We start from the raw sequence: 144,179 nt of genomic DNA, 5'->3' as shown, positions 1-144,179 counted from the left end.
TCTTTTATAGATTTTTCTGCACTGCTATTGACTAAACAAGACGCACATTACACATGAAAAACAACTGCTGTGCAATTTTGAAATGCATAAAATTCCAAAATGCAAAAAGCAGAAAAATGCAGAAAAGATGTGTTGCCATTGAAACACATCAGTTGTCCGACCAAGGCAATTTCTGTGAACTGCAAAACCTACATGAATTCAATGAAGTGTGAACGATTTAATATTTAAACTCTTTTCTCCTAATTATTTTGTATTATAACATTTCTTTATTTTTTTTCAGTTTCCAAACTTGATGCAAAACTAGAAAAATCTAAACAGGAAACAAGTAGGTTGAGAAAGTGTATACATTCATGTTCCCAGTTGGTCATTACTACGCTAATTCTAGTTCACATTATAAATTGCTAGAGCAATCGCTTTCCCTTCGCTTTTAGAACAATTTACGCTTTTCTAAGCACCTTTCTAAGCACTTTTGTCCAGTGATTTAGTTTTTTCCTGACGACACACAGGAAGTGAACTCTTTGACCTGGAACTGAATAAATACAATGTATTTATTCTTGAAAGCACTGGGCAAATCGCTTTTCAAAGCACTTTTTCAAGTGCTTTGTGATTTATAATATTGCAGAAGCACTTTTAGGCTAATTTCACACCAGGACGTTGCGTTAGAGGGGGCGTTAAGGTCGCATAACGTCCCCCTAACGGAACGCCTGGTGGTGCTGGATCTGGACGTCAGAGTGAGCCGCGTTGTGCAGCTCACTCTGGCGTCAGTGATGCCGTGATGCGCACTCTTGTGCGCATGCGGCATCACGTGGTCCCGCCGGCCAATCGCCGCACAGAGCGGCTGCTCCAGGAAGTAAACACTGCACGTCATAATGTGCAGTGAATATTAATTAGCCATGTGCCTGGCCGCTCTCCGCTCCTCCCCCACATTACTGAGCATGTGCAAGCAGTCTAACGCGGCTCAGCCGCGTCCAAAGTACTGCATGCAGTACGTTGTCTTGTGACGCAGCGTTACAATGTAACGCAACGTCCGCACTGTGAACAGCACATTGATTTTTCATTACTGTGCGGTGGGCTGCGTTACAGGCTGCTCTAACGTGCGCCTGTAACGTTCCACTGTGAAACCAGCCTTAAAGTCATTTTAAAAATTGCCAGCGCTTAAATAAAAGCTAAAAATGCTCTGAGGCTGGTTTCACAGTGGGACGTTAAAGTCGCACGTTACAGCAGCCAGTAACGCAGCCTAACTCACAGCACTGTAAAATCAATGTGCTGTTCACAGTGCACACGTTGCGTTACATAGTAATGCAGCACGTTTAAACAAAGTGCTGCATGCTGTACGTTTTATAGAAGGCTAAGCCACGTTAGACTGTTTGCACATGCTCAGTAATGTTGGAGGAGGAGGTCTCCCCTCCTCCTCGCGGCCAGCCACATGGCTAATTAATATTCACTGCACTGTGGAGACTCTTGGTGGGACTGTAGTGTTGTCCGGATCATGAACGAATCGTTCATTTGATCCGGATCTTTTTTGTGAGTCGAATCATCTGGATCATCACAATGAAAGATTCGGTTCACAGTGGATGTCTGTCTGGAAGAAACAGGAACATACAGAATGTACAGTGCAGGGAAAGTCCTGTCCTGCTAGTCATTTCACCTAGTCTGCTTCCCTAGTAAAATGATTCAAATGATTCGGTTCAAAGATCCGGATCTTTTCAATGATCCGATTCAAATGATCTGAATCCTTAAAAAGATCCGGACTTCCTATGACTAACCTGGAGCGGCTGCTTTGAGAGCTGCATAACGCAGCTCAATCTGATGTCCAACTTCAACACCACCATGCGTTGCGTTAGGGGCACATTATGTGACCATAACGTCCCATAAAACCACTGGCGTACCTACCGGGGATGCGACCCCCTCAGCCGCAGGGGGGCCCGGGGCTGCTCTAGGGCCCGCTCACTGTGCGCGGGGGGAGCGCTGCTCTGGACCCCCCAGCAAGGTGCTCAACTGGCCGCAGCGTCTAATAGACGCTGCGCCAGTTCATTCCCCGCTGCCCCGCTCCAGCAGCCTGCATAGTCTCCGGCAGGCAGAGCAGGGCTACGGCAAGATGGCCGCCAAAGAAGCCCTGCACTGGAGACTATTTGTGTTTCTAGTACAGGGCTTCGGCAGCCATCTTGCCGTAGCCCTGCACTCTGCCTGTCAGCGCGAGAGATGTGCTGCAGGAGGACTCGGGGAGCTGAGAGCCAGATGCCGGGAGAGGAGAAGACTTCTGTCAGGTAAGTGAATTGGTTTTTTTTCACAGGTGCATTTTTTTTTCTAGTGTCTGCTGCCTACATTGTGATTTTCAGGTGTCTGCTGCCCACATTACGATTTTCAGGTGTCTGCTGCCCACATTACGATTTTCAGGTGTCTGCTGCCCACATTACGATTTTCTGGTGTCTGCTGCCCACATTGCGATTTTCAGGTGTCTGCTGCCCACATTACGATTTTCTGGGGATGCGACCCCCTCAGCCGCAGGGGGGCCCGGGGCTGCTCTAGGGCCCGCTCACTGTGCGCGGGGGGAGCGCTGCTCTGGACCCCCCAGCGAGGTGCTCAACTGGCCGCAGCGTCTAATAGACGCTGCGCCAGTTCATTCCCCGCTGCCCCGCTCCAGCAGATTGCATAGTCTCCGGCAGGCAGAGCAGGGCTACGGCAAGATGGCCGCCGAAGAAGCCCTGCACTGGAGACTATTTGTGTTTCTAGTACAGGGCTTCGGCAGCCATCTTGCCGTAGCCCTGCACTCTGCCTGTCAGCGCGAGAGATGTGCTGCAGGAGGACTCGGGGAGCTGAGAGCCAGATGCCGGGAGAGGAGAAGACTTCTGTCAGGTAAGTGAATTGGTTTTTTTTCACAGGTGCATTTTTTTTTCTAGTGTCTGCTGCCTACATTGTGATTTTCAGGTGTCTGCTGCCCACATTACGATTTTCAGGTGTCTGCTGCCCACATTACGATTTTCAGGTGTCTGCTGCCCACATTACGATTTTCTGGTGTCTGCTGCCCACATTGCGATTTTCAGGTGTCTGCTGCCCACATTACGATTTTCTGGTCACTGCTGCCCACATTGCGATTTTCTGGTCACTGCTGCCCACATTGCGATTTTCAGGTGTCTGCTGCCCACATTACGATTTTCAGGTGTCTGCTGCCCACATTACGATTTTCAGGTGTCTGCTGCCCACATTGCGATTTTCTGGTGTCTGCTGCCCACATTACGATTTTCTGGTGTCTGCTGCCCACATTACGATTTTCTGGTGTCTGCTGCCCACATTACGATTTTCAGGTGTCTGCTGCCCACATTACGATTTTCAGGTGTCTGCTGCCCACATTGCGATTTTCAGGTGTCTGCTGCCCACATTACGATTTTCTGGTCACTGCTGCCCACATTACGATTTTCTGGTCACTGCTGCCCACATTGCGATATTCTGGTGTCTGCTGCCCACATTACGATTTTCAGGTGTCTGCTGCCCACATTACGATTTTCAGGTGTCTGCTGCCCACATTACGATTTTCTGGTGTCTGCTGCCCATATTGCGATTTTCAGGTGTCTGCTGCCCACATTGCGATTTTCAGGTGTCTGCTGCCCACATTGCGATTTTCTGGTGTCTGCTGCCCACATTGCGATTTTCTGGTGTCTGCTGCCCACATTGCGATTTTCAGGTGTCTGCTGCCCACATTACGATTTTCAGGTGTCTGCTGCCCACATTACGATTTTCAGGTGTCTGCTGCCCACATTACGATTTTCTGGTGTCTGCTGCCCACATTGCGATTTTCAGGTGTCTGCTGCCCACATTACGATTTTCTGGTCACTGCTGCCCACATTGCGATTTTCTGGTCACTGCTGCCCACATTGCGATTTTCAGGTGTCTGCTGCCCACATTACGATTTTCAGGTGTCTGCTGCCCACATTACGATTTTCAGGTGTCTGCTGCCCACATTGCGATTTTCTGGTGTCTGCTGCCCACATTGAGATTTTCTGGTGTCTGCTGCCCACATTACGATTTTATGGTGTCTGCTGCCCACATTACGATTTTCTGGTGTCTGCTGCCCACATTGCGATTTTCTGGTGTCTGCTGCCCACATTGCGATTTTCAGGTGTCTGCTGCCCACATTGCGATTTTCAGGTGTCTGCTGCCCACATTACGATTTTCTGGTCACTGCTGCCCACATTACGATTTTCTGGTCACTGCTGCCCACATTGCGATATTCTGGTGTCTGCTGCCCACATTACGATTTTCAGGTGTCTGCTGCCCACATTACGATTTTCAGGTGTCTGCTGCCCACATTACGATTTTCTGGTCACTGCTGCCCACATTGCGATTTTCTGGTGTCTGCTGCCCACATTGCGATTTTCAGGTGTCTGCTGCCCACATTGCGATTTTCAGGTGTATGCTGCCCACATTACGATTTTCTGGTCACTGCTGCCCACATTACGATTTTCTGGTCACTGCTGCCCACATTGCGATATTCTGGTGTCTGCTGCCCACATTACGATTTTCAGGTGTCTGCTGCCCACATTACGATTTTCAGGTGTCTGCTGCCCACATTACGATTTTCAGGTGTCTGCTGCCCACATTACGATTTTCTGGTCACTGCTGCCCACATTGCGATTTTCTGGTGTCTGCTGCCCACATTGCGATTTTCTGGTGTCTGCTGCCCACATTACGATTTTCAGGTGTCTGCTGCCCACATTACGATTTTCTGGTGAACACTGCCCACGTTACGATTGTCTAGTGAATGCTGTCCATGTTACAATTTTCTGGTGAACGCTGCCCACATTACGATTTTCTGGTGAACGCTGCCCACATTACGATTTTCTGGTGAACTCTGCCCACATTACGATTGTCTGGTGAATGCTGTCCACGTTACAATTTTCTGGTGACTGCTGCTCACTTTACGATTTTCTGGTGACTGGTGCCCACATTACGATTTTCTGGTGAACTCTGCCCACATTACGATTTTCTGGTGAACTCTGCCCACATTATGATTTTCTAAAGGCCCACATTACGATTTTCTGGTGAACTCTGCCCACATTACGATTTTCTGGCCCACATTACGATTGTTTTGTAAAATGCTGCCCACTTTACAATTAATTTACAGTGAAACGCTGCCCCATTACGATTATTTGGCACCTATGGGGGGGCCCATCCAAATATTCGCAGGGGGGCCCAGTGATTTCTAGTTACGCCCCTGCATAAAACGCAACGTCTTGGTGGGAAAGTAGCCTTACCGTGAACAAGCCCTTAAGTTGTGACTTAAATACATTATTAACTTTCTTCTTTTTTTCAGTGACTGAATTCACTGCACAATTAAAAACATATAAAAAGGAAACAAGTAAGTTATTAAACTATATACTTTAACATACTGGTAAAAAACAAAAAAAAAACAAAAAGGTGCTAGCTACTTACAGTTGTGCGCCAGTTCATTCCCCGCTGCCCCGCTCCAGCAGCCTGCATAGTCTCCGGCAGGCAGAGCAGGGCTACGGCAAGATGGCCGCCAAAGAAGCCCTGCACTGGAGACTATTTGTGTTTCTAGTACAGGGCTTCGGCAGCCATCTTGCCGTAGCCCTGCACTCTGCCTGTCAGCGCGAGAGATGTGCTGCAGGAGGACTCGGGGAGCTGAGAGCCAGATGCCGGGAGAGGAGAAGACTTCTGTCAGGTAAGTGAATTGGTTTTTTTTCACAGGTGCATTTTTTTTTCTAGTGTCTGCTGCCTACATTGTGATTTTCAGGTGTCTGCTGCCCACATTACGATTTTCAGGTGTCTGCTGCCCACATTACGATTTTCAGGTGTCTGCTGCCCACATTACGATTTTCTGGTGTCTGCTGCCCACATTGCGATTTTCAGGTGTCTGCTGCCCACATTACGATTTTCTGGGGATGCGACCCCCTCAGCCGCAGGGGGGCCCGGGGCTGCTCTAGGGCCCGCTCACTGTGCGCGGGGGGAGCGCTGCTCTGGACCCCCCAGCAAGGTGCTCAACTGGCCGCAGCGTCTAATAGACGCTGCGCCAGTTCATTCCCCGCTGCCCCGCTCCAGCAGATTGCATAGTCTCCAGCAGGCAGAGCAGGGCTACGGCAAGATGGCCGCCGAAGAAGCCCTGCACTGGAGACTATTTGTGTTTCTAGTACAGGGCTTCGGCAGCCATCTTGCCGTAGCCCTGCACTCTGCCTGTCAGCGCGAGAGATGTGCTGCAGGAGGACTCGGGGAGCTGAGAGCCAGATGCCGGGAGAGGAGAAGACTTCTGTCAGGTAAGTGAATTGGTTTTTTTTCACAGGTGCATTTTTTTTTCTAGTGTCTGCTGCCTACATTGTGATTTTCAGGTGTCTGCTGCCCACATTACGATTTTCAGGTGTCTGCTGCCCACATTACGATTTTCAGGTGTCTGCTGCCCACATTACGATTTTCTGGTGTCTGCTGCCCACATTGCGATTTTCAGGTGTCTGCTGCCCACATTACGATTTTCTGGTCACTGCTGCCCACATTGCGATTTTCTGGTCACTGCTGCCCACATTGCGATTTTCAGGTGTCTGCTGCCCACATTACGATTTTCAGGTGTCTGCTGCCCACATTACGATTTTCAGGTGTCTGCTGCCCACATTACGATTTTCAGGTGTCTGCTGCCCACATTGCGATTTTCTGGTGTCTGCTGCCCACATTACGATTTTCTGGTGTCTGCTGCCCACATTACGATTTTCTGGTGTCTGCTGCCCACATTACGATTTTCTGGTGTCTGCTGCCCACATTGCGATTTTCAGGTGTCTGCTGCCCACATTGCGATTTTCAGGTGTCTGCTGCCCACATTACGATTTTCTGGTCACTGCTGCCCACATTACGATTTTCTGGTCACTGCTGCCCACATTGCGATATTCTGGTGTCTGCTGCCCACATTACGATTTTCAGGTGTCTGCTGCCCACATTACGATTTTCAGGTGTCTGCTGCCCACATTACGATTTTCTGGTGTCTGCTGCCCATATTGCGATTTTCAGGTGTCTGCTGCCCACATTGCGATTTTCTGGTGTCTGCTGCCCACATTGCGATTTTCTGGTGTCTGCTGCCCACATTGCGATTTTCAGGTGTCTGCTGCCCACATTACGATTTTCAGGTGTCTGCTGCCCACATTACGATTTTCAGGTGTCTGCTGCCCACATTACGATTTTCTGGTGTCTGCTGCCCACATTGCGATTTTCAGGTGTCTGCTGCCCACATTACGATTTTCTGGTCACTGCTGCCCACATTGCGATTTTCTGGTCACTGCTGCCCACATTGCGATTTTCAGGTGTCTGCTGCCCACATTACGATTTTCAGGTGTCTGCTGCCCACATTACGATTTTCAGGTGTCTGCTGCCCACATTGCGATTTTCTGGTGTCTGCTGCCCACATTGAGATTTTCTGGTGTCTGCTGCCCACATTACGATTTTCTGGTGTCTGCTGCCCACATTACGATTTTCTGGTGTCTGCTGCCCACATTGCGATTTTCTGGTGTCTGCTGCCCACATTGCGATTTTCAGGTGTCTGCTGCCCACATTGCGATTTTCAGGTGTCTGCTGCCCACATTACGATTTTCTGGTCACTGCTGCCCACATTACGATTTTCTGGTCACTGCTGCCCACATTGCGATATTCTGGTGTCTGCTGCCCACATTACGATTTTCAGGTGTCTGCTGCCCACATTACGATTTTCAGGTGTCTGCTGCCCACATTACGATTTTCTGGTCACTGCTGCCCACATTGCGATTTTCTGGTGTCTGCTGCCCACATTGCGATTTTCAGGTGTCTGCTGCCCACATTGCGATTTTCAGGTGTATGCTGCCCACATTACGATTTTCTGGTCACTGCTGCCCACATTACGATTTTCTGGTCACTGCTGCCCACATTGCGATATTCTGGTGTCTGCTGCCCACATTACGATTTTCAGGTGTCTGCTGCCCACATTACGATTTTCAGGTGTCTGCTGCCCACATTACGATTTTCAGGTGTCTGCTGCCCACATTACGATTTTCTGGTCACTGCTGCCCACATTGCGATTTTCTGGTGTCTGCTGCCCACATTGCGATTTTCTGGTGTCTGCTGCCCACATTACGATTTTCAGGTGTCTGCTGCCCACATTACGATTTTCTGGTGAACACTGCCCACGTTACGATTGTCTAGTGAATGCTGTCCATGTTACAATTTTCTGGTGAACGCTGCCCACATTACGATTTTCTGGTGAACGCTGCCCACATTACGATTTTCTGGTGAACTCTGCCCACATTACGATTGTCTGGTGAATGCTGTCCACGTTACAATTTTCTGGTGACTGCTGCTCACTTTACGATTTTCTGGTGACTGGTGCCCACATTACGATTTTCTGGTGAACTCTGCCCACATTACGATTTTCTGGTGAACTCTGCCCACATTATGATTTTCTAAAGGCCCACATTACGATTTTCTGGTGAACTCTGCCCACATTACGATTTTCTGGCCCACATTACGATTGTTTTGTAAAATGCTGCCCACTTTACAATTAATTTACAGTGAAACGCTGCCCCATTACGATTATTTGGCACCTATGGGGGGGCCCATCCAAATATTCGCAGGGGGGCCCAGTGATTTCTAGTTACGCCCCTGCATAAAACGCAACGTCTTGGTGGGAAAGTAGCCTTACCGTGAACAAGCCCTTAAGTTGTGACTTAAATACATTATTAACTTTCTTCTTTTTTTCAGTGACTGAATTCACTGCACAATTAAAAACATATAAAAAGGAAACAAGTAAGTTATTAAACTATATACTTTAACATACTGGTAAAAAAAAAAAAAAAAAAAAAAAGGTGCTAGCTACTTACAGTTGTGTATAAAAATGTCAGACTTTATTGTGAATGTATACAACCTGAAGGTAGGGATGGTCAATGAGATGCAAATAATTTTGAGTTGATACATGATGGAAATTTTGTAAGCAGATTTATGCAGCTTGAATAAGGACCAATCAAATTTTACCCCAGCAAGATTTGATTGGTTCATTTTCAAGTTGCATCAATTTGCATACAAGACTTGCATAATACTGCATCAACTCAAAATGATTTGCATCTCATTGACCATCACTAATGCACCATTTTCAGGCGATTTCCCGGCAATCGCGTTTCAGTGCTATAGAATATCCAAAATCGACGTACTGTTCAGTGATTTTTCCGCGTGATATCGCGGAAAAATCACTCCTGCAAAACCGGCGTTTTGAAAACGCAGGTGTGAATAGAGCCTTAGGAAACTTTGAGGGGTTCATAGCATTAGGCTACGTTCCCAGTGGTGCGTTGCAGTGCAGCTTAGGTCGCATTCACAGTGGAACTTTGCGGAGCTGCGTTATGAAATCTTATAACACAGCTTACCGCACTGCAATGCTAATCCTATGGGACGTTTTGCAGTGCAACGTTAGCGTCGCAGTGTAACGTGTAGCGTTATGGTAACGCACTGCTGCAGTGCGCTACCTCTAAATACACATGCTACCAGGTACAGGAAAGTATACTTTTCATTACCTGTATGCTTTACAGTACCTACTGTATGCAACGGTAATGCAGCGTTAATGTGCGTTACCTTTTTTTCGCATTGCGTTGTGACTTTAACGTCGCATTACAACGCAACCTCCCACTGCGAATGTGACCTTGACATATTGTGACACGACTTGTCACACTGCAATGCACATCCCCGATGTTCACATTTCCCTGTCTGTAATCCTTGTATAAAATGAGATGAAACTCTTTTTCAATATTTCTTAGGGATACTGTAGGGGGGTCGGGGGAAAATGAGTTGAACTTACCCGGGGCTTCTAATGGTCCGCCGCAGAAGTCCTGTGCCCGCGCAGCCACTCACCGATGCTCCGGCCCCGCCTCCGGTTCACTTCTGGAATTTCAGACTTTAAAGTCTGAAAACCACTGTGCCTGCGTTGCCGTGTCCTCGCTCCCGCTGTTGTCACCAGGAGCGTACTGCGCAGGCACAGACCATACTGGGCCTGTGTAGTTCAACTCATTTTCCCCCGACCCCCCTACAGTATCCCTTTAAAGCAGGGGTCTCAAACTTGCGGCCCGCGGGCCATTTGCGGCCCTCGATACAATATTTTGTGGCCCACGCCGGCAAAAGCTTCCTTATAGTTCGCTTCAGTGCTCCCAAGTAATCCGCCGCATCCATGCCGCTAAACGAGGGCTGCAGAGCCCTCAAATCGCCCAGGGGGCAATCTGCCGGCATTTCCTGGAAGGGGCAGAGCTTTCAGCTTCAGCTCTGCCCCTCCTGACGTCAATCGCCGCACGGATCGCCGCCTCTCCCCGCCCCTCTCTGTAAAGGAAGAGTGAGAGGGGCGGGCAGAGGCGGCGCCGCGATTGACGTCAGGAGGGGCAAAGCTGAAGCTGAAAGCTCTGCCCCTTCCAGGAAATGCCGGCAGATTGCCCCTTGGGCGATTTGGGGGCTCTGCAGCCCTAGTGTTACGGCGGGGACAGGGCGGATTACTTGTAATGGGAGCACTGAAGCGAACTATAAGGTAAAATAAGCAAAATAGATCGCCTAAGTGCAAATTTGATTTTGAAATAAAAATCAATGCAAGGGACCGGGGGGGGGGGGGGGGTCGATGACTGGGAGCTGCCAATTGTGAAATCCCTTATGCGGCCCAGCCAGATCCTGACTTTGCCTCCTGCGGCCACCAGGTAAATTGAGTTTGAGACCCCTGCTTTAAAGGGAACCTAAACTGAGAAGGATATGGATTTTTCCTTCTAAAATAATACCAGTTGCCTAATACTTTTAGCCACCGCCCCTCAACAAGCATGCAGATCAGGTACTCTGACTGAAGTCAGACTGGATTAGCTGCATGCTTGCTTCAGGTGTGTGATTCGTTCACTACTGCAGCCAAAAATCAGCAGGACTGCCATGCAATTGGTATTGTTTAAAAGGAAACATCCATATCCCTATCAGTTAAGGTTTTCTATAAGATTTCCAAGTGCCGGTTTATAAACACTTAAAAATCAGCTTAAAGTACACCCCCCCCCCCGAATGGAGATTGGTCATGTGCAGACATTTATATATGTGAGAAGGTAATGCTGTAACATGCCTGTACATCACAAAAAGGGAGGGAGTGCTTGAAGATTTCAAAGGCTGGAGAGTGACGGATATGTTTCGGAAGGGGATTCCAGAATAAGGGTGAGGCTTGTGAGAAATCTTGTAAACATGAATGCAAGGAGGTGATTCTAGTGGATTACAGAAGGAGGTTATCTGCAGGATGGAGATTGCGGTCGGGTAGTACCTGGAATGTGAGGAGAGATGTACAGGGGAGAAAGATTGTGGAGAGGTTTGTAAGTTAGAGTTAAGGTGCACTTACATCAGGCGACTTTGGTGGCCAATCGACCAACCAATTTTATTATTATCAAATTGGTTGAAAATTGGTGCCGCCAAGTGCAGGCCAAATTTCAGGCCACAATTGGTTGCGTTAGTCAATCGTGCCTGGTGCAAGATGTTGGGCCGAAGTTGGGGTGCGGCAGTACGGTGGCCGATTTAGGAACGAGTGACGAAATCCCCGCCATTGCCGCCGTAATTTATAAATGTGCCCCCCGTGTGTGCATTATACATTACCTTTCCCGTGTCAGCCTCCGCGCGTTGTCGGTAACTTCCGGGTGGCCTCCGTACACGCCACTTGTGCATAGCGTCTAATGTTGGCGCATAGCATCTGACGTCAGACGCTATGTGCCAGTGGTGTGTACGGAGAGCTGCCCGGAGGTTATGGACACCGCATTGAAGACTGCCACGGGACAGGTAATGTATAAATGCACACACTGGAAGGAGGGCACATTTATACATTGGGGGCACCGGCGGGGCAGACACAGCCGATTCCTTTAAGATTTCATGCTGAAATGGGATGGGAATCAGCCTGCAGTATATGGGCAGCTTTGACGAACAGACAAATTTATCTCTAATCAGATTTGGTTAGAGATAAATGTGTCTCGTTGTTAAATCTGCCCATAATCTCCTGATGTATGGGCACCTTTAGTTTGAAATGGATCCTCTGGTTAATTGGCTTAATTGGCAGCCAATGAAGAGCTTAACAGAGAGGAGCTGCAAAAGGAGTGAGAATAAGGGCCCATTCACACTTGCTGATTGCAATACGCTAGCGATTTTGCTAGCGTTTTGCTCTGGCATTTTTTGTCGATTAACGCCAAGAAATCACCATTCACACCTGGTGTTTTTTTAGCGATCGCGTTTTGCGCTTCTATAGCACTGCAACGTGATCGCCGGAAAATTGCCTGAAAATGGTGCAGGCTACGTGTTTGCATTTAGTGTTTTGGGGCAATTTGCGGCGATTAGCGCAAATCGCCCAAGTAAGAACGGGCCCATAGGGTTTTATTACACTAGCGCTTTTAAAAAGCTCTAGCGTTTGAGCATTTTGCCGAAATCGCGGCAAAACGCTCTAGTGTGAATGGGCCCTAATACCCTTAAGCACTATGCTTTGGGACCTGGGGTTATAGGGGTGTTATTAACATTTATTATTATACTAGGCGACCTAAGCCTGTTTAAAAACATGCCCTAGGTCAGTCCTTGCTGCAGCATCGCGCGCGCCCGTCACGCATGCGTACACCCGCCACGCGCACGTGCCCGACCGCGTGTCTGGTTGCACGACACGCCCGGCTGTCAGTGCTTGACATGCGCAGTAGCACAAAGAATGATATAGGGACAGACGCAAGTACACTTGTTCTTTTTTAGGTAGCATGAGGCAGAGAAGTGGACAGATATATAGATTTGAATAAAGGTAGTAATTGTCTCGTAGTTTTTAATGTAAGTTTTCCACATGGTCGCTAATAAATATAAAGCTGTGTACAAGTGTGTAACTTACTGTCACCATGTTTGCTTTGCCAGAGCCGTCCTGTGAAAGTGGTTGGGTGGAATTTGCAGGCCATTGTTATTTCTTCTCTACTTTTGTACTAAACTGGAAGGATGCGGTGGATATGTGCCTCAACAGACAAAGCCATCTGGTTGTAATTACCAGTGCAGAGGAGCAGGTAATCTCTTGTAAGCATTAAAGGACACCCGAAGCGAAAATAAATGAATGAAACAAACGATTGTATCTATCTTCCTTCTCCTAAACATGACTTTTGAAGATATTCCACAGTTTTATTTTATGTTTAAAATCTACTTTTTAAGTTTTAACTGTTTAATTGTTTTTGCTCAATGACACATTCATTAAAGTATGCCAGAGCTAAAATCTATGAACTATTGTCCCTTTTTATCTCTTTCCTGCACTCAGCCCCTATTGTTATGCCGCTACTACGGCAGCTAAGTTTAACACGTATTATCTTTAAATAGACGCTGTAACAAAATTTTCAGCCTTATTTCTTCTATCCTATAAGTTTCTATACCTGTTCTTATGTGTTCTGGATTACTGCAGCCTTTTCTAGTTACACCGTCTCTGTAATATATCTAATCTACAAGTTATGCACGCCCCCTGCACACCCCCTCCAGGCTCTGTGTGCTTTGTTTACTCCTCACAGACAGTGTCTCTGCTCTCAGTTTCAGCTTGTCTATGATGCAGTTTGTGAGGTTGAGGGGGGAAGGAGCTGCCTGTCACATGTTGAGAAACTGTGAGAATCCCAGACTGTAGTGCAAATAATTGTATAATACTGTAACATGATACATACTGTGTATATATATATATATATATATATATATATATATATATATATATATATATATATATATATATATACTGTATATATATACACACACATACATATATATATATATACTGTATATATACACACACACATACATACATATTAGTGTATGTGTGTGTGTGTATGTATATCTATCTATCTATCTATCTATCTATCTCTCTCTCTCTCTCTCTATATATATATATATATACACACACAAACATAACTTCCTGGTCAGCTGCCATGTTTTTTGTTTGTAAACGCTGCCTAAAACTGGCGATTAAAAGCCAGGATCGTGGTGGGGAGCAGCAAACCGGCAAAGAGGAATCCAGGAGATCACAGTGACTTGATTGCTATGTTTTTTATTGTACAAATCGGACAGTACAGATTCTCTTTAACACGGGGTATTACGCTCACCATCAAAATTAATGGATTAGATTAATTAGGGATTTATTGTACATGGATGAAACAATTAATTATGAAAATACTTGCAAAGTTGTCACCACAATCTGTAGATGTTTTGTCATTTGAATTTATTTTGTGGTCATTGTAATTTAAAATTGTGTTTATGCCACTTACAGTTACCCATATGTGTATTTTCATAGAGCTTTTTAGAGAAGCAAAGTAATGGGAAGGAGTATTGGATTGGTCTAACAGACGAGGGAACAGAAGATACGTTTCGGTGGATTGATGGCACACCATATTCATTTCGGTAAGCAATTTATTTACTCTTTAGGCTACTTTCACAGTTGGACGTTGCGTTTTGATGCAACGCTAAAGTCGCAACGCAACTCTATTTTTTCGCATACCGTAGGCATACGGGCAATGAAAAGTATGCTTCCAGGTCATTACTGAGCATGTGCAAACAGTCCAACACAGTTAATAAAGTGTATAACGCACAGCATGCAGCACTTTCTAATAATGCTACATGTTACACACAAACGCAACGTGTGCACTGTGAATGTTGCATAGACTTAGTATTAGTATTAGTCCACGTTAAAACATTTTCTAACGTGCGACTTTAATGTCGCACTGTGAAAGAGGCCTTAAAGGACAACTGAGAAGAATATAGCGAGTGCCATATGTATTTCCCTTTGAATAACACCAGTTACCTTGCTATCCTGCTGATCCTCTGCCTCTAATACTTTTAGCCATAGTGTGAATTTGTGTGCACATTTTCACAAATTCAGTCACTAACCATATTTAACCTTATGGTTACTGCTACAAAAAAATGCCACAAATTGCAATTTTTGTCATTTTACAATGCAAATTTGGAATCTGTGAAACTTAGAATTCATTTGGAATTACGCACAACATTTTTGAATTTCATCAGATTCTAAATTCATCAATTCTGATCATCTCTAGTTTATAGTTAACTTTAAGCATGAGTGGAATAGTAATTCCAAGAGTGGTTCTCTCTGATTGTTAGAGTGGGAATGCTAGGAAAAAATTAATGTAATATGTAATAATTTGCACCAATCAAATATAAACAAGATGAAAGTCTGCTACATTGCTAAATATCGAATGGCTGGATTCTGGTAGTGCATTACACCCAAATCATACAATCATGCTCTTGTCTTATGGTCACAAGTGGATGACCCTCGGCTATGGGAAATTATCCAGATCCCTACAGACACATGTGACATACTGCTGTTCATGGCTCTAGATGTTGGGGTCAGACGTATAATTCTCAGACAGTTAAATAAGGTTTATTGGTACAACAGCCTTTAACAGACAAGGGAGATATAATCATTCAGCCTGCTTGGACCCTCTACCTGTTTATGTCTGATCGGCAATGAACTATAACCCTGGATATGATATATCTAATCACAGATCTCTATATAGAAACTGTGCTCCAGTGGCAAACAATTACCCACTCAGTACAATCATCTAGGGCAGTCTTTCTCAACCAGGGTTCCCTGGCATTTCCAGAGCAATAGCAATAGAGCACACTATAATAGGAGTATCAGAATAGTAATGGGCACATTAATAAAAACCACTAGGATAAGGAGACAGTATAATAAGTGGCAGTGTAATAGGGGTAGTAAAATAAACAGCTACACCTACTTTTAAAGACCATGCCTCCAGCTAAATAAATGCAGGGGTTCCTCCAGATCCAAAAATTATTTGCAGGGGTTCCTCCAGGATAAAAAGGTTGAGAAAGGCTGATCTAGGGGTTCACAGTAAAATTCACCACCAACTCTTCACATCAATTTCCACAAGTAAACTGCGCTTTTATGCTACATACACACTTGAGATAAAAGTCTTTGGAAAAGGCAAGATCACAGACCAATTTTACCCCCTTCCATGTAGTATGAGAGCCATACCTACACAGTCTATTCTATGGAGCTGCACTCCCCATCAGATAAAAATCTTTGCAAGATGCTGCACACAAAGATGCTGTACACATGCAAAAGACCGGTATCTGCAAAAGATCAGTTCCTGAAAAAGATCCGTTCCTGCAAAATGCATTCATGGGGCCTGATTCACAAAGCGGTGCAAACAGTTAGCACCCTGGTGAAAAGCCCTTTATCACGCCTAAACTCAGTTTAGGCATGATAAGTTTAGGTGTGATAAGTTTAGGTGTGATAAGTTTAGGCATAATAAGTTTAGGTGTGATAAGTTTAGGCATGATAAGTTTAAGCACCAACTGCGTTAGCACCGCAGTGCACAGCTGATCAAAAGTTTTGCGCTAGCAAAGTCTGGTGCACTTCGCATAGAGTTTAATGGCGCTGCTTTGCGTGCGGGACTTTGCACGCTATCTACACTTATCTAAACTTAGCATGCCTAAACTTATCACACCTAAACTTATCACGCCTAAACTGGCTTTTCACCAGTGTGGTGCAAAGGTTATCATGCCTAAAGTCTTTTAGGCGTGATTACTGAGTTATCACCGCTTTGTAAATCAGGCCCATAGTCTATGATATCTGCAGATCCTCATACACACCTTGTTTAACAGACATTCATCTGCATATCTGACAATCATCTGCAGATCTGAAGATCCATCCTAGTGGATCTGATCTGCAGATGAATGTCAGTTAAACAAGGTGTGTATGATGATCTGCCGATCTCATAGACTATGAATGCATTTTACAGGAATGGATCTTTTGCAGGAACAGATCTTCTGCAGATACCGTTCTTTTGAATGTGTACAGCATCCTTGTGTGCAGCATCCTGCAATATCATCATCTATTGAGCATCAGCTCAATAGATTAGACTGTGTAGAGTATGGCTCTCATACTACATGGAAGGGGTACAATTGGTCTGTGATCTTTCATTTTCCAAAGACTTTTATCTCAAGTGTGTATGTGGCCTTAATCCTTCATACATAAAGTGCAAAGCAGGATACCCTAAAAATAGAGGTCAAATATAGTGCTTAATACTGCTACAAACAGTGCACACTGTGCTAAAACCAATTAGCACTCCCCCAGTATGTGCCACCACCGGGAAGGAAGGTAACTGACAGCTGCTCTCCCCTAGTATACTAGCATCTCGAAATATTATTTCCCGGTTTATGCATCCCTGAATTTTATTTGCTTTAGTTACCTCTGCTTGGCATTGTATACGATTACCTAGCTTGTGATCAACCAGTATTCCTAAATCCTTTTCCAAGTCTGATGTTTCCAGCTGTATGCCATTTATCGTATATGATGATCTACCCTTGGTATGTCCAAGGTGCATGACTTAACATTTAGCAACATTAAATTTAATTTGCCACGTGCCAGCCCGTATGGCCATGTTGTCAAGATCCTGTTGTAATATGTCACTATCCGTCTTAGTGTTGATAATTCTGCATAATTTTGTATCATCTGCAAAGATGGCTACATTACTCTGTATTATGTCTATTAAATCATTAATAAATACATTGAAAAGAATTGGACCAAGTACTGATCCCTGTGGTACCCCACTGCTAACAGTTTCTCATTTTATGTTCCGTTTACCACCACTCTTTGCCTTCTATCACTTAACCAGTTCTCTATTCACATACACACATTTTCTCCCAGTCCTTGTATCCTCATCTTCTGCACCAGGCTACTGTGGGGAACAGTTTCAAAGTGCAAAGTCCAAGTACACTACATCTATAGGTTTTCCAAGATCCATTCACCATTCCATTTCCATTCACCACTTCATAAAAGCTGAGCATGTTGGTGAAACAAGGGCCCATATGAAATTCCCTTTTTCGCCTAGGTTTTCTCCTAGGAGATAATTTTTCAACTTCATTTTACCATAACTTTTCAACACTTTGCAATGGAAAAAAGTACCTAAAAGTAGGTGAAAGGGTACCTTAAAAATAATGTTGAGTATTTTCTTGCTTGCCAATGGTTTAAAGGGCATTTTATTGACAAGGTGTGACAATATCACCTAGGAGAAAACTCAGGAGAAAAAGTTAATTGCATATGGGCCAGGACCTCTCTTTAGTAACACCATGCTTTGGAACTGAAATAAGATTATTCTGGGCTACATAATTTTGTATAGCGTCCCTTAGGATACCTTCAAACAATTTACACACAACTGATGTTAAGCTTACAGGTGTAACGTTTCCTGACTCTGATTGTTTTTCCCTTCTTGAATAAGAGGAAAACATCAGCTGTACGCCAGTCATAACTGAGCAACTGACCCACTTGAAAGAGAATCACAGAAAAGAAGATAAAGTGGCTTATCGATAACTGAATCAACTGCCTTAATACCCAGGGTTGGAAGCCATCTGGGCCAGGTGCGCGCCGCAATGCAGTATATCTCCCCCCCCCCCCCCCGGCAGACTTCATTTCAGCACCTGGGGCATAAATATATGCATCCCCGCTGTGACCGCTGCTGGCCGCGCTCCCGCTCCCTCATGCCTGTGCTCCCACATGCGTACTCACCACTGCCTGTTAACCCGGAGATCAATGAATAGGAGCGCAGTTCCCATTCATTGATCTTAGTCTCCGTTGCAATAATCACCGGCTTAAATGACAAGCCACAGTCAATGTAAAAAAAATAAAAATAAAAAGTTACACGTCCACGCTTTACTTCGGATGCTTAGAAAAGAAATCACTGAGTCTTGTGGCCAAATAGTAAAATGACCCTTACATACATTTATTTTAATAAAAATAGCTACACATCATTTAAAATTAACTCCTTACCGCCAACACTCTCCCATAGTTACCCAAATAAAAGTTTTGCATTAAAAAAAATGACATTTAAAAAAAAAAAAAACATAAATAGTTACCTTAGGGACTTAACATTTTTAATATCTATGTCAAGAGGGTATATTACTGTTATTTTTTAAATTACTGTGATTTTTCAAATAAAGTATTGGCGTCATACATTGTGATAGGGACATAATTTAAACGGTGTAATAACCGGGAGAAATGGGCAAAATAAATGTGTGGATTTTAATTTTGGTAGCATGTATTATTTAAAAACTATAATGGCCAAAAACTGAGAAATGATGAATTGTTCCCATTTTTTTTTCGTATTTTTCCTGTTAAAATGCATTTAAAATAAATAATTCTTAGCATAATGTACCACCCAAAGAAAGCCTAATTGGTCATGAAAATAACAAGATATAGATCATTTTGCTGTGATGAGTAATGGCAAATGGTGATGAGTTATTGGCAAATGGAAGGAGCACTAATAGGTTAAAATTGCTATGGTGCTCAAGGGGAAAATCCCCTCAGTAGTGAAGTGGTTAACCACTTCACCTCTAAGGTGTTTTTCCCTTAACCTCTAGCCGACCGCGTCACGCCCAGGACCGCCTAACGCCGATCGGCGTAAAGTCCTGGGGCTCTGTTTTGCAGGAGATCGCGCGCAGGCTGCGCGCGCATCTCCTGCTTGGTGGGCGGAGCGGAGCCTTCAGTCTCCGAGCGGCAAGCCACTCTGGAGATTGTTAGACCGCAATTTCGCCGTCTATTTACCTGTACAGCGCTGCGATCTACAGCAGCGCTGTACTGGGGACAGCTGTGTGACACGACTGTCCCCCTGTGGGACACAGGAGCAATCCGCTGTGATAGGCTGGCTGGGGGAGGGAGGGAAGGTGGGAGGGAATGTAAATTAAAAAAAAAACGATTTTTAATAAAAACAAAAATACACATCAATATTTATAAATAAACAAACAAACAACAGTGGGGCAATCAGACCCCACCAACAGAGAGCCCTGTTGGAGGGAAGAAAAGGGGGTGGATCACTTGTGTGCTGTGTCGTGTGGCCCTGTAGCTTGGCCTTAAAGCTGCAGTGGACAATTTAATGAAAAAGTGCCTGGTCTTTAGGGGGGTTTAACACTGCGGTCCTCAAGTGGTTAAACACCAGAGCAATTTTCACATTCAGCACTGTGTCCATTCATCTGCCAATAACTTTATCAGTATTTATCACACTGAAATGATCTATACATTTTCTTCTTTCGCCAAAGAGTAGGCTTTCTGGCACTAGTCTACTTTAGGGGACCCACCGCAAATCCCCATAGACAATTTGAGCTGTACTGAAAACGGAACAAATTTCTGCTTTTAGCTTGTTTAAACCCCCACAAGTCATATATGTATGGATAGATGAGAATCTGCTCTAACGAATTATGCCTCCGTCAGGCATCTTAGTTCTGTGCTGCTCATATTTTTCTCCCTCCTCATTGGAGGGATTGTTAGTTGAAGGCGTGCCAGGATAAAAAAAGAAAACGTGTACTCCACACGCCACCTAGTGGCTGAGGAATAAAAGTGATTCCCACCAAACTACTGAACAGTAACAGGCAATAATTAATACATGAAAAAATACAAGATACAAAAATTAATAAAAATAATTAATTGATAAATGTAATATTGTTGAGTAAAAAAAAAAAAAACACTGCTTTACTGGAGTCACTGTCCCCTTGCTTGCGGAGTTTGCACACAAATTTGACAAAGAAAGCGCCGGCTTTCTTTGGGTGGTACTTTTTGCCAAGAATTATTTTATTCTAACTGCATTTTAATGGGAATAATAAGAATAAAATAGAAAACAATCTTTATTTTTAGTTTTCGGCCACTATTGTTTTAAAATAAAATGTTCTACTGTGGATATGCCCATTTGTCCCGGTTATTGCTACATTTAAAATATGTTTTTTTTACTAGTACAATGTATAAACCAGGTGGACAAGCACCCAAATGGGGACAGATGTGTGCTTGAGTGGAAAGACTGAATAGTCCTAATGAGTCAAACGAAGTCCAACACAAAGAATCCACAGCACCACGTCAGTAATGTATAGCTCTTTTACTGTCAAGAGAGAGCCTGACACAGCTTGAGAAAGGGCCTTGTCCGAAACAGCGTCTGTCGTTGTTATGGCTATCTCTTAACAATAAAAGAGCTATACATTACTGACGTGGTGCTGTGGATTCTTCATGTTGGACCTAGTACAATGTATGGCGTTAATATTTTATTTGGAAATAAAGGTGCATTTTTTCAGTTTTGCATCCATAACTAATTACAAGCCCATAATTTAAAAAATAATAGTAATATACCCTCTTGACATACATATAAAAAAAAAAGTTCAGTCCCTAAGGTAACTATTTATGTTTTTTTTTTTGTCATTGTTTGTTAAGCAAAAGTTGTATTTGGGTAACTATGGAAGAGTGTGGAAGGTAAGGGGTTCATTTTAAATGTATGTGTAGGTCTTTTGTATTAAAAGAAAAATGTATGTAGGTGTAATTTTACTATTTGGCAACAACAAGAGGTCCTCACTCATTATCTACCTGAGCATACTATTAGTACACTAACAGGAAGTAATGCGTGGACATGTTACTTTTGGTATTACAATGACCATAGGCATCTGATTGATGCCAGCGATCATTAACCCCCTTGGCGGTATGAAAAATCCCGCCAGGGGGCAGCGCAGCAATGTTTTTTTGTTTTTGTTTTTTTTTAAATCATGTAGCGAGCCCAGGGCTCGCTACATGATAGCCGCTGCTGAGCGGCATCCCCCCGCCCGCTTCGATCGCCTTCGGCGATCTCCGATCAGGAAATCCCGTTCATAGAACGGGATTTCCTGGAGGGCTTCCCCCGTCGCCATGGCGACGGGGCGGGATGACGTCACCGACGTCACTGACGTCGGGACGTCATTGGGAGTCCCGGGCCACCCCTCGGCGCTGCCTGGCACTGATTGGCCAGGCAGCGCTGGGGTCTGGGGGGGGGGGGGGGCCGCGCGCCGCAGCAGATAGCGGCGATCGGGCGGGGGCCGGCGGCGATCAGAGTGCTGGCGCAGCTAGCAAAGTGCTAGCTGCGTCCAGCAAAAAAAAAATTATGAAAATCGGCCCAGCAGGGCCTGAGCGGCACCCTCCGGCGGCTTACCCCGTGTCCAGCACGGGGTTACCGCTAAGGAGGTTAACACTGGAACTTAGATTAATGAATGGGAACTCTCCCCACGTGTCCGACTCCTAAGGAGGCGTGCTGTACATAAGAAAAAACTGTAGACTGTAAGGGCATTTGTTGTACCTGTGCTTCATGGCTTGAATAAAGGAAACTTGACTTGAAGCATGCCAGAGTCCGCCCATTCTTTCTATCTCCCCTCTAATAGAGATGGCCCGAACGGTTCGGCGGCGAACGGTTCCAGGCGAACTTCCGTGGTTCGCGATCGTGGAGAACCGCGGACTTTACCAGAAGTTCGATTCGCCCCCATAGTGCACCATTAGGGTCAACTTTGACCCTCTACATCACAGTCAGCAGGCACATTGTAGCCAATCAGGCTACACTCCCTCCTGGAGCCAGACTCTCATAGGGAAAGATTAGTTAGGCTCTTGTAGGCTTGTTAGCTTGCTCCTGGCTGATTCTTATTGCTAAAAAAACACCCCTCAACAGCTCTTTAGAGAGCTAATCTTGTTCTTGTGATCTCTTTTTTGTGTGTGTGTGTCCCACTGACACCTGTGTTTCATTGACAGCCTTAATAATTCATACTGTGTGTGCCACTGCCAGGCCAAGCACATTTAGTGACTACCTGTGTGTGACTGACAGGTGCACATTGTAATACCCATTACTGCATACACCTACCTGTTGTTCACAGTGCACCCACCTACCTACGTGAGCTGAGCGCACGCAGTGTCACTTTGCCAGTCTGCTACCTGTATGTGTGTGACAGGTGCACATTGTAATACCCATTACTGCATATACCTACCTGTTGTTCACAGTGCACCCACCTACCTACGTGAGCTGAGCGCACGCTGTGTCACTTTGCCTGTCCGCTACCTGTATGTGTGTGACAGGTGCACATTGTAATACCCATTATTGCATATACCTACCTGTTGTTCACAGTGCACCCACCTACCTACGTGAGCTGAGCGCACGCAGTATCACTGTGGCTTTCCGCTACTTGTCTGTGTGTGACTGACAGGTGCACATTGTAGTACCCATTACTGCATATACCTACCTGTTGTTCACAGTGCACCCACCTACCTACGTGAGCTGAGTGTGCGCAGTGTCACTGTGCCTGTCAGCTACCTGTCTGTGTGTTACTGACAGGTGCACATTGTAGTACCCATTACTGCATATACCTACCTGTTTTCACAGTGCACCCACCTACCTATGTGAGCTGAGCGCACGCAGTGTCACTGTGCCTTTCCACTACCTGTCTGTGTGTGACTGACAGGTGCACATTGTAGTACCCATTACTGCATATACCTACCTGTTGTTCACAGTGCACCCACCTACCTACGTGAGCTGAGCGCACGCAGTGTCACTTTGCCTGTCCGCTACCTGTATGTGTGTGACAGGTGCACATTGTAATACCCATTACTGCATATACCTACCTGTTGTTCACAGTGCACCCACCTACCTGCGTGAGTTGAGCGCACACAGTGTCACTGTGCCTGTCCGCGACCTGTCTTTGTGTGACTGACAGGTGCACATTGTAATACCCATTACTGCATATACCTACCTGTTGTTGACATCAGTGCACCCACCTACCTACATGAGCGCACGCAGTGTCACTGTGCCTGTCCGGTACCTGTCTGTGTGTGACTGACAGGTGCACATTGTAATACCCATCACTGCATATACCTACCTGTTGCTCACAGTGCACCCACCTACCTACGTGAGTGCACGCAGTGTGATATACCACTCCGTGCATACCTGTTAACTGCACCTGTGTGACTGCACATTGTATTAGGCAAGTTAGTGCATACCTTTCACTTCACCCCCCTCGATATGGACAAAATGGACAAAACAGGTAGAGGAAGAGGTAGAGGCAGACCCAGAGGAAGGACGCCCGGCAGGTCTGTGCGAGGTCGTGTTGATGTGAGTGCAATGTCACTCCTTACGTGAGAAAAGATTCATAGTTCCATAGTTTAGAGGAAAAAAGTAATCCGTCCATCCAGTACAACCAGGAGAAAAAAAATCTTCCTCACCCTCACATATTCCAGTTGATCCAGGGGAAGTAAAAAAAACTTTCCAAGGCATGGCCAATTAACCTGTAAGGGAAAGAAGTCCTTCCTGACTCCAAGTAGCAGTCAGATAATCCTTGTTTATCATGGTGGGTAATTGCCTAGTAATTACAGCCATGGGTGTCCTTCAATGCAAGGAAAGGATCCAAGCCCCCTTTAAACGCAGACATAGAATTTTCCATAGCTACTTCCTGAGGTAAAATATTCCACATTTTAACCTCTCTCACTGTAAAGAACACCTTCCTAAATGTATGGCAAAACCTTGTTTCCTCCATCCGCAGATCGCATGTCCCCTTGTCCTTTATACAAGCCTAGAAAAGTTTATCTAGCAAGCTTTTGTTTTGGCCCTTCATGTATTTATACATGCTAACCTGGTCAATCCGTAGCCATCTTTTTTTTCAAGCTAAATAAACCCAGCTTGTCCAACCTTTCTTGGTAAGTGAGACATTTTCATCCCTTTGATTAATTTAGCTGCCTGTCGTTGTACCTGTTCTAGTATGTTAATGTCCTTCCTGTAGCATGGTGACCAAAACTGTACCCTATACTCCAGATGTGGCCTCACAAGGGATTTATGCAAAGGGAGTAGTATAATAGAATCTTATAGTTTTTTATTTTTTTTACAATTTTGCAGGAATCCTTATTTAATTCCTTATTTTTCTCTGGCAGATCATGGCAGCCTGGAGAGCCAAATAACTCAGGAAAACGGGAACACTGTGTCCACTTGCATAAAGGAAAGTGGAATGATGTTGTCTGCAGTCATAATCTTGCTGTGATCTGTGAAAAGAGGATGAAATAGCTCTGACTTCACAATATCAGTGCCAGTTATTTTCCTGTCTGTAGAAAAAGTTGTTTTTTTCCCCTCAATTCAGCCCTTGATAATATCCAGCATCTTCAGTGTAGACATCCTTTATCCAGCGTGTACTTCCTCTCCTGTCCCTGACCTAGTCACCTAGTCTCACCTCACCCCTGCCCTAGGCATTGGATATAACCCCCTATTACTCCTTTACATTGTATTTTCTCTTGACTGTCCTTGCTTTAACCTTGCATCTAACCTAAATCCTGCCCAACCCACCCAAATACCTATCACCTAATCATTTACGTAAATCTATCCCTGACCTCCACCCTTAGAATTATTATCATTATTTATTGGATTTATATAGCGCCAGCATATTACACATCGCTGTACAATACATACGATTACAGACAATGATAAGAGGTGACCGACAACACAATACAGGTAATAAGCAATAAGATACAACAACACAATACAGTTAATAAGCAATGAGATACACCACACAATACAGGCAGTAATACAATGCCAGATCATACACTGGAGTGATAGTCCTACTGTACAAGTTCAAATTATTCTGGGTAGAGTGCACAATCAAGTATGATACACAAGGAGAGTGGGATTACAATCTAAATGGAGGGGGTGCTGACACAAAAGAAGGGGGCTGAATCGAGATGTTCTTGGCAGAAAGAGTTAGGGCGGCGTTGAAGTGGGGTAGGCCTCCTTGAAGAGGTGAGTTTTGAGGGCTTGTTCGAAGGTGCTGAAGGAGGCAGCAAGCCTGATGGGCAGTGGGCGAGAGTTCCACAGGATGAGGGCAGCTCTAGTGAAGACCTGTAGTCGTGCACGGGAGTGCAAGATTCGTGGAGTGGTGAGGAGGAGGTTGTTGGAAGATCAAAATGGGCAGCCAGGTATGTATCTGCTGACCAGGTCAGAGAAGTAGGTCAGGCAAGGCTTGTGTATAGATTGGTATGCCAATCATAGATCTTAAAGCTGATTTCTGAAGCAGATTGGAAGCCAGTGAAGGGATTTGCATAGGGTAGTCATGGAGATGGAATGGTGGGAGGAGTATATTAGTCTGGCTGCTGCATTCATGATGGATTGTAGGGGGGCGATGTGGTTCTGAGGGAGGCCTGACAGGAGGGTGTTGTAGTAGTCCAAGCGGGAGATGATGAGGGCATGGATGGGGTCTGGCAGTGTCTGGGGTCTGGAAGGTCAGATCTTGGAGATGTTGCGTAAATGGAAATTGCAGGCCTGAGCAATGGTCTAGATATGGGGGGTGAAGGAGAGGGCCAAGTCCAAGGTTACACTGAGGCAGTGGGCTTGTGTGGTTCGGTGGATGGTTGTACCTTTGACAGTGACATAGATGTACATGCAGTGTGAGTCTGCATGTAGTGGAAAAATTAGGAGTTTTATCCAGGTTTAGGATGAGATGGCTGAGAGGCAGGAGGATACTTTCTCTATGGTGGTGGTGGAGAGATCTGTGGTATGGAGGTAGATCTGAGTGTCATCTGCATATACGTGAGAGTTGAAGCCCAGAGAGGAGATAAGTTTGCCGATGGAGGCAGTGTAAATTGAGAATAACAGAGAGCCAAGAACAGAGGGGGGTGAAAGTTGAGGAGGAACCATTGAATGGGGTCTTAAAGGAACAATTTGATAGGTATTAGGAGAATCAGGCTAGGGCAAGGTCTTGGAGATTGCAGATCTTGGATGGCAGGGAATGATCGACTGTGTCAAAGGAGAAGAAGGATGGTGTATTTTCCTCCAGCCTTAAGGAGCGTGAGGTTATTGACGACCTTGGTGAGGGCAGACTCAGTGGAGTGGGCTGGCCGAAATTCTGATTGTAGGGGGTCAAAGAGGAAGTTAGTGCCAAGTTAATGGGTCATGCATTGGTGGATTAGATGCATGGGCTGGATTTTCCATAAGGCACTGTAGGCACGTGCTTACAGGCACCCGATGATGAAAAGGCGGCTCACTCCCCTCCCCAGTGCCTCTCTCCTTCCGTTTGCAGAGCGTAAATTACCGGGTACTCACCTGGCTCTCTGCATTCCACTGACGAAGATCTTCCTTCAGCCCGGGGCATCTCTAGCTAAGTAATACTTTGGTGCAACTCAAGCTACCTAACCACTCAAAAGGGATGTTTTAAAATGATTGTTTTGCATGGAGGGAGGATCAGAGTGCAAACATGAGCACACACGTACGTGCACAACGCATGGCCACTTTTTGCCGCCAATGTTCTCAGGTTAAGATTGAGGGTACTTCTTATTACCTAATACTAAGAGGGACCAGTGGTTACCTACACCGGGCAAGGGAAGAAGTGGCCCAGCCAGCACACTTGTGGCGCAATTTGGCGGGTTCCTGGAGGGTGAAGTCTAGTGTGCCTAAGCATCTGTGCCTGTAGGCTCCTGTAATGTAAATCTGGGTCTGCTAGACACTCCAGGAGTTTATATGCAAAAGGGAGGAAGAAGACAGAGTGGTAACTGGATGGGAGTGAGGGGTCAAGTGAGGGTTTTATAGCAGGGGAATTACAGTGGCCTGTTTGAAGTCAGAGGGGAAGGTGTCAGTGGAAAGGGAGAGGTTAAACAGAGAGGTGAAGACTGGGGCCAGGATGAAGAAGTGTGAAAAGAGGAAGTTGGATGGAACAGGGTATAGAGGGCTGAAGATGGCAGGAGAAGTAGCTAGGGGGTGACTTCATTCTCTGTGACAGGAGTGAAGGCAGTGAGTGGTGGGTGGGGGAGAGGTATGCAGGGGGAGGAAGAAGTGGTGGCTATTTTGTCAGTAAAGTGGGTGGACAGATCAGTGGCTGAGAGGATGGAGGTGGGGGAGTGGGGGAAATGATGACACTTCCTACCTAATCTCTTGCTAAAAGTACCCAACTAGTACTTTCCCCCCAAACACTTACCCCGTCTTAACAATTAAATTACCTAGATCCAAAATCTAACTCTCAGCACCCCACCCTTTCTTAACCTCCCTGGCGTTCAATTTCCGCAGGATTTCTGTGTAAAAAGTGATCCAATTAATTTTCATAACTTTTTTTTTTCCTGTAACTTGCCAAAATGTGTCAAGCAAGGGTCTAGTATACAGTGCAGGAGAGTATTAACGTGTACGCACGTCAATACTGTTCACAGCATGTTTTGTTTTGACGTGTGTAACTGTTAATACTGCCAGGGAGGTTAATCTTCCTAATTTTCATTAATTGTAATACCTATTGGGATAGAGAGTCTGGATAATTGTTTTGGTGCTGTTCTGTGCCCAATCAAATAGCAGCAAAAACCCCTGCTTCATTGCAAGATAAAAGTGTACATGAAGCAATTATTTGAGAAAAAATAAGTACAGTAAAACCCCAATTATCCGGCACCAATGAGGATTGGGTGATGCTGGATAAGTGTGGTTTCTGGGTGCTTGAGAATCAATGTTAAAGGATACCCGAACTGACATGTGACATGATGAGATAGACATGGGTATGTACAGTACCTGGCAAACAAATAACTATGCTGTGTTCCTTTTTTTTCTTTCTCTGCCTAAAAGAGTTAAATATCAGGTATGCAAGTGGCTGACTCAGTCCTGACTCAGACAGGAAGTGACTACAGTGTGACCCTCACAGATAAGAAATTCCTCTTTTTACCTTTTTCTTGCTCTCAGCAGCCATTTTCTGCTAGGAAAGTGTTTTATAGTTGGAATTTCTTATCAGTAAGGGTCACACTTTAGTCACTTCCTGTCTGAGTCAGCCACTTACATACCTGATATTTAACTCTTTCAGGCAGATAAAGAAAAAAAAGGAACACAGCATAGTTATTAGTGTGCTAGGCACTGTACATACCCATGTCTATCTCATCATGTCACATGTCAGGTCGGGTATCCTTTAAAAATAGGCCTAGCTAAAAACAGTACTATACCACACTCTCTATACATACCATAAACTCTGTATTAATGTTGAAATACAGTAATTAAAAAAATGAAGACAAAAGGACAGACTTGACTTAATGAAGCAGAGGTTTATTACTGTATATAAAGAATTGTAAAAGTAAAATTTATATAGCCTGCAAGTCCAGGATTATTGTCCTGGTTAACTGAGTTCTGGATAACAGGGGTTTTACTGTAAGTCCAAGAGACAACATAGTCAAAGCAGGTGCATAATTATAGCTCATGAGTCCCCCTGCACAACTTTTGCCCCCCACCCTCTCTACATTCACACTATTCTAACACCCAAAAAACTGCAAACAACTTCATTACCTACCCTCTCTGTATAAATATAAGTACATACCATCTAGATGCCACAGCACAGTGATGTTTAAAGTATTCACTATAGTCAAATCAGTCCGGGACCAGATCATGCCCACACTAGGGTGTTATTGCCATGGGCCGGCCCAATCTCAAACCCGCTCAGCACCCAGTTAGCCATTGGAAGGTGCAGGGACTCCATTCTACTTCCCCCTGGCTGTGATGTCACATGGGACAAGAGATGAGCAGGAAGAGGGAACTCCTAACACATACGTAGCAAACAAAACGGGTCCAGCCAAGTGCTTCCGCCCTTTAGATAACCAGACTATTGGAGTTATTTTGCATAATTGCTCTAAGTGGCATTATATAGGGGTTCTGTATATCCTTTCTGAGACTACGAAAACTATATTAGTGTCACTAACATGAGGTTTTTATTATAAGTATTATGTATGCAATATGTATATTTACTATGATACTGTTTTTGTGTCATTTTTAAACAAATGTGATGTACTGTATATGCTTGATATATCCATATTAAGCCTGATACACATCATGCACTTTCCCGTCAGATAGATGGGTCAAATAGATCATTTTCGGCAGGTCCAATCTGATTTCCGATTGTTTTTCTGATCGATTTCCAAGGAAGTGATCAGAAAAAACAATTAGAAATACAATCGGATCTGTTGGAAATTATCTATCGACCCATCTATCTGATGGGAAATTGCATGTTGTGTACCAGGCATTTAAGCAAGTCTGAAGCAAAAATAAACTTATGAGATAATTGTATGTGGAGTACAGATAATAAATAGAACATCAGTAGCATTGAAGAGTCTTAAATTTTTACTTTCAGTTTTATAGACTTATTTAAAACATTGCATCAGACTTTCAGAGTTGCAGTTTAAAATCCACATTGTGTTATTTAAGCTGTAAAAACGCAGTAACGAATGACCCTTTGAACTTTCCTGCAGTAAAACCTTATCTCCAGCTGTCTCTCATTGTTTCATGGCTGTTTCAGCTCTTCAGAAAAACATGACTGAGTTTGACCAAGTTGGTCAAATAGCTTTTGCATAGATAAGGTTTTTTAACCTTTCGTATACTGTACGATATAGCCTGTGGTGGCTGAATAGTGTACTGGTTAAGGATTCTGACTCTGACATAGGAGACCAGGGTTTAAATCTTGACTCTTCCTGTTCAGTAAGCCAGCACCTCTTCAGTAGGGAACCTTGGGTAAGACTACCTAACACTGCTACTGCCTATAGAGCATGTTCTACCCCCAGGTGAGGCATTTTATTGATAACGACTGGAGGGGTAAGGATTAGCTCCCTTAAAAAAAAGTAAACACAGAGCCAATGGGAGCCCAATAGTGTAGTAGTAGTTTTAGAGCATGTAGAGTACAATCTTATAAAGGAGGGTACTCACAAGATAAGGTTGCATGGAGGGCAACCAACGAACCCGCTTTTGAAGAATAACCATCTCTGTTTGGGTACAGTGACCAACAGTGTACATGGGTCGCTCTCTTGGAAATAGGCTGAACTCTATAAACTGCAAAAGCTGGCAGGGGGCCGCCCTCCTAGGGAGGGCGACAATACAATGGGGTAGCAGATGAGGCACCTAGAGCAAAAAAAAAACACTTTTAAATTGTTAACATGTAAACTAGGAGGTGGCTTAGCTCAATGACTCCCCCCTAAACCACGATGTGTGGGAATCAAGGTAAATTTCGATGCCTGGAGACGCCCGATTAGCAGTGGTGGTTTGAAATAATCCTGGGTGCCGGGGCTTGCGGAAATGCTAATAGTGGCACGATTTGCCTCAAGGAAAGTACATTTTGGTGCCTATGACAGTGCCGTTTTTTTCCGAAGGGGCTCCTGCGCCCTTTTTTCCTACTTAGCTTTATGGAGTACAGTACATGTCACTGACTGTCCTCAGAGGAGCTCACAATCTAAAGTGCAAACAGTCTAATGTCCCACCATTAGAGATGTAGCGAACGGTTCGCCGGCGAACGGTTCCAGGCGAACTTTGGGAGTTCGCGTTCGCCTGGACCAAGCGAACTTTTGCAGAAGTTCGATTCGCCCCATAATGCACTATGAGGGTCAACTTTGACCCTCTGCATCACAGTCAGCAGTCACATTGTAGCCATTCAGGCTACACTAAGCCCTGGAGCCCCCCCCCCTTATATAAGGCAGGTTTGCCGGCCATTACACCCACTCGTGTGCCTGCTAGTAGAGTTGGGCCGAACCTCCGATTTTAGGTTCGCGAACTTTCGCGGAAGGTTCGGTTCGCGTTAAAGTTCGCGAACCGCAATAGACTTCAATGGGGATGCGAACTTTGAAAAAAAAAAATTATGCTGGCCACAAAAGTGATGGAAAAGATGTTTCAAGGGGTTTAACACCTGGAGGGGGGCATGGCGGAGTGGGATACACGCCAAAAGTCCCCGGGAAAAATCTGGATTTGACGCAAAGCAGCGTTTTAAGGGCAGAAATCACATTCAATGCTAAATGACAGGCCTAAAGGGCTTTAAAACATCTTGCATGTGTATACATCAATCAGGTAGTGTAATTAAGGTACTGCTTCACACTGACACACCAAACTGTTCACTAAACAGAACAGGTATGCAGTGGCGGGTTCACTGAACAGAACAGGTATGCAGTGGCGGGTTCACTGAACAGAACAGGTATGCAGTGGTAGGTTCACAGAACAGGTATGCAGTGGTGGGTTCACTGAACAGGTATGCAGTGGCGGGTTCACTGAACAGAACAGGTATGCAGTGGCGGGTTCACTGAACAGAACAGGTATGCAGTGGCGGGTTCACTGAACAGGTATGCAGTGGCGGGTTCACTGAATAGGTATGCAGTGGTGGGTTCACAGAACAGGTATACAGTGGTGGGTTCACAGAACAGGCATGCAGTGGTGGGTTCACTGAACAGGTATGCAGTGGCGGGTTCACTGAACAGAACAGGTATGCAGTGGCGGGTTCACTGAACAGAACAGGTATGCAGTGGCGGGTTCACTGAACAGGTATGCAGTGGCGGGTTCACTGAACAGGTATGCAGTGGTGGGTTCACAGAACAGGTATACAGTGGTGGGTTCACAGAACAGGTATGCAGTGGTGGGTTCACTGAACAGGTATGCAGTGGTGGGTTCACTGAACAGGTATGCAGTGGTGGGTTCAATGAACAGGTATGCAGTGGTGGGTTCAATTAACAGGTATGCAGTGGTGGGCTCAATGAACAGGTATGCAGTGGCAGGTTCACTGAACAGGTATGCAGTGGTGGGTTCAATGAACAGGTATGCAGTGGTGGGTTCAATGAACAGGTATGCAGTGGTGGGTTCAATGAACAGGTATGCAGTGGTGGGCTCAATGAACAGGTATGCAGTGGTGGGCTCAATGAACAGGTATGCAGTGGCAGGTTCACTGAACAGGTATGCAGTGGTGGGTTCAATGAACAGGTATGCAGTGGTGGGTTCAAAGTACAGGTATGCAGTGGTGGCTTCACAGAACAGGTATGCAGCCAGGAACAAGCTAAGCCTAACTAATCTTTCCCTATGAGAGACAGTGCAGCAGCTCGCCCTACTCTCACTAATGCAGGCAGGCACACGAGTGACCGTAATGGCCACCGCTGCCTGCCTTATATAAGGGGGGTGGGGCTCCAGGGGCTAGTGTAGCCTAATTGGCTACACTGGGCCTGCTGACTGTGATGTAGAGGGTCAAAGTTGACCCTCTATGGTGCATTATGGGGCGAACCGAACTTCCGCAAAAGTTTGCCTGCTGGACGCGAACGCGAACCACGAAAGTTCGCGTGGAACCGTTCGCAGGCGAACCGTTCGGCCCAACTCTACCTGCTAGAGACAGACTAGGGAGAGCTGCTGCAGACTTGTTCTCCTAGGGAAAGATTAGTTAGGCTCTTGGCTGGCTCCTGGCTGATTGTTATTGCTAAAATAGCACCCCTCAACAGCAGCTCTTTTGAGAGCTCTAATGCTTTCCTGATGTGTTTTTTTTTGTGTGTGTGTGTGTTGCTCACTGAATTATTAGCCCTATCTGTTGCAGCTGGACCTTGGTAATTGTTATTACTGTCATATATAAAGAGGATAGCGCTCACAGTGTTCCTAGTAGCAGCCTGATACCAACACCTGATCGCCTCCTCTCTTCTATATAAATGTCGTTTGTCAAGAGGTAGCGCTCAAAAGTGCGTATCACCCATTAATATGTATCACCAAGACAATATTTTTCACTCTTACTGCAGATGCAGACACAGTTCCTAGGTATAAAACACCTTAGCATAAAAATGTCCATACAGAGCCAATAACAAGTGTTAGCTAAAAGTCCATGTACACATGCCCTAAAATTTAAAACTGGACTAATCGGCTAATTTCTTTTCCATAAGTAAACACAGCGTAATGAAATGTGGGTTCTTCAAGTTGTGGACCCTCCACCAACACCCTTTGTGGTCCACTCACCGCTGTATTAGACCAACCAATGGTCTATATGCACATTGGGACCGTTCCCGGGTCGTCCCCTACCTCTCGATCAAGTGTAGTGGATCTCTGTTTCAACCAAACCTCTTCATATATAGTGCGGCCTTCTTGCTAAAACTCAGTGAAGAAAACTCCACATAGCGTAATACTGCTAAAACTTATTTATTCAATAAAAAGCAATTGCACTCACATGTTGTAGAATAAAAACAGCGCATAGAGTAATTTATAGACGGGCTCTCCCCCGTTTAGGTGGCCAGGCTGGCAGGCTCCTCTCAGTGGGTTCCCCTCTAATTCCGCCGCGCGCTCGGAAGAACAGACGCCACTCGTGCCTCCTCGCCGCCGCTCACCCTGTTGCTGTGTGTTCCAGCTTCCGCATCAGACTCCGCCCTATCGATTTCGTCACCAAGTGACTCATCAGGGGCATGGAGTCTGATGCGTCCCACGAACATTTAAGCTGATCAAGCGCTTCCCGCGCATGCTCCCTACATATCCTAGAAGGCCTGCCAATCTGCCGCCATCTAGAGGATAAAACTGGTACTACGCTCCAAATATCAAAATAACTCTAATCTGAACTCACATATTAACTCTTACGTGAACATGATACTAATTCCTTATTACTTTACAATTCCCACCCCTAAATCTCTGAGTGCACACCCCTACCTCTAACAGGCCATTACAAGCTAGCTGGAAACAAACATGTCACTACCCCAACCTGGGTGATTCCATATGTTAAAGCTCATGTGTGTTCATGCGTTCCTGCCCCCATCCCATACCTACTTTTAGTGCACTCAGAGATTTAGGGTGCAATTGCTTTTTATTGAATAAATAAGTTTTAGCAGTATTACGCTATGTGGAGTTTTCTTCACTGAGTTTTAGCAAGAAGGCCGCACTATATATGAAGAGGTTTGGTTGAAACAGAGATCCACTACACTTGATCGAGAGGTAGGGGACGACCCGGGAACGGTCCCAATGTGCATATAGACCATTGGTTGGTCTAATACAGCGGTGAGTGGACCACAAAGGGTGTTGGTGGAGGGTCCACAACTTGAAGAACCCACATTTCATTACGCTGTGTTTACTTATGGAAAAGAAATTAGCTGTTTAGTCCAGTTTTAAATTTTAGGGCATGTGTACATGGACTTTTAGCTAACACTTGTTATTGGCTCTGTATGGACATTTTTATGCTAAGGTGTTTTATACCTAGGAACTGTGTCTGCATCTGCAGTAAGAGTGAAAAATATTGTCTTGGTGATACATATTAATGGGTGATACGCACTTTTGAGCGCTACCTCTTGACAAACGACAATTGTTATTACTGTGCCAGCCAGGCCCTTCCTAACTATCTATACTGGGACACCTACCTATGCCTACCTAACTACTGGGGCACCTACTTACCTATACGGGGACACCTACCTACCTACCTACCTATACTAGGGGACCTACCTATGCCTACCTACCTACCTATACTGGTTCTCTGAACTATGCCTAGATAACTACTGGGTCTCCTACCTATGTCTAGCTAACTACTGAGGCACATACCTATGCCTACCTACCTATACTGGGACTTCTACCTATGCCTACCTACCTATACTGGGACTCCTACCTATGCCTAGATAACTACTGGGACACCTACCTATGCCTAGCTAACTACTGGGACACCTACCTATGCTTAGCTAACTACTGGGATGCCTACCTACCTATACTGGGTCTCCTACCTCTGCCTAGCTAACTAGTGGGGCACCTACCTATGCCTACCTACCTATACTGGCACTCCTACCTATGCCTACCTACCTATACTGGGACTCCTACCTATGCCTAGCTAACTACTGGGACACCTACCTATGCCTACCTACATACAAGAAGATAATAAGGTCGTTGCTTCATTATGGACAGACCAAATTTGATCAGCTGGACAGTCACTGTTGTTCTATGTTCTATCATTGAGCTACCACAGCCCGGCGACCATATGGGCTTGAAAACCGCCACAGCCAACACTCTCGCAATGGTGCGCACCAGTCCAGCATGGCCGTCACTACGCAAACAGCTGTTTGCGGTGCGTTACACAGTGAGTTTGGTGTGTCAGTGTGAAGCAGAACTCTAATTACACTCCCTGATTGATGTATACACATGCAAGATGTTTTTAAGCACTTTAGGCCTGCAATTTAGCATTCAATGTAATTTCTGCCCTTAAAACGCTGTTTTGCGTCACATCCAGATTTTTCCCCGGGACTTTGGGCATGTATCCCACTCCGTCATGCCCCCCTCCAGGTGTTAGACCCCTTGAAACATCTTTTCCATCACTTTTGTGGCCAGCATAATTTTTTCTATTTTTCAAAGTTCGCATCCCCATTGAAGTCTATTGCGGTTCGCGAACTTTTCGGCGAACCGAACCTTCCGCGAACGGGGTTCGTGAACCGAAAATCGGAGGTTCGCGACATCTCTGCCCACCATACAGGTGAAACCCGAAAATTTAGAATATCGTGCAAAAGTTCATTTATTTCAGTAATTCAACTTAAAAGGTGAAACTAATATATGAAATACTCATTACATGTAATGCAAGATATTTCAAACCTTTATTTTGTTATAATTTTGATTATTATGGCTTACAGCTTGTGGGAACCCCAAATAAAAAATGCATACCATTAGAATATTGTGAAAATGTTCAATAGTCTAGACTCAAAGTGTCAGACTCTAATCGGGTCCAGTTGAAAATGGCGCAGGATGAAAATGGGCACACCATTCCGCCGATAAATGTATCATAAAACGTTATATACCGTTTTAATGAAAACGGTAAATACCATTTTATGATACGTTTATCGGTGGAACAGTGCGCAATTAAAAAATTAAGGGGGGCTAGTGAGGCAGCAGGGGTCAGGAGGGGAGAGGCAGCGGGACACTGGTGTTAGGCATCGGGGTGGATGGAGTAGGATTAGGTGGATATGTGCATATGCATACATTACCTTGTCCCAGCCGGCGATCACTCCTTCACTTCCTAGTTAGTTTGCAGGAGTCCTGTATCCAGCCAATCACCATGCGGGGGACTGAAGCCACATGGTGATTGGCTGGATGCAGGACTACAGCAAACTAACTGAAGAAGTGAAGCAGTGATCACCCGCTGGGACAAGGTAATGTATGCCTCTGCACATATCCTCCCTCCACCTAATCCTACTCCCTCCACCCGATGCCTAACACTGCGTCATTTTTAACCAATAAAACAATAAATATTGTTTTACAAAGTTAATTAATGTGGTGCCATTTTTAACTAATAAAACAATAAATATTGTTTTATAATGTAAATTAATGCAGCACCATTTTTATACTGTCGGTGCTGTGTGCTATTTTTAACTGTTCCACTCTAATCAGCTAATTCATCCAAAACACCTGCAGAGGGTTCCCTTTTCATATATTAGTTTCACCTTTTAAGTTGAATTATGGAAACAAAGGGACTTTTGCAAGATATTCTAATGTTTCACCTGCATTTACAGTAAATTCCCTGGTATTCAGCACAAGCGGGAATTGCACGACGATGGATATTTAACACGAACCTCCCACTACAGATGAAATGTAGAGCAGCGCAAACCCACTTCCAGAACCTCCGGGCACCAGTCCTCTTCACTTCCTGCAGTTGGCGGAAACTCTGCTGCATCTGCTCTATATGGCACCCGATGTGTCACGTCACCTGATGTGGGTCAGGCGACACATCGGGAGCCGTACCAGAATGCAGCCGAGTCGCCGACAGCTGGAGGAGTGAAGAGGAGCGATGCCCGGTGGTTTTGTAAGTGGTTTCCACTGCGTGCTTCTCTGCATAATCAGAGAAAACCACCCCCCATAGCTCCCCCTGCCATTTTCAGATGGTTTCAGGACACTGGACCAGAACTCTTGCACAGGACAGAAGGAAAACAGACAACTGCACCCTGTATGTATGTAGAGAGTTTAGCCCGTCTAATTACCTCTCATCTGTGTCTAATCACAAGTTGTAATTTGATCTCTCAGCTGTGTCAATTTGCTGCCACAGCAGAACGGCTAATTTGTAAACACAGAATGTTAACCCCAGGTGTGCTTCCATGACAGCAGGAAGTAGACATACTGCAGATTTATTGCAAGATTTGGGTCAGCTGTAGTAAAGAAATGTTTTTCTTTAAAGGTTATTATGCTGTTGCTTATCTTTTAAAGCAGAGAAGAAGTTCTGAGTTCAGGGCTGCTTTAAGAGGCAAAGGGAATTCAGCGAAGTGTTGCACCTGTGTTCCCTCACTTCCGTTCCACAATGATGAAGGCTTAGCAGTGATTTGTTCTCTTGCAGATGTAGTAATTGGTTTTGGCGCAATCCATATCATTCCAGGACCCAGAAGTGGTCTCAGCACAGTGTTCTTTTTTTCCAGAAAAATTAGGCTCATTTGTATGCCAGTTCCTGAAAGGCGACATAAGAAGGACAATATTTAGTCAAGAATAGACGTGCAAAGGAAAAATTACACATTGTACATTTTTGTCCCTTTCCTGCATTTTTGTCATCCTTTAGGGCTGGAACCCACAGGAGCGCTTTTGGCAGCGTTTTGGCAGCACTGCGATACGCTAGCAGTTTGCCAAAACGCTGGGCTAATGTTAATGGATGGGGCAACTTCCACAGTAGCGTTTGCGTTTCTCAGAAACGCAAACGCAGGACATGCAGCATTTTGGGAGCGTTAGCGCTTCAATGTAAAGTATTGAACCGCTAGCGGAAACGCTCAGCAAAACCTAAACTGAGCGGTTTTGCTAGCGTTTTGCGGTTCAGCACACTGTAACAAAATGAAAAATAATTCACAGGACCAATCAGGATAAAAACGCAAAACGCAAAACGCTAGGCACCCGCTGGGGAAAAAAATACAATGTTGCAAAACACAACCCAAAACGCGCATGAATCCGCTTGCAAACCGCTCAGACAAAACGCTAGCGGTTGCGTTTTGCGTTTGCTGATTTCAGTGGGTTCCAGGCCTTAGGCCTCTTTTCCAAGAACTGTTGACAGGCAGTGAAATGCCTCTCAAACTCTCAACTGCTCACTGCTGCCTTGTAACTGCTCATTGCTGCGTGATAAATGCTCACTGCTGCCTTGTAACTGCTTGTCGCTGCATGATAACTGCTCACTGCTGCCTTGTAACTGCTTGTCGCTGCATGATAACTGCTCACTGCTGCCTTGTAACTGCTTGTCGCTGCATGATAACTGCTCACTGCTGCCTTGTAACTGCTTGTCGCTGCATGATAACTGCTCACTGCTGCCTTGTAACTGCTTGTCGCTGCATGATAACTGCTCACTGCTGCCTTGTAACTGCTTGTCGCTGCATGATAACTGCTCACTGCTGCCTTGTAACTGCTCATTGCTGCATGATAACTGCTCACTGCTGCCTTGTAACTGCTTGTCGCTGCATGATAACTGCTCACTGCTGCCTTGTAACTGCTCATTGCTGCGTGATAAATGCTCACTGCTGCCTTGTAACTGCTTGTCGCTGCATGATAACTGCTCACTGCTGCCTTGTAACTGCTTGTCGCTGCATGATAACTGCTCACTGCTGCCTTGTAACTGCTTGTCGCTGCATGATAACTGCTCACTGCTGCCTTGTAACTGCTTGTCGCTGCATGATAACTGCTCACTGCTGCCTTGTAACTGCTTGTCGCTGCATGATAACTGCTCACTGCTGCCTTGTAACTGCTTGTCGCTGCATGATAACTGCTCACTGCTGCCTTGTAACTGCTTGTCGCTGCATGATAACTGCTCACTGCTGCCTTGTAACTGCTTGTCGCTGCATGATAACTGCTCACTGCTGCCTGGTAGCTGCTTGTCGCTGCATGATAACTGCTCACTGCTGCCTTGTAACTGCTTGTCGCTGCATGATAACTGCTCACTGCTGCCTGGTAGCTGCTTGCTGAGCACACAGCTCAACAGTTTGTGGAAAAGAGGCCTTAGGGCCTCTTTTCCATGGGCAGTTGATAGGCAGTGAAATGCCTCTCAAACTCTCACAACTGCTCACTGCTGCCTGGTAACTGCTTGTTGCTGCCTGGTAACTGCTCACTGCTGCCTGGTAACTGCTTGCTGAGCACACAGCTCAACAGTCCGTGGAAAAGAGGCCTAAGTCTTTATCACCATGGGGATAATTAACATATTGAGAACGTACAATTACTTATCCAGCAAGTGAGAATTTCTGAACAGTTAGTTTAAACTATTGCTGGTCCATACACACGCAATACACCATCAGAATTTTTTGGACCCCATACTGGGCAAACCTACTGGGCCCCCCCTCACTCCCCTCTGCCCCCACATGGTGTTTAAAGAGACACTGTACCAAAAATTACAACGTTTTTCCTACCATCCTACAAGTTCCTAAAGCTATTCTAATCTGTTCTGGCTTACTGCAGCACTTTATACTATCACCATCTCTGTAATAAATCAATGTATCTTTCCCCTGTCAGACTTGTCGGCCTGTGTCTGGAAGGCTGCCAACTCTTCTGTGCTGGTCTGTTTATGCACACCCCTCCAGGCCCCTCTCTGCACACTCCAGTGTGTGTTTTATTTACATAAGCCAGCAGCATCTCTGCTATCTTATCAGTGATAGAAGAGAGCTGGATAAAAATCCTCTTCTGTTAGGCTGTGAAAGTAGCTGGCTGACACATAGGCCTAGTGCACACCAGAGCGTTTCGGCTGCGGTTTGCCATCCGCTTGCGGGTGCGGATCCGCTTGGGTAATGTATTTCAATGGGCTGGTGCACACCAGAGCGGGAGGCGTTTTGCAGAAACGCATACTCCCGGGCTGCTGCAGATTTTGGATTGCGGAGGCGTTTCTGCCTCAATGTTAAGTATAGGAAAACCGCAAACCGCTCTGAAAAACGGCACTTCAGAGCGGTTTGCCAGGCGTTTTTTGTTACAGTAGCTGTTCAGTAACAGCTTTACTGTAACAATACATGAAATCTACTACACCAAAAACGCTTCCCAAAACCGCAAAATGCTAGCTGAAACGCTGCAGAAAAAGAAGAAAAAGCGTTTCAAAATCTGCTAGCATTTTGCGGATCTGCTAGCGGTTTTTGGTGTGCACCAGGCCTTACTGAGGAATTACAAACACAGGCACAGGCAGAGCTGTCTGCAGGAAGCCTGTCACTTCAGTGGATGAGAGAAGCAGGGGACAGAAGGTAAACACACAAATGATATTTTGAGATTCAAAAGGAAGGCTGTATACAGCCAGCTTGTGTATGGATGTATTTTCTATGTGTGGACATACTGTACATCAATCTACTTCCTGTTTTGGTGGCCATTTTGTTTGTTTACAAACAAACTTTTAAAAACAGTTTTTGACTACTTTTAATGCGGCGGGGAGCGGCGAAATTGTGACAGAGGGTAACAGGAGTTGTCCCCTAACACACTGGTATGTTTACTTTTGTGCGATTTTAACAATACAGATTCTCTTTAAAGGCCTGTACACACTATTGTGTATTGCTCTGACTGGAAGTTAGCAATTGTGTTTGTTGCAGTTGGCATTCAGTTTAGAGGTGGTGGGGTGAGTTCCCTGGAGGTGAGAGGTCCAGGGCTTGCCCGCACTTCCCTCTAGGTGTCGCATGGTGGTTTGGGGGCCCCAGTGAGTGAGAGAGACCTGGGGCCCCTGGGCTGTCATGTGGACCAGTGTTTGTGATTTTAAATTTTATTTTTTTGCAGCTTCTACGATGCGGTTGACAGGTGAGTGGTTAGGGAGGGGACCGTGTGGGAGATGTGCCTACACGGGGCGTCCCTGTTAAACGACGCAATTCACGATTGCGTCCAACCGAAGCCTCCCACCTGAATGCTAATCTATGCAATTCCTGCTAGGTATGGTACAGCAGGCAAAGGGTGTATGACAGTGCACCTGATTGGCTGACAAGCGTCTGCTGGCCAGATAGAGGCAGGATATTGCTCTGACTGGAAGTTAGCAATTGTGTTTGTTGCAGTTGGCATTCAGTTTAGAGGTGGTGGGGTGAGTTCCCTGGAGGTGAGAGGTCCAGGGCTTGCCCGCACTTCCCTCTAGGTGTCGCATGGTGGTTTGGGGGCCCCAGTGAGTGAGAGAGACCTGGGGCCCCTGGGCTGTCATGTGGACCAGTGTTTGTGATTTTAAATTTTATTTTTTTGCAGCTTCTACGATGCGGTTGACAGGTGAGTGGTTAGGGAGGGGACCGTGTGGGAGATGTGCCTACACGGGGCGTCCCTGTTAAACGACGCAATTCACGATTGCGTCCAACCGAAGCCTCCCACCTGAATGCTAATCTATGCAATTCCTGCTAGGTATGGTACAGCAGGCAAAGGGTGTATGACAGTGCACCTGATTGGCTGACAAGCGTCTGCTGGCCAGATAGAGGCAGGATATTGCTCTGACTGGAAGTTAGCAATTGTGTTTGTTGCAGTTGGCATTCAGTTTAGAGGTGGTGGGGTGAGTTCCCTGGAGGTGAGAGGTCCAGGGCTTGCCCGCACTTCCCTCTAGGTGTCGCATGGTGGTTTGGGGGCCCCAGTGAGTGAGAGAGACCTGGGGCCCCTGGGCTGTCATGTGGACCAGTGTTTGTGATTTTAAATTTTATTTTTTTGCAGCTTCTACGATGCGGTTGACAGGTGAGTGGTTAGGGAGGGGACCGTGTGGGAGATGTGCCTACACGGGGCGTCCCTGTTAAACGACGCAATTCACGATTGCGTCCAACCGAAGCCTCCCACCTGAATGCTAATCTATGCAATTCCTGCTAGGTATGGTACAGCAGGCAAAGGGTGTATGACAGTGCACCTGATTGGCTGACAAGCGTCTGCTGGCCAGATAGAGGCAGGATAATGCTCTGACTGGAAGTTAGCAATTGTGTTTGTTGCAGTTGGCATTCAGTTTAGAGGTGGTGGGGTGAGTTCCCTGGAGGTGAGAGGTCCAGGGCTTGCCCGCACTTCCCTCTAGGTGTCGCATGGTGGTTTGGGGGCCCCAGTGAGTGAGAGAGACCTGGGGCCCCTGGGCTGTCATGTGGACCAGTGTTTGTGATTTTAAATTTTATTTTTTTGCAGCTTCTACGATGCGGTTGACAGGTGAGTGGTTAGGGAGGGGACCGTGTGGGAGATGTGCCTACACGGGGCGTCCCTGTTAAACGACGCAATTCACGATTGCGTCCAACCGAAGCCTCCCACCTGAATGCTAATCTATGCAATTCCTGCTAGGTATGGTACAGCAGGCAAAGGGTGTATGACAGTGCACCTGATTGGCTGACAAGCGTCTGCTGGCCAGATAGAGGCAGGATATTGCTCTGACTGGAAGTTAGCAATTGTGTTTGTTGCAGTTGGCATTCAGTTTAGAGGTGGTGGGGTGAGTTCCCTGGAGGTGAGAGGTCCAGGGCTTGCCCGCACTTCCCTCTAGGTGTCGCATGGTGGTTTGGGGGCCCCAGTGAGTGAGAGAGACCTGGGGCCCCTGGGCTGTCATGTGGACCAGTGTTTGTGATTTTAAATTTTATTTTTTTGCAGCTTCTACGATGCGGTTGACAGGTGAGTGGTTAGGGAGGGGACCGTGTGGGAGATGTGCCTACACGGGGCGTCCCTGTTAAACGACGCAATTCACGATTGCGTCCAACCGAAGCCTCCCACCTGAATGCTAATCTATGCAATTCCTGCTAGGTATGGTACAGCAGGCAAAGGGTGTATGACAGTGCACCTGATTGGCTGACAAGCGTCTGCTGGCCAGATAGAGGCAGGATATTGCTCTGACTGGAAGTTAGCAATTGTGTTTGTTGCAGTTGGCATTCAGTTTAGAGGTGGTGGGGTGAGTTCCCTGGAGGTGAGAGGTCCAGGGCTTGCCCGCACTTCCCTCTAGGTGTCGCATGGTGGTTTGGGGGCCCCAGTGAGTGAGAGAGACCTGGGGCCCCTGGGCTGTCATGTGGACCAGTGTTTGTGATTTTAAATTTTATTTTTTTGCAGCTTCTACGATGCGGTTGACAGGTGAGTGGTTAGGGAGGGGACCGTGTGGGAGATGTGCCTACACGGGGCGTCCCTGTTAAACGACGCAATTCACGATTGCGTCCAACCGAAGCCTCCCACCTGAATGCTAATCTATGCAATTCCTGCTAGGTATGGTACAGCAGGCAAAGGGTGTATGACAGTGCACCTGATTGGCTGACAAGCGTCTGCTGGCCAGATAGAGGCAGGATATTGCTCTGACTGGAAGTTAGCAATTGTGTTTGTTGCAGTTGGCATTCAGTTTAGAGGTGGTGGGGTGAGTTCCCTGGAGGTGAGAGGTCCAGGGCTTGCCCGCACTTCCCTCTAGGTGTCGCATGGTGGTTTGGGGGCCCCAGTGAGTGAGAGAGACCTGGGGCCCCTGGGCTGTCATGTGGACCAGTGTTTGTGATTTTAAATTTTATTTTTTTGCAGCTTCTACGATGCGGTTGACAGGTGAGTGGTTAGGGAGGGGACCGTGTGGGAGATGTGCCTACACGGGGCGTCCCTGTTAAACGACGCAATTCACGATTGCGTCCAACCGAAGCCTCCCACCTGAATGCTAATCTATGCAATTCCTGCTAGGTATGGTACAGCAGGCAAAGGGTGTATGACAGTGCACCTGATTGGCTGACAAGCGTCTGCTGGCCAGATAGAGGCAGGATATTGCTCTGACTGGAAGTTAGCAATTGTGTTTGTTGCAGTTGGCATTCAGTTTAGAGGTGGTGGGGTGAGTTCCCTGGAGGTGAGAGGTCCAGGGCTTGCCCGCACTTCCCTCTAGGTGTCGCATGGTGGTTTGGGGGCCCCAGTGAGTGAGAGAGACCTGGGGCCCCTGGGCTGTCATGTGGACCAGTGTTTGTGATTTTAAATTTTATTTTTTTGCAGCTTCTACGATGCGGTTGACAGGTGAGTGGTTAGGGAGGGGACCGTGTGGGAGATGTGCCTACACGGGGCGTCCCTGTTAAACGACGCAATTCACGATTGCGTCCAACCGAAGCCTCCCACCTGAATGCTAATCTATGCAATTCCTGCTAGGTATGGTACAGCAGGCAAAGGGTGTATGACAGTGCACCTGATTGGCTGACAAGCGTCTGCTGGCCAGATAGAGGCAGGATATTGCTCTGACTGGAAGTTAGCAATTGTGTTTGTTGCAGTTGGCATTCAGTTTAGAGGTGGTGGGGTGAGTTCCCTGGAGGTGAGAGGTCCAGGGCTTGCCCGCACTTCCCTCTAGGTGTCGCATGGTGGTTTGGGGGCCCCAGTGAGTGAGAGAGACCTGGGGCCCCTGGGCTGTCATGTGGACCAGTGTTTGTGATTTTAAATTTTATTTTTTTGCAGCTTCTACGATGCGGTTGACAGGTGAGTGGTTAGGGAGGGGACCGTGTGGGAGATGTGCCTACACGGGGCGTCCCTGTTAAACGACGCAATTCACGATTGCGTCCAACCGAAGCCTCCCACCTGAATGCTAATCTATGCAATTCCTGCTAGGTATGGTACAGCAGGCAAAGGGTGTATGACAGTGCACCTGATTGGCTGACAAGCGTCTGCTGGCCAGATAGAGGCAGGATATTGCTCTGACTGGAAGTTAGCAATTGTGTTTGTTGCAGTTGGCATTCAGTTTAGAGGTGGTGGGGTGAGTTCCCTGGAGGTGAGAGGTCCAGGGCTTGCCCGCACTTCCCTCTAGGTGTCGCATGGTGGTTTGGGGGCCCCAGTGAGTGAGAGAGACCTGGGGCCCCTGGGCTGTCATGTGGACCAGTGTTTGTGATTTTAAATTTTATTTTTTTGCAGCTTCTACGATGCGGTTGACAGGTGAGTGGTTAGGGAGGGGACCGTGTGGGAGATGTGCCTACACGGGGCGTCCCTGTTAAACGACGCAATTCACGATTGCGTCCAACCGAAGCCTCCCACCTGAATGCTAATCTATGCAATTCCTGCTAGGTATGGTACAGCAGGCAAAGGGTGTATGACAGTGCACCTGATTGGCTGACAAGCGTCTGCTGGCCAGATAGAGGCAGGATATTGCTCTGACTGGAAGTTAGCAATTGTGTTTGTTGCAGTTGGCATTCAGTTTAGAGGTGGTGGGGTGAGTTCCCTGGAGGTGAGAGGTCCAGGGCTTGCCCGCACTTCCCTCTAGGTGTCGCATGGTGGTCTGGGGGCCCCAGTGAGTGAGAGAGACCTGGGGCCCCTGGGCTGTCATGTGGACCAGTGTTTGTGACACACTATTGTGTGTCAGCTTTTCCCGCACTCCCATACCTGGTAGCATTCTTCATGCGCTTAGTTCATTAAGACTGTAAGGCCTCCTTTCCATGAACTGTTGATCTGTGTGCTCAGCAAGCAGTTGCCAGGCAGAAGTAAGCAGTTACCAGGCAGAATTGAGCAGTTGTGAGAGTTTGAGAGGCATTTCACTGTTCTTGGAAAGGAGGCCTAACTGTGCTTGCACAGAATGCTCCCAGCTATGGGAGCACGATGGAGGAGGCACGCGGCCCAGAACAGTGCATGCGCAGTGCCCCACAACCCAACTGGATTGTGTGGACTTCACAGGAGCACAACGGATTGGACTGAAAGGGTACTGAGGAGCTGATGGACTACAGGGAGCTGGAAGGAGCCCCAGGTAAGTAAAAATCCTTTTCTCCCATTCATGTCAGGTTTACTCATTGACTAAGGTAACTCCTGGATGAGCCTCCCGGCACCTCTCACTACATTAATGGGCAGCTTGAAGGACAGAAATGAACAGACACAGACTGCAGCTGGAGTCCATGTGTGACACTCTTTTTCGGGCCCCATACAGAAGCCCCCTGTCATGACCTGAAGGCGGTCCTGTCCTATACTAATTTATTAAAGGTGGATACAAATTACTTACACATAGGAGGCCTGTGTCCCATCTGTCCACCTCCAGGTGTTAACGGCTTTAGGGTCTCGTCTCAGCCCAATCCAGTAAGTTTTTTTACCTGAGAAAAAGGTTTTGAGAGAATTCTAGAAAATAAAGAAAACAAATGCAAATTATTGGAGCAATCCATGAAAAATAGGTTGGTGCAAATGAACGTCAAACTGATTCAAATATTACTCCCCTAGGGATGGTCAATGAGCTGCAAATAATTCGAGAATTCGAGAGTTAACGCAGGATTATGCAAATTCTGTATGCAACTTTATACAGCTTGAAAATGGACCAATCAAAGCCCGCCATGGTGAAATTCAATTGGTCTATTTTCAAGCTGCATACCTTGGTATAAAAAGTTTGCATAATCCTGCATCAACTTGGAACTATTTGCATCTCATTGACCATCCCTATTCTCCCATGCTAAAAACTTAACAACTTAAAGGGATACTGAGTAGGGTTTAAAATAACCAATTTGGACCTTACCTCAGGCTTCCTCCAGCCCACTGTAGCCCGCAAGGTCCCCTGGTGTCCTCCTGGCTCCTCTCCCAGTCCCACTGATGGCTCTGTTAATTGGCGACTTCCGCCTAAAGTCACCAGAAGGAGTCCCCGCCGCCATGCACGTTATGCTTCATCACGCCGGCCACTACGTGTCATCACGCCAGTCGACGTGAGAGTCCTGCACATGCGCAGTTCTTTAACTTTGAACTGTGCATGCGCAGAACTCTCACGCCGGCTGGCATGATGACGTGTAGCAGCTGGCGTGATGACGCACGTGCGCATCCTTCTGGTGACTTCAGGCAGAAGTCAGCAATTAACAAAGCCGTCAGTGGGACCAGGGGAAAGGAGCCAGGAGGATGCTGGAGGGCCCCGTGGGCTACGATGGGCTGGAGGAATCCCGAGGTAAGTCTAAATTGTTTTTTTTAAACCCTGCTCAGTATCCCTTCAGGGCCCATTCACACTATAAATTGCAAAATGGCAGCGCTTAGCGCTACCGTTTTGACCGGGTGGTTTTACCTCAATTAGCGTGGTAAAATCACTGCTCACACTTTTGCGATTAAGAGCTATCGCGACCAGCACTTTATTAAGCACTGTACCGCGATCGCTCCAGAATCACAGCAAAATGCTGCATGTCATGCATTTTACGATTGGCACTAATCGCAAATCGCTTTAAAAAGAGCTAGTACTTCGGTGATTAGCGGGAATCACCCGCTAATCGGTCAAGTGCGAACGGGCCCTTAAACTGCTGCTATAGACAGAGAAATAGCTCATTCTCTAGTCCTAATATGAGAACTTTATTCACACCAGAAGTGGAAAATTAAAAAAAAAAAAAAAAAAAAAAAGCCATTAGTTGGCAATTTGTTAGCTGGCAGATGATTAAGGGCTGGTTCACATGGGTTCAAAAATTGCATGGCGGCCCTGATAATCCACTGCTTCTAATACTTTTGGACATAGCCCCCAAACAAGCATGCAGATCACATGTTTCTGGCAAAAATCTGACAAGAATAGCTGCATACTTGTTACGGGTAAACAATTCTGACACTACTGCAGCCAAAAAGTTCAGCAAGACTGCCAGGCAACTGGTAGTGTTTAAAAGGATGTAAACACGTCAGCCTCCATATCCCTCTCACTTCAGGTGTCCTTTAATGTATTTACATGAAATGTATGGTGTAGAGATGTCGCAAACCTCCGATTTTGGGTCCACGGACCACAAAAGCACTTTAATAGCAGGTGAACGGCCGCCGACTTTAGCAGTTAATAGCAAAGCCCCCTTACGTGCTAGAAACACCAAATTTGCAGGGTATAACGGTAGTGTAAATTTACATACTGTATATCAAAAGAAAGAGCAATGAATTTACTGACGGGTTTCCAGGGGGTCCGACACGGGGTCCCCCCCTTCCAAGCGTTTTTAGCCCCTTGTCCCCCATGCAGGCTGGGATAGCCAGAATGCGGAGCCCCGGCCAAGTGGGGCTCTGCACCCTGAGCTATACCAGCCCGCATGGTCCTTGGTATAGGGGGGGGCTCCGGGGTAGGGGGCGGCCAAGCCTTCCCCTCCCCCCAGAGCCCTTGTCCAATCCATGGACAAGGAGCTCTTCCACCTCCCTCTGGTGTCCCAGGATGAGGTGGAGACGACTACTCCTGGGGGGGGGGGGGGTGGGTTCATGGTGGCATCTGGGAGTCCCCTTTAAGAAGGGGACCCCAGATGCTCTCCCCCCTCCCAGGAGAAATGCTTACCCATTTCCACAAAGGGTTAAATGAAATAAAAACACGACGACTAAAGTCCTTTAACCATTTCAGCCCACGGGTATTTTTCACCTTATGGACGAGAGGAATTTTCAGCGCTCCTCCCTTTCATTCCCCAATAACTTTATCACTACTTATCACAAATGAATGATCTATACCTTGTTTTTTCCGCCACCAATTAGGCTTTCTTTGGGTGGTACATTATGTTAAGAATAATACGAAAAAAATGGGGAAAAAAATCATCATTTCTCAGTTTTCAGCCATTATAGTTTTAAAATAATACACACATTTCCAAAAATCCACATATTTTATTTGCCCATTTGTCCCGGTTATTGCAACGTTAAAATTATATCCCTAGTATAATGTATGGTGACAATATTTTATTTACATATATTTTTGATATATGTAAATTTACACTACTGTTAGGTTTGCTACATTATCTGTCATTTACCGCATTTGAATGTATACTTTTTTCCTTTGAAAATTTAAAATTGATTTTCTTGTAGTCACTGTCCCCCTCCACATACCCTGCAAATCTGGTGTTTCTAACACGTAAGGGGACTTTGCTATTAACCGCTAAAGTCAGCGGCCGTTCGCCTGCCATTAAAGAGACTCTGTAACAAAATTTTCAGCCTCAGTTCTTCTATCCTATACGTTCCTTTGCCTGTTCTAATGTGCTCTGGCTTACTGCAGCCTTTCCTAATTGCACAGTGGCTGTGTTATCTCTGTTATATGATATAATTTGTTTCCTTCTGTCGGCTCTGTCGGGCTAAGGCTTGAATGTGTGGAATGTGCAGGGCTGCTTGTGATTGGATAGAAGCGATACACACCCTCTGCAGGCCCCCTGCAGGTTCTGTATGACTCACACACTCTGCTTATGTGAGCCTATCACAAGCTGGTTAGTTTGTTTGTAAACACTGCCTAAAACTGTTAATTACAAGCCAGGATTGCAGTAGAGAATGGCAGAAACAGCACAGAGGGGCCCAGGAGAACATAATGAATAGAATGGTATGCTTCTTGCTGTAAAAATTTTAGAGTACAGATTCTCTTTAAAGTCTATGGGAAAAATGCAAATGCAGACTTTTTTCAAAAAAATCCACGTCCGGCCGTGGACGCGAACAGCTGATATCCGCGCGAACTACCCACCGGGCGAACCATTCGGGCCATCTCTAGTACGGTGGTGTTTGGCACACCTGCTCCTAGTAATTCTACTTACCATCTCCTGCTCATTCTTCACTATTAGAAGAAAAGAGTCAACATTGCAGCATGCTTGTCGAGCTGCATCCCATGACAGCTGATCCTCCGAGAAAAAATAGCACCCAGAGATTGCCACCTTCCAGTCAGTTGGGCACGATTTACAGAGAGATTCTGAAACACAGGGTCTAAAGTAAGCAGAAATACAGGAAGATAAAAAACACTTCTCAATTGGTCAATAAAGATAATGGAGGTGGGCAGTTACTGTATATGGCCCACAATCAGGGGCATATCAATATCCACTGTGATGCCTGCTGCTTGAAACTGAAAATGTTAAAGGGTACCTGAGATCAATGGAAAGAAGAAATTTATACATACCTGGGGCTTCCTCCAGCCCCTTTCCAGCTGATCGATCCCTCACCGCCCTCTTCCACCTCCTGGATCCTCCGCAATGGCGCATGGTAATTTGGCCAGTCGGTGCAGACACAGCCCAGCCATGCGCATCCCGTCCCCGGGAGCACAACAGAGCGTGAACGTATAGCCATGCCGCGCATGTGCACCATGCCTCAAGTGGCCGGATTACTGCGAGCCGAAGCGGAAGATGCAGGAAGCGGAAGAGGACAGCGAGGGACCGATCAGCCCAAAGGGGTCTGGAGGAAGCCCCAGGTATGTATACATTTTTTCTTTCCATTGATCTTATGTTCACTTTAAGCCTAAAGAGGAGCTGTCAGCCATACTATCTCAGAAAAAAAAATATAAGTAGATAAATACATGCTCTACTTACATAACATATGTATTGTGCTGTCTACATTTTTATTTTAGTGATTTTTCTACAGTAAAAAAAGATAAAATCCTTCTTAGCATTTCCCATTTTAAATGTGCCTATTTTGAAGTCAATCATGATGTCATTTCCTGCCCTACTCTCCTCTGCCTGCTTTGCCCACCCTTCACTATAGAAAGTGCATTGACTCAGCATGAGAAATATTGGCCAATCAGCGAGGAACAGAGGTGTGGGAGGGGAAAACAGGAGGGAAAAGGGCTTCACCCAATCAGACTGCATTAGTTAAGTCTGAGGGGAAATAGAGAAGCAAAAAAGGACAACCCAGCATGCCTTGCAACTTCCTTTTTGTGTACCAAATTCTCTGTGTACCAAATAAGAGTCAGGTAAACTGGGGAATGATCATTTATCAACAAGAAAAGTAATAGTGATTTTAACTTTTGGGTTGCCTGATTAGCATCCTTATTACTTGTTTACCAGATAAAAATAAAGAAATGATATTTGATTTTATGCCCGACAGTTACACTTTAAGGAATTTATGTTGCTCAGTGAGAAGGTTCGGTCTGGTTCACACAGGCTTCTGCAGCAATGTAGATGACTTTAAAAGTGATCAACTACTGTTCCATTCAAACAAATGGAAGCATTTTGTAAATGACAGGTACAGCTTTTTGCATTGTTTGCGTAAACGCTGTGGTAAATCTCGGCATCTCCTCTTCTCTTGGAGGCTACATGTAGAATCCAAAACAGCTACGTTCGAGCGGTTGTGTGCCCCCTCCTCCCTCAGGGGGCTAAAAACATGATGCAAAAAAAATGTCGGGAACGCATGTTGTCCCACCAGCCACTCCTAGGCACCAAGCCTTACCGTCTACTAGTGATGATCGCAATGAGCTAATTACGATTACGTAAAATTTCACAAACATTTTTGCAATTACGCTTTTATGCCGACTTTAGCAGTTAATATCAAAGTCCCCATACATGCTTTGCTATTTACTGCTAAATTTCACACATCATTACGCAAACATGAGAAATTGCAGTATCTGATTACAATTATAGACTAAATGAATGAAGATTTTCCCCAAACTTTTGCATTACGCTTTCGCATTGTAATTGTGCTTTTCAATGCAAAATTATGACTATGCAAAATTTGTGCTCAGTCTTGTCCTCTACTGGCTTCCCAGGTGCTTGAATGCAGCTGCAAGTGTTTGGGACAGGCACTGTGGTAGCATATATTCCCTTAATGTCTGTCTAAGCATGGCTGAAGCCTCCTGCTAGACGTGGCATGTAGCAGTCTGCTCCAGAGAATTTGACACATGGTACTGCATTGCAACCAGATGGCACTTGTAATCTGACAGATCAGTGGTTGAACTACGCAGCAAACATGCATTTTGTTATAATTTAAGTAGGCCTCAGTTACTTGGCCTGAGTTTTATGTAAAAGGCTTGTCCGCAGTGTATGCCTTTAAAATAAGTGGAGTTTTCTGATGCAGGCCTAAGCATCTCAGTGTCTGCTTGTTATTCATTTTGTCTCAAGCAGATACTGAGAACATGTTCCTAAAAGAAGGCCATCGGCCACGCTGACCTCAACACGTACATCACAGGAACAGTAAACATCAGCCATGTTTGGTAAACATCCACATTCCTGCATATAGGCCAAATGCCTCATTGATTATTAATCAAGTAGGTGGGTATGATGACACCACGAGTGGGTCCACCAATAATCGGATCTAGGGGGTGGCGAAGATGATGTCATATTTAACTCTTTCCTAGTCGGTATTAAACCCGGAGTGAGCGATGGAGAGGGCATTCTGCTTCTTCCTTCCGCACTAGCCCGCAAGGCCGACTGGGACCTCTAAGCATGTTCTTCCTTTCTGTAATCTGATATAATGTATGCTGTACATAGGTAGTTTAGTGTAACGTAGTTAGGAAGAAGGTACCTGATTGACTTCAGCAGGGAGTCTAATCACGAGCTTGTAACGCAACATGAAGATTGGCATGGCTAGGATATGATGAATGTATCTATCTGTATTCCTGTTTCCTGAATAAATAACGTAAACATTGAAGAAGCCTGAGAAAGTCTATCTCCTGTTTGCTGTGTGGAGAGTCAAGTGATCTCACAGTCTGTGAGACGGTGGTGTCGAAGCAAGGTGATATAGAACAGGTTCTAACAGTGGTGCTGAAACCCTTCCCTGCCTAGAAAAACAGGCAGACAGGAGACAGGGGCCGAAGGTGGTTTCAAGATATTCCACAGCAAAACAAGCGGAATAGACGGACGCGGACTGTAAAGCTTATCAAGCTGATACTGATAAGCTGGTGTGAGTGTGTGGGAGCCGAGCACACGGGCTGCAATTCGAGGAAACCAGCGGCGAAACTCGTGGATGTTAAACTTTGACTGTAAGTGCACGCAGTCATAGCCTAAACCGGATCCCAGGTGACTGGAAGGCTCCGAGGCCGGCTGGCAGCTGCCGCTGGAGATCGATCCGCTGAGCCAGTGTGGGTACACAGAGATGACGCTCAGTAGTTCCAGGGATCCACCCAGTTTCGTGGAGTTGCCAAAAGCTGGTCGAATTGGCAGGCGTACGAAGTCCTCTGCTCAGGTATGATTTACGTTGTTATATGGCGTTATCTGTGTTGTATTTGGTGTTATAACAAGGAGAGGATAATGTGGTCATATGTACATTTTGTGTTAATTGTTAATTGCAGCGTGGAGGCTGCGTGCTTCATTGTTTTCTTTTTTTGTTCCTCCTTCTATGTTGGTTTTTTTTTTCTCCCCGTCCAGAGACTGGGAGTGATGCCAGCTGTGGTTTAGCCTAGCAGAGAGCGCCCCGCGGAAGAGATAGGGGGGAGAGAGGGGATAGAAGAGGAAAGCGAGTGTCTTTCTGTTTGTGAGATGTTCTGCAAGTTTCTCGCATTTCCAGTCGGTGCTGCTGCTAACATGTTGCAATGTCTGTATTGTGTTGTTGGGTGTGTGGCGAGCTCCGGCTGATAACGGTCTCAGAAGAAGTTCTAGCTGGGATGTTAACAGTTAAAACAGTTAAAGTGGTTTGGAGTCGTATAACTCGCTCGGGCGGTTCTTAGTTATGTCTGTGATAGAGTGAGAAAGATTCCTACGTCTCTGGGGATCCGTATGTCTGATTGCAGTTCGGATTACAGCTGAGACATGAAGGAATGCGGAGGCTGATCTTTGTGCACTGTGGATAGTTGCTGTGTAACTATGCATAAAAAATGTTTGTTCTGTTTGTATTTTGTTTTCTCTCCTAAGGTATAGGAACGAGAGGCTGCTATGGGAGCAGCCATCTTGGCTGGCAGTCCAGGACTCAAAATGGCGGCAGTGGAGAGAGCCCGCCCCCGAGAGTCATGGCCCCCACACGTCATGGCAGGGGTGAGGAGGGGCTGGGGGATCCACGTCACGTCAGGCTGTGCTCGCGGCTCCGGGCAGAGCAGCTGAAAGGGTGGGGGGTAGAAATACAGAGACATGCTACTGTGTGTCTCGGTTCTCGAAGTATTTCCCCAGAGTTGTTCCCTGAGTCCATGGAAAGGAATGCCAGGATACGTGCACCAGGCTATTACGGTAAGATTAGCAGGAGCACGGATAGGAAGAGTGCACCAGCTAGGTGCAGGGACACACGTAGCAGTGCAGGCCAGGAAAGTGTCTGTACTGAGTTGCTTACAGGATTATTCCTGTAAGTGGGGCACCTTAATGGGTGGTGCAGCATGAGTTCCCAATAGAAGGAAAGGGGACAGTGCATCAGGGGGGTGCCGGAGGTGGAAAAAAGGGAGTTGACCAATCCGGGTTTCCGTCGCCGCTGCTGCAGAGCGGTAACGTTTTTTTCCGGTTTTTGTCGTGGACGGCGCCAGAGCTTGACTGAGAGGTCTATGCTGGGCTGGGGCTGTTTTTTTGTGCGGTTTTTTTTTTCGTCCACTGATTGGTCAAATAGGTTTTTTCCAGCTCCTATCTATTGTAGCACTAAGAACAAGAACTGACAGCAGTTCATGGGGCAATTATACAGATGATAGAGTTGCCGTTTACAGAGTGACAGTGTATCAGTACGGTGTTTGCCATGTGACTACCTACCAAGTGGGCATTCAGGGATCTGCATACAGGCATGTGACGCTGGCATGCTTAGCCCTGCACCCTGTGTAGTTTAACCACTTGATGACCCACCCTTTACCCCCCCTTAAGGACCAGTGCTGTTTTTACTGATCTGTGCTGGGTGGGCTCTGCAGCCCCCAGCACAGATCAGGTAGCAGGCAGAGAGATCAGATTGCCCCCCTTTTTTCCCCCCTATGGGGATGATGTGCTGGGGGGGGTCTGATCTCTTCTGCCTGCTGGGTGTTGCGGGGGGGGGGCACCTCAAAGCCCCCCTCCGCGGCGAAATTCCCCCCTCCCTCTCCTACCTGCTGCCCCCCCCGGCGATCGAGGCTGCACAGGACGCTATCCGTCCTGTGCAGCCAGTGACAGGACGTCCTGTCACATGGAGGCGATCCCCGGCCGCTGATTGGCCGGGGATCGCCGATCTGCCTTACGGCGCTGCTGCGCAGCAGCGCCGTACAAATGTAAACAAAGCGGATTATTTCCGCTTGTGTTTACATTTAGCCTGCGAGCCGCCATCGGCGGCCCGCAGGCTATTCACGGAGCCCCCCGCCGTAAATTGACAGGAAGCAGCCGCTCGCGCAAGCGGCTGCTTCCTGATTAATTAGCCTGCAGCTGGCGACGCAGTACTGCGTCGCTGGTCCTGCAGCTGCCACTTTGCCGACGCACGGTATAAGCGTGCGGTCGGCAAGTGGTTAAGTGTAAAGTGCTCCTTCCTACAGGGAGGCAGCCATTTTTTTTTTTTGGTAGTCTAGGTAGTGGCACGGCAAACATTGATCAGAGGGTACAACACACAGAACTTCTAGCAGAGCTGGTATCGCGATGAAGTTCTAGATAAGTAAATGCGATAATGAGTAAGAGCATTGCAGGCTCACCTGCAAAGCAGCATCAGGTGTGGCATCCATAGTCTGTGCATGCGACGGCCGCGCATGGACAGATAAGGGGGGATGTGGAGTGAGCTGCAATGAGGTGAGAGCTTCCAAAGGTGAAGTCCGCGGGAGCATATTTTAAACAGATAAGTACTGAGGATAGTACTGAGGTGGGGGGTGAAGTTTAACTCCAATCTACCAAAAAGAGTAAACAGAGTTCATGAGATGAGAACCATAACGCAACGAGATCAATTACGATATATATTGATCAATTTAAAGTGTACAGAGTACAAGCCGCAGGGCGAATCCCAAATCATTAATAAGAATTGATTTGTTTGTATTTTGATTTCAGGAGTTGGGCAATATGGAATCGAGACAGCTGCAGTGCTGGCAGCAAAGATGGAGATGTCAGTCCGATAAGCGAAAGGTTCCAGATGCCATTCTGAGTTTGGAGAACAGCAAGATTCCTGAGATTGGAAAGAGAATAAAACACGAGATTCCTGAAATTGGAAAGAGACTAAAACATGAGATTTCAGAGATCGGAAAGAGACTAACAAAACTGTCTGAGCAAAGCATAATGCAAAGTGCTAATGTTTTTCTTTCCCAAGGTGGTGCTTTTATAATGAAGAGTACCGTGCTGATAGTGATCCTAGGTTGCCATTTCGTCCTAGGAGAACGAAGAGAGGACATTCTCATGTATAATAAGGGGTTAATGAGAATGCAAGGCCCAAACATGTTGATGTTGGGTGACAAAGGTACTGATCCTTTCACACCTCCCTCTGATTGGCACAGATGGACCAAGCAGGGATGGAGGAAAAGAGCACTTGTGCCAGGAGAAAACAAATTTCATGGCACAATGTGGGTGAAAGGTCTGAAAGGTCAGGTGTGCTGGCAGGGTGACTGGAAAGGCAGTGTAAATCTGCTATTGAAGGTCACACCCCCAGAATCGATGCACCGATCCAAAGTTTGTTAAAAGGTACATTGCAGTACAATGGGTACATGCAAAAGGTGGAGTGTGTGATTCAGGGGTACCTTGTCTTGGTTATGCAGAGTGAGATGGTTCCAGATTGGAGAGGAACGAGCCGGAGGCGTCAATTCTCTTAACAGAGAGACGCGGGGGACAACATCACACTCTGGAGCTACCAACAGAGAGTGCCTCTGAAACAACTATACACACGTAAAGGCTGGAAAGCCGAGGGTGGGTGGTTCTCGAAACAAGAAGTAAAAATCGAGATCAAGCCACATTTCCAGGTGACAAAGAGGGTGGGGAGAGCGGTCCCGGGGGAGGGAAAGCCCACACAGGGAACCCCATTCACACCACCGGGTCACAACAGGGGACGATATTACACAGTCCATATGCAGCAGCTTATCCTCATGATAGTTGGGTAAGTGAAGAGGTACTCTTAATCGAACGATTGCAGAGAGTACAGTCTTCCCGACCTCAGGTACATAGTGTGCCTCAGGACATAAGGGGGGAAGAGGTCCAATCAGGACAGCTGGGGACATATTTTGTCAGCGAGAGATTGGACAAGGGGAGGTATATTAATGTTTCTGGAGAAGGATCTTTTGCATGGCAGCTTCGAGATGTTTGGGTGAACAAATGGAAACGATGCAACATTCCTAGGCACCGCTACTTCCTTAGTTCCCACCTCAACCCGTGTCTTACACCAGGACCTGAGAGGTCAACCTTTTTTGGTGCTAGACGGGGAGGTGAAGCAAGTAGAGTTGTCCTCATGCGGGCAATTCTTGCAGAAGTACCTGCGTTGGCCGGGGCAAGTCAAATTTAGTGAAGAAGCCTGCAGGCTCAATAACGCAGAATGCGAGGCTACCATTCAAAAGATCCACCCTGAAGCCCAACCGATAATTCCGGCGGCTGAAGGAAAGGTTTAGTTTTTTAACATAAGTTCTAATGATACATTCAAGGTATATTCTCATAATTGTTCCGATAAGGGGGAGTTTCCAAGGGGAACATATTGGGTGAGTGGAGATCCCATATGGATCCTGTCATCCAGGTTGGATGACGTTGTTTCTCAAATTGTTAAGAAAAATCTAAAGTTCAAAGTTTCACGGGTAGTTCCCATCCTGAAAGAGAACATGACATGGGACGAAGGGGAACAGGTTTTGATCCAAGACGACCACATTTTGTTACAAAGGTTAAACAAACAGTACACTAAGTTAGAGGTAAGATTTTACCATGATACAGGTGATCTTAACGAGGTAGAACACAAAAATGAGCAGGTGAGTGCCAGTCTGACCTGGTGGACAAAGGTTCCGGTGATGTTCCAGGGACACTCGGACTGGGCCTCTGCAGTTCCAAAGTTCTTTCTACACCCACTGGTCGTCTGGATGGAGATGACAACTTTAGGCATCATTATCCAGGTGAGGTTGCGTGTTGAAATTACGTAAAACAAATTAACCTGGTCCAGAGATTGGTGCCTCATAAACAATCTCATGGGCCGATATTTTCAAATTAAGGGATATACAGGGTTACGGGTATAGGTTTAGTAGTACCTGTGATGGAGCTGATTGTATAAAGGCGCTCTTTTAGAAGGCACCTGGCACTGCTCCATCGAGTAACAAACAAACGAGTTTCACTTTTCTGTGGTCATGCAAGTTTGTGAGTGATACGCAAGTGACGCAAATGCTGAGCATGTGGTATAGAGGGACTTAGAAGTAGGGCATCCCCAGAGAGCCTGGTTACAGGAAGACCAAGAGGTCTTGCTCTCTCTCTTCCAGGGGTAACCACCGAGAGCAGAGAAGTTGTGTGAGCACGAACATCGAAAAGTGAAACATAAAAGAAAGAAACCAGGTACTGGGAGGTTCAGACGCGGGGATCTGCGGGTCAAGCCGTTTTAGGGGGGATTGTTATAATTTAAGTAGGCCTCAGTTACTTGGCCTGAGTTTTATGTAAAAGGCTTGTCCGCAGTGTATGCCTTTAAAATAAATGGAGTTTTGTGATGCAGGCCTAAGCATCTCAGTGTCTGCTTGTTATTCATTTTGTCTCAAGCAGATACTGAGAACATGTTCCTAAAAGAAGGCCATCGGCCACGCTGACCTCAACACGTACATCACAGGAACAGTAAACATCAGCCATGTTTGGTAAACATCCACATTCCTGCATATAGGCCAAATGCCTCATTGATTATTAATCAAGTAGGTGGGTATGATGACACCACGAGTGGGTCCACCAATAATCGGATCTAGGGGGTGGCGAAGATGATGTCATATTTAACTCTTTCCTAGTCGGTATTAAACCCGGAGTGAGCGATGGAGAGGGCATTCTGCTTCTTCCTTCCGCACTAGCCCGCAAGGCCGACTGGGACCTCTAAGCATGTTCTTCCTTTCTGTAATCTGATATAATGTATGCTGTACATAGGTAGTTTAGTGTAACGTAGTTAGGAAGAAGGTACCTGATTGACTTCAGCAGGGAGTCTAATCACGAGCTTGTAACGCAACATGAAGATTGGCATGGCTAGGATATGATGAATGTATCTATCTGTATTCCTGTTTCCTGAATAAATAACGTAAACATTGAAGAAGCCTGAGAAAGTCTATCTCCTGTTTGCTGAGTCAAGTGATCTCACAGTCTGTGAGACGGTGGTGTCGAAGCAAGGTGATATAGAACAGGTTCTAACACATTTCAGTTGTTTTTGTACTTGAGGCCTAAAAACAGTTTACTTACCAAAGCGCCAACCTCCACTCCTAATGTAAGCCTCTTCCTGATGTCTGTACCTCCCCTTCCCACCCACCAACATAAATGCTTTGCTGATGTCTAACTCTAACTCCCCATCACAGTTTTGATGCTGAACCATAACCTCTAAAGCAGCCAACCCCCACGCTATCACTTAACACTAACCTGCCTAATCAGTGCCGAACCCTAACCTTTAGCCTTCAAGAGTACCTAAGATAACAATGGCAGGTCACATCATGACAGGTTCTGTAATGGTGGAGGATTGGGGGGATGTTAGGGTTAAATACTTACCTCTTTTGGCATCATTCCTACAAGTAGGTGATGGCAATGTTTTTTCAAAATTGCTGCCAAGGCTCTGGCTACCCTATCTGCGTTGCCGCGGCCCACCGCCAGCTCAGCAGCTGTTGCATAATCAGTGGCTGCCGAGCTGGGTGGTGGGTGGGGTGCAGCAAAGCAGTCAGAGTTTTCCGAAGAGCTTTGGCAGTCTTTGATACCTGGCTATGTGACTGAGTTCCCGAGGAGGGGGGCAGAGTGTCAACTGTGACTCGATGACATGGGATCAGGTAAGTATTAAAGCCTGAGACTCCTGTTATGACAGGCTCTGTCTTTTCTACCTTAGGTACTCTAACTGATACTGACATTTCATGGGTGCTTTGTTATTACCTGTATACAAAAGATAGAAGTAGAGGCGCTCCACAAGATTGCTAACGGAACACTTCTTGACTAACACCTCTGCTGCCGGCCCGTGACCAGGATAGATCCTCTTCATCTTTCAATAGCCAGTCATACAATGTCACAGCGCCAGGGATTATGTTGTCTCAAGCAATCAGGCAATCCACTCCAATCCACCTCCAGAGATATACTTTAAATCTGCATACTTCCTGTGTGACTCATTTCACCAAAACAGTATCCCCTGATGAAGGCGGAAGGCCGAAACTAGTCGGGACGAGAGCGGGCTAGGCACCAGTGATCGTTTGTTCATGACCTGTAGTACCACAAGGGTAGGAAGCGATATGTCCAGAGGGGGTCCTATATTGGCATAGGACCCTCCTGATGTAAGTGATTTTATTACTTCAATGTATGTGCCTTGTATGGAAGAATAACAACTGTATTTATATCCACTGAGAGAAATCTTCTCCTGCTTCTCTGTTTTGGTGAAATGAGTCACACAGGAAGTATGCAGATTTAAAGTATATCTCTGGAGGTGGATTGGAGTGGATTGCCTGATTGCTTGAGACAACATAATCCCTGGCGCTGTGACATTGTATGACTTTGTTATTATCTGCCAAAACCTATTACCCTATTGACTGAATTGTCTGACACCTGTCAGTACCTTAGTTATCAAGAACCCAAGGCAAACAGTGCATACCAATAAGTCTGGGAACACAGCGCCCAAAATATACCAGTAATGTGCACCAAATCCACTTGCTTCTAGAGTTAATCTAAGATAAAAGTAATGACATTGAATTGTGAAGTCTAATAACATATTATGTAATTTTTTTTATTTAACAATGAAAAAAGCTGATGCAATTATAGAAGTACTTCTACGGTATATGAAATGTAGCAGGATACTCACCCAAAGTTTTTTTGATTTGGTTCAAGTCAGTCTTAATATTGTCTTGAAACTTCACTGCAAAGCAAATCAGGATCAAAACGATTACATGACTGGCAAACAAGAGATGTGAAAATGATGCAACAATGCAAAGTGCTACAAGAATGAAATAGATGCAAGTTGTCAGGTTACTCACTCAGAGTCTTGTTGTTCTGAATGATGTCAGCCTTGAGACTGTCTTGTAATTTCACTGCAGCACATAATGCCAAAAACATTACTAGAGTTTAGAATTTTAAACACAATGCAACAATAGTGCAGTAGAAAATAGCAAACAGGATAACAAGTGAGATGTTATTCATACCAGGGCCGGACCAAGGCATAGGCTAGGGAGGCACCAGTCCCTAGGTGAAGAGGCCTTAGGGAGCGCCTATGCCCTGCCCCCTCGCTCTAGCCATTGCAGAGCCATGAGGAGAGTGCTGTTAAAGTGCTGGAGAACTTTGGAGGACTTTCCTCCCTCCATTCCTGGATGTCTTCAGCCATGTTGCAGCCTCTCCTCTCTATGACCCCCTCTAGTGGCAACTCTCATTACGTGCACCATTGAAGAGATCAGGATGCAAAGAAGTGAGGTGAGTTTCTGCAACACTTCTACAGCACTCCGCTTGCAACTCTGCATGTTGGGGAGGGCTACCTAATTCTGGGCGCATATTTGCTACCTATACTGAGACAGGCACAATTTGGGGGGGGGGGGGGCACACTTTGGAATCCCTGCCTCTAGTGCTAGAGAACATGGTCCCATCCCTTATTCACACCCTCCATTTGTTGCTCTTGGAGGGGGTGTGGCTATTACAGATGCTAATCCCCCTTGTCTGCTCATTAGCTGTGCAGGAGGCATATTCAGAAAGGACGCAATGTAAAGATTAGTCATCTACAATGATCTGGGGAGTATTTGCTGCTATTAAAGTAAGAATCACATCTATAATAAGTAATAATTATACTTTATGAAGGGCAAATCTTGGTGTATTTTGGAGCAGAAAGTGGCAGGGTCAATATAAGCTCAACTGTGGCTGTTATTATTCAGGAAAGAAAAACGTGTATGTTTTTTTTAATACATGGGTTGATGGGGTGAATGGGGAGTATTCTGTGGATGATTCACAGCATACTGAACTCGTGTTAACACTGCATACTTTGACATCCCTAATTCCTCAACACTATCATTTGCATTGCTGAATGTGGATCTGCAGTAGATTAGTGACTACCTGTCTGCACTCCTATCCACTATATCCAATCTACATTGGCCACACCTCTGCCTGTCTTGGTCACCCCCTCACATCTCTCGTCACACCCTTCCCAACCTTTAGTCACGTCATAGCCTGGCCTTGCCAACTATGAACAGACTATGTTGCGGGTACAGGCAGTAACTCCTTATCAGATAACTGATGTCTGTGTGCAGGGCTGGGCTGAGGCAGAGGCTCTAGAGGTGCCAGCCTCTGAGAGCCACAAGGACATACCACCACCACCCCCTACTGGGTAATCCCCCCCCCTCTTTCCCCTCAGCTATGGTAGAATCACGATCTTTCTTCAGCCATGTTGCAGCTTTCCCTCTCTATGAGGAGGCTACTGAGTGTTTGTACTGGGGATACCCATACTAGGGGAGGGAATCTTGATAATACTAGGGCCATATATTGGCTACCTATTCTGGAGGAGGAAACCACCCTAAAACTGGTGGCACATACGGGTACCTATACTGGGGAAGGGGGTGCTACCTACTGTAATATTAAGGGAACATCCGGGATCTATACAAAAGAGGATGACTATCTAATACTGGGGGCACATCTGGCTACCTATACTGGGGAAGGGGGTGCTACCTACTGTAATATTGAGGGAACATCCGGTATCTATACAAAAGAGGATGACTATCTAATACTGGGGGCACATCTGGCTACCTATACTGACATTTAGCTTCACTCACCTATTGCTTCATCCTTGTCTTTCTGCAATGCCTCCAAATAATCTTGATCCATTTTTGCTTTCAGCTGAAGATAAGACACTGAGTGGAACACATTCATAGGTAAACATTTTTGTAAGAAAAATGGCTTCACCTATTATTACATGTTAATAGCAACAATCTGAAAATAAAAGCTGTAAACTGTAGCCTAAACAGTACACTCCACCTGCACCTTCAAAACTACAGTATGTAACTTGTGGTCATGTGACAAATGGAACCACTGCTTTCAGGTCTGCACCCAGTGTACTTGTCTTTGTCTGCTTTACCACTTCAGATCATGGACGTCTGTAATGGCTGCCACATATGCATCATTTTTGCGTTTATGCCTATTTTTTTTCTTTGATAAAGTGCCTGTGAAATAAAAATAAATACTTGGAAAAAATATTACCGAAAGAAAGCCTAGTTTGTCCTGAAAAAAAACCCAATATATATATATCACTTTGATGGCATAGGTAATAATAAATTACTGCTGTATCAACAGTGATGCAGCTGATATGCCAACATTAATTACACACAATTGATCCTACCAGAAGTTATTAAAATATAACTTGTATTAATTAATTATTAAAACTTTCATATTTGTTTTCATTTTATAATGCGTTAAATAACCCCAGATTAGGTCTGACAGAGCTGGAGAGCACACGCTCTTCCTTTTTTGTTTTCTTTACTGAAATGTATATATAATGCTTTCTTCTTCTATATGCACTGGCAACTCTTTGCACTAAGCACTTTTTCCCTGACGACGACCCCAATTAAGGGGTCGAAACATGTCGGATTGGTGGGGGGTCTATTAACTTATATGTAGCAAGTAAAAAGCAACTTACTCAGCTTTAGGTCTCTGAGCAGGATCACTAAAAATTGTGAATTGGTGTAGATGCTCAACACAGTACTATAGACCTAATCTGGGGTTATTTAACGCATTATAAAATGAAAACAAATATGAAAGTTTTAATAATTAATTAATAAAAGTTATATTTTAATAACTTCTGGTAGGATCAATTGTGTGTAATTAAATTAAAAATCAGGTTGTGTATTGTGATATGCCAACATTGTCAGAAACCTTAAGGACCCGTTCTCACTTAGGCGATTAGCGGGTGATTTCCACTAATCGCTGAAGCACTAGCATTTTTTAAAGCACTAGTGCAATGTTAACCTATGGCAGTGATCTCACTGCCGCAATTGCCGCTGATCGCAGGTGTTTTTCAATTAGTGGCAATCGCAAAGCGTGTTCCCTACAGCAATTTGCTGTGGTTCAGGAGCGATCGCGATACAGTGCTTATAAAAGAGTGTACAGTGTACAGTGATTTTTACTGCGCTAATCGCGGTGAAATCACCCACACAAAATGGTAGCGCTGTGCGCTACCATTTTGCTACATTTAAATGTGAATGGGTCCTAAGTGAATGAAAAACCCAGGACCTGAAGTGATTAAATAAGCAACATTAGAATAAGGAGAATTACTGTATAAGTAATAATTACCATTGTGCATTAAACCATCTAGCTCTTCAGAGACGGAGGAATCTGAAAATTTAACAGAGAAATTAGGCAAAATGTTCAATATATTACAGCCTACTTGTTGCTATAAACATTCCAGGATGTGAATGAGACACTGAAAAATAGTGCCTGGTAATGTGGGTGCCCAATTTGTGGCAATATATGTCTCCTTATAAACAGCGCTAACTGTGTAATATGGATGCTTAGTAAATTACGACTTTACAGCAGTCCTAAAAAAAAAGCTGCTCGGATAAATTGGGGCTACTCAGGTAAACTGTGGCTTTACAGAAGCTGTAATATATAGCTTTGAAGCTGCTTGGGTAAATTGCGGCTTTAAAACCAGGGAAGGTTAGTGTTAGGAGTAAGTAGGGCGTGGTTAGTGTTAGGCATATATAGGTGGAAGGTTAGTGTTAGGAGTAGGTGGGGGGAGGTAAGTGTTAGGCATATATGGGGGAAGGTCAGTGTTAGGGGGGTAGAGCGTGTTTAGTATTAGGCATAAATAAGGGGAAGGTTAGTGTTAGGAGTAGGTGGGAAGAGGTTAGTGTTAGGCATACATAGGGGGAAGGTTAGTGTTAGGGGGAGGTAGAGTGAGGTTAGTGTTAGGAGTAGGTGGGGGAGGTTAGTGTTAGGGGGAGGTAGAGGTAGGTTAGTGTTAGGCATACATAGGGGGAAGGTTAGTGTTAGGGGGAGGTAGAGGTAGGTTAGTGTTAGGAGTAGGTGGGGGGAGGTTAGTGTTAGGCATACATAGGGGGAAGGTTAGTGTTAGGGGGAGGTAGAGGTAGAGGGAGGTTAGTGTTAGGAGTAGGTGGGGGAAGGTTAGTGTTAGGCATACATAGGGGGAAGGTTAGTGTTAGGGGGAGGTAGAGGTAGAGGGAGGTTAGTGTTAGGAGTAGGTGGGGGAAGGTTAGTGTTAGGCATACATAGGGGGAAGGTTAGTGTTAGGGGGAGGTAGAGGTAGAGGGAGGTTAGTGTTAGGAGTAGGTGGGGGGAGGTTAATGTTATATTCCACAACATTTCATTTCCCTCTTAGGTAAGCCTAACACTCAGGTAACACTCAGCACTGCTGGTTATCTGATGCAATTGTGTGAGTCTATCAGCTCCATTTTAACAGAGCAGAAACTTTCAAGGGTGCTGAACATGTTCAGCTCTCACTTACAATAAGCAAAGTAAGTAAATCTTGACTGAGCCTGCTGCTTGTAGCAGGTGCGTGACTCAAGGAAGGCCGAAGTCAAAAGATCCCTACAACAGCCATTTTTAAGGTATGGCAGCAAGTTGTCAGCTTGCATGTGTCTTTCACTGCAAGTTTCTTCTAATCCAATTAAAGCGGACCCAAACCAAACATTTTTTTAATTCAAAATATTTAGTTGCACCACTCTGACACATACAAAGATAAATAAACACTCCTTCCAGCCTATGAGCATTTCAGTGCATGCTTTTCACCCTTCTCTTTTCACAACTAGGGTTATACAGGTGGCAGCCATTAGCAATTCCTCCTTTGCCGGACACCACCTACTCCAACAGTTTGCCGGATTCTGTCCCGGCAATATGAAAGGAAGGGAGGGGTTCCTCCAATAAATGTAAAATATTTTATATTTGCCATCATGCAGCTGAAAAAAGGCTGTTATTCATCATTATAATTTAGAAAATAGATTTTATTTCTGAAATCTTGTATTTTTAATTTGGGTCCACTTTAAGTTTTCATTTCTGAATGAGATAAGGGTCCTTATTCAATTAACTTTTTTTTTCACCTAGGAGATACATTTTTTTCCTCTCTTTAAAATAACTTTTCAGCACTTTTCAGTTGAAAAAGGACCTAAAAGTAGGTGAAAGGGTACTATCAAAAGTATTTTCTTGCTTGCTAGTGACTAAAAAGGCATTTTATTGAGAAGATGTAAAAATACACCTAGGATAAAACTCAAGAGTAAAAGGTAAATGCATATGGGCCTAGCTAAGTCTTGTTTTGTTTTTCACATGTAAACATTATCTCACTAGCATAATTCATGCTAAAACTAATAAAGATACATAGCTAATATGTTTTTCAAAAGCCTAAAGTCCCAGGACAGTATGCTCAAAATGTATTTTATTTTAACCCCCTTGCCGGTCCAATTCCCGCGGCAAGGGGGCAGCACAGCCCTTTTTAAAAAAAAATTTTTAAATCAAGTAGCGAGCCCAGGGCTCGCTACATGATAGCCGCTGAGCAGCGGCATCCCCCCACCTCCGCCTCCGGCGATCAGAGTAAGCAGGAAATCCCGTTCAAAATGGGTCGCCATGGCGACGGGGCGGGTTGACGTCACCGATGTCATGGACGTCGGGACGTCAGAGGGAATCCCGATCCACCCCTCAGTGCTGCCTGGCACTGATTGGCCAGGCTGCGCAAGGGGTCTGGAGGGGGGGGGGGGCGGCGCGGCGGGTAGCGGCGAATCGGCGGCGATCGAGAAATGCACACAGCTAGCAAAGTGCTAGCTGAGTGCAATAAAAAATTTTTTTGAAGATCCGCCCAGCGGGGCCTGGGAAATCCTTCTACGCAGGTTACCCCGAGCTGAGCTCGGCATAACCGGCAAGGAGGTTAAGGGGTATTGCTCAAAACATTCCTACTACTGTGACTTTGATGCCATGACAACTGTAACCTTGATCCTATGTTACTAACTGCCCTTCAGAGGAGGTCACAGCCAAATCCCTGCCATAGTCATATTCAATTTCTGCTTTAAATTGTAGGCAAGTAAAAACTTGTAAAGGTCCTCCTTTAAATTTACATCCTTTAAAAATCGTGACTATGAACCTTAGTAAATCAACTACTGTGTCACCAAAATCCAGCAACGTAACCACTATTACTGAGATAACTCTCCGGTCAGGTACTGGCTATTTCTTTCACTAGAGGCCCCACTGTTGGCAACCTGCTATTAGTCATGCAATTGGCTGCCCTGCGGTCTTACAAGCAGCACTTTTTTTTTAACAGCTGGCAGGGATACCTTTTTCTCATCATAAAGCAGAAAACTGTAAAGGAGGGAGGTGATTTAATCTATTGGCATGTTTCAGGTTCCATCCTTGTGGAAAGTTTTTATAATACTTACAGCGCATGAACACAATCCCGATGAAGGCCACCAAAATGAGCAAGATGATAGTCACCACCACGAAGCCTATTGTTTTCCAGTGCCTTGTATTCTTCTGCTTATGATTGTTATGAATCACTGTAAAATGGACACAAGGAAGAACAATGTGTAGCGGTGCTCGGATACCCCTATCCATGAATTCGAGTAAATCCGGAAATTCTGGATTCCCGCATCCATGGATTCGACAAACCTGGGCGTGGCTAAAGAAAAAATCTGCAACCGTCGTGATTAAAATTCGGATTTGAAACGGAATCATGAATTGGAACCGGATTTTTGCTGTGAATGAGTCAATCACGGCTAACCACGGCCATGATTCGGATTTTCTTTTAACGTTAATAGCAAAGCCCCCATACATACTACCATCCCCAAAATTGCATGGATTATAAAGGTGATAAGGGGCTACAACTTAAAAAAAATTCAAAAAGAACTTTTCGTTTTTGAGAAAAACTGGAAAATTGAAAAATATTCCGTGATTATCACCCGCCGACTTAAGTGGGTAATAGAAAAGCCCCCTTATATTGTAGAAACACCAAATTTGCCAGATAAAATGATTCAATTTGCCCTTTAAGAGGGGGACCCCAGATGCCTTCCCCCCTCCCAGGAGAAATGAGTATAGTGGTACAAAGTACTTCTTACCCATTTCCACAAGGGTTTAAAAGAAATAAAAACACAACAAGAAAAGTATTTTCTTATTCATAATTAACCAGAAATACTTACCTGTACCTTTAAAAAAAGTTCCCAGACCAATATCCTCGGAAAAAGGTCCCACGCCAATATCCTCTATCTTGCGACCTTCTTAACAACTTGATTGAAGATCTCCGCCTCCCCGATGCCACACACGTCGCTCCTCGCCGCAGCTCTCTGCTATACTAAGTATAACTGAGAGCGCATCCGCCTATGCGGACGCATTACCACCGGCTCCCACTGTCCTCTCTGCCCCCACACCTGTTACCCTCACCCATGCTGGCACCCAGTGCACCGCATAGGATGCTCTCTCAGCTATAATGAGTATAGCTGAGAAAAGCATCTTTTCATTTTGGCTCCAAGGCTCTCCATTGGTTCCTTAACAGACATTTTTTTTTAAATATTGTTTCCCACTATCTTTTTAACATATTCTGCAAATTTGGTGTTGCTAGGATGTAAGGGGCCTTTGCTATTAACTGCTAAAGTCGGCGGGAATTGTTTCCCTAAGAACTGTCATTTACCGCATTTAAATGTATACTTTTTTCCTTTGAAATTTTAAAATCGATTTTCTCAAAAAGTACAAGGTCTTTTTGAAAACTTGGTGTTTCTACAATGTAAGGGGACTTTGCTATTAACCGCTAAAGTCAGCGGGTAATAATCTCAGAATATTTTTCCTGTGATCGCACGATCACGACCCGTGATTGCGGGCCGAATATTTTCAACGACGGAATTTCCGTGGCCAATTTCCGTGGTTCAGAATCGATCACGGATTCGGATTTCGAATAGTGAAAAAAATGCCCATGGATTTGGAAGTCGAATAGTGAAAAAATGCTTGTGAATCACAGCTAATTCGTGATCATGAGTTCTCGGTGAGCATCCCTAACAATGTGTACTACTATAGGGAAAACAATGATCACCACTGGCATTCAATATACCGAAATCTATGGACAGGACAGGATTTATTTTTTTACTCCCAAAACAAAGTGCATTTGAAAGCATTCCCAAGTAAAACCTGTGTGTAAAAAGCTTTATGTTCACTGCAGAGAGCAGTATATTCTTGCTTATTTATTGCTATTTGTGATATGTAATAATTGGCAGCCAGGAACACTCTTTGTCTGTGTCTTGATTCTGCTTCCTCCCTCTGCTACATAGACACATCGCCCTGGCAACAGCTGGGTCACTTCAGTAGAAAAGAAGGGGGCAGAGTGAAAACACAGGCAGAGGGATCCTTGCTGGTAATGATTAACTTTGCCGATGAGCAAGCCTATATTACTTTCTGCAGGGAAAAGAAACATCTTTACACACAAGGAATGATTGGGGATGCTTTCAAATGTTCTTTTATGTAGCTAAGAGAAGTTACTGAAATGATAGTTTTGGGAGTATAATCCCACTTTAAAGCCAAACAAAATGAGAAGCCAAGCATGCAGCACACTTAAAGGGGAACTGAAGAGAGAGGTATATGGAGGCTGTCATGTTTATTTCCTTTTAAGCAATACCAGTTGCCTGGCAGCCCTGCTGATCCTCTTCCTCTAATACTATTAGCCATAGCCCCTGAACAAGCATGCAGCAGATCAGGTGTTTCAGTGGTTCAGACTTATAAGTCTGATCTGACAAGACTAGCTGCATGCTTGTTTCTGGTTTTAATCAGATACTACTGCAGAGAAATAGACCAGCAGGGCTGCCAGGCAACTGGTATTGATTAAAAGGAAATAAACATGACAGCCTCCATATACCTCTCTCTTCAGTTCCCCTTTAATTTATGTTAGTTTTGGTTTTCCATAAAAATAATTTGTAGTTATATGTTTTGGTTAACTGTCCTTTATGCTTGATTTGAAAAAACATGTACATACCCCTGCCCCCCCCCCCTTCCCTTCTCACTCTGTGCTCAAAAGAACTTTTTCCGTAAGTGCTGCTATCCCAAGGTGGAGGGGGGTCTGTTGAAGAAGTAACACATTGAATTACCTTCCATGTGTGGGAATTGTGCGACAGCTGGATGTGACAAACACACTTCACCTAGAAAGATAACAAGTGTGTATAAAGTATTAGTACTCCTACTACTTATGTTGTTAACAAGGCATTGCACAAGCTAGTCTCTTGGCAGAGTTGGTCTCTGCCGAGAACACTGTAGTGTTATCCATTCTTCCCACTGCTTTGCTTTCACTTTTCCCCTCTGTAAAGCCCTACACTGGCTCCCTATCTGCTTCAGGTTCAGTTTTAAGTTTCTGTGCCTGGCCTACAAATATGTGCACAAGACCTGCCCAACCTCCATCTCTGAGCTCGTCCAGAGATATATACCTGCCTGCTCCCTCCGGTCCTCCAATGATCTCCGCCTGACCTCCCCACGCATTTCTCACTCCCATCCATGCCTATAAGACTTCTCAAGAGCCGCTCCCATCCTATGGAACTCCCTCCCACGCCACCTCAGACTCACGCCTTCCTTCAACACCTTCAAGCAAGCTCTCAAAACACACTTCTTTAAAATGGCCTACCCAGCCCTCCCACGTCTACCACACTGTAACTCTCTCAGCTGAGCACCTTTCCCACAGCCCTACCTTGTGTGTCCATCCCAAACCCTTTAGCTTGTAAGCCTTTGGCAGGTCCCCCCCCCCCCCCCCCTTAGTGTGTCCTTTATCTTGCAACCCCAGCTATGACACCCTCCCCATGTATTAACTTGGACTTCAATTGCTGGGTCTCTGTTAAATTGCATGATCATTCATCTTATACTCTGTTTACATGTATAACCTTATGCTATGTTGTATAACCGTGTGCAACCTCTCTGTCACCCCTTGTTAACATTGTATATGTATCCCTATTTAATGTACAGCGCTGCGTAATATGTTGGCACTTTATAAATACAATAAATAATAATAATTTGAGTACAAGGCTTTAGTGTTCATATTTGGAGACCAAACCTTAACCACTTAAGCCCGAAGGGTTGAAATTTTTTTTACATCCGAGCAACTTTCACCTCCCATTCATTTGCCAATAACTTTATCACTACTCATCACAATGAATTGATCTATATCTTGTTTTTTCCGCCACCAATTAGGCTTTCTGTGGTTGGTACATTTTGCTAAGAGCCACTTTACTGTAAATGCATTTTAACAGGAAGAATAAGAAAAAAACGGAAAACATTCATTATTTCTCAGTTTTCAGCCATTATAGTTTTAAAATAATACATGCCTCCATAATTAAAACTCACGTATTGTATTTGCCCATATGCCCCAGGTATTACACCGTTTACATTATGTCCCTATCACAATGTATGGCGACAATATTTTATTTGGAAATAAAGGTGCATTTTTTCAATTTGCGTCCATCACTATTTAGAAGCCCATAATTTATTAAATCATATTGATATACTCCTTTGACATGCATATTTAAAAAGTTCAGACCCTTAGGTAACTATTTATGTTTTTTTTTTTTTTATTATTGTCATTTTTTTTTTTTTTATTTAAACTTGTATGTGGGTATTGTTTTGGTGTGGGAGGTAAACAGGGAATTGTAAATGTTTGTAAATGTATTTTATTCAGGTGTAAGTGTTTTTGGTGTAGTTAGCTATTTGGCCACAAGATGGCCTCAATCAAAAAGTCCTGGGAACAATCGATCTCGCTCCCAGGCAGAAGAAAGGAGACCAGAGCTCAGAAAAGCTGCAGCGTCTGAAGAGACGCTGTCGGCTTTTCTCCGGGGTGTCCGATCAGCGAAAGGGATTTATAATCCCTTTCACTGATCGGTGGGCTAGCGGCCAGCAGCGGGGGTGCGCACGGGGGGGCCTGCGGGAGCGCGCGCGCCCCGCGGGAGTGCGCACAGCCTAACTGGATGAAAATTTTCGTCCAGTTAGGCTTAAGTGGTTAAAGGGGCACTATTGCAAAGAATTCTTTTAAACCTTTTAGCACACATATTTGTTGATGGAGGACTGTTTTTCCACATTATGCACTCTTATTTGTATGTATTTGTTTGCAGGCAATAAACATTTAGAGACATGTAGTCATGTCAGAAGTTGTACCTTTCCGACGCCAATCTAGTTCATACCATTCTGCAATAGGGAGGCAGCTTGTAGTGGAGTGAGAGTTGTCGTTATATTCTACCCCTCTGGCCATTTCAGTTCGGTTTTCCCACCTTGTAACTGCTCTAAAGAGCAGTTACTGAGCACAGCAGCCGACGTAAAGTGATGGTCGCAGCCTCCTCCGTGCAGTGTGGGATGTTATCCTGAGCGGCTGCGTGTAGTTACGCTGCCCAGCCGCCAAGGACCCCCTTTGCTATGCTGGCAATGAAACGGACACCTATTGTTGTCCGTTTCTATGGTAATCATGTCTGGCTTTTCTGTCTGCGCAATCCAGCGGCGGCATCAAAGAGCACACACAAGCGCTACAGCTGTGTGTTGCTCTGTGTGGTGTTTTGCTTGGTAAAACCTTCTTTTTTTTTTTTTTTTGAAAAGCTGCAAAACTTTTTTTTAAAGGTGTTTTTGTTGAGGAACCAGGTAGATGTTTGTTACCTCCCAACCTTTTGAGATCAGAAATAGGGGCATCCTTAAAGAGTAACTGTTATATATAGATTATCTTTTTTCCATGCCCCCAGGCTCTTATTTCGTACGACGAACGCAGAAGGGAAGTTGCAGTTCATGCTAACTCAGCCTGATTGGCTGAAGCATCTATTCCTCTTGTGTTCTCCTCCAACACCTCTGTTCTCCTCTCTGATTTGCCGCCTAGTCTCCTCCACTAATGGTGGTCACAGCCAGCTGCTAGGGTGCAGGGAGGGGGCCAGCGCCTGTCCTCTGTCACTGTCCTCAGCTTCCCTCCTGCAGTGTGCCATGTCTGCTCCCTCTCCGCACTATACAGTGTATACTTTGGGTGCCAGACATAGATAGAGCCCAAACATTGTTAGAGAAGGGATGGAGTGTTAGGAGTAGGGTTTATAGTAGGGCTAGTTTTATGCATAGCTAGGGGGAAGATTAATGTAAGGAGGCGGTACAAGCCTTAGTAAAATATCAGCAGTATTGCTGATATTCTATTAGCGGCTTGACCCGGCACCCAAATTTGCCTGGTGCCTTTTTTACATGTACTGTATATAAAAAACACAAACACATAAGCACGTTTTTTAAAAGAGGAATAACACATTCATACAATTACATACAAGTTTTGGTAAAAAAAAAATAAAAAAATCACCCCTCTTCTGTGGATTAAGTTCCACTGCCGCTGCTGCCACTGCTGCTTGAGCCATTGCAGGGGAGAACCCCTAGTATACAGATCAGAGCCCTGGCAGAAGCATGGAATGCAACAGACCAATAGAAATCCTCTTTTCCCCCGGGAGAATTCATTGGTTCACTGAGTGGTGGACCAGTTAGAATCCTCCCTGATGGAGGGAGACTTCCCATAGGTCTTTTGCAATCAAATGGGGAGCCTCATGCTTTTGCTTGGGGCTCCGCTCTGTAAACTGGTGGCTCTCCCCTGCAGTGGACCAAGCAGACCAAGCAGTGTTGTGGAACCTGAGGCAGTTTAACCAAACGGGTGGGGCAGCCACGGACCAGATGCACAACAAAAAGGTAATGTGAATGACTCGCATGGATAGGCAACAGACCACGCATACCCTAAGCGGATACGCTGTGATTGCGTTATTGTGCATCTGGTACTACTTTACAGTCTCCTCCCCCTGTAGGCTGTCTGATCGAATGCCTTCCTCCTGATCCTCTCCATTCTCCCACAGTCTGGCCCGGTAAATTCCCAGACCTGGCCAGTAGCGCTCCACTGTGCATCCCTCCCTCCCCAATGTTTTACTTGTCTAATAAATAGTCCCCCTTAGGGGTCGAATTCACCTGAGATATCTGCAAAGGCTGCATTGACGGCTCCTGATGAAAAATCCAGACCTAAAATGCAAAAGAAAAACACAGACCATTTCTTGGATCATTTTGTAAAGCTAGATGTTTGAAAACCTGAAGGTTTATTCCTAGAGCTTACCTCATTAACTAGCTCACTTACTTATTATTTACCTCAACTATAAAGAGAGCTAATTCATGAGTTAAATAAAGGCAGAGCTCCACTGTGCGTTATCACTGAATGCCTGCTGTATGCAGCTCATAACTCAGTCACTAAAGTCACATGTAAGGAATGACTAAAAACGTTTGATGAATCACTTTGAGGGCCCTTTTACACTTTATGCATTTTAATGCGTTGTGTTGAGTTGCATTGCATTTCATTTTGGCATCTGCAAAATAGCATGCTGCAATGCAATGTGAGGCAACTCAACGCAACGCATTAAGGTCCTGATGCAATTAACTTTTTCTCCAAAGTTTTCTCCTAGGAGATAATTTTTCACTTCCTGTTTAAATAACTATTCAGCGCTTTGCAATTGAAAAAGTACCAAAAAGTAGGGGAAAAAAACCTGTTAAATTTACTTTCTTGCTGGTGACATAAAAGGCATTTTATTGATAAGATGTGAAAATTCACCTAGGAGAAAACTTAGGAGAAAAGTTCAAAGAATGTTTATTTACATGGTTATTACACAAATGTATTAATTGATGTGCTTAATTAGACACTAAAATAACACAAACCACTTTGCTCAACACTGTTAAATATTTTTGTAACGATTGGTGTAGCAACACAGATGTCTGATTATGTGTGATCTGCAGAATCACCAATAATAAAGACGTTATACCTGATTATGTGGTGATCTGCAGTATCACCAACAATACAAGTATAGCAGGTAAGCAACGAGGTAAGTAGTGCTTGGTGCAACTGTAACAGAACAGTAGCTAAACCTCACTAGAGGAGCTGGTGGGTCCTTATAGAACAGTGTAACTGAGTAGTTAGACCTAACCTCACCAGAGAAGCTGGAGGGTACTATTAGAACACAGTAACTGATTCGTTTGGCTTAACCTCACCAGAGGAGCTGGTGGGTACTATTAGAACACCGCAACTGATAGTTTGACTAAACCTCACCAGAGGAGCTGGTGGGTACTATCAGGACACAATAACTGATAGTTTGACTTCACCTCACCAGAGGAGCTGGTGGGTACTATCAGTAGAGCACCTCACCAGTGACAAGGGCTCACTGGTGAGTAGAGAGGTCAGACAGGCAAGAGAATAGTAGGATATCAGGCAGGGTTCAGCAACAGAGTCAGACGGGCGGAAGTACAGGAACGATAAGCAAGAGCAGAGTCAGAGGATAGCAAGAGTCATACACAGAATATCATTAACAGTATACAATCCTAGTCTTGTGTGAAATCCCTGGTTTCCTCCCAGATCAAAGCACACCGGATACTATCTAAGGTCTGAGCGCTAGCACATAGTATTCGCAACAACAGACAAGTTGCGAGTGAACAGAGAAGGCTTATGAATCAGAGGAGACCCCACCGCCACGCCCACAACAATCAACCAATCCGGAGCGCCGTGAGCCTCCTCTGACGTCAGCCGACTGGCCGGTCAGCTGACGCGCCTCCTCCCTGCATAAAGGTCCTGTCTCCGCGCGCGCCCGCGCGATATGGCAACTCTATGTGCAAACGACAGACCCGTCCTAGGCATACTAGACGCCAGAGGCACGGGCGAGGTCCCTGAACATGAAGGCAAAGCGGCTGCGGAAACACCCTGAGTGTTCGCATCCGCCATTACTGCGGGTGTTACACTTTTTGAATCTGCAAATAAAATGGAGACAGCAAATTCCTTGGGATGGGAGTTAAAGTAAACAAAATGGTATGAAAGAAGGTTGCTGAAGGTTGCTAAACAAAATGGTATGAAAGAAGGTTGCTGAAGGACATCCTACGTGTTCTCCAATCTCAAACCCAGAGGTGTTACTATAGTGTAGTAGGTGATGGGGGGGGGGGGGGAGGGGCAAGGCTGTGAAAGGCCCCAAACTACTTACTTGATCTCCAGTACAGGAGTCTAACCGATCCTCCAATCTCAAAACACAACTATTTGGACAAGGCTTTGCTATGGGTAACATCGGAGGCTCACTGTCTTGTCTGCTAACCCTTGCGTCCTTATTTTATGTCTCCAACCCATTACCCTTTAGCTTGTAAGCTTGCAAGGCAGGGATTTCCTTCTAACATTTCTTATTCTGAAGCCATTTATTATATGAACATGCACCAGAATTTTAATTCATGAAAAAAGGAAGAGGAAGAAAATCAAAATAACTGCTGCCATGTATAATACCAACATCAAAACTCAAGACAGGCATCCATTTTAAGCTTAAAAATCACCATATATCACATATGAAGAAATCTTTATTATGGGACGTGTCCCCTTGAGCAAAATCAAATAAAATGATTTAATTAAAATCCCAGTAGGGACGGCATGATGGATAAAGTACATCAAATCAAATCATGTGTATCCATAGTCTTAAAGTGAACCTGAGGTGAATATACATTGATGAGATAAACAGTATACTGTATTTATGCTCCTACTCCTTAAAATGACTTTTTGCTTATCTATCCCATGGTTTTATTTTATATTTAAACATTGAATGTTGAAGGTTGAATGTTTTTTTGCCTCTGCTCAGTGTCAGCCTCTAAGGGCTTGATTCACAAAGCGGTGCTAACTGTTAGCACGCCTGTGAAAACCCCCTTAGCATGTCTAAACAAGCTTTTCGCGCATAAAACTTTACGCGCGCAGGGTGCTCCGCGCGAAGTGCCCATTAAAGTCTATGGGACTTAGCGCACGTAAAACTTTGCGTGCGTAAAACTTTGCGCGCAAAGTTAGCGCGCGATCTGATTGAGAAATCCGGTGCTAACCTACTTAGCACCCTGGTTAGCGCGTCTAAAGACTTTAGACGTGCTAAGTAGGTTAGCACCGCTTTGTGAATCAAGCCCTAAGTGTCCCAGAGTTAGAAAAATTTCAATATTTCATGTAGTTTATCTCCCTCTGCTCTCAGTAGTTGTATTCTGCCAGGCTGCAAAAATAGTCACAACACTTCTCAAGGGTTTTCACAATACCGATTTCACAATGAGATCAACTGCAGGAAGGAAGGTAATACCTCTGAATATATTTGGATTCCAGAGCAACACAAATATGCAGCAAATGAGGCTAAACAGAAAAAATGACCAAAGTCTCACCCTTGAGTTGATGCAATACAGTGAATTAGAGTTGGGCCGAACGGTTCGCCTGCGAACGGTTCCATGCGAACTTCAGTGGTTCGCGTTCGCGTCCCGCAGGCGAACTTTTGCGGAAGTTCGGTTCGCCCCATAATGCACCATGAGGGTCAACTTTGACCCTCTACATCACAGTCAGCAGGCCCAGTGTAGCCAATTAGGCTACACTAGCCCCTGGAGCCACTCCCCCCCTAATACAAGGCAGGCAGCGGCGGCCATTACGCTCACTCGTGTGCCTGCGTTAGTGAGAGTAGGGCGAGCTGCTGCAGACTGTCTCTCATAGGGAAAGATAAGTTAGGCTTAGATTGTTCCTGGCTGCATACCTGTTCTGTTCAGTACCTGCATACCTGTTCAGTGAACCTGCCACTGCATACCTGTTCTGTGAACCCACCACTGCATACCTGTTCTGTGAACCCACCACTGCATACCTGTACTGTGAACTCACCACTGCATACCTGTTCAGTAAACCCACCACTGCATACCTGTTCAGTGAACCTGCCACTGCATACCTGTTCTGTGAACCCACCACTGCATACCTGTTCTGTGAACCCACCACTGCATACCTGTTCTGTGAACCCACCACTGCATACCTGTACTGTGAACCCACCACTGCATACCTGTTCAGTGAACCCGCCACTGCATACCTGTTCAGTGAACCAGCCACTGCATACCTGTTCTGTGAACCCACCACTGCATACCTGTTCTGTGAACCCACCACTGCATACCTGTTCTGTGAACCCACCACTGCATACCTGTTCAGTGAACCCACCACTGCATACCTGTTCAGTGAACCCACCACTGCATACTTGTACTGTGAACCCACCACTGCATACCTGTTCAGTGAACCCACCATTGCATACCTGTTCAGTGAACTCACCACTGCATACCTGTTCTGTGAACCCACCACTGCATACCTGTTCTGTGAACCCACCACTGCATACCTGTTCAGTGAACCTGCCACTGCATACCTGTTCTGTGAACCCACCACTGCATACCTGTTCAGTGAACCCACCACTGCATACCTGTTCTGTGAATCCACCACTGCATACCTGTTCAGTGAACCCACCACTGCATACCTGTTCAGTGAACCTGCCACTGCATACCTGTTCTGTGAACCCGCCACTATATACCTGTTCTGTTCAGTGAACCCGCCACTGCATACCTACTCTGTTCAGTGAACCCGCCGCTGCGTACCTGTTCTGTTCAGTGAACCCGCCACTGCATACCTGTTCTCGCCATGGTGCGCACCAGTCCAGCACGGCCGTCACTACACAAACAGCTGTTTGCGGTGCGTTTCACGGTGAGTTTGGTGTGCCAGTGTGAAGCAGTACCTTAATTACACTACCTAATTGATGTATACACATGCAAGATGTTTTAAAGCCCTTTAGGCCTGTCATTTAGCATTCAATGTGATTTCTGCCCTTAAAACGCTGCTTTGCGTCAAATCCAGATTTTTGCCGGGGACTTTTGGCGTGTATCCCACTCCGCCATGCCCCCCTCCAGGTGTTAGACCCCTTGAAACATCTTTTCCATCACTTTTGTGGCCAGCATAATTTTTTTTTTTCAAAGTTCGCATCCCCATTGAAGTCTATGGCGGTTCGCGAACTTCTACGCGAACCGAACCTTACGCGGAAGTTCGCGAACCCGGTTCGCGAACCTAAAATCGGAGGTTCGGCCCCACTCTACAGTGAACCAGGGGCATAGCTAGAAAACCTTTGCCCCCCTGGGAAACGTTGGATGGGCCTCCCCCACTTTCTTTCTGCACAGGTAAACTGAGTACCAATATTCATAAATTGGCTAGTGCACACTTGAATGTGTTTTCCCCATGCACAGTGACAGCAGTGAAGCAATAGGACTACTTTCTCCTGATAAAACATTCATGTTTTAAAACATACAAACACACACAGCGGCTGACTCAGTCCTGACTCAGACAGGAAGTGACTACAGTGTGACCCTCACTGATAAGAAATTCCAAATATAAAACACTTTCCGAAGAGAAAATGGGTTCTGAGAGCAAGAAAGAGATAACAAGGGGAATTTCTTATCAGTGAGGGTCACACTGTAGTCACTTCCTGTCTGAGTCAGGACAGAGTCAGCCACTTACATACCTGATATTTAACTCTTTCAGACAAAGAAAGAAAAAAAGGAGCACAGCATAGTTATTTGTGTGCTAGGCACTGTACATACACATGTCTATCTCATCATGTCACATGTCACTTCAGGTATCCTTTAAGTAATGCTGCCACCAGTTTAAATATTTATACCACAGCAGAAATATCTGAAACTTTCATCTTTATATATGCATCAGCCAGATTCCACCTCTGCTTACACTTCTAATGCCTGCATCAGGAGAAGTCAGTTGTATCAACCTGCTTGCTCTACCAAGTTCCAGCCTGCTTCAAATACAGCCTAACTGGAGGCAATTCCTGTTCCTGGCTTTGCCCTTATAATATACCCACCTATGCGTGGTGGCTGGATTTTTTTGCCATCTTCAGTTATTTCTAAACAACATGGAAACAAAAACACTTATCAAAATTTTGAATGCATAACTGACACTATAATGCATGAAAAGTTCAGTGGAGTAACAGACACTGGCACTAGATACAGCTGGCGGTGAGGCTCCATACCACTGGTACTACTGAAAGGTGCTTGCTTAGGCATACATCCAGTGCTGGTCGTAATGGAGAAAGCTACGCTTACGGATCATTACGCGTAATTTTACGCTATTACGCATTACGAAATTACGCTTACGGCATAGACAGTAAATTTCGGTACTTGTCCATAATTACGCATAGCACTTACGCAATTACGCGTAAGTATACCGTAGTGCAGGTTATTACGTTATAGGCTTACGCGTAAAATCCTGCTAGCAATTAATGCGTAAGGTCATGATGCCAAGCGGAAAAGTTGACGCATGGATCAATGTTAGGTAGCCGCCGACTTTAAGGGTTAATAGCAAAGCCCCCTTAAGTGCTAAGAGCCTCAAATTTGGAGAATATATTAAGGAGATCAGAAGGAATAAGAGGAAAAAAATTTTTTTCAAAAAGACCTTATAGTTTTTGAGAAAATCGATGTTAAAGTTTCAAAGGAAAAATATATACATTTAAAAACCCGCCGACTTTAACGGTTAATAGCAAAGCCTGCTTAAAATTTAGGAACACCAAATTCACAGGGTATATTAAGGGGATCAGTGGGAATAAGAGGAAAAAAATTTTTTTCAAAAAGACCTTATAGTTTTTGAGAAAATCGATGTTTAAGTTTCAAGGGCGAAAATGTCTTTTAAATGCGGAAAATGTCAGTTTTTTTTGCACAGGTAACAATAGTGTTTTATTTTCATAGATTCCCCCAAGTGGGAAGAGTTTTACTTACTTCGTTCTGAGTGTGGGAAATATAAAAAAAAAACGACGTGGGGTCCCCCCTCCCAGACCTCTTTAACCCCTTGTCCCCCATGCAGACTGGGATAGCCAGAATGCGGAGCACCGGCCGCGTGGGGCTCCGCACCCTGACTATACCAGCCCGCATGGTCCATGGATTGGGGGGTCTCGGAAGGGGAGGGGCAGCCAAGCTTTCCCCTCCCCCTCCGAGCCCTTGTCCAATCCAAGGACAAGGGGCTCTTCTCCACCTCCGATGGGCGGTGGAGGTGGAGGCCGCGATTTCCTGGGGAGGGGTTCATGGTGGCATCTGGGAGTCCCCTTTAAAAAGGGGTCCCCCAGATGCCCACCCCCCTCCCAGGAGAAATGAGTATAGAGGTACTTGTAGTACCCCTTACCCATTTCCTTTAAGAGTTAAAAGTAAATAAACACACAAACACATAGAAAAAGTATTTTAATTGAACAAAAAACATAACCACGAAAAAAGTCCTTTAATATTCTTAATTAACCATTAATACTTACCTGTCCCTTTAAAAGCCAGTTCCCACGCAATATCCTCGGAAATATACTAATCAGTTACAATGTAACAAAGTTATTCAATGTAACAACTTTGTTACATTGTAACACCACCGCACCCGACGTCACTCACCGCCGCCGCCGCCACCGCGTCTGCGCTGCAGGACCCGACAGAGCTCTGAGCTATAGCTCAGAGCTCTCTAAGCATCTTTGTATTTGGGCTCCAAGGAGCCCCATTGGTCCTTAGCAGACCAATGGGGTTCCTTCTGATTTGAAGGAACCCCATTGGTCTGCTAAGGACCAATGGGGCTCCTTGGAGCCCAAATACAAAGATGCTTTGGAGAGCTCTGAGCTAATATAGCTCAGAGCTCTGTCGGGTGAAGGGACGCTAAGTCCCCGCCGGCTCCGCTGCCCTCCCCGCCTCTCCCACATGTCACCTATATACATGCTGGCACCCATGGGTGCCAGCATGTATATGGGTGACAGGTGTGGGCGGAGTGGACGGCGGGAGCCGGCGGGGACTTAGAGTGTATGCGGCGGCCGGCGGGTGAGCGGCGAGTGACGTCGGGTGCGGTGGTGTTACAAAGTAACAAAGTTGTTACATTGTAATAACTTTGTTACATTGTAACTGATTAGTATATTTCCGAGGATATTGCGTGGGAACTGGCTTTTAAAGGGACAGGTAAGTATTAATGGTTAATTAAGAATATTAAAGGACTTTTTTCGTGGTTATGTTTTTTGTTCAATTAAAATACTTTTTCTATGTGTTTGTGTGTTTATTTACTTTTAACTCTTAAAGGAAATGGGTAAGGGGTACTACAAGTACCTCTATACTCATTTCTCCTGGGAGGGGGGTGGGCATCTGGGGGACCCCTTTTTAAAGGGGACTCCCAGATGCCACCATGAACCCCTCCCCAGGAAATCGCGGCCTCCACCTCCACCGCCCATCGGAGGTGGAGAAGAGCCCCTTGTCCTTGGATTGGACAAGGGCTCGGAGGGGGAGGGGAAAGCTTGGCTGCCCCTCCCCTTCCGAGACCTCCCAATCCATGGACCATGCGGGCTGGTATAGTCAGGGTGCGGAGCCCCACGCGGCCGGTGCTCCGCATTCTGGCTATCCCAGTCTGCATGGGGGACAAGGGGTTAAAGAGGTCTGGGAGGGGGGACCCCACGTCGTTTTTTTTTTATATTTCCCACACTCAGAACGAAGTAAGTAAAACTCTTCCCACTTGGGGGAATCTATGAAAATAAAACACTATTGTTACCTGTGCAAAAAAAACTGACATTTTCCGCATTTAAAAGACATTTTCGCCCTTGAAACTTAAAAATCGATTTTCTCAAAAACTATAAGGTCTTTTTGAAAAAAATTTTTTCCTCTTATTTCCACTGATCCCCTTAATATACCCTGTGAATTTGGTGTTCCTAAATTTTAAGCAGGCTTTGCTATTAACCGTTAAAGTCGGCGGGTTTTTAAATGTATATATTTTTCCTTTGAAACTTTAACATCGATTTTCTCAAAAACTATAAGGTCTTTTTGAAAAAAAAAAATTTCCTCTTATTCCTTCTGATCTCCTTAATATATTCTCCAAATTTGAGGCTCTTAGCACTTAAGGGGGCTTTGCTATTAACCCTAAAGTCGGCGGCTTTTTTATATTATACGGGAGCGTAATATTACGCGATTACGGCAGACTGTGTAATTTCAATGGGAGTTTACTGTCTTACGCGTAATTTGTTACGCGTAAAACGTAACCCTGCGATCTACGCGTAATTAATTATGCGTAATACCGTAACCTTACACGTAACGCTTACGGTGCATTTGTAGTGAATTACGATGCGTAATTACGCTAATGCGTAATTTCGGCCCAGCACTGCATACATCCAATCACTAGTGAAAAAGCACAAAAAGCAGCACTGAATCAGACAATACAGTACCTTTATTGTGGGTACAGACAGTGGTATGCAGTGGGGGTGGAGAGAGCCTGACAGCTGTTTCGCGTAGATATGCTTCCTCAGAGGCTAACACATACAATAATGAATGATGTGTATCATATAACTGAACTTCAGAGGGGTAACTAGACTTAATAGAGTCCCCCCTGCAAAAATGATAGCATTGGTCCCCAAACCCCACGCAATTGGGAGCCAGCAAATGCCAGCAGAGAGTGTTCTGCTGTGATGCAGCATCTGGAAGCAGGAAAAAAATTATGCTCCTGCATGCGATTTTTGTGAGAGAATAGGGAGGTGCTTATTGGCTGCACTTGTAGTTGGGGATTGTTAAGTGCATGTTACCAGTTGGAGTTCAGTTATCAGTTCACATGTGCTGAATGTAGGCATAAATTGCAGTCAGTACCAGAGAGAAGCCCAATACAACCACCCAAATAAAGTTGTGATCTGAACACTTATTCTGTTGACAAATCTCTGTCCAGCTCTGCCCAGGTATCTGTATACAGAGAGGGGTGTGGCCTGTAATGCTTTATAAATTTGTTAGGGTGTCACAAGCCCTTCCCCATCCATACACAGGTGCTAAGGGAACTCTGGACATAGATTCCTTTGCTTCAGTAGAAGCTGCCCTCTATCTCTACTACCAGAGAATTGTAGATGGGAAGACAAACTTCCAGGTCCAGGACACTGATATAGTCTATGCAATGTCGGGTCCGTTAAAAATGGCGCCAGTTATCGTAGTTAAAAAACGGCGCCCCATAGAGAACCACTATCGCTAGTTATTTTTCGTTTTTGACAGCTAAAAAATGGCGCCGGCTTTAAAAACGATATTTATCGTTTATATTTGTATTGCTCCCAAACTATATTTATCGTTTTAACCCTTGCTTTGCTGCCGTTTGGAAAATATCTGCCCGCCGGCTTTAATGTTTAATAGCAAAGCCCCTTTAAAAGCTAAAAACACCAAATTTGCAGGAAATGTTAAGAAGAAAGTTGTGAACAAGAGGAAATTTTTTTTTCAAAAAGACCTTATAGTTTTTGAGAAAATCGATTTTGAATATTCTTCTTCTGACCGTGGGAAAATTAAACGCCCGCCGACTTTAGCGGTTAATAGCAAAGCCCCTTTAAATGCCAGAAACACCAAATGTGTAGGGAATGTTAAAGGAAAACTTAAGTCAAAAAAAAAAAATGACATTTACTCACCTGGGGCATCCCTCAGCACCCCGAAGCTGGATGGTGCCCTCGCAGCCCCGCTCCGATCGTCCTGTCCCCGCCGGCGGCTACTTCCGGTTCGGCGACAGCCGCCGACAGGCTGGGAACGCGGCTGATTTTCCGCGTTCCCAGCCGCTGCTATCACCCTCTATGCTGCTATAGCGTCTATATATACGCTATAGCAGCATAGAGGGTGATAGCAGCGGCTGGGAACGCGGAAAATCAGCCGCCTTCCCAGCCTGTCGGCAGCTGTCGCCGAACCGGAAGTAGCCGCCGGCGGGGACAGGACGATCGGAGCGGGGCTGCGAGGGCACCATCCAGCTTCGGGGTGCTGAGGGATGCCCCAGGTGAGTAAATGTCATTTTTTTTATTTGACTTAAGTTTTCCTTTAAGAAGAATAGTGGGAACACGAAGAAAAAAAAATGTTCAAAAAGACCTTATAGTTTTTGAGAAAATCGATTTTAAATCTTCAAAGAGGAAATGTATCTATTTAAATCGCGTACTGACATTTCCGTGGAAACTTTTTCCACCGACTTTAGCAGTTAATAGCAAAGTCCCCTTAAATCCTAGCAACACCAAATTTGCAGGATATGTTAAAAAGATACTGGGAAACAATATTTAAAAAAAAATTGAAAAATTGTATTTATTTTTTTTTTAATTAAAATTTGTGGGTTATGTTCATAGTGTGGGAAATTTTTTGAAAAAAATGACGTGGGGTCCCCCCTCCCGAGCCTCTGTAACCCCTTGTCTCCCATGCAGGCTGGGATAGCCAGAATGCGGAGCCCCGGCCGACTGGGGCTTCGCACCCTGAGCTATACCAGCCCGCATGGTCCATGGTATGGGGGGGGGCTTTGGGGGGAGGGGCGGCCAAGCCTTCCCCTCCCCCCCGGAGCCCTTGTCCAATCCATGGACAAGGGGCTCTTCCCCACCTCCGGTGCCCCAGGAGGAGGTGGGGGCGACGACTGCCTGGGGGGGTTCAAGGAGGCATCTGGGAGTCCCCTTTAAGAAGGGGACCCCCAGATGCCCACCCCCCTCCCAGGAGAAATGAGTATAGGGCTACTTTGTACCCCTTACCCATTTCCACAAAGGGTTAAATGAAATAAAAACACAACAACGAGAAAAGTCCTTTAATGTTCTAAATTAACCAGAAATACTTACCTGTACCTTTAAGAAAAAAATCCCACGTCAATTAGGTCCCACGACAGTATCCTCTATCTTGCGACCTTCTGTTACATGTTTATTGAAGATCACCGCCGCCCCAACGCCACACACGCCGCCTCCGCCGCACTGCTCTTAGCTATACTTAGTATAGCTGAGAGTTGCGTCTATATAGACGCATTAGCGCTAGCTGCCGCTGCCCTCCCTGCCTCCCCCCACCTGTCACCCTCACCCATGCTGGCAACCAATGCACCCATGGGTGCCAGCAAGGGTGAGGGTGACAGGTGGGGGGAGGCAGGGAGGGCAGCGGCAGCTAGCGCTAATGCGTCTATATAGATGCATAGACGCAACTCTCAGCTATACTAAGTATAGCTGAGAACAAAAAGCATCTTTAAATTTTGGCTCCAAGGCTCCCCATTGGTTCCTTATCAACCAATGGGGATCCTCCTGATCCCCATTGGTCTGTTAAGGAACCAATGGGGACCATTGGAGCTAAAATTTAAAGATGCTTTTTGCTCTTAGCTATGCTAAGTATAGCTAAGAGCAGTGCGGCGGAGGCGGTGTGTGTGGCGTCGGGGCGGCGGAGATCTTCAATCAACATGTAACAGAAGGTCGCAAGATAGAGGATACTGTCGTGGGACCTAATTGACGTGGGATGTTTTTCTTAAAGGTACAGGTAAGTATTTCTGGTTAATTTAGAACATTAAAGGACTTTTCTCGTTGCTGTGTTTTTATTTCATTTAACCCTTTGTGGAAATGGGTAAGGGGTACAAAGTAGCCCTATACTCATTTCTCCTGGGAGGGGGGTGGGCATATGGGGGTCCACTTCTTAAAGGGGACTCCCAGATGCCACCATGAACCCCCCCAGGGAGTCGTCGCCCCCACCTCCTCCTGGGGCACCGGAGGTGGGGAAGAGCCCCTTGTCCATGGATTGGACAAGGGCTCCGGGGGGGGAGGGGAAGGCTTGGCCGCCCCTCCCCCCCAAAGCCCCCCCATACCATGGACCATGCGGGCTGGTATAGCTCAGGGTACGAAGCCCCAGTCGGCCGGGGCTCCGCATTCTGGCTATCCCAGCCTGCATGGGAGACAAGGGGTTACAGAGGCTCGGGAGGGGGGACCCCACGTCATTTTTTTCAAAAAATTTCCCACACTCTGAACATAACCCACAAATGTTAATTTAAAAAAAAAATTAAATTTTTCAATTTTTTTTTTAAATATTGTTTCCCAGTATCTTTTTAACATATCCTGCAAATTTGGTGTTGCTAGGATTTAAGGGGACTTTGCTATTAACTGCTAAAGTCGGCGGAAAAAGTTTCCACGGAAATGTCAGTACGCGATTTAAATAGATACCTTTCCTCTTTTAAGATTTAAAATCGATTTTCTCAAAAACTATAAGGTCTTTTCGAACAATTTTTTTTCTTCGTGTTCCCACTATTCTTCTTAACATTCCCTACACATTTGGTGTTTCTGGCATTTAAAGGGGCTTTGCTATTAACCGCTAAAGTCGGCGGGCGTTTAATTTTCCCACGGTCAGAAGAAGAATATTCAAAATCGATTTTCTCAAAAACTGTAAGGTCTTTTTGAAAAAAAAATGTTTCCTCTTGTTCACAATTTTCTTCTTAACATTCCCTGCAAATTTGGTGTTTTTAGCTTTTAAGGGGGCTTTGCTATTAAACATTAAAGCCGGCGGGCAGATATTTTCCAAACGGCCGCAAAGCAAGGGTTAAAACGATAAATATCGTTCAGGCAGGACAAAAAAAAAAGTTTTAAAAAGATACATTTCGTTCAAAAGGTCTGCACTATTTTAACCTCGTTTTAAACATATATCGGGCAGAAGGGGGCGCCATTTTTTTGCCGGCGCCATTTTTAACTAGACGCATGCCATGTTGTTATAGGACATTACTGTAGAAAAAAGGAGTGTTTATTTGGCACAGACTCTACAAGCCTCCTAATCTTTACCTGATCATCTACTGTGGGTATTTGGTTAAAGGAAACAATTGTGAAAAATGTAAAATTTAAAATACACATTTCTAAATGTACATTTCTCTTAACCACTTCGCATCCAGACCTTGTTTTCCCCTTATTGACCAGAGCAGTTTTGACGCTTTAGCGGTGTCCCTTTTTAATCAGCAATAACTTCATCTGTACTCGTGCCACTTAAATTATCTATATATCGTTTTTTTCAAGACAAACTAAGCTTTCATTGGGGGGTATTTGGTATGAACATTTTTAAAAAATGCATTGTTTCTCAATTTTGACCAATTCCTGTTTGGAAATAAAAAGTGCGATTGATATAAAAACTGTGCCGCCAGTTAAAATCGCCCCAGTATAGCTATCCAGATGTGTCCCCAGTATCACCGCCTCCCCCAGTATAGCCAGATGTGTCCCCAATATCAGCCCCTCCAGCATAGCCACAAGTGTCCCCTGCGTTTGCCAGCCCCAGAATAGATTGACAGACGCACCCCCCAGAATAGTGCCCCTCTTTATAACCAGATGTGTCCCCGGATCAGGATTAATCCCATTATGGCCAGATGTACCCCCAGGATTAGTGCTGCCCCCCATTATAGCCAAATGTGCCCCCAGTATATGATTACTGCCCCCCCCCCCCCAGTTGCCCAGATGCACCAAATTAGTAAATCCCCCCTCACCTTAGTTAATTAGATGCCCCCCAACAAATATGTAACCCCCTTTTTATTTATCCTACCCCACCCCCCAGGATCGATAGCCAGATGCCCCCCCCCCCCCATGAGGCAGCTCCCTCCGTGCAGAAATCCTAAAAAAGATCCAACAGCAAGCAGCCTCCCTCACCTTACCTCGGTCCTGCGACTATCCTGAAGCCCGATCCTCTGATCACCGCTCTGCAGTCAGCCGCATATTGCCGGAAACCCGGGTCCCGGCTTCATGACGTAGCAGGAACAAGGTAGGTGAGTGAGACTGCTTGCTGGATGATTTTTTTTTACTATTTGTGCGCCGAGGGGGACAGATGAAGGATCGCTGCAGTTCACTACTGCAGCGATCATTCATGGGAGGGGGGTGGACTAATTGGCCAAAAGGGAACATGTTCCCTTCCACCAATTAGTATTGCAGCTGACAGTGCCGGAGGGTGCGCTCTGAAGCGCACCCGATCGTGCACAGCAGGGCTGCAAACAGGTCAGTATATCTACGTGGCTGTGGCTTGGAGGGTGCCACAGCTGACGTAGATATACTGTAGTGGTGGGGAAAGTGGTTAAAACAAACTATAAATTATTTTTACCAATGTCACTGTCACTTACAGTCAGTAGTCTGACAGATCTGTCAGGTTTTGGACTAGCCCATCTTCTCATGGGTGTTTCAAAGTTCAGTTTCTCATTTTAACTGCCAAAATAGTGTACAAATGAGCAGGGAAGCTGGCTGGCATCTTTGTATAGATCCTTTCCAGGAAGTGCTTTTGTAAAGAATAAAGGTAATACTGAGAATCCCGCTTGAGAATATGGACTGGCCCAAAATCTGTCCCATCTGTTTTTCCTACCTACTGTAGGCAATGTAGGAAAATGTGATTTCTAGTGCATGTTACTCTGGGAGAAATGTACATATGATATGTATGTTTCTTAAATTTTACAATTTTTCATAATAGTGGTCCTTTGAGATAACATAATCCAACACTGGCTAATCTGTAGAAAATAGAACATTCATAATTACCCCTTTGGCTTGTTGTCCAAATAGGTGCTGGTTCTTTCACTGGTACTGGTTTATCCATACCTATAATGTAAAACAGAATAATTATGAGGCGATATCAATAAAGTAGTTAAAATGAAAGAATTGCTAGAATGTTGTAGGATTTGGTATGCTCTTGCAAGACACTGCAGATAACTTCTAATAATTGTGGTTCTTCTTATAAGGGGTCCTGAAGAGTTACTTAAAGGGAACCTAAACTGAGAAGGATATGGATTTTTCCTCTTAAAATAATACCAGTTGCCTGACTCTCCTGCTGATCCTGTGTCTCTAATACTTTTAGCCACAGCCCCGCAACAAGCATGCAGATCAGGTGCTCTGACTCAAGTCAGACTGGATTAGCTGCATGCTTGTTTCAGGTCTGTGATTCAGCCACTAATTTGGTCAATGAGATCAGCAGGACTGAGTGGCTGGCAGTGGGCGGGACTTACCTTCCGTCTCGCTCCAAGCGCCAGAAGTTCTGCTGCTCTGGTCTGGACTCTGGACCAGACCAGAGTAGCGGCAAATCATCCGGCGCCTGCGATGAGACGCAGCAGGTAAGTTCCGCTCGCTGCCAGCCACTCAGTCAGCACTACTTCAGGAGGGGATAGCGAGGGAGGGAGAGCACTAAGGTGAGGGAAGGGGGGGGGGAGATTGCCCCCCTTCTGCATGATATGCATGTTATGTTCTGTTTTTATTCTGTCTGTGTTTTTATGCACCTTTTGCACAATGTTAGTTATGTTCACTGTATTCACTGTTGTTAACCTGTAATTTTTTGCACTAAGCCCTACGCCTGTGTGTACCATAAATAATTCCGAGTGTTGCTTCCGCCGCACTTGGCGAAATAAATCTGATTCTGATTCTCGACCGCTGATGCCACAGCTCTCCCTCCACTGCGCTGCTGTCTTCCTGCTGGGGGGGTCACCTGGCTACCTATTGTGGGCACATATACTGGGCACATATAACCCTGACTACATATACTGGGGACATATACCTGCCTACATATACTGGGGACATATACACCTGCCTACATATACTGGGCACATATACCTCTGGCTACATATACTGGGCACATATACCCCTGACTACATATATTGGGCACATATACCCCTGGCTACATATACTGGGGACATATACCTGCCTACATATACTGGGGACATATACACCTCCCTACATATACTGGGCACATATACCTCTGGCTACATATACTGGTCACATATACCCCTGACTACATATACTGGGCACATATACCCCTGGCTACATATACTGGGCACATATACCTCTGGCTACATATACTGGGCACATATACCCCTGCCTACATATACTGGGAACATATACTGGGCACATATACCCCTGGCTACATATACTGGGCACATATAACTCTGGCTACATATAATGGGGACATATACCTCTGGCTACATATACTGGGGACATATACCCCTGCCTACATATACTGGGCACATATACCCCTGGCTACATATACTGGGGACATATACCTCTGGCTACATATACTGGGCACATATATCTGCTGGCTACATATACTGAGGACACTGGCTGTTTGCCATTATGTGCATTTACTGGTGAAAAGCTGTCTCTTATTATGTGCATTTACTGGTGAAAAGCTGTCTCTTATGTGCATTTACTGGTTAAAAGCTGTCTCTTATTATGTGCATTTACTGGTGAAAAACTGTCTCTCATTACGTGCATTTACTGGTGAAAGGCAGTCTGTCATTACGTGCATTTACTGGTGAAACGCTGTCTCTTATGTGCATTTAGTGGGGAAACGCTGTCTCTCATTATGTGCATTTACTTGCCATGCCCACTTTCGTCGCCGTGGCGCCGCAAATTTCCTCGAACATGTTGCCCCCTACCCATTTGACTCCCCCCTCATACGTGCCAGTCTAAAACCGGCCCTGTACCCCTGCCTACATATACCCCTGGCTACCTGTTCTGGGTACATCTCTACCCCTGGATACCTGTTCTGGGGACATCTATACCCCTGGCCACCTATTCTGGGGACACCTATAGACCTGGGGCTACCTATTTTTGGGGAACCACTGCTGTCAGATTAAATGTATTTTGGGGAACTGCTGCCAGATTATGTGTATGTTGGGGGAATCGCTGCCGCCAGATTACATCTATTTTTTGGGAACCACTGCCATATTATCTGTATTTTGGAAGAACCTCTGCCAAATTACGTGGATTTTTGGTGAAATGCTGTAAGATTACATATATTTTGGGGGAAGGGGGGGAAACGCTATGGCAGAGCTCAAACTTCCCTGGCAGACCTTTTACAGCAATACTAAAATCATGTATTATTATTATTTTTTATTTATATAGCACCAACATATTCCGCAGCGCTTTACAAAGCACAATAAGACGACAAGGGGAACATAGATATACTAACAAATTGTAAAGCAGAGTTCCAAGCAGCACAAATATTGTGACAAAAACAGTAAACATTAGGAGGAGGACCCTGCCCTTGCGAGCTTACAATCTAGTGGGTAGTGGGGGACACATTAGGTAAGGGGGTGGAGGATGGATGAGGCAGTGACCCTTTGCCTCTGATTACATTGTGTCAAATGTATATTTGCCCCAGACATGACCACGCCCACATTCTATTGCGTGGCCACGCCCATTTTTTGGCGCTTTTGTCAGTAAAAACATCTTTTGTCAGTACATTTTTAGGTATTTGTCAGTAAAAAATAACGTGAAAGGTTGGCAACACTGACACACACACACACACACACACACACCCACACACACAGACCCAGTGTTGCTTGGGTATGTATTGTAAACAATTACCATGTTTGTGAACTTTGGGGCCCTTGGCGTCAATGATGTGAGAATGGAAGTAGTTTAACTTTTCCAATTGAAATCAGTCAATCAAACAAATCTGATTGGCTGTTTGTGGTTCCACTCTATTTTCTGAAGTTGAACCCCAGTCACCCAGTGACCAACTGTAGCAAGTTTGAGGCCTCTGTCATTAACAGTTTAGAATGGCAGCAGTTTAAATATTTCTCTTGAAAATAAATAGGTGTAGTTTGATTGGCTGTTTTAGGCCCCACCCACTTTCCTGAATATTAATCCCACTAATCCAGTGACTAACTGTGCCAAGTTTAAGACCCCTGCGATTAACAGGCTAAAAATGTCTGCAGTTTGCAGTTTCCAATTTAAAATGAATGGTTGAAATCGTGATTTTATGCTGTGCCCACTTTTCCTGAATTTTAACCTCAGTCACAAAGTGACCAACTGTGCCAAGTTTGGGGACTCTCTCTGGCTTTATTATCGTGAGGATGGCAGCATTCTAAATTTCCCTATTGAGGTGAATTGGTGAAATATGATTGGCTGTTGTGGTTCCACTCAGGTGTGCAGGGGGGACGTGAGATCCCCCAGAACATATCTTCCCAGGTAGTAAGGGATCTGTATACCGAGTTTCATTGAAATTGCTTAAGGCATTTTTTAGTGATTGTGACACATACACACACATCTGATTTTTTATATATACAGTATATATATATATATATATATATATATATATATATATATTGTACTGCAGACCAAAATATATGAATGCAAACTTTTCCTACAATACAATTTGGTTATGCCCAATTGATAACATGCAACTTGCTAAATAAATATTTATCACTGAGTGTAGCTTCACACGTATGTTGCTTTTTTGTCTTTATAAATAAATCCTTTTTACCCATCCTTCCCAGAATCTAAGCTTTATGCACATATTACATTTAAATGCCAGATCATGATTGACAGCATCCTTCTTTCTTCTCTCTGCCCTGGAGGGCACAGCAGGGGCTATACTGAAGGGGCAAGAGTTTTCATAGTCATCATCATCATCACAGTCATCAATGTAATCATTCTGTGTGTTTCCTGTGGAAAGCAAAAACAGCGATGTGTGTAAAAAGCACATACTTCATCCTGAGTAAAACATACAACCTAAAGGTGCCCATACATTACTCAATTTTCCTGTTCAATGGACCATTCAAATTAATCATTTTATTGGATCAAGGGAGAATCAATTATGTTCTATTTTGCACAAACGACAGAAATTGTCTGCCCCCACGCACACGCCCACCCGACTTCCTGGCCTGTCCTCCTGTCCCAACGGTTGTCTGTGCTGCGCTTGCCTTTGGAAGTACTCGGAAACCTGAGGACTTCCAAGACGCAGTGGGTGGGAGGTTTGAACAGAGGTCCAACGGTGAAATGAGGGGACATAGAGAGGAATGGGAAGGCTCTAAGGGATCCAGAGTCTTCTCTCCTCTTAGATGAGTATCAAACTTTTTTGTTTTACAAGGTTACAGTTGTCCTTTAATTTGAGCCATATTACTCCCATGATTGGAGTTGCTGCCTGAGGTTGGCACCAGGTGGTGGAGTGATATCCCTCAGACAATGTACAAAGCATGCTGTGGCAATGGAGGAGCAATGGCTTGGCTCTGAATGTGGCAGACACAGAGAGGTGGGGCACATACAGATGACATAATAACAGAGGAAATCAATCATTAGAAGATAATACGAGCACCATCCAAAAATGTTAAATTACAAAAATGAAAAATAGTGTCCAAAAAATGGGAATAGCTTTGTAAAAAAAAAAAAATGGGTATGGCCCCAAAGACTATAATGCAATCATTTTATTGAATGTTCTAACCACACACAATTTAATCAACAAAAAATTGGTTAAAAATAATGAGTACACCCCTCTCCAATTACTGTATATCAATATTTAAAGTGGAACTGAACTCTTGCACAAGGTAAAAAGAAAGAAGCACAAACTAAGTAAACTGTCCCAGAAGGAGACTCATCACAGATGGATCAAGGGGGGAGAGAGCGCCGAATCATAGCACAGTGTGCGCAAAAGTAATACGGGGATCTGGTGATCACCAAACCCCGAATTACATCTCTCTTTGAGTTGCTACAGCCATAGCCGTCATTCAGCTCACCGGCGGTTCAACCATACGTACGCATCGAGAGACCTGAGGAGGAACCCTCTGGTTTCCTTCTCCCCCACTTGATCCATCTGTGGTGAGTCTCCTCCTTTGGGCACAGTGTACTCACTTTGTGTATCTTCCCTTTTCCCTTGCAGCATCCATTTTACTTATTATTGTGCAATACTCACTGTACTTATCCTTCTTTATTCACTTTTAACAAGGTTGCACACTATTTATTATCTAGAATTTTTATATACCTCTTCTTCGACAAGTTTTCATATCATGTGGTTGATTCACTAAACCGTGCTATGACAAATAGCATGTCTTATCAGAGATAGCATGCCTTATCAGAGATAGCACGCCTTATCAAAGATAACACGCCTTATCAGAGTAGTATAGCGAGTGCTACAAACCAGCAGGGGCTCAGGGCAGGACGAATGCCATTGCCAATTAGCAGGCATACGTTTGTAGCGCTCACTTTGCTACTCTGATAAGGTGTGTTAACTTTGATAAGGCATGCTATCTCTGTTAAGGCGAGCTACCTCTGATAAGGCGTGCTATTTGTCATAGCACGGTTTAGTGAATCAATCCCCATGTCAGCTACTCAATGTTTTAGAGATGGTGCATCATTTATTTATTGATTTATTTGCGTTTTATGGAAACACTATTAAGAAGGCCGGCCATTAAATAATGGGCACTGGGCCAATCGATGTTTGCTGCACATGGCCCTGACCCACGCACATGCACATGGGTGCGCCCGTCTGCTGCCTGGAGCATGCCTACAGCCACATGCCACGCATGCGCCCCACCCCAAATGCACGATCACAGGGACAAAGGAGGGCACAGGGATAGGGACGCTATTATAAAGGATTGCCTCTCATGAATTCATCATTTGTCACTGATATGCTAATATATCAATTCTGAGTATATGAGAGACTAAGATGGATTAGATATATAAATATTTTTGTTAATTATTGATATAATTGGAGCCATTGATCTCTCACACCTAGGCCACCACTTTTTCAGTCTGCTTTCATCAGGTTGGAGGTTTCAGGCCATCCCCACCTAGACACAGAAACACTTTTTTTCCCTCGGGTGTCAACCTCTTGAACTCTTGGCACACGGATTTCTGTCAATAAACTGCCTAATGAGTCACTGCCCCTTGTATATTATGTGTCCAATCAATAAATTGTTTACTGAGTCACTTTCCTTTAATGTATTTGCTTATACTGCTGTACATCATACTGTATATCATGTATTATGCGTGCTATCTCCAACCGTTTTTGTGCCAAACCCAATTCCAGGTATGACCCAGTTGTGTTTGGCGAATAATAAATGATTCTGATTCTCATTACATTTCTGTCTATGCCCTGACCCTCTGCATCTGCAGTCTGTACTGGTACAGGATGCCTCCTGCATTTCAGGAGATCTTACTGCCTGACCATGCCTCCTCTAAAGACACAACAACATGATGCCGCTATTGCACCTTCTTACGCCCTGCTTCCCCAGTTATGGGTGTGGTGTGATGTGCACCATGCCCAATAGGCACATTTGCAGTAAACATTGAGGCAGGAGTCACACTTGTCTTTCAGTTTTCTACACTTTTCAGAAAACTGAAAGACAAGTGTGACCCCTGCCTTTCAGCAGCTAATTTAATTTATAGAAAAAACTGACAAATTGCGCAAGATGTCAGTTTTTTTTTTCTGCGTGCGAAATCTGCATTCAAATGTGACCTAGCCCATTGATTAACATGAGTTCTCAGTTGAAATCAGGTTTTCTGTGCAGAAAATGCGCATGAAAGCCGACAAGTGAGACCCCTGCCTGAAAAGTGCTTTAGGGCCCTTTTCCACTAGCTGCGGTTTTGCCAAAAACGCAAAACGCATGCGTTTGCTGATTCTTAAAGAGACACTGTAACATCAAAATGTCCCCTGGGGGGTATTCACCTCGGGTGGGGGAAGCCTCAGGGTCCCAATGAGGCTTCCCACGCCGTCCTCCGTCCCTCGGGGGTCTCGCTGCAGCCCTCTGTACAGCGGCGGCGTAAATATTTACCTTCCCGGCTCCTGCGCAGGCGCTCTGGCAGCTGTCGGCTCCGAAGTAGGCAGAAATACCCGATCGCCGTCGGGTCTGCTCTACTGCGCAGGCGCAAGTCTCCAGCGCCTGCGCAGTAGAGCGGACCCGACTGAGATCGGGTATTTCCGTCTACTTCGGAGCCGAAAGCAGCCACAGCGCCCCCGCTGGAGCCTGGAAAGGTAAGTATTGAATCAACAGTCGGGTCTGTCGACGGCTGTTCGGAGGGCTGCAGCGAGACCCCCGTGGGACAGAGGACAGCGTGGGAAGCCTCATTAGGATCCTGAGGCTTCCCCCACCCGAGGTGAGTACCCCCCCAGGGGATCTTTTTGATGTTACAGTGTCTCTTTAAGTGCAGCCTGTTTAAAATAAGAATCTTGGGTGGCCTTTTTCACTGCTGCGTTCCAATGTTTTAAAAAACGCAAACGCATGTCTGTGCGATTATGATGCGTTTTGCATTTCGATGTAAAATATAGGAACGCAAGAAAAACGCATAGAAAAGCGCTTTGTATTGATTCAACCACTAGTATCTATTTTCAAAAATAATGACAACACTTACCAGTTACAAAAACGAAAACGCACAAAAAATGCACATCAAAATAGGTCAACAACGTTTTGCAGTGGAAAAAGAAGCCTTAGTCCCTTTTTGCACCTCAAGAACCTTATCAGGGACCATGCTGATATGTTATTATTGAAGCAACACTTTAGTGTGGGTGGAATTGTAATACAAGAACACTGTGGTTTGGTTGCGCTGAATGGAGTACTTCTACTTTATCAATGATTGCGTCAAACTTCAGTTATGCCTCTTCCACTCTCTCCAGGACAAAAGCAACTGTTTGACTTTCACACTCAGTATTTATGGAGCCTTGGGATCAGTGGCGTAGCTAAGGAGCAGTGGGCCCCGATGCAAGTTTTACAATGGGGTCCCCCTAGCACTCTATACGTAACAATTGATATGGTGCATCAAAACCTGCCAAGGGCAACTACAGTGTCAAAGGTAGAAGAAGGGGATGGGAAACAGTTTGTTAAGGATTACCACTATTCAAAGTATCTATAGAAGGGGCACTAATCTGGCTATACTTGGGCACTATTCTGGCTATACTGGGGCGCTATACTGGGGCACTATACTGGCTATACTGGCTCACTATACTGGCTATACTGGGGCACTATTCTGGCTATACTGGGGCGCTATACTGGGGCACTATACTGGCTATACTGGCTCACTATACTGGCTATACTGGGGCACTATTCTGGCTATACTGGGGCGCTATACTTCTATAGAAGTGATTATTATGAGCACAGGACCAATAGAGAGCTAATACTGTAGTTGAGGGAGGGCCGTTCTGGGCCCCTTTGGCCCAAGGGCCCCGATGCGGTCGCTACCTCTGCAACCCCTATTGCTACGCCACTGCTTGGGATCCACCATGGCTGGCATTAGGATAACTTTTGGTAAGGTATGAACCACTTCTTATGCAGAGTTCTAGTGATAACGCCAAACACGTATGGAAAATGTTCTTTATTTACTGTTATGTCTGAGTCACTCTGCCCTTTCTTCATGGTTAGCAGCCCATAAAGCCACCCACTACCTTCTTCCTGCCATAACACAACAGGGAATTAGAGAACCTCAGGCCCAAGCTAAAAATAAACTCCCTAGAGACAGGCAAAACGCAGTTGACAGTAAACTATTATAGAATAAAATCAACGATTACATTTTCTTTACTGTTATAGTCCATATATTTGTATCAGAGGTGCTTGAAGACCAAACTTCCAAGTCAAGAGACTCAAGACTACAAGATTTTAACTGGCATTTATTGCAAGCCAGGGTGTGACATAGCATTTTTCTGAATGACACAGACTATTTGACATAGGAACAGTTTTAAAGGACAACTGAAGGGAGAAGAATATGGAAGCTGTCATATTTATTTACTTTTAAACAATACCAGTTGACTGGCTGCCCTGCTGATCTATTTGGCTGCAGTAGTGTCTGAACAACATCAGAAACAAGCATGCAGCTAATCTTGTCAGATCTGACAATGACAGAAAAACTTGATCTGCTGCATGCTTTTTCGGGGCCTGTGGCTAAAAGTATTAGAGGCAGAGAAACAACAGGATAGCCAGGTAACTGGTATTGTTTAAAAGGATATCAAAATGGCAACCTCCCTATCCCTCTCACTTCAGTTGTCCTTTAAAGGGAATCTGAAGTAAAAATAAACTTATGAAATAATTAATTGTATGTATAGTACAGCTAAGAAATTGAACATTAGTAGCAAAGCAGCAAGTTTCGTATTGTTTCCAGTAAAGGAAGAGTTAAGAAACTTCAGTTGTTATCTATGCAAAAGAGCTACACTGAGCTCTCCGACCCAACTTGGGTCAGATACAGTCCTATTTTCTGATGTACTTATATATCAAAGCATAAGTCAAAGACAGATTTAAGGAGTGTCTAAAGCCTTCTAAAAATCCTCTTTTTATTTGACATTTATCTTCAGCAATATCAGCAGTGCCAAAACGCCGCATTCCCGCCGCAGAACAATGTCATTAAACCCCCCAAATCCCAGGGCAAAATTCCACAAATTCCAAGTCGTGGATTTTGCTGCCCGGGGAGGCAGAGCTTGGTGCTGTAGTTCTGCCTCCAGTAACGTCAATCCCCGCTGATCGATGCCTCTTCCCGTCCCTCTCACTGAAAGAAGACTGAGAGAGGCAGGGAGAGGTGGCTATCAACGGCGATTGACAACAGTAGAGGCAGAGCTACTACACAAAGCTCTGCCTCTACAAGGAAGTGCTCCCCACATTTTGCCGCAGTTTTGTTTGTAATTGCAAATATGAAAGAATGCAATGTTATAAAAAAAAAAAAAAAAAGCTATATAACTAAAAATAAAAATATGAGACTCTTTTCGTTGCTACTCATTTTCTATTAATAATCCATGCTACACATACAATTAATTATATCATACCTTTTTTTTGTTGTTGTTTTTCGCTTCAGTGTCACTTTAACCACTTTACCCCGCGCGGTACGGATTTCTCCGTCCCTTTTTCCACCCTTATAAAAACAAGGGATAAGGAAATCCGTACCTCCCATGCTACCGCCGATGTCCACGCTCCTGCCGCTCGTGCGTGCGCTCTCGCCACTCGTGCACGCCACCGCCCGCTCGCCCGGAGATCAATGAACGGGAAAATCCATTCCCGTTCGTTGATCTAAGCCCCCGCAATGATCTGCTGCTTCTATGAGAAACAGCGCAATCATTGTGATTTCCCCAGCCTCATTCTGCTTCCTGTATGCGTACTTCCAGACGCTTACAGGTCGCATGAACAAATCATCTTGTGGCCAAATAGTAAAACTACACCCTAAAGCATTTTACATATACAAATACATTAATTTTACACAATAAATTAACTCATTACCTCCCACATTCCCCAATTTATTTATTTTTTGTAATAAAAAAAAAATACAATAAAACAAATAGTTACTTTAGGGACTGAACTTTTTAAATATTTATGTCAAGAGGGTATAACACTGTTACTTTATAAACTATGGGCTTGTAATTGTACTGAAAAAATTGCACCTTTATTTCCAAATAAAATATTGGCGCCAAACATTGTGATAGGGACATAATTGAAACGGTTTTATAACCGGGACAAATGGGCAAATACATTTCATGGGTTTTAATTACAGTAGCATGCATTATTTAAAAACTATAATGGCCGAAAACTGAAAAATAATAATTTTTTTCCCACATTTTTTCCGATTTTCCCATTAAAACACATTTAGAATAAAATAATTCTTGGCATAATGTCCCACCTAAAGAAAGCCTAATTGGTGGCGAAAAAAACAAGATATAGTTCATTTCATTGCGATAAGTAATAATAAAGTTATAGACGAATGAATGGAAGGAGCGCTGAAAGGTGAAAATTGCTCTGGTAAAGCCCCTCAGTGGTGAAGTGGTTAAGCATATCAATTTGAGATTAATTCAGAAAGAAATAATGAGGCAGGTGGCAATATGATCCAATTAGGAAACCCTCCCAGCAAACTGTAAAAAAAAAGACCCATATATTTTTTACCCATGTATGTCTAAAGTGAAGATTTTGTACAGTTGTTTGTCTGCTATCTCCACTATTTTGTGCGCATATGTTTCTGAAAGAATTATTATTATTATTTATTGTATTTATAAAGCGCCAACATATTATGCAGCGCTGGACATTAAGAATGGATATAGCTGAGTTTTCTGTTCAGCAGGATATGCGTGGTTAGCTGTCACTGCTGGGATTCATGGGGAGATAATATTGTACAGGCAGGTGATGCTGGACATAACATACACATACAATCCCAGCATTCCTGCTGTTGGTATACTGCAGAGGAACTAGAATAACAATATCTTTAGGATACTAAAATCTGTTTTAAGGTATCTGTATTCCTTTAGGTTTTAAACCGCTTTAAAGCTGAACCGCTGTGTGCGATTGGGGGCTACGGAGATGTGTGGGGATGTGTGCAGCGCCTCACCATGCTTTTTAATGTCTCCTGAGGGGCTACATTTGTGAATTGCTCTGCTAGCAGCCGCAACCTTGGTAAGTCGCCGACCTTTGATCCGGAGGTACAGTACTTGCCTGCGCATGTACTCTATGTCAGATCCACCCTCGTTGTGCACATGCACGCTTTTCTCCTATGTTCCCAGTGCACGTGCTCCAGTCACATGCCGCAGTTCATCTGACATACTGTGATTTCAGCAGCTCACTGAACTGCCCTCAGCCAATCGGTGAGGAGCAGGAATGTGGGAGGGGTGATGAAAAGCTTCCTTCATGTTGGCAATGGCAAAAATAGAGCCAGGCTTACTGAGATAGGATTTACTACAGCAGAAAATTTTCTGAATAGATTGGAGTGCTTGCAATGCAGGGTAAAGCCTCATACACACGGGGCACCGTTGTTGCTGTTGCTAGCACAAAGGAGACGTGTGCGCAACAGCTCGGCGACAGCTCCGCCTGAGCGACAGCTGTCCACACGCAGGCAGAGACGGGGCGGAAGCTGTCGGCGAAAGTTTCGTCCCCCCGCTGGAAGCTCCCTTCTGGCTGTGGGTAGCTGTCGCTAGTCCGCACATACACACGCAGTACGCGTGGTGGACTAGCGACAGTTGCGGAGACAGAAGTTGCCGGTGATTTAACTTTTCAATCGCACGGCAACTGCTGTCTCCGGCGACAGTTTGGGGTGCGCGCCTTGTACACACGGGGCAACTGTCGCCCAGACATGCAAGTGCCACGTGTTTGTGGCGACAGTTGTGCCCCGTGTGTATGAGCCTTAAGACTGCAGGCTGCATATGAAGCACAGTGCAGTGGGTAAATGGAATTTGATTTTGTGACAATCCCTCCTTTAACAAAAACTCTACCTTTTAGAGCCATGTCAAATGAGAGACGTTATTGTGGCTACAAGTCACAGGGCCAGATTTATCAAGCGTGTCTGAGACAAAATATTAGTAGGTTTTTAGAAATCCATGCAGAACTGTCTCAGGCATCTTAAGAAATCATTAGATAGTGCAGATTCCTTCTAAAACTGTTGTATAACCAGTTCGGCCTTTCTGGACGAGCTTTCTCGTCCAGAAAGGCACTGCTGCTTTCAATGCGTGGTGCGCGCGATCGGACGCGCGCCCGCCACTAGCCCCCCGATCAGTGAATGGGAATATAATTCCCATTCACCGATCTAACTTCCCTGCAGAAATACCGACGCTTTCTCTCCAGAGAGCGTGGTATTTCTGCCCCCAGGAAACAACTCCTCTGAATTTTGGTTCCTGGATGCGAGGTCGTTCGCATCCAGGACTTTTCTCACTGTGGCCATCTTGTGGCCAAATAGTAAACTGCACCCACATACATTTTTAATTAAAGAATTTGCTTATTTTACATGTAAAATAAGCAGTTTCCCTCCCACACCAAAAATTACCCACATACATTTTTTATTAAAAAAATAAATAAAAAAAATACAATTTAAAAAAAACAACAACATAAATAGTTACCCAAGGGTCCAAACTTTTTAAATATACATGTCAAGAGAGTATGTTATTATATTATTTAAAATTATAAGCTTATAAATAGTGATGGACGCAAATTGAAAAAATGCACCTTTATTTCTAAATGAAATATCGGCACTATAAATTGTGATAGGGACATCGTTTAAATGGTGTAATTAACGGGACAGATGGGCAAATAAAATACATGGGTTTAAATTACGGTAGCGTATATTAATTTCAAACTATAATGGCCAAAAACTGAGAAATAATGAATTTTTTTCATTTCTTTCTTAATCTTCCTGTTAAAATGGATTTAGAAAAAAATAATTCTTAGCAAAATGTAGTACCCAAAGAAAGCCTAATTAGTGGCGGAAAAAACAAGATATAGATCAATTCATTGTGATAAGTAGCAATAAAGTTATAGGCGAATGAATGGGAGGTGAACGTTGCTCGGATGAGATTTTCGGCACTGCGGCGCTGAACCGGATAATAGGAGGAGCTAGGAAGGTTTCTCAGACAGTGCAGTGTGAGGGGAAATCCTGTTGCTGAGGTAACCAACAAACCTGCTGTATTGATGGCAGCAGGCTCTGAGGAGGAATTCAGCAGGTGGGAGGGGCACATCACAAATCATGGATAGCCTGCAATCTGCAATCATGTCTAGCCCGCAGTTCTACAGCTGTAGAACTGCTTTCAAGCACTTCTTAATCTGCGCCAGTTTAGGGATGGATTTGCACTTCTCTTAACTGTAGTGCAGCTCTAGAAATCCACGCTAAACTGCCACTATTACTAGGATTTAAGAACGTTCGTATTATCATGCAGAATGATGGTTAGAACAGATTAAGAAGACAAAACTGTCGGTGATGCGTTGATAAATCTCCCCCACAGCTACTAAGATGCCAAGCAGCTGTTACTAATGTTAGCCAATGTAGTGGTTGCTAAAAACCTGACACTATAGCAGCAGCTACAAAGTCTCTTGTGTGACACGGCCCTGGGGTGCAATTTTCTCCAAAGTAATTTTCGCATTGAAATTCACATTTTTGCCTGAAGTAAAAAAAATTGTGAAATTTTTTACGAAAATACACTTTACATTTCTTCAAAACGTGTTTTCACATGGCCATATTTCTTTGTGAATATATATATATATATATATATATATATATATATATATATATATATATATATATATATATATATATATATAGGGGCAAACCCAGGATTTTTAAGGAGGGGATTCCGGAATGCTCTCACTCAGCCACGCACAATACAGTATAGTAATATGGTAGAACATCATGCTGGGTACACATAATGCAATTTCCTGTCTGACTGACATGATCTGACAATAAATGTTCGATCTGCTACCGATCGACGATGGGATCAGTCAGGAGCAGTTTGGATACAGATAATAATGAGGTCAGCCGGCATTGCTAATGAAGGGGAAAGTGAAGCATTCACACAGCAGGGCACAGGGCTGTGCTCACACCTGACTGTTATGTTCCCCAGAGCTGCTCCATGCTCTGTACACATACTGCTGCTCCATGCTCTGTACACACACTGCTGCTCCATCCAATGTCAACTGTAGCAGTGAAAGAAAGGGGGTGGTCCTGTGAACTGCAGGATATCTGCAGATATTTTGGTTTGGTAACTTGTGCCTGGCCCCAGACACTGCACCGACCCTGGTCAGAGGGAGGATTCTGGGCAGCTGTAATCCCCCCCTGTGCTTGCCTATGATATATACCGTATTTCGCGCCGTATAAGACGCTCCGGCATATAAGACGCACCCAGGTTTAGAGGGCAAAAAACAGAAAAAAAAAAGATTTATACTAAACCTGGTGCGTCCATATTCCAGGAGAGTCTTGTACATGTTACCCTCAAATGTTGTCCTCCTGTGTCCCATTGTCTCCCCATGTGTCCCCAATACCTGCCCCATGTGTCCTCTGTGTCCCTCATACATGCCCCATGTGTCACCCATGCCTGCCCCATGTGCTTGTGTCCCCCATGTGTCACCTATGCATGCCTCATGTGTCCCTCATGTGCCTGTGTCCCCCATGCCTGCCGTGTCCTCTGTGTGTCCCTCATGCCTGCCCCATGTGCCTGTGTCCCCATGTGTCACCTATGCATGCCTCATGTGTCCCTCATGTGCCTGTGTCCTCCATGCCTGCCGTGTCCTCTGTGTCGCTTATGCCTGCCCCATGTGCCTGTGTCCCCCGTGTGTGTTTGTAAATTGTGGCTGCACCCGACCGTTGCCTCTGCCCGCTCCCCATGCCTGTAATGTGCCGGCGTGTGTAATCAGTTCCCTCCCGCTGTGTGGCTGATCTCTGCGTGCCCCCGCGAGTGTCTAATATGCCCGCTCCCCCGCCTGCCTTATCTCCCTCCCCCATGTGAATGCTGGCCCCCCCCCGGGTGTTAATCTGCAGCGGCTTACCTTTCCGCCATGCCCGCGAGGATTGGAGACCTCCTTCACAGCCGCGCATCTCGCTCTAGTGATCGGCATGTGATGATTGCGTCATCATCACATGCCGATCACTAGAGCGAGATGCGCGGCTGTGAAGGAGGTCTCCAATCCTCGCGGGCATGGCGGAAAGGTAAGCCGCTGCAGATTAACACCCGGGGGGGGCCAGCATTCACATGGGGGAGGGAGATAAGGCAGGCGGGGGAGCGGGCATATTAGACACTCGCGGGGGCACGCAGAGATCAGCCACACAGCGGGAGGGAACTGATTACACACGCCGGCACATTACAGGCATGGGGAGCGGGCAGAGGCAACGGTCGGGTGCAGCCACACAGGCAGGGAATTCCCGACATGGCGGCGGGTCGCGGTCCGTATCGGCGGGCGTTTCTAAGTCGGGAATTCCCTGCCTTTGCCGTATAAGACGCAGGGACTTTTTCCCCCTATTTTTTGGGGAGAAAAAGTGCGTCTTATACGACGAAAAATACGGTATATATATATATATATATATATATATATATATATACATACAGTGGCTTGCAAAAGTATTCGGCCCCCATGAAGTTTTCCATTACTTCCACAAATATGAATCCATTTTATTTGAATTCCACGTTAAAGACCAATACAAAGTGGTGTACACGTGTGAAGTGGAATGAAAATCATACATGATTCCACATTTTTTTTAAAATAAATAACTGTAAAGTGAGGTGTGCCAAATTATTCAGCCCCCTTTGGTCTGAGTGCAGTCAGTTGCCCATAGACATTGCCTGATGAGTGCTAATGACTAAATAGAGTGAACCTGTGTGTACTGTAATGTCAGTACAAATACAGCTGCTCTGTAAGGGCCTCAGAGGTTGTCTAAGAGAATATTAGGAGCAAAAACACCATGAAGTCCAAAGAACACACCAGACAGGTCAGGGATAAAGCTATTGAGAAATTTAAAGCAGGCTTAGGCTGCAAAAACATTTCCAAAGCCTTGAACATCCCATGGAGCACTGTTCAAGCGATCATTCAAAAATGGAAGGAGTATGGCACAGCTGTAAACCTACCAAGACAAGGCCGTCCACCTAAACTCACAGGCCGAACAAGGAGAGCGCTGATCAGAAATGCAGTCAAGAGGCCCATGGTGACTCTGGACGAGCTGCAGAGATCTACAGCTCAGGTGGGGGAATCTGTCCATAGGACAACTATTAGTCGTGCACTGCACAAAGTTGGCCTTTATGGAAGAGTGGCAAGAAGAAAGCCATTGCTAACAGAAAAGCATAAGAAGTCCCATTTGCAGTTTGCCAGAAGCCATGTGGGGGACACAGCAAACATGTTGAAGAAGATGCTCTGGTCAGATGAGACCAAAATGGAACTTTTTGGCCAAAATGCAAAACGCTATGTGTGGCGGAAAACGAACACTGCACATCACTCTGAACACACCATTCCCACTGTCAAATATGGTGGTGGCAGCATCATGCTCTGGGGGTGCTTCTCTTCAGCAGGGACAGGGAAGCTGGTCAGAGTTGATGGGAAGATGGATGGAGCCAAATACAGGGCAATCTTGGAAGAAAACCTCTTGGAGTCTGCAAAAGACTTGAGACTGGGGCGGAGGTTCACCTTCCAGCAGGACAACGACCCTAAACATAAAGCCAGGGCAACAATGGAATGGTTTAAAACAAAACATATCCATGTTAGAATGGCCCAGTCAAGGTCCAGATCTAAATCCAATCGAGAATCTGTGGCAAGATCGGAAAACTGCTGTTTACAAACGCTGTCCATCTAATCTGACTGAGCTGAACCTGTTTTGTAAAGAAGAATGGGCAAGGATTTCAGTCTCTAGATGTGCAAAGCTGGTAGAGACATACCCTAAAAGACTGGCAGCTGTAATTGCAGCAGAAGGTGGTTCTACAAAGTATTGACTCAGGGGGCTGAATAATTACGCACAGCCCACTTTGCAGTTATTTATTTGTAAAAAATGTTTAGAATCATGTATGATTTTCGTTCCACTTCTCACGTGTACACCACTTTGTATTGGTCTTTCACGTGGAATTCGAATAACATTGATTCATGTTTGTGGCAGTAATGTGACAAAATGTGGAAAACTTCAAGGGGGCTGAATACTTTTGCAAACCACTGAATATGTATATATATATATATATACAGTATATATATATACAGTATATATATATATATATATATATATATATATATATTTGCATGCCCACATATTTTCACACTTTTTTCATCTGTGTGAAAATATTTTATATGACTATATATATTGCGACTATTTAAATCTGTGCAAAAATGTGACATTTCACCAAAATTATGACAAAAAGAAAATGGTCATATTCACTTGTCACTGGTCCTTCATAAACCTAGCAGAAATGTAAAAAATTGTAAAAAAAAATCTTACAGCAAACGATAATGTGAGTGAGAGTAGCCCAGTGGTAGGTTGCACACAGTTTTCATTAACCACTTAAGGACCAACATATAAAATGGCCTTAAGGACCAGAGCGTTTTTTTTGGTTTTGACATGCTTTGTTTGAGTTTAGATATTTCAGTAAATTTTTGGTCTATCCAAACAAATGTGATATTGTTTTTTTCAGAACAAATAGGGCTTTTTATCTATACCACTTAATTATATTGATAATGTAATTTTATATGTTTTTTAAGAGAATTTATGCTAAAAAAAAGTAAAAAAATGTATATTGTTTGAAATTTTCAACCAAAAATATGTATATATCTTGAATTAAAACATAAATTCTTTTCAAAATGTATTCTGCCATATGTTTCTAATATATATGTGCAAAAAAATGAAAACTATTTACATCTTTGGTACATTGTAGAGACTGTGAAAAAAGTGTAATTTTGCTTTTCAGTGAACAAAATCTACAATGCTTGTTTTCTGCTTTGTACATCACTTCTCTGAAGCACTAAGTCACTGAAATAGTAACATTCCCACCAAAATGACCCCATTCTGTAAACTAGACCTCCTGAGGTATCCATCGATGGGGGCATTGGTGATTTTGACTGCACAGATTATTGGTGGAAATTGATGGAATGTATAACGACAAAAAGAAAAAATCATTTTTTTTGTTCAGACATGTCAGTTTTTTTCTGTTTTTTGACAGACATGCTTTGAAGTATTGTAGAAATTCACCCCACAAATGATTCAGTAATTCCTTCTGAATAAAACGATACCAAATATGTGTGGCTAGACTATTGCTTTAGTCCAATACAGAGCTTAGAAGAAGTTGTCAATTATTAAACTTTCAAAGACCATAAATCACACGCTTGCATTTCCCAGCACAGCCTGCTTTTGATGAAGTCTGAGGTAAAAAGTCTGTCAAATTCCCACCAAAATGACCCCATTCTGTAAACTAGACCTCCTGAGGTATCCATCGATGGGGGCATTGGTGATTTTGACTGCACAGATTATTGGTGGAAATTGATGGAATGTATAACGACAAAAAGAAAAAATCATTTTTTTTGTTCAGACATGTCAGTTTTTTCTGTTTTTTGACAGACATGCTTTGAAGTATTGTAGAAATTCACCCCACAAATGATTCAGTAATTCCTTCTGAATAAAACGATACCAAATATGTGTGGCTAGACTATTGCTTTAGTCCAATACAGAGCTTAGAAGAAGTTGTCAATTATTAAACTTTCAAAGACTATAAATCACACGCTTGCATTTCCCAGCACAGCCCGCTTTTGATGAAGTCTGAGGTAAAAAGTCTGTCAAATTCCCGCCAAAATGACCCCATTCTGTAAACTAGACCTCCTGAGGTATCCATCGATGGGGGCATTGGTGATTTTGACTGCACAGATTATTGGTGGAAATTGATGGAATGTATAACGACAAAAAGAAAAAATCATTTTTTTTGTTCAGACATGTCAGTTTTTTCTGTTTTTTGACAGACATGCTTTGAAGTATTGTAGAAATTCACCCCACAAATGATTCAGTAATTCCTTCTGAATAAAACGATACCAAATATGTGTGGCTAGACTATTGCTTTAGTCCAATACAGAGCTTAGAAGAAGTTGTCAATTATTAAACTTTCAAAGACCATAAATCACACGCTTGCATTTCCCAGCACAGCCTGCTTTTGATGAAGTCTGAGGTAAAAAGTCTGTCAAATTCCCGCCAAAATGACCCCATTCTGTAAACTAGACCTCCTGAGGTATCCATCGATGGGGGCATTGGTGATTTTGACTGCACAGATTATTGGTAGAAATTGATGGAATGTATAACGACAAAAAGAAAAAATCATTTTTTTATTCAGACATGTCAGTTTTTCTGTTTTGTGACAGACATGCTTTGAAGTATTGTAGAAATTCACCCCACAAATGATTCAGTAATTCCTTCTGAATAAAACGATACCAAATATGTGTGACTAGACTATTGCTTTAGTCCAATACAGAGCTTAGAAGAAGTTGTCAATTATTGAACCTTCAAAGACCATAAATCACACGCTTGCATTTCCCAGCACAGCCCGCTTTTGATGAAGTCTGAGGTAAAAAGTCTGTCAAATTCCCGCCAAAATGACCCCATTCTGTAAACTAGACCTCCTGAGGTATCCATCGATGGGGGCATTGGTGATTTTGACTGCACAGATTATTGGTGGAAATTGATGGAATGTATAACGACAAAAAGAAAAAATCATTTTTTTATTCAGACATGTCAGTTTTTCTGTTTTGTGACAGACATGCTTTGAAGTATTGTAGAAATTCACCCCACAAATGATTCAGTAATTCCTTCTGAATAAAACGATACCAAATATGTGTGGCTAGACTATTGCTTTAGTCCAATACAGAGCTTAGAAGAAGTTGTCAATAATTGAACCTTCAAAGACCATAAATCACACGCTTGCTTTTCCCAGCACAGCCCGCTTTTGATGAAGTCTGAGGTAAAAAGTCTGTCAAATTCCCGCCAAAATGACCCCATTCTGTAAACTAGACCTCCTGAGGTATCCATTGATGGGGGCATTGGTGATTTTGACTGCACAGATTATTGGTGGAAATTGATGGAATGTATAACGACAAAAAGAAAAAATCATTTTTTTATTCAGACATGTCAGTTTTTCTGTTTTGTGACAGACACGCTTTGAAGTATTGTAGAAATTCACCCCACAAATGATTCAGTAATTCCTTCTGAATAAAATGATACCACATATGTGTGGCTAGACTATTGCTTTAGTCCAATACAGTGCTTAGAAGAAGTTGTCAATTATTGAACCTTCAAAGACCATAAATCACACGCTTGCATTTTCCAATACAGCCCGCTTTTGATGAAGTCTGAGGTAAAGAGTCTGTCAAATTCTGTAAAATAGACCCCCTGAGGTATTTATCGATGGGGGCATTGATGATTTTGACTGCACAGATTATTGGTGGAAATTGAATAAAATAAATGAATTTTTCTTTTTGTCCTTATACATTCCATCAATTTCCACCAATAATATGTGCTGTCAAAATCATCAATGCCCCCACGGATGGATACTTCAGGGGGTCTAGTTTACAAAATGGGTTCATTTTGGTGGGAAATTGAGGGACTTTTTACCTCAGACTTAATTGAAAGCGGGCCGTGCTGGAAATTGCAAACGTGTGATTTATGGTCTTTGAAGGTTCAATAATTGACAACTTCTTCTCAGCACAGCTTTGAACTAAAGCAATAGTCTAGCCACGCATATGTGGTATCGTTTTATTCAGAAGGAATTACTGAATCATTTGTGGGGTGAATGCCTACAATACTTCAATTTGAATAGAATGTTTGGGAAGAAAAAATAAATGTAGCAATTTTTTTTGGGCGGGGGGTTTCAGTTGCTCCTTCTGAATAAAATTATATCGCCTATGTGTGGCTACTGGCGCTTTGTGTACCATAAATTTGAAGGACAATCCAAGTTAAAAATGTAGGCAGGTGTGGTACACTTTGAAACAGTCTTTCAAACAAAGTCCTGGTTTTTCGGGACATTCGGGGCAATGGTATCGTGTATCCGTCCTTATTTTTTGTTTAGTGCAGACCCTACACTTTTTCTGGGGGTATTGCTTTTTCCCCGTCTGTGGTATAATTTCTGGAACATGATATCCAGAAAGTCTCTCGACTGAATCAAATCTTCTGCCAGGGTGAGTTGCAGCTTTGGAAATGAGAGATTCAGCTATTTCCTCCTGGAATTCTAAATTGCTGAGAGGGTTTTTTGACATTTTGTATAGTATAAAGCTGTTGTAAATTCCCAACTGCAGCAAGTATAAGCCTAATTTTTTATACCAATATCTGGTTTTGCGTGCGGCCAGGGGCGTAGCAATAGGGGGTGCAGAGGTAGCGACCGCATCGGGGCCCTTGGGCTTGAGGGGCCCCGAAGGGCCCTCCCTCAACTACAGTATTAGCTCTCTATTGGTCCTGTGCTCATAGTAATCACTTCTATAGATACTTTTTATAGTGGTAATCATTAACAAACTGTTCCCCATTCCCTTCTTGCACCTCTGACACTGTGGTTGCCATTGGCAGGTTTTGGTGCGCCAAATCAATTGTTATATATAGAGTGCTTGGGGGGCCCCAATGTAAAACTTGCATCGGGGCCCATAGCTCCTTAGGTACGCCACTGCGTGCGGCCAGGTACGGCTTCATTGCCGCGTCATTGCGGTCTACACCACCCATATATTGGCTGTACTCATGAACACATTTAGGTTTCTCTTGTGCTCCAGTCCTGGGTGTTATGCTTTCAGGAGTATGTATGGTTGAAAGCATATATACGTCCCTTTTTCCCCTGTACTTCAGAGCCAGCATCTCTTCACTGTGGAGACCCTCAGATTCATCAGGTTTGAGTCGCTTGTTGACAAGGCTCTGAGGGAAGCCTTTGCGGTTGGATCTGATGGTACCGCAAGCTGGCGTGTTCTCTCTCGCTAAATGTTTGAATAGTGGGATGCTGGTGTAATAGCTGTCTAGGTACAGGTTGTATCCTTTGTTCAGGAGAGGGTGAATCAGATGCCAGACAACTTTACCATTTGTGCCCATATAAGGTGGGCACCCAGGTGGATCCAGCTGGCTGTCTTTTCCCTCGTACACTCGGAAAGCGCATGTAAAGCCAGTGCTGCTTTCACAAAGCTTATAAATTTTTATGCCATATCTGGCACGCTTGGAAGGGATGTATTGCTTGATCCTAAGTCGACCAGTGAAGTGTACCAGGGACTCGTCAATACTTATATTTTTTTCTGGCACGTATACCTCTGAAAATTTTTGCCATAGGTAGTCAATTAGGGGCCGAATTTTGTATAGGGGATCAATATTTGGATCTTCTCCGGTTTGGTACTGGGAATTGTCACAGAAATGGAGGAAGCGCAAGATGGTCAAATAACGTGTCCTCGACATTGTTTGCGAAAAAATCCCCATATGTTGAATTGGTCTTTTCGACCAATACCGTTTTAGGTCTGGTTTTTTGGTAATGCCCATGTTTATTGTGAGGCCTAAAAATGTTTTTATTTCCTCCACTGTAGTGGGCCACCAGTTCTTAGGCCTCGCATAGCTGGATTGCGGTTTCTCAGCAATGTGTTGCTGAGCGTATAAGTTTGTTTGCTCAGCAATAGAGCCGAGGAGCTCATCAGTGATTATGAGTTCCATAAATTGAATTGGGGAGAGGTTAGCCGTTTGCACTTTAATTCCAGCCTGGCCTGTGAAAGGAGGAATTGAGGGTGCTTCTAGGTTGGCAGGCGACCACACGGGGTGAAGCAATTCCTCCGGTACGTCAGTGCGGCGACGTTTAGTTGAAGCGCTCTGTTGCCTGCGGCGTCTCTGTCTGGGTGTTGCGACACTCTCTTCCTGCTCCTGACTAGTGCTTGGCTGCTCTGGCATGGCTGTCTCAGAACTCTCAGTCTCCTCCACGTCCGATTCACTTGGTAGGGTGTCACTGTCAGGGATTGGCTCAAACTCTGAGTCTGAATCTTCAGACTCTGATTCTTCAGAGTTTAATTCCTCACTGGATTCCCCAGACTGGCAGATCAGATCTACAATCTGCTGAGCAGTAAAAGATCTCTTCGCCATCACGTATATAGTGCAGGACACAATATAAAGGACACAATATACCCTAACAAGCCTGTATATGCACAGACAATATCAGACCCCACACTGACACTATATACGTAAGCGTATAAACCCTGAACCTATATGCCACCCTTTACACTACTGATATACAGCCCTATATACCCTACACTGTACACTAAACCCGATTTACCCTACACGATATACCCGACACTATATACTAAACCCTTTATATCCTACGCTATATACTAAAGCCTATATATACACCCTACACTATATACTAACCCCTATATACTAAACCCTATACACCCTACACTATATACTAACCCCTATATACTAAACCCTATACACCCTACACTATATACTAATCCCTATATACCCTACACTATAAACTAAGCCCTATATACCCTACTCTATATACTAAACTATATACTAAACCCTAAATACCCTACACTATACCCTAAACACTATATACCCTGCCTATTATACTAACCCCTATCTAACTGCAGTAAAGCACAGTAAATAAAATCACAATCCAGTAAATATTATATATATATATAAATATATATATACTATATATATATATATATATATATATAGTTATATACTATATATATAGCTATATGCTATATATATATATATATATATAGCTATATACTATATATATATATATAGCTATATATTATATATATATATATATATATGGGTGGTTGGGAGGGGATCAAGGGATGAATTGGGGGGAGATCGGGATAAATAAATGTATCTTAAAGTGTTATTTTTGGTAAAATCGCACAGCCTGTCACGGCTGCAGGCTGTGCGTCTCTCCCTGTCACAAAAGATCCTCACAGTGACAGGGAGAGGGAGGCGGAACGGCAACTATGTTGCCTTTCGGAGGGTGATCGCTGTGATTGGCTCACAGCGATCACACGGCAGGGAGCCAATCAGTGACGGCTCCTGCCGATACCCGGAAGCCTTAGCTGTCATAAGACAGCTAAGAGCTCCGGATTCCGTGCAGACGATCGCGGCGGGGAGCGGCGGCGCCGGTGATAGAGATCTACGCCCTGCCAACTAGGAGCCCATCAAAACAGGGCGTAGATCTCTATCACCTTGGTCCTTAAGTGGTTAAAGAGAACCTGAGGTGGGTTTGAAGAATATTATCTGCATACAGAGGCTGGATCTGCCTATACAGCCCAGCCTCTGTTGCTATCCCAAACCCCCCTAAGGTCCCCCTGCACTCTGCAATCCCTCATAAATCACAGCCACGCTGCTGACAAACAGCTTGTCAGAGCTGGCTGTGTTTATCTCTATAGTGTCAGTCTGCTGCTCTCCCCGCCTCCTGCAGAACTCCAGTCCCCGCCTGCATCCCTTCCCTCCCTGATGATTGGAGGGAAGGGACGGGGGCAGGGACCGGAGCTATGCAGGAGGCGGGGGAGCAGCCGAGACTGACACTACAGATGTAAACACAGCCTCACAGCACGGCTGTGATTTATGGGGGATTGCAGAGTGCAGGGGGACCTTAGGGGGGTTTGGGATATCAACAGAGGCTGGGCTGTATAGGCAGATGCAGCCTCTGTATGCAGATAACATTCTTTAAAGACACCTCGGGTTCTCTTTAAGGCTTTGCTCAAATCTAAAATCGAAATCGCTAACTAAGAGCGATTTGTTTTTTCACTTCCTGATGCAAATCAGGAAGTGAACTCTTTGACCTTCTTAAAAGCACGAACATAATCGCCGCACAAAGCGATTTTGTGAGCGTTTTGCGTTTTTACTATACCTTCCATTGTAGCAAAATCACCCTAAAAATTGTAAAAGCAGCGCTTTGCTGAGCGGATCAGAAACAAACCGCTCAGATGTGAACTCTCTCATAGGGAATCATTGCACAAACGATTTTAGGGTGATTTAGAAAATCGCCGGCGCTTAAAAATACTGTAAAACGCCCTAGGTGTGAACAAGCCCTAAATCTGCATACCAGTCAGAAATATTTGCAATATCATAGATCATTTCTAGTCAGCAGGTTTTGGAGTGGGGGAAGGATTGGGACTCCCAGAGAAAATCCATGTGAATACAAGATGACCAGTAGTAACCTAGTAGGGATCAGAACCATTAACCTCCGAGTACAGATTGCTAACCACTTAGCCACCATGCTTCTGTTATATTTTAATGTGGTACTCTGGAAATTTGGGCACCTGTAGCAAATTGACTATTTGGGTGTCCCATAGGCACTAATGCAAAATATCGGCTATTGGTCACCAAAAGTAGAAATTATCAGGCACCAGTCCCGTCCAAATGAAATTTTTCGTTTTAAGAATTATCAGTTTGGTGATTATCGTTTTAAAATTCGTTTTGAGAATTATAATTTAGTAAATTATCATTTTTCAATTTATTTTTATTTATATTTAAATTTACAGTATTCGTTAGTTACATTATTTGTGGAGGAGAAAGGGGGTTTTAAGGTTAAGAGTCAGAAAGGTGGGTTTTAGGATTAGGCCTCAGGAAGGGGAGTCTTAGGGTAAGGCATCAGAATGTGGAGGCCTTAGAGTTAGGCATCAGGATGGGGGTTTTAGGGTTAGGTATCAGGAAGGCGGGTCTTAGGGTAAGGCATCAGAAAGGGGAGGTCTTAGAGTTAGGCATCAGGAAAGGGGTTTTATGGTTAGGCATCAGATGGTGAAATAAATATATATTCATTGTTAAAGACGATATTTTGCAGTTTCTCCTCCTAAAAGTAGGGAGAAAAGTACTATTAAAATTATTCTGAGTATTTTCTTGCTTTTGGTGGCTTAAAAGGTATGTTACTGACAACTTGTGAAAACATGACCGAGGAGAAAACTCAGGAGAAAAGGTAATTTTCATATTGGCCTCTGACTCTTTAAGTTGGGGGTGACCCGGTGGGGCCCGGCAGCTGGATCAGGGGCTTTTGGGTAATAGGCAGCACCGTGGCATAGTGGTTAGGGTTCTCGCCTTGCAGTGCTGAGTCCCCAGTTGGAATCCCAGCCAGGGCACTATCTGCATGGAGTTTGTATGTTCTCCCCATGTCTGTGTGGGTTTTCTCTGGGCACTCAGGTTTCCACCCACATCCCAAAAACATACAGATAAGTTAATTGGCTTCCCCCTAAATTGGCCCTAGACTACGATACATGCACTGCACGATACATACATAGACATAGGACTATGGTAGGGATTAGATTGTGTGCCCCTCTGAGGGACAGGCAGTGACAAGACAATATACTCTGTACAGCACTGCGTAATATGTCATTGCTACATAAATACTTAAATAAATAATTTCCCACTTTGCCCCTCTGGTAGTGCTTGCTCTGCTGCATTTAGCATTAAAAATAATCTGAATTTGTCTTACCTTGCTTTTTTCTGTAATTTGAATTGCCATAAACGTTGGCCATTTCGTCTCTGTGTCTCTCTATTAATAATGAATACTTCTTTTTCCGGTGTTCAGGTCTTCGTAGTCCACATAATGCAAATCTTTTTCCAGCAACTAGAAACTCTACGTACAAATATAGAAGTGAAAAGTGTAGACAAAGCTGCTCGTATAATATGCATAACTGTACATCATAATCTCTGGCTGTGAAACTTCATCTTCCTCTTTAAGACCAATAAAGCGTATCAGAGCTCACGCCCAACCAGATCTGAAACCTCAAGGGATTAATGTGATATCGCTGTTTACAGGTATGCCTCTGAAGAAAAAAGCTAATAAGTACTCATCTTGCTATCCTAAACATTGCTTAGTGAAATTAAAGTACGTACAGTACCCTGACCCTAGCAGACCCTTAAAATGAAAATTTGCACTTACCTGAGGCTTCCTATAGCCCCTGTAGCCCGTGAGGTCCCTTCAGCATCCTCTGGGTCCCCTCCATTGTCCCTCTGGTGCCCCCATTAGCCTGTTGACTTCGGAAGAAGTTGTGAGCAACTGTGCATGCATGGCCCGTCCACACACTTTTCTTGATCTTCTGCACATATGCAGCCCTCGAAAGACTGAACTGGGTAGGAGGCTTACAGCAATGTGCACGTAGTTGCACACGACTTTACCAGGATAACGGGGCCGCCAGTGGGACCATGGAGGGTACCCAGAGGACGCCAAGGGACCACGCGGTTACTGGGAGCTGGAGAAAGCCCCAGGGTAAGTGCAGATTTTCATTTTAAGGGTCTGCTTAGGGTCCCTTTAAAGTGTATAAAATGCAGCCATGAAGCCCATGGCTTCTAACTTCTTCCAGCGTGTGCATGAAATGGGGGGTGGGGGGTTTGAGGAAAACAGGGCTCCAGGTGAAGCTGATATAAGCCCAACTGATAAATACTGTTGTGAATTGGGCACCAGGTGAAACAAAAAATATTTACGGTGGTAATGATGATAGTAAAACACTGAAACATTTTACCAATATTTTACTACAACTAAACCTAACCCTACTCTCACACAGAACCATCCCCTCTCCAATGCCTAACCTTAAAACTCCCCTTCCTGACACATAACTCTAAAACTCCCTTCCCGACTCTTAAACTTCCTCCCTTCCTGACACCAAACCATAAAATCGCAATGGGACAATAACTTTCTAATTTTCAAAATGATAAAAACTTCAAAAACGCTCTGAAAATAAAATACATTTCATACACTATAATGGTCCAATTTTCAAAACAATATTTATCGGACACCCAAATTTTTGCTTTTGCCGCCCAATAACCAATATTTGCATTAGTACCTGTGGTGGGGCCCAAATTGCCCCACCACAGGCACAATTCGGCACAATTAGCCGGGTCCCGAAATTTCCTGCTTCCCTCTCGCCTTCCTTCAGCTTCTATACCCCAATCTGACACCATGCTCTTCACCTAAAGCCAAGCCCCGTGTCAACAGGAGATAAGTTGTGCCTACACAACTATGGTTACAACCAGGACCTAGCATGCAAGGTTTAGAGGCTTAGGCAGGGAAGACAGGAGTACCACCAGAACCCACTAGGCAAGGCAATTCTGGGCTTAAAGGACTTACGAGGCAAGCACACAAAAAAAAGTTAATTACCTCATGGCCATTGCAGTGCTCCTAGCAGACTATCAGCGCCTAGCCTGTCACTGTGTGGCCCTTTGTTAGCATTATCCAAGCTGTAGTGCAGGCCCCGACCCTGCCCTATCAATTTGCGATTAAAAACGCTGCTGTAAAAAAATCCTACATCTGCGCAGTTCTTAGCCGCTAGTGTGGCTGCGCAGGTTATCTGACCTATCCCCGGCCCGTCCTCGCTCCCTTCACTCAGCTCTGTACGTCATGTAGGCGTGTCCGCACGGCCACCCATATGACTGATTGAGGGACAAGTTAGCTGCGCCCCCTCAGCCGAGACAAGCAGCGCTGAGCGTGGGGAGACGTGACTTGTCCCTTAATCAGTCATGTGGGCGGTCGCGCGGACACGCCCACATGACGTACAGAGCTGAGTGAAGGGAGCGAGGATGGGCCGGGAACAGGCCAGATAACCTGCGCAGCCACACTAGCGACTAAGAACTGCGCAGACGCAGGATTTTTTTAAAGCGGCATTTTTGATCGCAAATTGATAGGGCGACCCTGGGCAGGGTCGGGGCCTGAACTACAGCTTGGATAATGCTAACAGAGAGCCACACAGTGACAGGCCAGGCGCTGATAGTCTGCTAGGAGCACTGCAATGGCCATGAGGTAATTAACTTTTTTTTGTGTGTTTGCCTCGTAAGTCCTTTAATCAGGAAAAAGGGCAGGATGCACTGTTGAGTAGCCAACTCAGATCTCAGCAGGAGTGAACACACAAGAAACTGGGAGGAAGATTACTCAGAGCGACCGCAGCTCTGAGCTTCTGGTAAACGCCAAAATAACAAAAAAAGGACAGGCAGGAGGGAACGTTTATCAATCCAATCACTATCGTATCCATTATAAATGTCCACACAAATACAAACAAAAGTCTGGACAGAACAGAAAGGAGTGTAACCAACAGAATCTGCTGCTATTGTACGCCCACATGGCAAAACTAGAAGGAGTGTCCACCTCTAACAACCCCAGTGATGGCAATGTCCAGACAGGCAGGACTAGAAGGAGCATTACCAATAGCAACTGCAGCTATGGTACGTTGACACGACAAGGCAGTAAGGAACTCTGCTAGCTATTCACCACAGCAGAAATAGCACACATTCACAAAGGAACCATGCAAGCAGGTGGGTTGTTAGACCTATACATTCGGGACACTTCCCAGAATCTACATCAGTGGTGCCCCAGATGTCGCCCGCAGCCCCAACGCTATTGCATCGCATCACCGCCATTACAGTTGGTGGCACGCAGTGCAGAAAATTCATACCTGGCGAATGGGGCAGAAGAGTGCACTAGACGGGCAGGGGACAGAGTTACCGACGCATTGCACTGCCCAGAAGCAGACGTCACATGGGGCCAGGAAACCAGTGAGGGATGAGTGAGCTTCACTTTTCCCTCATAGGCTGCCTGACCCCGTGTGACCTCTACCTGCTGGGCAATGTAATGCGTCTGCAGTTCCGCCCTCCCGCCCATCTCTTGCACTCTTCAGCACCAGCCAGGCCACTGGCTAGCATCACCACAGCCAGGCTAGTTTCACTATCAGCCAGAAACAAAGGGGGCGCTCTATAGTGCATTACATTTTTTTTTTTATAAAAACTGCAAATAAGAGGATCACCCTTACAAAATGTGTAATGTCATAAAAGCTTATAACACCAATGTGCAGTCTCCAGGACCTAATCAGATGGACACACCAACAGCTCACATCCTCCACTGAGGCCAGCAATGCAGAGTTTCAATTACCTAATATTAGTAATACTCATAATAGTAATATTAGTAAAATATCAGTAATACTGATTTTTTTTTTACTAAAGCTGAACATAACGCTATTCACACACTGAACCCTCCCACTATCCATGCCTCACCTTAACCCCCCCATGTCTTACCTTAACTACCCACTTCCCACAGCTAACCTTAACCCACTACAGCTAACCTTAACCTACTACAGCTAACCTTAACCACCCACTTCACCCCCTGCCCGTGGGCATCCAAATTTACCCTCAATTTCGGTATTTCAAGGGGTGCCTGTGGTGGCACCCAAACTTTCGCTGCTAGTGGGCATCCAAATTTCCCGTTACCTACAAATGTTTGATGATACCACTTTAATCACTCTACTTCCTCCAGTCCTAGCTGAGCCCACCCTGGCTCCATGCCCCATAGATTTCACACTATCTGACATGTTGGTGATTGTTAACCTCCTTATCAGTATGACTACTTCTGGATTGTAGGGTCTAAAAGCAATGCTATTTTTTCACACGCTTTTAGACCCTAAAAGCAGGCAAAAATAATAGAGAAATCTGCAGCAGCCCAGCACATTACTCACCTACCCTGGATCCAGCAATGCAATTCTCCCTCCTTTCACCGGGTGTCATCATGACGGTAATCTCACCAGAGGGGCCAAGAGCCTCCGAGGACTGAAAGCCATTCGGCTGCCAGTATCTGGATCCTAGAGGAGGTGAGTTTGAAGTGCCTCCACACTGCACTGTTTAGCTATACATCCCAGCAGCTACCATGAGTCAGGCTCGGGGTTACCTCTCTGAGCTGTAGATTTCTGTCCCAAGCCTGACTTGGGGTTACCGCTAAGGAGACTAACTAGTTGCTGTACTGCAAGCAGTATATCTATACCCTGCAGGACTTCATCTGAAGTCCCTGGGTTGTAGATATTCATCTGCCACTATGCAAGATTGCTGCTCGCCGATGCGTGCGGGGTTCTCATCATTGATATAAGTGAGAAATCATTGAATGAGAATGCAGTTCCCATTCATTGATATAAGTGCATATGTCAAAGATCACTGGCATCAATTCGATGCCTTTGGTCATTGTAAAAAAACAAAACTAAGACTTACACGCATTATTTCCTATGTGTACTATTCAGTACACAGAGGAATAAACAGAGGGGGGAATCTAGTGGCCAAAAAGTAAATTACACCCTAACATATTACACCACACACTAATACATTCATTTCACATCAAAATTAGGAACTTTTTCGCTATTTGCAGAGCTCTAATTTTTTCAAAATAAATGGATTGCAAGAGTCTTTGCTCACAAGAACTAACTCTGAGCATGTTTGTGCTTCAAACTCTGGGACTACTGGCCTCATATCATTGTTTTATAAATGCACAATATCTCCTGTTTTTCTAAGCCACAGTACATCCTTAGATGGGAACAGGAACTCAACATTACACTAGAGGCAAAAGACTTTCAGCATATGCGGAAATTTACCTCTATGTGTTCCATTAGCTCCTCTTCGGTGGAAACACAATATAAGGTGCTATTGCGTTGGTACCTTACACCGGATCGCATTGAAAAATGTAATCCCTTATGACAAAAATAATGGCAGATAGACTGGCGCTGCTAATGCCCAAACTGATACACAAAGAACTGGTGGGTTTTGTAAGAGGAAGAGCGGCAGTGGCAAACACACGGAAATCATTGACAATCCTAGAACAGTTAAAGGGGCACTATGGCTAAATTCTTCTTATATTATCATTTAATATAAAATATGTGCAATTGTAGCAATGTGTAAGACTTGTATTGTGGCTGAATAAAACTCTGCTTCAATATTGCTTTACCCTAAATCAGTGCTGGAGTCCCGTCGCCAGAGAAAGCTAAGCGACGCTGAACCAGCACATTCCATTCTGCAGGAGGAGGCTGCCTTTCATCTGAAGTTGTAATCTCCCCCTTTGATGTATGGGAGAGGTTTCACCCAACGTCTAACTGCACATTAGTGCTGTTACAGCTCCTCTGATCTGCCGTACGTCTCTTAAATGAGAATATAAGAAGAATTTAGCCATAGTGCCCCTTTAAGGCATTTCCTAAGACTTACAAGTCCAGTGCCATTGTCACTTTTGACGCAGAAAAAGCGTTTGATGCAGTTCATTGGACATGGACCACCAAGGTCTTAAAAAAAAGGTCTTTCAGGGAGCATTCCTTAACATGTTCTCTCTTATGTATAAGACACCACAGGCTTGAATATTTAGCAGCCAAAAGTGGGGGGTGGAGGGAGGCACACAAGACGCTCCACGCGTGGCATGATCTAAATTGATCACTTCCTCAGGAGCCCTAGCTGCTTCCATCTTACCTGAGGATCTTGTCCTGGATTATGTAATGTATATCAATCATCTTGGTGCATTGAATTATCCTCCTATATTTTTGACCAAATTCATGCACTTTCATATACATCCCATGCATTCATGGGTTTTGAGCATATCTACAGCATTATTCTGATCACTCTTTCACTTTTTGGGATTTAGGGACACCATTTAGGTCATTTCATTCATTGGACCTGAGTCTTTAGTTCCCATGTCAGATTCAACTTTTGAATACAACCTATAGGGTTACTGGTATTATTATCCACTTGTAACGATCGGTGTCAGCACACAGAGAGAATCTGATCATTGATGATCTGCAGAATCATCAACAATACAGATGTATACCTGATTATGGATGATCTGCAGAATCACCAATAATACAAGTATGACTAACCTCTGGACACCTAATAAAGTGTAAGTGTTTGGTGTAACAGTAGGCTATCTCCCGTGAGGCGGGAGATACAGGCAGCTTAACCAAGAACCACCTGAGGGGCAGGTGGCCTTGGGAAGTGCAGGAACTATCCCCTAGAGAGAGGGAATAGAGAGGACCTGGCAACCAGGGATATCTGGAGATTAGATATATACTGTACTGCAGCCAGGGGACTCCAGGAGAAGAGGCCACTGGCTGCTAACAGGACGGACTCCCTGAGGAGCAGGAGTCCTAGTTGCAACTGACACTAGGTGGAATTGTGTCACTGCTAGTACAGATAGACTGATTACTCAAGGAGTGAGTGACAGCCTGGAAGGTCGGGCAGGCCAGGTCGGCAACACACGAGCAGATAAGGTACAGAGACAGAAGGCTGATTCGGTAACCGGGTACAGGCAGGGTCTGGCAACAGCAAGGCAGATATGCAGGGGTACCGAATGAGAAGGCAATAGAGAGGTCGACAGAGCAAATAGTCATAACAGAAATAGAGCAGAGTCCTAGTCTGGGGTGTGAGGTCCGTGGTCTCGACACCCAGGAACTAATCTAAAGTATAACACAGCAATGACACAGTAATCCTAAGCTTGGGTGTGAGGTCCTTGGTCGCAACACTCTGGAACTGGTCTAAAGTATAACACAGCAATCACACAGTAATCCTAAGCTTGGGTGTGAGGTCCTTGGTCACAACACCCTGGAACTGGTCTAAAGTATAATACAAGCGTAATCTGGCTAAGTGTGAATTCCCAGGTCCACCTAGTTCTAACACACTGTGGGATATGACTATGGTCTGAGTGCTCACACGTATGTATTCGCAACGGCAGACAACTTGAGACTGACCAGCGAGATCTATATATAGTGAAGCGCTCCTCAGCGCCACCCAGCTCTCTTCAGCCTAATCAAAGCCTGCGCTGGGATCAGCTGATCAACCTGATCAGCTGATCCCTCTCCTACTGGCATAAAGGTCCTGCCTCCCTCTGTGTGCACTAGAAGGCTCAGACAAACCAGACGCATGCTGCTGTGCTGAAACCGCCGGTCTGAATGCGGAGACAGCCGCCCCGCTGCCAGACCTCGCGGCGGCATCTTCGCAATCCATTACACCACTTCACTGGAATTTTTCTATCCTCACTCAAGAGGGTTGTTGTAACACCACTACTTAAAAAACATCTCTAGACCCCACCGAACTTGCTAACTACCGCCCAGTGTCACTTCTCCCATTTGCATCTAAATTACTTGAACGCCACATTCATGCTGAACTAAGTCAGTATTTATCTGCAAATTCCTTGCTTGATCAGTTCCAGTCTGGCTTCCAGCCAAATCACTCCACAGAAACAGCCCTCTCCAAAGTAGCTAAAGATCTCCTCACAGCTAAATCCAAAGGCTATTATTCCATACTCATCCTTCTAGATCTGTAATCAGCATTCGACACTGTCGACCACACTCTACTCCTACAGGTCCTTTCATCTATAGGAATAAAGGACCTCGCTCTCTCCTGGATATCTTCCTACCTCTCTGGAAGGTCTTTCACTGTTTCTTATTCAGATCAGGCCTCCTCTTCACATCCTCTGTCTGTAGGGGTACCTCAAGGGTCTGTCCTCGGTCCCCTCCTCTTCTCCATATACATGCACGGTCTTGGTAACTTAATCAGCTCATTTCGTTTCCAATACCACCTATATGCAGATGATACACAACTGTACTTCTCGGCCCCAGACCTTAACTCCCTCCTCACACGGGTTCCCGACTGCCTGTTCGCTATTTCCTCTTTCATGTCCTCTCGCTTCTTAAAACTTAATATGAATAAAAATGAACTAATAGTCTTCCCACCATTCCTGTCCACCCCTTTGCCTGATATTACAATAAATGTTAACAACACGTCTATAACATCAGTTCCCAAAGCACGGTACTTGGGGGTAATATTTGATTCTTCTCTCTCATTTATTATTATTATTATTTTTTATTTATATAGCGCCAACATATTCCGCAGCGCTTTACAAAGCACAATAAGACGACAAGGGGAACATAGATATACTAACAAATTGTAAAACAGAGTTCCAAGCAGCACAAGTATTGTGACAAAAACAGTAATCATTAGGAGGAGGACCCTGCCCTTGCGAGCTTACAATCTAGTGGGTAGTGGGGGACACATTAGGTAAGGGGGTGGAGGATGGATGAGGCAGTGACCCTTTGCCTCTGATTACATTGTGTCAAATAAGTAAATAAGGGCTATAGAATGTTATAAGCCTGTCTGAAAAGGTGTGTTTTAAGAGTGCGTTTGAAGATGTCCAGGTTTGGAGCATGACGTACAGGCTGTGGAAGAGAGTTCCAGATAAGGGATGATGCTCGTGTAAAGTCTTGGATGCGAGTATGAGAGGAGGTGATCAGCTTAGAGGCCAGGAGAATTTCTTGGGAGGAGCGGAGGTTGCGGGAGGGACAATATCTTGAGATTAGTGATGAGATGTATGGAGGGCACAACTCATGGAGGGCTTTGTATGTTAGAGTCAGGAGTTTGAACTGGATCCTCTGGGTAATGGGTAACCAGTGGAGAGAACGGCACAGTGGGGCTGCATCGGAAGAGTGTGTGGAGAGGTGAATGAGGCTGGCCGCTGAATTTAGAAGGAATTGGAGAGATGCTAGCCTGTTTTTTGGTAGGCCACAGAGCAGGGTGTTGCAGTAGTCTAGGCGGGAGATGATTAAGGCATGTACAAGCATCTTGGTGGCCTCTTGTGTGAGGAAGGGACGGATACGGAATATATTTTTGAGCTGGAAATAGCAGGTGGTGGTTAATGAGGCAATGTGAGGTTTAAAGGAGAGCTCTGAGTCGAGTATAACCTCCAAGCAGCGGGCCTTAGTGGTTGAGGTTATTGGGGTGTTGTCTATTTACTCCTCACATTAACTCTCTAACCAGCTCTTGCCATTTCCAACTGAAAAACATAGCACGTATCCGACCTTTTCTCTCCCATGATACAACCAAAATGTTAGTACATGCTCTTATTATATCTCGATTGAACTATTGCAATATATTGCTTGGTGGACTTCCAACTAACCGACTAGCACCACTCAATTCTGTACTGAACTCTGCTGCTTGACTCATTCATCTCTCCTCTCGCTCTTCCTCTGCTGACCCTCTCTGTCAAGCTCTTCACTGGCTACCAATTAAGGAGATGATTCAGTTAAAACTCTTAACCCTAACCTACAAAGCTCTCCACAGTCTCTCTCCCCTGTACATCTCACTAGTCTCCAGATACCAATCCAACCACAATCTCAGATCTGCACACGAGCTTCTTCTATCCTCTTCAACAATTACCTCTTCACATTCACGTGTACAAGACTTCTCACGTGCCTCACCCCTCCTCTGGAATGCCCTTCCACAGCACATCCGCCACTCTCCCACCTTTGAAATCTTTAAACGCTCCCTCAAAACTCACCTTTTCCAGCAAGCATATTCTCTAGCTTAGGCCATGCACCCACTAAATAACCTAATTACGCACTGCCTGTACATATATTGTATACATCCCCACCTCTTGTTTCCACCCCATTCCTTTAGATTGTAAGCTCGCAAGGGCAGGTCTCTCACCCTTTTGTGTCATGGAATGTTATTAATTTAATTGCTTGCACTCTGCTAGACATTTATACATTTTAGTCATCATGGTAAATCAAATTGTAATCAGCAGTTCTGTATTTTGTATCAGTGTTCATATTTGATGTATATCATTGTCTGTATCATTATGTATCCCTTGTTTGTTTTCTTACATTGTACAGCGCCACGGAATATGTTGGCGCTTTATAAATAAATAATAATAATAATAATTATGGAGGTGAGGCATTTGTGATACTATGTATTTCCCCACAGATTACCGTTGTGGTGGTTGTTCATGTTTACATGTGATGTTTTAAATGGATTTAATATGCGTGTTATAGCATTCAAATAAACATTTGTGTTGATTTATACATGGTAGTGCAGCCACATTTTTGACAGGATTTATGTTCTTTTCTCCATTTGGATCACTAAGCAATCCTTCAGTCTCTCTCAGTGCCCCTCTTTTATTTGGATGCATGGCCCTGGTCTGTATGCCTCCTGATTGCACTCCAGTGGATGGGAGAGCTCTGCATATGCGCAGTATGGGGAAATCTCTATGAGCAGTGGCCATAAAGAAGGGCGCTACGAGGGACTGGAGGATCGCTCAGTGACGGTGCGGACACAAGGCAGCTGCAGAGGAGAAGCCCCAGGTAAGTTAAACTCTTCCTTTTTGGTTTGATTTAGGTTCACTTTAAGGTAGGATGCATCAACACACACAATGGTTTTGGGCATCCTGGCCGCTTGCTTAGCAAAGGTAGTGAGATGCAGCCACCACACCAAACGTCACTACAGTGTTACAATCAAGTCATATCACCAACATTTGTTTCAGGGCTTTGCAGGGTCCCCTTAGTCAAGGGATAATGGACAAGACAAGGTCTTGCCTTGTCCATTATACTGTAACAAAGGGGACCTTGTGGGGCTCTAAAATAACTTTTGGTAATATAACTGGGAAGATTGTGGTATAAATATTACCGTAGGAAAGTAGTGTTTGCTGTGTGGCTTCATCCTCCTACTCTTGCTTGAGCTGTGGAGGCGATTACCCTCTTGCAAGCCTGCACAAACATTGGAAGGGTGTGCAGCCCTGCTTTTGACCACTCTCTTTTGGTAAAAAAGCAATTGCTTCCTGCCTGACAATCAGTCACGAAGGCATTTAGCTAAATCAAGCGCTCACAAATATATGACCAGTTTCCCAACTTTGTTTTAACCCTGCCTTCCATACTGCATAGTAGAGTTGCTGGTATGTAGCAGAACTCATAGACATGCATGTGATCAGTTTGTGTAGGTTATAGATTTATAAGGCTTTGTTTACCGTGGGTGTTCATGATCAGGTTTCACTTCTGTTTCCTGGGCGTGGCCTATAGAAGGAAGTCTAATACTTATAAATCTATCACCTGATCAAACTGATCACATGTTTCTCCATGAGTTCTGCAACACAACTATAACTATGGTTTAAGGCAATTGGAATACATTTTCATAGCTCCCAACTGTCCTTTTTTCATAAGGATGGTCCCTTTTTGAAAACCAAATCCCTTTGTCCCTATTTCTTACTCATTTGTCCCTCTTTCAGGACTGATGTACACTACAGACCTGTATAAATATATATTTTTTTTCTACTGAAGAATTTGTTTAATTGACTATCAACTGTATTCCCATCATTTAAATTGATATATTTCCTATTTTTAAATGTTAAAATGAAGGAAAACTAATAATGATAGAATGGACCATTGTGGTTTAAATATTAAAACTACGTCTTTTGCTTCTAAATTCATTGTGGTAAACATAAAGAGGGGTGTGGTTTGGGCATTGCTAGAGGTGTGGCGGGGCCTAAAGCGTCCCTTTTTCTTATTTTAAAAAGTTGGTAGGTCTGCATTTTAGATTCAAAATATTCTGTTTTTGTCTACTAAAATGTAGATGTGCTGGGCTTTCCTATTGGTACCCTTCATGAGAAAATCCCATTATATATAGATAACATCCTATTATATCTAAATTACCCCAGCAACTCTTTATAGGCCACCCTTCATATTACTGATGAGTTCGGAAGCTTTTCTGGGGTCAAGGTTAACTGGAGTAAATCCATCATTATTTTTTTTTTGTTGGAGGACCCATCAGTCTTGGTGGTGTATCATTTGCCTCTTGGGGTTGTGCAACAATTTAAATACCTGGGGATACGCATAACCAGGCAACCTGAACATTATAAACAGTTGATCGTTAATCAAGTCAACTTTAAAAAAAATGTAAGGTTTGGGATGAACTGTCCTTATCTGTGTCGGGTAGTTAATATTTTGAAAATGTCCTTTTTCCCCACATTCACCTACATTCTTAGACAGAGCCCTCTTTGGTTGCAAACATTGCTGTTCTGCAAAACAGACACTATAGTTGGACAAGTACCAACTCCCATCACTTTGGAGACCCTGCAGCCTCCTAAGAAAAGAGATGGGTTAAGGATGCCCCATTTTCAAAAGCATTTTTAGTCAGTGCTGCTTGTGTCAGCTAGGTCGTGCTTCTTCCGCTAAAAACATGGTGGTTACCACTGAGGCTGCCAATGTGGGTTCATATGAGCAACTTACTAACCTCCCCTTCTGGGGTACCAGCTCCAATCCTAGTATTACAGCAGGAATAAAAGCTATTCTTAAGGCTTGGAAGAGTACTAGGGTTCAATGTTCACATGGATCAGTGCCTCTCTTCCTTTACTCCACTCTGGGGCAACCCTGAACTCACACTCTTTCAAACAATTCCAGACCCAATAATGTGGGCCCGCTCAGGTATTACAAACCTCAGGCACATCATGTCGGGTTCCACTCTTTCCTCATTTGATGACTTGAAACAGCAATTTAACCTACCCAATAAAATGTTCTTTAGGTATTATCAGCTCCACCATGCCTTTACTTCACAGTTTGGCTCCTGTCCTCCCTGGCTGGAGTCTGATAGATTAGAATTGCATTGTTATTTTTGGGACCTAGCTAAACCACTTACAATGAAGTCCTCACAATTCACAAATCCAAGTTGTAAAAATGTTATTAAAAGTGGAAAACTGACATTCCTCAGCTGAATAGGGAAGACTGGGATTAGATCGTGGAAGATTTTACTCAGATGGTAGTGTCCGTTACAGATCAAGTTACCTAACTTAAGTTTCTCCACAGTACCTACTACACCCCTGAAAGAATAGATAAAACGCATGCAAGTAACTTTGATATCTGTTTCCGATGTGGGAGGGAATGTGACACTTTTATGAATGGCTTCTGGAGCTTTGTTAAGGTTGGCCCCTTTCGGAATGAGATTTTGTGGATGTTATACGATGGTTATACGGATAGCTCAATGCAGATGGATCCCGTCTTCATGCTGCTGAGCTGCCTGAGTCATCCATTTCCAAACATAAACAAACCTTGCTCCAGTTATTATGCTTCTATGCCAGCAAGGAGATACTTCGGCTGTGGACTAAACCTCCAATTCCAACCTTGGGGTTATGGGCTACAAGATTATATGACTACATATATGAACAGGAACTGCTCCAAAAAGTATCAAGACATTTGGACAGTTTGGGAAAGGAAGGTCCTGGACTCTTCCAATGGGGGGAGGGGGGGGGATATTTTCCCTTCATCTTTTCTATTTTTCCTTCCTTCCATCCTTTTCTTCTTTTACTATATTCTTCTCCTCTTATACGGCTGGTTCTTTTTCATCCCCTTTTCTATTTCACCTCACCTCCTTCACAATTCACTTTATTTTCCCCCTCACCTTCTTTATTTTTACATCCTTACCCCATTCATCACATTATTTTTTCATCTTTGTCCTGCCTTTTACCTTTTTCTTTATCCCTGCATCCATTTCTTCATTTTTTTTACTTTTAACTTTGAATGACCTTTTGTTTGACTTCATACCTAACAAGGTTTTTTCCTATCATTCCCCTTATAAAATCACAAGACACTTGTTTTGTTTTATGCTTAATATGTATTATTATTTATTATAAGCGTAATAGATGGAGCTGATTTGATAATCTTTTCAGATGTTTGCTGTGTGCTTTTACATCTCTCTCCATCTGTCGCTGATGAAACTGAAGCCAGGGATCTTCTTCATCCTCTGCTGGCGGTTTGGCCCTTTGCAATCAGACATAAGAACTTCTGCCTTAATATTGCGGGATGGCTCAGTTCCAGATGGTGCCTGTGGAGAAAGAAAATATTAGTCAGGTTCCTTAGCAAAGTCTAGAAATGCTTATTAATGTGTGTTCTGAGAGCATATTGGAGAGTAACAGCTTTTTCTACTTGCAGTTACAGCAATTCATTTCCGTCTACCTCCCACCAGGGGGCAGAAGAGAGAATGAAAAGCATTGCACTGCTGAAACTCACATCTTATTCATATACTTACACTTTGCAGGATGGACGGTGGGCAGGCTGTCCCGTCCTCCATTGCGCTCCAGTCTATCCCCTGGAAAAAGGGATGTTGTCTCAAGTTGTTGACCTTGGACTGCCACAAAGTTCGCATTTACTTCGGTGACATGTGGAGTAATTACTTATCCCGGATGTCAGCGCTGACATATATTTTGCCGCACGCTGGCGGCATAAGCTTGTATCCCCTTAGATCAGTGTGGAGGACGTGTGGTGTGGTGTTTCACCAACGGTCAGAAACCACATCCATTGAAGTGTTTCGTCCCGCCCACTGGGACTTTCTCAAGATGACGTATGATGCCACTGTTTGCAGTGCTAATCTTATGCAGCACATTGGCTCCTCCTCCTCCAGTCTTTCACTGATTCAGCCCCAATCACAGAACACTCCTCAGCGATCTCATTTGCTTAGAGGGAGTTGTATAATTCACATCATCTCACTGCATACTGGGCACATATCTTGAAGATCTTTGCATACAACCATTCACATTGTATTGCAGATATATATCAATAAAATTACAACAGTTCACAGAAAGTATGCAAAGATCTTCAAGATATGCAGTGAAATGATGCGAATTGTGGCATCATATGTCATCTTGAGAAAGTCCCAGTGGGCGGGATGAAACGCGTAGATGGGCGTGGTTTCTGGCCGTTGGTGAAAAACCACACCACGCATCCTCCACACTGATCCAAGGGGATACAAACTTATGCCGCCAGCGTGCGGCGAAATATATGTCAGCGCTGACATCCGGGATAAGTAATTGCTCCACATGTCACCGAAGTAAATGTGAACTTTGCGGCAGCTATATGGATACATGTTAAGTGGGCAGGAGCTCACCAACTAAGCAGCAAGTGTAAGCTATACGCCGAATGTTCCATACAGAGTTGGAATACTCTATGTACTGAGGGGACTCTGCTGAAGAAAACATAGAAAGTGATGTTTGTAATACATACATGGCAAAGGGAACGTTACTTGAGGATGTCATTGTGAATCTAAAAAATATATCTATGATCGCCAGGATCTTAGGGCAGCAATTGTCACATGTGGGGTGTACATGTGGTGAAGGAGCAACGATTTTTTGACGTTTGCACCAACCTTTTTGCATAGGCATGTATGCTGGGCGATCGTTGTGTGCTATTTATGTCAAATGGCCCCCGCAGTAATGTATTAGCTCCTGGACAGGAACCGTACGGTTTTTAAACATCTGTGTAAGATTTTAAATTAGTTTTTGATGTAATGGATATTTTTGCAAGAGGCAACCAATAAATTATAGTTTATGTGCATGAGACAGCCGGCGCTACTGCAGTGTTTTTTGTATCTAGTTGATGTGGACCGAGCAGGCTCCTCCTTATGGAGTTGCATAATAAATATTTTTGGCTCTCCAGTGTTTATCCCAATTGTTCTAGTGCTGCTGATATATAACTGACAGCTACTGGTATATTTCAGTTCTGTCAAAATATTGTCAGAACTGGAAGGGATCACTGTAGGAAGAAAATGGTGAGCTTCTGAGAGGAACTGACGGTAAGGTTAGCATGTAACATGGTGGCTGGATGGTGTAATGGTTAAGGGCTCTGCCTCTGACACAGGAGACCTGGGTTCAAATCTCGGCTCTGCCTGTTCAGTAAGCCAGCACCTATTCAGTAGGAGACCTTAGGCAAGTCTCCCTAACACTACTACTGCCTATAGAGCGCGTCCCAGTGGCTGCAGCTCTGGCGCTTTGAGTCCGCCAGGAGAAAAGCGCAATATAAATGTTCTGTGTTTGTCTGTCTAATATTCATTTGCAGCTAGGTCATGTGTTTATTTTAAATAATGTTACTTGTTTCAGGTTCCTTTTAAAGGACAACTGAAGTGAGAGTGATATGGAGGCTGCCATATTTATTTCCTTTTAAGCAATGCACATTGCCTGGCAGTCCAGCTGATCCTCAGCTTCTAATACTTTTAGCTGTAGCTCCTGAACAAGCATGCAGCAGATCATATGTTTCTGACATTATTGTCAGATCTGACAGGATTAGCTGCATGCTGGTTTCTGGTGTTATTCATACACTACTGCAGTCAAATATATCAGCAGGGCTGCCAGGCAACTGGTATTGTTCGAGGCTGCTTTCACAGTGGGACGTTAAAGTCCCACGTTACAGCAGCCTGTAACGCAGCCCACCGCACAGCAATACTAAATCAATGGGCTGTTCACTGTGCCCACGTTGCGTTGGAGTATAACGCAGCACGGTAAATGAAAGTGCAGCGTGCTGTGCGTTATACTCGTATTTGGCTGCGTTAGACTGTTTGCACATGCTCAGTAATATTTGTTTGTTTTTTTGTTTTTTTTAAATGTCCCGCATGCGCCGTTTTTATTTGATCCGCATGCGTCAAAAAGTACGCATCATGTACGCATCAAGAGACGCATAACGCAGATCAATGTAACGTCCAAATTCAAAGCTAACATGCGTTGCGTTAGGGGCACGTTATGCGACCTTAACGTCGCATCTAATGCAACGTCTTGGTGTGAAAGAGCCCTGAAAGGAAATAAATATGGCAGCCTCCTTATACTTCTTGCTTTAGTTGTCCTGTAAGGACCAGAGCAATTGTTATCTTTCAGCGCTCCTCCCTTTCATTTGATAATACATTTATCACTACTTTATCACAACAAAATGATCAATATCTTGTTTTTTCCACGAATAATTAGGCTTTCTTTGAGTGGTACATTTTGCTAAGAATTAATTTAATCTAAATGCATTTTAAAGGGAATAATAAGAAAGAAATGGGAAAAAAATATTATTTTTCAGTATTCAGCCATTATAGTTTTAAAACAAAACATTCCCCTGTGGATAAAACCCACACATTTTATTTGCCCATTTGTCTTGGTTATTTCAACGTTTAAAGAGAACTGTCCTCCAATCGGCTTACGGAGGCGGGGAGGGAAGGGACACAGGCAGGGAGCCACACTATAAAGGAGGTGGGGGAGCGGCGGTGAGTAACAGCCTGAAGTAAATAGCAGGCTAGCGACAATCTGCACAACGTCACTAGCCTGGCGTTTTTTTTTTAATAGGGGACAGCAGAGCCCGGAGGTGGGGCTGGAGGAACAATGAAAAGACACAGAGGCAGGTCATTGTATACAGAACATGCCTCTGTGTCCTAATATGATTTGATAAACCCACCTCAGGTTCTCTTTAAAATAGTTTACTAGTACAATGTATGGCGACAATATTTTATTTGGAAATAAAGGTGTATTTCTTTCTGTTTAGAGTCCATCACTAATTACAAGCTCTTATATGCAAAAAACAAAAAACAAAACAGTAGTATACCCTTATGACATAGATATTAAAAAGTTCGATACGTATTTCTACGCCACTGGGGGCATAGATATACTGTCCCCGGAATGACAAGTGGTTAAAGGACCAAGATATGAAAAAAGGTAAAAAGTTAAAAAGGTAAACAGTTAAAATCTGGACTACTCCATCCCCTCATGGGAGATTCTCAGGTTTTTATTTGTTTTCAAAAGCATTCCCTGAATGGCAGTTGCTAAGTCTAACTGCCAAAACAGTGTGTAAGTTGAGTAGGGAGGCTGGCTGGTATTTCACTATTTTGGCAGTTACCCTTTCTGTATCAACTACCGCTCAAGAGAAGCTTTTGAAAACATAGAAAACCCTTAGAATCCCCCATAATTAGATGGACTAGTCCTGTTGTTTACTTTTTCACTATAGTGTTCCTTTAAAGAAGGATTTAAAGTGGATCCGGGATGAATGCTTACTCATTGCATAATTGTGTTCCTTTCCTATTGTTTATAGGGCATTCCTCAAGCCAAATACTTTTTTGTTTTTGTTTTAATACTCTAACTCCCTACAAACTAAATAAGCCATGCCCACAGGTTTACAGAGAGCCAAGGCATTTTCAGACAGTAGCAAGGGATCATGGGAGCTCAGTCTGGGCAGGAGGAGGGGTAGGTAATACTAGCCAGAGATTTCAGAAGCAGGGAGGGAGGAGGAAGGGGGATTAGGTTTTTTTCACAGGCTGAGTGTTCAAGATGCAGATAAGCCTGCCTCTGTGTAATGTTTACAAACAACATGGCTGCTGTCATTGTATCACAGGAAGAAATAATCATATTCTATTGAAGCTGTTTGCAGCTAGATTTGCTGTGTAAACTATCTAAACTTTAGATAAGATATATAGACAAGTTACTTGTTATAGTTCGTTTTTCATCTCGGATCCGCTTTAAGGCCCGTTTCCACTGAGCTGCCATGAGTCTTGTGACATGCAATGCCGGCACAGATATGATGCGAGTAATATTTGAATCCCTCTAGCTGTGCCATGCATGGCTATAGAGAATCTTATGCCCAATGTGGAAAAATGCAGCGTGCTGACCGATTAATTGATTTCAATAAGCTGCATTTCCCTGTCAAAATTCACATGCAGGAAATGCAGGAAATTCAAGTAAATGGAAACAGGCCTTAAAGAGGAACTCCAGTGAAAATAATGTAATAAAAAAGTGCTTCATTTTTACAATAATTATGTATAAATGATTTAGTCAGTGTTTGCCTATTGTAAAATCTTTTAAATCCCTGATTTACATTCTGACATTTATTACATGGTGACATTTTTACTGTTGGCAGGTTGATGTAGCTGCTGCATGTTTTTTGGCAGTTGGAAACAGCTGTTTCCCACAATGCAGCAAGGTTCACAGGCAGGAAACTGCCAAGAGTACGTACTCAGAATTTCTTTGTGGGAGGGGTTTCACCACAATATCAGCCATACAGAGCCCCCTAATGGTCTGTTTGTGAAAAGAAATAGATTTCTCATGTAAAAGGGGGTATCAGATACTGATTGGGATAAAGTTCAATTCTTGGTCGGAGTTTCTCTTTAAAGTGGATCCGAGGTGAACTTTTACTCACTGCATACTTGTTTTCCTTTCCTATTGTTTATAGGGCATTCCTCAAGCCAAATACTTTTTTTGTTTTTTATTTAATACTCTTATTCCCTATAAACTAAATAAACCACGCCCACAGGTTTTCAGAGAGCCTTGGCAGTAGCAAGGGCTCATGGGAGCTTAGTCTGGGCAGGAGGAGGGGGAGGTGTTACTAGCCGTTGATTTCAGAGGCAAAGGGGAGGAGGGGGGATTAGGTTTTTTTCACAGGCTTAATGATCAAGGTACAGATAAGCCTGCCTCTGTGTAATGTTTACAAACAACATGGCTGCTGTCATTGTATCACAGGAAGAAATAATTATTTTCTATTAAAGCTGTTTGCAGCTATATTTCCTGTGTAAACTATCTAAACTTATTATTTATTTATTTATTGTATTTATAAAGCGCCAACATATTTCGCAGCGCTGGACAATAAATAAGGATACATACAATATTTAGGGGTGACATACAGCAAAACTCTAGATAAGATATACAGTTGTATATGGAGATGAAGATTTCATTTTTCAGCACGAGCTGGCACCTGCTCACAGTACCAAAACCACTGGTAAATGGTTTACTGACCATGGTATTACTGTGCTCAATTGGCCTGCCAACTCTCCTGACCTGAACCCCATAGAGAATCTGTGGGATATTGTGAAGAGAAAGTTGAGAGACGCAAGACCCAACACTCTGGATGAGCTTAAGGCCGCTATCGAAGCATCCTGGGCCTCCATAACACCTGAGCAGTGCCACAGGCTGATTGCCTCCATGCCACGCCACATTGAAACAGTCATTTCTGCAAAAGGATTCCCAACCAAGTATTGAGTGCATAACTGAACATAATTATTTGAAGGTTGACTTTTTTTGTTTTAAAAACACTTTTCTTTTATTGGTCGGATGAAATATGCTAATTTTTTGAGATAGGAAATTTGGATTTTTATGAGCTGTATGCCAAAATCATCAATATTAAAACAATAAAAGGCTTGAACTACTTCAGTTGTGTGTATTTGAATCTAAAATATATGAAAGTCTGATGTTTATCAGTACATTACAGCAAATAATGAACTTTATCACAATATGCTAATTTTTTGAGAAGATCCTGTATATACAAGTTACTTGTTATAGTTACGTATATTCCGGTGTATAAGACGACTGGGCATATAAGACGGCCCCCCAACTTTTTCAGTTAAAGTATAGAGTTTAGGACATACTCGCCGTATAAGACTACACCTCTTTCAACGCACACCAAATAAAAACATTTTTAAAAAAAATCATATACTGGTGCTATGTATGAACAGATACTGGTGCTGTCCTGTATGTGGTACCCAGTATATAGGCGATTGACTGTCTGGATTGGTCAGCTCTCCCTGTCTCCCTGTTTATCAGAGGGGTATGGAAGAATAGATTGCGCTGTGCCCATAAAACATGCCTCTTTAACCCATCTGGCCCACCCTTGTATCCTATTTACTACCTCCTCTGCCTCACAGATCTTGCACATGTGCGCCTGCGCCAATTCACTACAGTGCTCAGCAGCGAGATCTGAGAGGCGGTAACAGGATAGGGCGTATCACCCGCCATCAATGACACCCGGCGTATAAGACGACCCCTGACTTTTCAGATGACTTTCAAGGGTTAAAAAGTAGTCTTATACACCAGAATATACAGTACTTTTTAATCTCGGATCCGCTTTAAGGATTAATGCACCTCAAGCACATGAAAACGGATACAAAAACCTTCTAGAAGTACTGCTCCATACACGCACACGCATGCACGCACACATGCAGTATACTATCACAAGATATGGGCACTATTCATTGGCAGAAAAGAAATTAATAGCCAGTATCACCACACACACAGGCATTCCAGTGTCTGTTCCAGGTCCGATGGAGCTCTAGGGTCAAGGTAACCTGAGGACCCTCCTTCCCCAGCAAATTAAGCACCCCAGGCAACCCCCTGAACTGGCTGCTGCCCTCGATCTCTATCTTAACTCCTACATGCTCCCTGGGGCCCCTGCACAATACTAGCATTTGTATATCACCTGTCCTGGTGGCCTGCGCACTGCTTCCGTCCTCTTCCTGCTGTCTGCCTCCTGTGGCCAGCGCTTGTTATGTGGGAATATAAAGACATTCGCCACTCACAAGGGGCAGGCAGTGGGAAGAAGACCAGGAGCTCGAAAAAACAGAACAGTGTGCCGGCTGCAGGGACAGGTTAGATAGCAATGCTGCTATTGTGCAGGGGCCCTGGGGAGCCCTTAAAGAGAATCTGTATTGTTAAAATTGCACAAAAGTAAACATACCAGTGCGTTAGGGGACATCTCCTATTACCCTCTGTCACAATTTCGCCGCTCCTCGCCGCATTAAAAGTGGTTAAAAACAGTTTTAAAAAGTTTGTTTATAAACAAACAAAATGGCCACCAAAACAGGAAGTAGGTTGATGTACAGTATGTCCACACATAGAAAATACATCCATACACAAGCAGGCTGTATACAGCCTTCCTTTTGAATCTCAAGAGATCATTGTGTGTTTCTTTCCCCCTGCATCTCTCATGCACTGAAGTTTCAGGCTGCTCGTTTCTTCATGCAAACAGCTTTGCCTAATTCCTCAGTATGTGAAAGCCCAGCCAGCTCAGAGGACGATTCATCCAGCTTGTAAAAGATAAGAGAGAAGAGAGAAGCTGCCATAATCTAAATAATACACAGGCAGTGTGCAGAGAGGGGCCTGGAAGGGGGAATTCATAGCAGAACCACAACACTGAAGAACTTGGCAGCCTTCCAGACACAGCCTGACAAGTCTGACAGGGGAAAGATACATTGATTTATTACAGAGACTGTGATAGTACAAAGTGCTGCAGTAAGCTAGAACACATTAGAATAGCTTTTGGAACTTGTAGGATGATAAAAAACAGGATGCAATTTTTGTTACGGAGTCTCTTTAAGAGTTAAGGGGAAGTCCGAGGCCAGGCAGCAATTGCCTACCTTTCCTTAATGGAAGTGCCGGCCCTGAGGACATGCATGCAAGATGAACTTGAAGACTGCTATCTAAACCCTAAATTAAAGTGACCCTGTAGTGCAGTGGTGCCCGCAATGCCATTGGCCCGGGGGGGGGGGGGGGGGACTGCAATGCCTGCTGAGAGTAATGGGTAAGATGACCTCAGCAGTACTGGCCCCTTTCTACCATGTATATATGTAATGACAGTATAGGGTAAAGCCAAAAAAATGTCTCAAAGTGCTTTTGCAAAAGTCCCCAGCAACATTAATTACTATTCCATCTCTAGGCCACCATTGAGTTGGAGGTAAGATGCAATTTGGCTTCCAGCTATTGTTGGCAGCTGAATTATGCTGTTTTTATTGTAATTTGGGCTCCATCATAACAGCACCCAAATTATTGACTGAGCACCGTTATAGCTGCAATTCACATTACAACCTATGGCTGTACCGGCTGCACCCAAACCTCTAATTCCCTTTTTACCTGACTTTATTGCGCTCCCCCGCTCTCTGTTCCCCTCCTTTCTTGCCTTGCCACAGGGCCAATAGAAAAAGTGTAGACAGCTCCACCAGACCCCGGATGTAGCTCCCTTTTAAAGCTGCTTTACGTGGCCCCTTTGCTTCTAAACCCTCCCTGCCCAGATAGTCCTGAATGTTCATCTGAGGTCCATGAGCCAGCTACTGTACCCCCAGGTCTCCACTCCAAGTGACTAGAGGTCCCATGCAGACTATTTACAGCAGAGCTAACTCACCTGTCAGGCTGGCATGCACCTACATCAGTTGTGCGCTTCTGAATTCATCTTCCCTGGTGCCTCTTTTCAGTGAACCAAAAGTCAAAAAATTAAATTAATGATCCACAACTGGTCAGAGGACAATCATGCATTGAACTATAACCTTAAAATGTGGAAACATGACAGTTCTCAGGCACAAGTGCTTTATCCTCTGTTTGGATGATTACAGTTCATGTGAGAACATGTACAATTGCCATCAGATTACAAATGCGTAGATATGCATGCACCGCTTCAACTTTTAAGGGATTTCCTAATGTGCCTTGTGTGAGCATATGGCTTCCGCTACCAATTACACACGTACAGCAAAGTCCCTGTTATTTGGAACTAAGCCAAACGGAAGTCTCAACTAACCAACTGACAGAGAGGCGCTCATGCTTGCTACACAGCCATAGCAGTTAAAGCGCCTGCTTTTTTCACTAACCTGAGGAAGCGTGCAAGAACCTATGGAATGCACTGTCAATTTTATGTGCTCTAATAAAAGACCTTTTCAATAAACTGGACCAAATTCTGCAAGAGAGGTAAGATTACCTTTCTATTGACAAGATTAACAGCTTATTAGCCTATCTTTTATGCATTGGGTGCCTCCACCCCTGTTTTAAGGGTCTTGTCACACCTCTTTAGAGGTGATAGTTTTTTAGTAGCCCTAAAGAACATTCGGAGTGCGATCACCTAGTTCCTGTGATAGACCTGGAAAACCAAGCGGGGACCCTTCATTTCCTTCCTGCTCTGATGGTGGTTGCAAGGATTTGTGACCCACCTTTGTGGGAATATACATACTTAGCAATTTGCTTTTCTGAACCTTAAACAATTCTGCACCATAGGGCTCCTGGGCTACTTTTTGTCTATTAGATTACCCTGGGGTAACTATCACAGGAACCATCGACATACAGTCATGGCCGGAATTGTTGGTACTCCAAATTTTTTTCCAGAAAATAAAGTACTGCAGTAACATGTTCTGCTATATACTAATTTAATACCTTTGTGTGTATTGGAACAAAACAAAAATGGGTGAAAAAAGCAAATTGGACATAACGTCACACAAAACTCCAAAAATGCGCATGGATAAAATGATTGGCACCCTTCCAAAATTGTGGATAAATAAGATTGTTTCAAGCATGTGATGCTCCTTTAAACTCCCCTGGGGCAAGTAACAGGTGTGGGCAATTTAAAAAATCACACCTAAAAGCAGATAAAAAGGAGAGAAGTTCTCTTAGTCTTTGCATTGTGTGTCTGTGTGTGTCACACTAAGCATGGACAACAAAAAGAGGAGACGAGATCTGTCTGAGGATTTGAGAACCACAATTATGGAAACATATCAACAATCTTAAGGTTACAAGTCCATCTCCAGAGATCTAGATTTGTCTTTGTCCACAGTGCGCAACTTTATCAAGAAGTTTGCCACCCATGGCAGTGTAGCTAATCTCTCTGGGCATAGACAGAAGAGAAAATTGATGAAAGTTTTCAACACAGTATAGTTCGGATGGTGTATAAGCAGCCCCAAACAAGTTCTAAAGAAATTCAAGCTGTCAACGCTGTACTTGAGTAAGCCAAAATCCTTCTGGGAAAATGTCTTGTGGACAGATGAGACCAAGATAGAGCTTTTTGGTAAAGCTCATCATCCTACTGTTTGCCAAAAAAGGAATGTGGCCTACAAGGAATAGAACACAGTAGCTACAGTGAAATATGATGGAGGGCCTGAATGGCTCGAAACATGTCAGCTCTCTGATGCTTGTCTTAATGTCTTGCTGATGTATATGTCCGAATAAAGCTTGGAACCTTGGACTGGTGCGGACCTTCCGTTTTTTCCGAAATATGATGGAGGTTTGATGATGTTTTGGGGTTGTTTAGCTGCCTCTGGCACTAGGTGCCTTGAATGTGTGGAAGGCATAATGAAATCTGAAGATTACCAAAGGATTTTGGGTCGCACTGTAGAAGCCAGTGTCAGAAAGTTGGGTTTGCGTCCGAGAACTTGGGTCTTCCAGCAGGACAATGACCCCAAACATATGTCAAAATGCACCCAGAAATGGATGGCAACAAAGTGCTGGAGAGTTCTGAAGTGGCCAGAAATGAGTCCAGATCTAAACCCCATTGAACACCTGTGTAGAGATATTAAAATTGCTGTTGGAAAAAGGTGCCCTTCCAATAAGAGAGACCTGGAGCAGTTTGTAAAGAAAGAGTGGTTCAAAATTACAGGTGAGAGGTGTAAGAAGCTTATTGATGGTTATAGGAAGCGACTGATTTCAGTTATTTTTTCCAAAAGGTGTGCAACCAAATACGAAGTTCAGGGTGCCAATAATTTTGTCCGGCCCATTTTTGGAGTTTTGTGTGACATTATGTCCAATTTGCTTTTTTTCCTTCCTTTTTTTGTTTTGTTCCAATACACACAAAGGGAATAAACATGTGTATAGCTAAACATGTAAACGTGTTACTGCAATACTTTTCTGTGAGAAATACTTGATTTTCTGGAAAACTTTTTGGGGTGCCAACAATTATGACCATGGCTGTAAGCTATCTGCTGTCTCTGGTGGCCCTTACCCAGGCTTTGCTGTTCTTAAGAGGATCATCACACTAACCCAGCAACCTCATTTGTATCCCTTTTTTACCACAGGTCTGCATTGTCTGGTGGTTATTTCCCCACTGGCTTTATACAGTGGTTGAGAGTTCTTGCAATCCACCATTGAAATATTATACTTTTCTTTTCGAATGTGACCTACCACACAATGCTACATCATTGGGCTCCCGGTCTCTCCTTTATCCTAGGTGGCCTTGGGTTTAGACAAGAAAGCCCTCATTCTACAATGTCTAGCATAGTCAAACGTAGGATCGGAAAGGGTTAAAAATGAAGAGACATTAAAAGTAATGTTCCTTCCCACAGACATGAAGAATAAAGATATGAGCCAGACCCCCTCACATGACCAGTCCAGCCCTCTTTTATCACCCACAGTATTGCTTCAGTTGGTCATGTGAGGGGGTCAATGAGAAAAGTATGTGATTAAGGTATAATTGTGCTCCAGAGACTCAACAAAATACTTTTTTCTATATATAAGTATCTCAGGCTTCCCCAGGGGCGTAGCAATAGGGGTTGCAGAGGTTGTGACCACATCGGGGCTCATGGGCCAGAGGGGCCCTCCCTCAACCGCAGTATTAGCTCTCTATTGGTCCTGTGATCATAATAATCACTTCTATAGATACTTTGAATAGTGGTAATCATTAATGAACTGTTCCCTGTCCCCTTTTTGCACCTCTGACACTGTAGTTGCCATTGGCAGGTTTTGGTGCGCCGTATCAATTGTTATGTATAGAGTGCTTGGGGGGCCCAATTGTAAAACTTGCATCGGGGCCCAAAACTCCTTAGCTACGCCACTGGGCTTCCCTCTATGCATTTTGTCTGCCCTGATGAATCATTTCTTGACAAAACGCGTAGCTCGGAGCCTGGAGACACGCTGGATGCAGCAGCTATCAGGAAATAGAGTGGTTTACACGCAGTGCCATTAAGGGGCGATTTGCCGACTGGCTTGACCATGGCAGACCACGTTACCCTATAGGATGTGCCTGTTTTTTACTGGTGGAATGTAAATATACATTTCTTTTAGCAGTTTTTATTAAAGGGTTTTACATTATTTGGAGCATTATCTCTTGAGTTTTAGATGCTATTTATACAGCATTCTCAGATCTTGGAGAGTTTATACAAACATCTATGCAGTGGGGTGCAAAAGTTTGGGCAACCTTGTTAATTGTCATAATTTTCCTGTATAAATCTTTGGCTGTTAAAATAAAAAATGTCAGTTAAATAAATCATATAGGAAACACACAGTGATATTTGAGAAGTGAAATGAAGTTTATTAGATTTACAAAAAGTGTGCAATAATTGTTTAAACAAAATTAGGCAGGTGCATAAATTTGGGCACCACAAAAAAGAAATGAAATCAGTTATTTAGTAGATCCTCCTTTTGCAGAAATTACAGCCTCTAAACGGTTCCTGTAAGTTCCAATGAGAGTCTGGATTCTGGTTGAAGGTATTTTGGACCATTCCTCTTTACAAAACATCTCTAGTTCATTCAGGTTTGATGGCTTCCGAGCATGGACAGCTCTCTTTAACTCACGCCACAGATTTTCAATTATATTTAGGTCTGAGGACTGAGATGACTATTCCAGAACGTTGTACTTGTTCCTCTGGCCGAATGCCTTAGTGGATTTTGAGCAGTGTTTAGGGTCGTTGTCTTGTTAAAAGATCCAGCCTTGGTGCAGCTTTAGCTTTGTCACTGATTCCTGGACATTGGTCTCCAGAATCTGCTGATACTGGGTGGAATCCATGCGTCCCTCAACTTTGACAAGATTTCCAGTCTCTGCACTGGCCACACAGCCCCACAGCATGATGGAACCACCACCATAGTTTACTGTAGGTAGCAGGTGTTTTTCTTGGAATGCTGTGTTGTTTTTCCTCCATGCATAATGCACCTTGTTATGCCCAAATAACTCAATTTTAGTTTCGCAGTGCGCAGTATGGTTGAATGATGCACAGTGCCTCCATCTGCAGCAACATGATGTTTTAGGTCTTGGTCTGTGGGTGGACTCTGACTGTTCTCACCATTCGTCGCTTCTGTTTATCCGAGATTTTTCTTGGTCTGCCACTTCGAGCCTTAACTTGAACTGAGCCTGGGGTCTTCCATTTCCTCAATATGTTCCTAACTGTGGAAACAGACAGCTGAAATCTCTGAGACAGCTTTCTGTATCCTTCCCCTAAACCATGATGGTGAACAATGTTTGTCTTCAGGTCATTTGAGAGTTGTTTTGAGACCCCAAATTTGCTACTCTTCAGAGGAAATTAAAAGAGGTTGGAAACTTACGATTGACCTCCTTAAATACTCTTTCTCATAATTGGATTCAACTGTGTATGTAGAACAGGGGTCACTGAGCTTACCAAGCCAATTTGAGTTCCAATAATTAGTTCTAAAGGTTTTGGAATCAATAAAATGACAACAGTGCCCACATTTATGCATCTGCTTAATTTTATTTAAACAAATATTGTGCACTTTCTGTAAATCCAATAAACTTCATTTCACTTCTCAGATATCACTGTGTGTGTCTCCTATATGATATATTTAACTGACATTTTTTTTATCGTAACAACCAACGATTTATACATGAAAATCATGACGATTAACAAGGTTGCCTAAACTTTCGCACCCCACTGTATATGGAGAGTGCGACTCTCAAGGGGGTGGGTTCTCGCTTCCTATGTAAGGGTGTGGGGACATATTTCAGCATGCAGTGGCCACCGTGATGTCAATTATTATTGTGGAATTAGGCACCATGTGCATATATCTGTATTGATTTTTTAAGGTGACTTTACAGTTACATGTGAGAGGGTTACTGGTAGCATATGTATTGTATGGCCGCTGGTGAGTTGGGCGGAATGGCGTCTCTCTCTGCTGCCGCTAAACTCCCCGGTGGCGTTAAATACTATCTGCCCTCTGAGTTGTAGCAACTGAGAGGGAGATGTAATTCAGGGTCTGGCGATCGTCGGATCCCCGAATTACTGTT

At 44.4% G+C, this 144,179-nt stretch overlaps 1 protein-coding gene and 1 long non-coding RNA gene across 2 annotated transcripts in view; one reads left to right on the top strand and one right to left on the bottom strand.

Annotated features, from left to right (window-relative positions):
- The window catches only part of LOC137561041 (uncharacterized), an 18,573-nt gene extending 13,217 nt beyond the window's left edge, over positions 1-5,356 (top strand). The window contains exons 3-4 of the long non-coding RNA XR_011029860.1: positions 281-325; positions 5,312-5,356. This is a non-coding gene — a long non-coding RNA (uncharacterized lncRNA). The remainder of the gene's footprint in view (positions 1-280; positions 326-5,311) is intronic.
- A 32,252-nt stretch (positions 5,357-37,608) lies between these two features.
- Positions 37,609-115,859, bottom strand: LOC137562182 (C-type lectin domain family 4 member G-like). Its single transcript, XM_068273512.1, has 14 exons — positions 115,817-115,859; positions 92,749-92,892; positions 88,993-89,052; positions 79,585-79,626; positions 73,859-73,909; positions 70,009-70,059; positions 67,324-67,440; positions 64,238-64,279; positions 62,725-62,802; positions 60,952-61,005; positions 60,780-60,833; positions 49,799-49,950; positions 46,324-46,436; positions 37,609-37,938 (listed from the first exon to the last, which is right to left on the bottom strand). The coding sequence occupies exons 1-14, from the start codon at positions 115,857-115,859 to the stop codon at positions 37,806-37,808; spliced, it is 1,134 nt and encodes a 377-aa protein (XP_068129613.1). The 3' UTR covers positions 37,609-37,805.
- Between the last annotated feature and the right edge of the window lie 28,320 nt (positions 115,860-144,179).

Source organism: Hyperolius riggenbachi, chromosome 3, assembly GCF_040937935.1.
Source record: "Hyperolius riggenbachi isolate aHypRig1 chromosome 3, aHypRig1.pri, whole genome shotgun sequence".
NCBI lineage: Eukaryota > Metazoa > Chordata > Amphibia > Anura > Hyperoliidae > Hyperolius > Hyperolius riggenbachi.
The sequence above is the reverse complement of the archived record's forward strand: the minus strand, read 5'-3'. Positions and strand labels throughout refer to the sequence as shown.

What these genes read in the sequence shown, in the direction of transcription:
- LOC137562182 (XM_068273512.1), bottom strand. Translation starts at nt 115,859, where the DNA reads ATGGCCAACGTTTATGGCAATTCAAATTACAGAAAAAAGCAAG. An exon ending in ACAATTCCCACACATGGAAG is followed by an intron (nt 67,441 to 70,008) that starts GTAATTCAATGT and finishes TCCATTTTACAG; the next exon opens with TGATTCATAACAATCATAAG. An exon ending in CGGGATTGTGTTCATGCGCT is followed by an intron (nt 64,280 to 67,323) that starts GTAAGTATTATA and finishes TTAAATTTTCAG; the next exon opens with ATTCCTCCGTCTCTGAAGAG.